Below are 141,968 nucleotides of genomic sequence, written 5' to 3'. Positions count from 1 at the left end.
AGTTGCTTTACAGTATGTTAATTTGTAACAGCTCAGCTCTTATTAAGATTAACATGAGGCTGTTGTCTTAAGGACCAATTTTTATTAGTTTCTAGAAAAAATATTTTTAGGGTAGTGTGGTGGGCAATACTGTATCAGGTGTGATAATGGGATTAATGTTACTCTATTCCTACTGGAAGCCAGCGCTGTCCTTTGTAACCAGAGATGTTGGCCAGGGCTTGATGGCTTGGGGGCTTGGAAGGAATTTGTTTAATTTCAGTGGGGGATACTAACTTGGTATGGGTCATCCACGCTTCCTCTGATTTCTTCCTGATGACTCAAAGGATTGTGAGAGGCAAAATTTTGATCTTTCCACAAAAGCGAAACCCACAATTCTTTAGCATTGTCCACATGGATGTGTTTCAAAGCTTCTCCATTTGGTAGTATTGTATATGTTTGCTACTGTAAATTTATAAATGTTTAGGTAATGAGGAATCTTGGGGTGACTGAGAGCCTCCAATTGCTTGAGTGGGAAAAACTCAAATGCCCAATGCCTTCTGGCTTTATACTAATCAGGGCTGTTGATGTATTTAGCAGGTAGTGCTTTAGACTATGTGCCTTTTAAACAAATGTTTGAGAAGTCAGCTGACTTCCCAAAAGATCACAGATGTATCATAAAGGTATAACTAAACTCTCTTTGTTTATATCTCATATGGCTTCTCAAACTCTCCTGGACTCAGTGGTCTCAGGTTATTGGGGATTCCTTCACTCTTCAGATTCTTCTTACTCTCTCTATATGACCTCACTGTTCTTTGTCTTTGAAGGTACTCTCTAGGTTAGAAATCTAGTCTGGATAAAGTCCTCTTTCCCAAGTCATATATTTAAAGGGTTTCAAATGATCCCATGGGGCATGTCATAATGATTTCAATTTCCTCTTCCTATAGGAAGTGCCTATCTCCCTCACAGAGATTTCTGGTGTCTGTTCTTGGTCAGCAATAGCCTCAAGGCCAAAATTCAGGAGGATTCAGGACCTTTCTGGGAGTGCTTGAAAACTATTCCTACCCTGTGATCCAATCAGCCAGGCTCACTGAGATGTAGTTTAATAATTGATTGATATATATTAGACTCACATTCTCCCTGTAACTTCCTAATAAAATGGCAGGTGTGGTAATTTTTATGTGCATTTTATGGATCTCTTTTCATTCTAGCATTTTGTTATGTGCTGTTCTGAAAAAAGCTGAGAGAGACTTGTCTGGATTCGCTCATTTCCTATGGGTTGGTTTCTTCAAATAGATCTGTAGTCACAACTCAAGAGAATCAAAGGGAATGTCAGCTTCATGATACTCTTGTTCTTAGAATAGAAGGGATCACAGAGTTCAAACGCTTTCAGTTATGGGAGGAAATCTGGTATTCAGGTGGGAGAAGTGACTCACCCAAGGCCATGTGCGTACTTAGTGGCAGAGACTGCAGTGCATTTTCATATACCCAGCCTAATGTACTTTCTGCCAACTCCAAACTTCTCCAGATGCATTGGGGCCAAATATGCAACCTAATATGCAGATGTAGTTAAATTATAGCTATTTAATATTGAACATTTAACACATGAACAAAAATTTAACACAGATGATGTGTAGGTAGGATGCATTAAAAATAGTCAACATAACTATAAATTCATCAGTAATCTTGAGTTCTGCAGTGGCTTCCAGCTCAGGGAACCTCTGACAAGGTGAATAATAGTGATAAGAATTTATACTTATTAAATACTAAGGCACTGAGTTTTCCCCTTACTGACTCAATCCTTACAACAACTTTATGGGGTGGGCACTACTTTCCTTTTACAGATGGAAAAACAGGCAAAGAACAGATGAGAAACTTGCTCATAGTTACAAAGTTAAGAAGTAGCAGGTTCATGCTCTTAATCCTTGCCTTAGTCTGGTGGTATGGATGTGTTTATTCTATTTAAACAAAGGACTTTTGTGATTAGTCATATTGTCAAAAGTCCCTTGGATCATTCCTAATATGTATTCTCAAAGAGTCAGCCAAAAAGCCTAATTACAGGGTTTGGTTGATTACTTTTGCATTGAAAATATTTTCTTAACTTTTGACCTGTATGTGTGCATAATATTATGAATAAAGGTATTGATTTTGTGTTGACTCCATTAGGAACAAAGATGCCTAGTAAACATTTTATTGAGATGCACTCCACTTAGAGACAGGCATGTAGCATGATTTAGATATGAAAAAAAAATGATCAACCATGCAGCTATATTCATATTCTATTAAGTCTTCTAGTCATTCATTCACGAAATCATCTGTTCGGAAAGTAGCTTCATGATTTTGTCCTTCCAAACCTTTTTACTATACTTTCTCATGATCCAAATTTATGATGATGTATGAATTGAGTGGGTTTTTATTTTCCATGATTGGTGCTAATCTAGTTTATGACACCAATTATAATTTGTGATCATTTTACCCTTCTGAAATCTTGGTATATAATTACCTTGTTAATTTTCTGACCCTTGCCTCTTCCAGAAGGACTATGTCATACAGGTATATATTTATATCTGACATATGTGTCTAAGATTTATATATCCAGATTAATTTTATTTGATATTTCTGATCTTCTTTGAAGTAACCTGAGATTCCCTGGGAGTATTATAAAAGCAGATGGAGATCATTGGTTTAAGCTCTTCTTTCAATGTAAGTTAGGCAATTCTAGATGCTGTATTAATTCCATCAAGGCACCAACTGGCATAACTCTAAATAGCAAGTTGAGTGCCTGAGGTTATGATGCAGACAAAGCACCAAGCTAAATGGTACCCCTTTATTCTAAGAAATAAATACAGTTTTTAAATGCACCTTATGGCCTGGAAAATACTAGGCAATCTGACTTAAAAATTTTTTATTAGCTAGAAATATGTGAAGTCTTTCCTAATCACTATATTTTAAATAGTGAACATGATTAATGCTCAACATTTATTTTCTTGATCAGAATGGGTGGCTCTAGCATTTTAATCATTTGTGGAAAGGAATAATGTCCTTAAAGAAAGGACACATAGGCAATCGTATGCCAACAAAGCCCATTGTTAGTATCTCTGGCTAAAATGAACATCTTCCTCTCTAACAAAAGAAATACTTTACTAGTCTTGGTTCTTAAAAACAACAACAAAATATTTCCCTTTAGATACTAAGTCCTGACTCTTTGATTCTAGAAAAGGGGATTTAAGTGAGAATGTATGTATAGATGCATATCTATGTATATACATCTATATATGAGTAAATAAATATTGTGTGTTACATGTGTGTACATTATAAGATGAGTAGTGACTCAGATTGTAGTAGGCTCAGAGTTAAGGCTGAGTTGGATTTTAAAGGAATCTACCAAATGTTTCATGTTTAACTGATAAGCTATTTTGTAAAGAAAAATAAAATGTTTCAGGTTTGTAAGAGAAATATATTGTCAGCCCTAATTGTACAAAGTTGTGGTTAGGGAAATAAGGCACATGGTGTCACTAAATTTAATGGAAGCAGAACCTGGAGCTAAGGGGACTGTGCCAGTTGGTGTCTGGGTCTGTCTGGTGCGGGAGCTCTCTGGAAGACCATCCTGTGACTTCTAGGCAGAGCTCTTTGCAACAACTGCGGTGGGAAGCGGCAGCATGCTTCCAGAGAGTCTGGACCTTACCATCTGTGGTGGGAGATCTGTGCAATGTAGCCTCACACCTATACAAAATTGCTCTTTACAATTTAGAGTAATTCTAGAGAATGGGGGCATTGATTTTCCAAATCTACAAAAACAGAATACCATAGTAAAACTATGATTTATTTATACAAATGGTGTGTTTTTACAATGGCCATCTGTCAGTTGACTCTCTGATCTAAAACAAATCTGTTTGTTCCCCAGAAGAAATAACATGTCTGTTGAAAAAGGATTTATGGACAACAGGCTGCCCAATACACCACACATTGGTATAATAGTAACTATTTATGATATATTTACTTCTAAGGGAGTGCTGTGAATGGAAACTATTGCTTGTAAAGTATGGTAATTAATTTTTCATTACCTCAAAGCCAAGAAATAGAGCTCAGTTGCATTTATTAAGATTGCTGCAAGAGAAACATGTTTCTTCTGGAAAAAATACCCAAATAAAAGCCTTCAGAGAACTTTGGCCACATGATAGCTCAGTGTTCTGATGGGTAGAGGTAGGAGCGTGTGCTTGAACTCAAGTCCTGAATTCACTTTTGGAGGACAAGAAGACAAATCACTATTGAATGACCCTGGCCATTTGATCTCTAGGCCTCACTGATGGTCCTTATTAAGAATTAGAGCTTACCATTAATGCTAAAAGACAAAGATCTCTAGGCTGGAAGAAACAGAAATGGAAGAGAGGGGAAACCCCCCCATTCCAATCCTCCTACACACAAATGAGACACTCGAGTGATGTTTGTTTCTTTTTTAATATTTATTTTGGAATGAAATCAAATATTTCTTAACATGTACTCTCCTTAAGAAACCAAGCTAGGTCACGTGAGAGGTACAAAGAGGCATGTTTTCCTCTTTCAGGAAACTTGCAATCTATCTAATAACTCAGGACATGGCAATAGGTATAGAAATCACCTTGAAGTTAACAGTAGCCCTGGCCGTGTATCTCAGTTGGTTAGAGCAGTGTCCCCAACCCCCGGGCCGTGGACCAGTACTGGTCCATGGGCCATTTGGTACCGGTCCGCAGAGAAAGAATAAATAACTTACATTATTTCCGTTTTATTTATATTTAAGTCTGAACGATGTTTTACTTTTAAAAAATGACCAGATTCCCTCTGTTACATCCGTCTAAGACTCACTCTTGACGCTTGTCTCAGTCACGTGATACATTTATCCGTCCCACCCTAAAGGCCGGTCTGTGAAAATATTTTCTGACATTAAACCGGTCCGTGGCCCAAAAAAGGCTGGGGATCACTGGGTTAGAGCGACGTCCCAATATGCCTAGGACACCTTCTTCCTTCTTCCCTCCCTCTTCCAGCCTTCTCTGAGAATGCCTCTGGCAAGGGCACAGGTACTTCACAGCCTCAGAGAGACTAGTCTTCTAACCTTGTCTTGTGGGCCCCAAGTGATACAGCCAGTTTGTGGCCTGGCAGGCATCAGAACTGGGGCTTTGTGATAGAGAGACTAAGGTTCTTTTCATTCCACCTCACTGCCCCAGTTGATCTCACCATCACTGTGTGTGTATATACAGATCACATCGTATCATATATATCATATCATATCATATCATATCATATCATATCCTAGGCTGGAATGACTCCCAAGTATTTTATTATACTCATCATAAGAATTTTTGGAATTGGTTTTATGTGGAGAGATAAAAATTGCCCAATCTTTTTATTTACACATGTTTATTTTCATATTTTAAAGAGCATCTTTAAAGAGGCATATTAAATAGACTTATCTAGAATCTCAAGATATATTTGCTATTTGTGACTTTATATTGCATCGTCACTCATTTACTGATGAAATTCCTGGTACAAGGTCACAGTAGACTGTCCTTTGAGTGCAATTTTGTCACTCCTTCTGGTGTGCCTTTCATCCAGTTCAATAGACGAGGGTATACTCCACTTTGTTCTGTGCTGGTGATCAGAAAATTAAGTGTTCTCAAAGAATAGGACAAGTGAGCAAGAAGTACCTTACTTAGAGAGAGAGAGAGGCTGGTCACAATTAAGCCTTTTAAGAACTTTTAAAATCATGTCCCTGCAGAGAAGCTATGACAGCTGCTGCTCATCGAGATGAGAAACCATTGGCTCAGAACCAGCCAATTCTGAACAGCAGGGCTTCCTGCGCTGCTCCAAGTGTTTACTTCTTTCCACGGTGGCTGCTGAGACGCAGGCTCTAGGAACCCAGCTTGAAATGTGCCACTGGGGACCCTGGACTATTAAGGGTTATTGCTAGTGGTCCTCTGTCTAGGAAATGATTCCAGTACTACATTATCCATCTTTGAGTTAGCTTAAGGGACTGCATATATTACTACAGAGTGTTGTGGTGATATATATGTTTGCTTTGGTAACCCATATGGTCATTTGTAATGAAAATTATGTTCAGGACATTATAGTATATAACCCAAAGAAGCAAATGTTCACCCATCAGAGCCTCTCATTTTTTAAAGAATAAACTCTGTAGACTAGACCTCACATGTACATTTTTCTGTTTTCCAAGCAGAATGAGTGTTCAGATTGCCTTTAGCTCATACTTATATAGCCTTCAAATGGTTATGTGTATTAATGATTCAATTGAATCAAATTGGAACTATTTAAAATTTTCTTATATTGCTTGAAAGTTAGATAAAATCCCAATGTTTGAGTTCATTGTCATGAAATAAACTGCATTATACTTAGTGAGAGCACATTACATTCCACATGCCATACCACAGTCTTTATCATATCTGTAAATTAAAAAATCAATAATCAAACTAGACTTTCTTTCTTCCTTCCTTCCTTCCTTCCTTCCTTCCTTCCTTCCTTCCTTCCTTCCTTCCTTCCTTCCTTCCTTCCTTCCTTCCTTTCCTTTCCTTTCCTCCCTCCCTCCCTCGCTCTCTCCCTCCCTCCCTCCCTCCCTCCTTCCTTCACTGTAGTTCCTTTGTTAATCTTTTGAATGCATGAGGTGTTTTCTTGGGAAACAGTGTAAGGCTGATATTCTATGTGGTTAATCTTACTTGACGCAACCCCATTCTTTCACAAACAACAGATGTTCAAGGTATATTTTTCACTTTCCTGCTTGCTCTGTGAATAATTAAAAGTGTAGTAGGCTGTGACTTTTGCAGGTGCTATATTTCTAGCCAAACCTGGTATTTTCCTAGTGTTGATCTTCCTCCCTTGGTACACAGTGTTGGTGAAGGCAGAGTCTTGTGGCTCTCTCGTTAGGTTTGTTCTTGATCTGGAGGTGCTGCTAATTCAGGCATAAGGTTTGTGTCAGATGAAATTTAGAGGCACTTGATATTTGTGTTTGGAATACTGAAAACACAGGGAACTTTCTGCAGGATTTGTAAATGCAATAGCTCAGTCTCCTTGTTTACAAAACAACCATAAGATTTTTGGGGGCAATGTCAGAGCCTCCTAGAGAAACCTTCAGGGTAGCTGATTGTCAACACTGGCTTTGGAATAACTGTTCCTCATTCTCCAACTCTCAGAGGAATATTATTATTAATTAGAATAACAGGACCTGGCCGTTTGGCTCAGTGGATAGAGTGTCAGCCCGGCATGTGGACATCTCAGGTTCTATACCTGGTCAGGGCACACAAGAGAAGTGACAATCTGCTTCTCTCCCTCACCCTCTCCTCTCCTCTACCTCTTCCCCTCCCACAGCCAGTGTCTTGATTGACCCGGTGCTGAGGATAGCTGAGAACCTCAGCCTGAGGCACTAAAAATAGCTCAGTTGATACAAGCATGGGCCCAGATTGGGGTTGCTGGGTGGATCCTGGTTGATGCATGCGGAGTCTATCTTCCCTCCTCTCACTTAAAAAACCAAACCAAACCAAACAGATTTATAAAATGTAATATTAGCTGTCTTTAATTTAGTTCTGTACATAAAATTTTTTGAATGCCTACTTCTGGTTATTAGCACATACCACAAAGCAATTTGAATAGGAACGGGCAGGACTAATGTAATCAAATCGAAGAAGCACAGATAGTGAAATGGACCCAAAAATATGAATTTTGTTCCCAAGGACTATATATATAATTTGTGAATAAAGCATTTCCATTCTAAGTATTTATTGGTTTTATTTATTTTTTCCTGATTACAAAAGGAAGTAATATTCACTGTAGATATTTTGGGGAAAACAGAAAAGTAGACATCATTCTTAATCTCAACATCAATAAAACAACCATTGTTAACACTTTATTTCATACCCTTTTTGTCATTTTAAAAAGTATTTCTAAATAGTTCACAAAAAATCTGGACGTAGAGGGTATTATGCTAAGTGAAATAGACAGAAAAAGACAAATGTTGTATCATTTCACTTATATGTGGATCTAAAAAAACAAAACAAATGAATAAATAAAACAAAATAGAAACAGACACATAGATATAAAGAACAAGCTGGTAGTTGCCAAAAGAAAAAGGGGTCAGGGGGATGGAAATGAGAATGTTCACTTTAAAATATTTTTAAAACCTTTATGTTATAGTGAGACATATACAGAAAATAACACAAATGTATGGCTTAATATCAGTTATCATAAGGTGAACATTCTAATATCCAAACAAAGAAATAGAACTTTGCCAACAGCACCAGACGTCCCTCAGTCAGCTCCATCATCATCTCAACTCCTTCACTTCCCACTAAAGTAACCACTGTTCTGTCCATTACCATGTATAACATTGTCATTTATAATTCCTACATATGTTATAAGCCTCAAAATACATGTTATTATTTTTTCATTAAACTATCAATGATCTTAAAAAACTTTTTTTTTTTAAATAAGAAAAACATTTTTGGATTTACTCAAATATTTACCGTTTCTGGTGTTCTTCATTCTGTCAAGATCCAGATTTCCATCTGTTATAATTTTCCTTCTGCCCACAGAACTTCCTTTAACATTTCCTGTGCAGATCTGCAGCTAATAAATTCTTTCAGTTTTCCAAAATATTAAAAAGTATGTTCTTCTGCATATAAAATAATAGAATGACTTGTTCGTACTTGTTTAGTACTTTTAAAAGATTGCTCCAATGTTTCCATCCAGAAGTCAGTTGTATTTTTATCTCTGTTCTTCCTGCTGCTTATAAGATTTTTATCTTTATCACTGGTTTTAAGCAATTTGATTATGATATGCCTTGGTAGAGCTTTCTTCTTGTTTGTTTAACTTCTTATATCTATGGTTTAATAATTTTGATAAATTTTGGAAAAATTTTGCCATCATTTCTTTAATAATATTTTTGCCCCATCCTTCTTCTTTCCTCTCCTCTGGGGACTCCAAGTGCACATTTTTAGGTTGCTGAGAGTTATCCTATTGCTCACTTATGCTCTGTTTTTAAAAAATTATTATTATTATTATTATTGTTCAGTCATTTTTCTCTGTGTGTTTCATTTTGGATAATTTCTATTGTAGTGTCTTCAAGTTCATTAGTCTTCTCTTCTGCAATGTCTAATATGCTGTTCATCCTGTCAATCTGTTTCTTAAAATCTCAGATATTGCAGTTTTCATCTCTAGAAGTTCGTTGGGATCTTAAAAGATATATCTTTCATATTTCTACATGCTCAATCTTTTTCTCAACTTTATTGAATATATAGACTATAATTATAAATGTTTTATGTCCTTGTTGACTAATTCTATGCATATAATTGTTCATCCCTTTATTATAGATCATATATTCCTTTTTTTTTTTTTTTGTATTTTTTTGTGTGTGTGCCTGGTAATTTTTTTATTGGCTCCAGATGTTGTGGAGGCTAGATATTTTGCATTCCTACAAATATTCTTGAGTTCATTTCTGGGGTTCAGTAACATTACTTGGAAAGAGCTTGATTACATTGAGGCTAGCTTTTAAGCTCTGTCAGGTGAAATCAGAGCAACTTTTGTTCTAAGGTTGATTTTGCCTCATGAATTACAAGCCTTTTCCAGTCTGGTTGGTGAAACCACAGATTCCTCTTGGTTCTATGTGAACACCAGAAATGGTCTCTTTCTTCAGATGTGGGCAGTTACCTTTTGTCCATGTGCTCATCAGTACTCAAGGGATGCCCTCTGCAGATCTCTGGCATTCTCTCTGTGTGCCTCTTTTTTCTTGTACTTTGCCCATGGATTCTAGCCACACAGCCTTCTTGAACTCGTAGTTTTGTCTCCTCAGCTCAGGAAGACTCCTCTCTGGGTTTTGGTCTGGATATTTTCTCCAGGTTTAAGTGAGCTGAGACAATTTTATTTTATTTAAATTACTAAATCAATTAATTTATTTTAGAGAGAGAGAGAGAGGGAGGAGATAGATGAGAGCTTTCTTCTTGTTCGTTTAACTTCTTACATCTATGGTTTAATAATTTTGTTAAATTTTGGAAAAATTTCAGCCATTATTTCTTTAATAATATTTCACCCCATCCTTCTTCTTTCCTCCCCTCTGGGGACTCCAAGTGCACATTTTTAGGTTGCTGAGAGTTATCCCATTGCTCACTTTAGTTGTAGTTGCTTCACTTTAGTTGTTTGATTGCTTCTCATATGTGCCTTGACTATGGGGCTCAAGACAAACCAGTGACCCCTTGCTCATGCCAGCAACCTTGGGCTTTAAGCCAGTGACCTGGGGATCATGCTGATGATCCTGTGCTCAAGCCAGAGACCCTGTGCTCAAGCTGGCGACCTTGGAGTTTCACACCAGGGACCTCAGCTTTCTGGGTTGATGCTCTTTCCACTGCACCACCACCGGTCAGGCAAGCTGGGGCAATTTTAGAACTCATCTTATTGTTTTCCCTTTCTCAGGGATCACTGTTCTGTGCAGTCAGATTGCCACTGTCTAAAACCAGGTGTTTTAAAATATATTTTGTCTTGTATTTTAGTTATTTCACACAGGAGGGTAAATCTGGTCCTTGTTACTCCATTGTGGTCCAAAACAGCAATCCCTATCTTGACTTTTATAGTGATCACTTCCTCATGTTACTTTGTAAGCTTATTACTCACATGTATTCTCTAGAAGCTATAGGTTAGTCTTGCCCATGAAAAATTATACATCTTTAAGTTTACTTCATATACAGAATCATTCTCCATGCCTTTGTAAAATTTCATTTTATCTATGAAAGAACTGGACTGTTTGACTTGTAGTTTCTTGTGCTCTAGATTTTTGCTGGTGAATATTTGTGGCACTGGTCAACACATTGCTTTAGTCTTTTGCAGTTGGGTAGCAGATCCAGGGGTCTGATCAATGTTGGGTCAATTTCTTTGGCAAGATTCCAGTGTGGCTGAACTCGCTCACCAGGAGGCACATAATGTCTGGCTGTCTCTTTTTGTGTGATGTTAGCATTAATGCTTAATGCCAAAATTTATCAATTGATTGAGGATTGTAGAATGGTGATATTCTAATTCCTTAATTTCTTTTTCATTTATTAGATGGAGTACCTTTATAAAGAGACACATTACTTCATTACTATTTGATTACCCTTGGTACAGTTTATATGGGAAGGCAGAATAAATTATTCATTTAAGATAATGAATTGGTTTCATATCATTCTCTCAGGATGACCCATTAGTTTTTTTTAAAAATCATGTAAAATATTTTAACTCACAGATTGATGGGTTTTAGTCAATTGCAATTATTATTCTTTTTGAAGCACAAATTGTCCCTTCTCTGGTTTGGGGGAATCTCTTCAAATTGGCTCTGTGTCCTTATAATACCTTAGTAATTTGATAACTGCCTCTTTATCTAGTGTGACAAGATGTTACAGGCTAATTTTTTTTTTTTTTTACAATTTCTGCCCCAAACCAGTAATAGTGACTTCCCCAAGAAACCATGCTGAGGACCAGCACAGCTCATAATTCTGGGCCTTGAGTGAGAACAGTGAGGAATTAAGAAAACAGACTCATTAAGAAAAAAGGATGGGATTGGAAGTCCTCTTCAATGCAGATGGCAATATCTGAGTGCCCCATAGCCCCAGTTCGCTTTATTATATAGCCATATGCAAATGAAGAAAGTCCTTGATACAGAGTTACACATCTGAGGCAAAAACAGGAATTCTCCCAAGGCATAAACAGGAATCCTCCTACCATGCATAAACGAAATCAACCAACATCTGAACAAACAAAAAGAGGAAGAGCATGTAAATTGCTTCCAGCAACTTAAGCAAGCAAGTGAAGTGGATGCAAATACTCAACATCATAGCCAATATGGAGGTGAAGGGGGGGGAGAACTTAGCCTTTTGCTAAGCCTCGAATTTACAAAGGCTTTTTGTCACTTTCAGTCTACAACAAAACCAATATTTCTTTTTATGGAAAATGGTATTCAAACAATCTGAGTGCTAGGGATGATCATTGCTATTAAGTGGTCATTGTTTTCAGGCTTCTTTATGAACAGAGCTAAGATTTTTTGAGGGGAGAGAGAGAGATAGGGAGAGAGAAAGAAGTATCAACTCACTACTCCACTTAGTTGTGCATTGATTGCTTCTCATATGTACTCCCACCAGGGATTGAATTGGCGACCTCAGCCTCAAGCCAGCAACCTCAGGCTCAAGCCAGTGACCTCAAGCTCAAGCCCATTAACTCAGAAGTATGTTGGTGATCCCATGCTCAAGTTGGCAACACAAGGCCCAAGTTGGTGACTGTTGGTTTTAAACCAGCAACCTCAGCATTCTGGGTTAGTGCTCTATCCATGGTGCCACCATTGGTCAGGCCAGAGCTAAGATTTTATATGTGTGGTATATGTATGTACTTTTTTATTTTAGAAGATAAACTATTTCATGAGTTCATATTGATACTTCTAGTTCGGAACACATGAGAAGCAACTACAGCAACTATGAAGCAACTAAGAGTTGATCCCTCTTAATCTCCCCCCGCCCTTTCTCTCTCTCCTCTCCCTAAAATAAAAAAATTTTAAAACATCTTTAAAAAATTATTTTTAAATAACTAAATAAAGGGCAAAGAGTATCATCAACATGTAAAAGCATATAGAATTTTGATCCCATGAGCTCTCCTTAAGAAATATACTAATGGCCCTGGCCGGTTGGCTCAGCGGTAGAGCGTCGGCCTAGCGTGCGGAGGACCCGGGTTCGATTCCCGGCCAGGGCACACAGGAGAAGCGCCCATTTGCTTCTCCACCCCTCCGCCGCGCTTTCCTCTCTGTCTCTCTCTTCCCCTCCCGCAGCCAAGGCTCCATTGGAGCAAAGATGGCCCGGGCGCTGGGGATGGCTCTGTGGCCTCTGCCTCAGGCGCTAGAGTGGCTCTGGTCGCAACATGGCGACGCCCAGGATGGGCAGAGCATCGCCCCCTGGTGGGCAGAGCGTCGCCCCATGGTGGGCGTGCCGGGTGGATCCCGGTCGGGCGCATGCGGGAGTCTGTCTGACTGTCTCTCCCTGTTTCCAGCTTCAGAAAAATGAAAAAAAAAAAAAAAAAAAAAAAAAAGAAATATACTAATGAATGAGCTTCAGTCAAGCAAAATGACTAAAGAAATATTTAACATAAGGACTGCTGATAAGTAATGAACATGTACTTATAGAAATAACACTAAATGAGGCACAAAAGGAAGAGATCAATAGTATGCAACGACTTACTATGAAGTTCAAACTCTGTAACCACAGAGTTGTAAAACCGAACCTCTTCTGTGTTGATCTGTATCTCTTCTCTTCTCTGCCAAGAATCTTGGTTCTCAAGAACACAAGAGATGATAGAATTAGAATAACCTATACTCATTTACTTTATCCTTTACTCACACAAAATAACCCTCAGAATAATAATTGTAATACTATTACCACCAATATTATCACTAAGAACAGTTAAATACATTTTTGCATATTGTCTCCCCATTCTAACCCCACTTAAAAATAATTAAGTGTATCTACCTTGTTTGAACTTCATAGTAAGTCGTTGCATACTATTGATCTCTTCCTTTTGTGCCTCATTTAGTGTTATTTCTATAAGTACATGTTCATTACTTATCAGCAGTCCTTATGTTAAATATTTCTTTAGTCATTTTGCTTGACTGAAGCTCATTCATTAGTATATTTCTTAAGGAGAGCTCATGGGATCAAAATTCTATATGCTTTTACATGTTGATGATACTCTTTGCCCTTTATTTAGTTATTTAAAAATAATTTTTTAAAGATGTTTTAAAATTTTTTTATTTTAGGGAGAGGAGAGAGAGAAAGGGCGGGGGGAGATTAAGAGGGATCAACTCTTAGTTGCTTCATAGTTGCTGTAGTTGCTTCTCATGTGTTCCTTGACTACACAAGCCCAGGGTTTTGAACCAGCAACTTTAGCATTCTAGTAGTCTGGGTTGACGCTATCCACTGCATCAACAGGTCAGGCAATACTCTTTGCCCTTTATATTTAAATATCACTTTTAGCACTTAAAAAATCCCTGGCTCATATTTTCTGTCTTTGAATCTTAAAAATATTCTCATTTGTTTCTGGAGAAATATTAATGCAGAAATGTTTTATGATAATTCTTTCTCTTATAACTCATCTACTGTTTTAACAAGATGCTCAAAGTATTTTTTCTTTAACGTTTAGTGATTTCATTAGAATACTTTGTGATATGCATCATGTTGGATTGATAACCTTAGGTACATGGTGTGTTCTTTTTTTTTTTTCTGAAGCTGGAAATGGGTAGAGACAGACAGACTCTCGCACGCGCCGGACCGGGATCCACCCGGCACGCCCACCAGGGGCGACGCACTGTCCCTCCGGGGCATCGCTCTGCCGCGACCAGAGCCACTCTAGCGCCTGGGGCAGAGGCCAAGGAGCCATCCCCAGCGCCCGGGCCATCCCCGCTCCAATGGAGCCCTGGCTGCGGAAGGGGAAGAGAGAGACAGAGAGGAAGGAGGGGAGGGGGGTGGAGAAGCAAATGGGCGTCTCTCCTATGTGCCCTGGCCGGGAATCGAACCAGGGTCCCCCGCACGCCAGGCCGACGCTCTACCGCTGAGCCAACCGGCCAGGGCCTGGTGTGTTCTTTTAAAATGTAGTTTCAAAATCTTTTATTTCAAAATTGTGTTTTTGAATTACAGTTTTTGGCATTTATTCTGTTTTCTGGTTTTAGTTTTCCTCTTTGGAGACTCCTATTACTCTTACATTGACTCTTCTTTACCAATATTGAGTATATGTTACTTTTTGTCTAATCTTTTTTATCGCTTCTGAAATTTATTTTTTCTTTTTTTAGTGAACTTTATTTTTAAAACATTTCTTCTAAATTCACAGAAAAATTGGGTAGAAAGTACAGGGTGTTCCCTCAGGTTTCCACCCCCCTCCCCCATATATTTATAACCCCTCTGGCACTATAAACATCCAGTGCTGGAATGGTATATCTGTTTCCACTGATGAAGCTACTTGACATATTGTTCTCCAAAGTCCATAGTTTACACTGGGGTTCACTCTTGGAGTTGTACGTCCTATGGGTTTTGACAAATGTATAATGACATGTATCCACCATTTAATATCATGCAGAATAAAAATATTAATATATTTGGATTAATATCAACCATATTTATTTATTTTTTTATTCTTTGCCCTTGCTCTTTGTTCCTATTTTTGTCTTTCTGCCTTTTATAGTTCTGATTGAGCATTTTATATTATTTCATTTTTCTCCCTTTTCTTAGCACAGCAATTATATTTAAAAAACAAAACAACCTTTTTTAGTGGTTGCTCTAGAGTTTGCAACAGACATTTATGACTAATCCAAGTCCACTTTAAAGTAGTATACAGCTTTATAGATAGTGCAAAAACCTTATAATAACAAAATAATTTTAATTCCTCCCTCCCATCCCTTATATCATTGCTGTCATTCATTTTACTTATACATAATAAAAATTAAGCATCTATCTATTATTATACATAATCAAATACATTGTGCTATTATTATTTTGAACACAGTGCAAATACCTTATAATAACAAAATAATTTTAATTCCTCCCTCTCATCTCTTATATCATTGCTGTCATTTATTTTACTTATACATAATAAAATTTAAGCATCTATACATAATTATACATAATCAAATGCATTGTGCTAATATTATTTTGAACAAACTACTAGCTGTTATATCAATTAAGAATAAGAAAAATAGCCTGACCAGGCGGTGTTACAGTGGTGCAATGAAGAACTGATGCTTCTCATCTCTCTCCCTTCCTGTCTGTCTGTCCCTATCTGTCCCTATTTCTGTCTCTTTCTGTCTCTGTTACAAAAGAAAGAATAAGAAAAATAAAAGTTTTAATTTTAGCCTCACTTACTCATTCTCTGATATTCTTCCTTTCTGCATGTAGGTCTGAGTTTCTGAATTGTATTATTTCCTTCTCTCTGAAGAACTTTTAAAATTTCTGCAAGGCAGGTCCACTAGCAACACATTTCCTCTATTATTTATTTGTTTGTTTGTTTCTGGTCTGAGCAAATATTTCTCCTTCACTTTTGAAAAATAATTTTTCAGGGCACCGAATTCTAGGCTGACACTTTTTTCCCTCTTAACACCTTATCTATTTCACTTTGTATTTGCTTGCATGGTTTCAGAGAAGTTAGAGGTATATAATTCTTGTGTGTATGTGTGTGTGTGTGTGTGTGTGTGTGTGTGTGTGTGTGACAGAGAAAGAGAGAGGGACAGACAGGAAGAGAGAGATGAGAAGCATCAATGCTTTGTTGCGGCACCTTAGTTGTTCATTGATTGCTTTCTCATATGTGCCTTGACTGGGGGGCTACAGCAGACTGAGTGACCCCTTGCTCAGGCCAGCGACCTTGGGCTTAAGCTGGTGAGTCTTGCTCAAACTAGATGACACTGCACTCAAGCTGGCGACCTTGGAGTTTCAAACTTGGCTCTTCTGCGTCCCAGTCCAACGCTTTATCCACTGCGCCACCACCTGGTCAGGCTGTATGTAATTCTTATCTTTGCTCCTCTGTAAGTAAGGCATCACTCCCCTGCTCCTCTTTCTTCTTTCAAGATTTTTCTTTATCTTTGATTTCTGAAATTTGGATATGATATGCTTCGGTGTAGACATTATTTATTTTTTTGCATTCATCCTGCTGAAGGTTCTCTGTGTGTTCCGGATCTGTGGTTGGAGTATTGGGTAAAATGAACCGCAGCAAATAGCCTTTAGGAATGTAGTGGTGCGATGTAGGGGGAAGCAAGTGTTCCACAGTTTATGATTAAGTCTCAGTCTTTTGAGGAGCCTGTGTCCCTGGACTGTGAACTTCACCAGGGCAAATCCCCCACCCCACAGTAGGTGGGACGGGGTTAATAGAGGGGCTTGGAGTTAGGTATTTCCTTTTCCGCACATGGAGAGCTAGAGGGAACTGGAGTTGGGTATTTCCCTTTCACCAGGCTGGCTAGGCTCTGATTAAAACCTCAGCAAGTTAGGCTTTGGGAAAAATAACGTCTCTTAAAGGTAAGACTTGTTTAGAAGTAAAGATTGCTCTGGCATATTTCAAAATGGTTCCTTACTCCTCCTCTTGATGGAAGCACAGGGCATTCTGCTCCGATACGCTGAGGACCTGATGGGGCTCCTGGAGGTACATCTCACAAAGGAATGAGGATTCCCTTGGACTGGGTTTCCCTTGAGTAATTAACGCTCAGACTTGTCCACACGGACCCTCTAGCAATTCATCTATATAGCTCAGATTTTCCCACCCCACCACTGCTTCTCATGGAAGTTTCTGCATGGGAACGTTATGATTTTTCGTATCCATCTGTCAGTATCTCCAGTTTTGGGACTTTATTCTTCTTTTTAGTTCTTCAGAGTCTCATTTGAAAAGTCTTTCCCCTTGGTGGCTCAACTTCCATTTTCATCCTCCCAGTCCACTGGGATCAGTGGGTCACCTGTAAACTCTGCTGCCCCACCCAGCTGTTTTCATGTGGCAAACACTAAGCAGGGGAAGTGGGCCCTGGAGTTATAGTCCCGTTTCTGGGCTTTCCTTTAGTCTGACTTCTTGGTTCTGAAAGTACTAACTACTTTGATAGCTCTCTAACACCTACAGGTCAATTAAAAATATTTAGTCCTGCAATAGCATGGATAGACCTGGAGGTCATTATGCTAAGTGAAATAAGCCAGGAGAGAAAGACAAATATCATATGATCTCACTTGTATGTGGAATCTAATGAACATATTAAACTGAGGAACAAATAGCACAGAGGCAGGGTCCCAGGGAACAGATGGATAGCTGTCAGAGGGAAGGAGGAATAGGGGCCTGCAAGGTGAAGGGATTAGCTAAAAACATGTATACATGACACATATACATAGACACCAGGGTAGCAATAGCCAGAGGGAAAGGGGGGTGAAGGTAGGAGGAGGGGGCCAAAAGGGGAGAAATGAAGATGGAAAGAGACTTTACATGGGGCATGGGGGAGCATGATGTGGGTTGTAAAGGGTATTACATTGAGCGGGGCACTTGAAACCTTGGCGACACAATAAACTTAAAAAAAATTTAGTCTAGTTTTTATAGCTGTTTTCAGTAGAACAAAACAAACTAGCCTATCATTTTCAGAATAGAACCCACTTCACTGGGTTTTAATTTTGGTAAATATTTAAATGATTTTTCTAGGATTTCAAATTGCTATTTTTAAAAGTGGCCTGATCTGTTTCATAATGTCCTGTTCATTCAATATAGTTTCTGCACTTAAAATAACTCTAAACTGCCCTGGTCAGTTGGCTCAGTGGACAGAATGTCAGCTGGCCTGTGGATGTCCCGGTTTGATTCCCGGTCTGATTCCTGGTCAGGGCACACATGAGAAGCAACCATTTGCTTCCTCTCCCCCTTTCTTTCCTTTCCTCTCTCACAGCCAGTGACTTGGTTGGTTTGAGCATCAGTCTCAGGCACTGAGGATTGCTTGGTTGATTGGAGCACTGGCCCCATATGAAGGTTACCGGTATATCCCACTCAGGGCACATGTGTAAGTCTATCTCCCCTACTATCACTTAAAAAAAAACAACTTTAAGCATTTTAGGCAGATACTTTTTATTTTGTCTTCAGTGTTCTATTGTCTTGGTTCTTAGGATATTTTTTCTCATCAACGGAGCTTTGTGTCTTGTGTGTTCTATAGTTTTTGATTGTGAACTAATCTTCACCACAAGTCATTACTATTAGAGTTCTTATATGGTTTGTTGACATTTTCTAATAGACAAGTTTGCATTTGTCTCTGGTAATACTTCCGGGGATTCACTATCTCCAGACAATTTTAATGTTAATTTCAGGTTTGTAGGTAGATGAGAAATGGAAATTACTACTAACAGTAACAGGTTCTTTTTGGATGTGTGTGTGAAAATGTTCTGAATTAGATATTATTCTAATTCTAATTATAAACTAATAGTTATATTAATTATTAAAGACTAATAATTAGTTGTGATGCTTACATAACTTTATGAATAAATTAAAAACCACTGAGTTGTACACTTTAAAGTGGTGTGGATTTTATTTTATGTTAGCTATACAATAAATACCTTCCTCCCCAAATCCAAGTTTATATATCACTCAAATAGCGTAAATTCAGACTGCACATTGTCCAGAGTTCCAGGCGGACAACAGGTTTCTTTGCTGCATCCTTGGGCCTGTGGATAGTGTATTTTAGTTCCTATTTTAAAGAAAAAGCAATCAAAGTGTTTTCATTTTAGCTCTTGCCTTATACAAATCTTTCACCTTTATTCTTGACTTTAATAGGCATTAAAATCCCAACCTCAAACTGTTATGTCTTAAGTCTAATACCCTCTTTACAAAATCACAGTCTTTCTTTTGTCTTATCATTCTAATTTGAATTCTCTTTTTATTTTTGGCTCTTGGAATTTTTTTCTCTTGCTTTAAGAGTTATCTCTCTGAGTTACTTAATTATTTTTAAAAGTTGGTTAATATAGGCCCTGGCCGGTTGGCTCAGTGGTAGAGCGTCGGCCTGGCGTGCAGAAGTCCCGGGTTTGATTCCCGGCCAGGGCACACAGGAGAAGCACCCATCTGCTTCTCCACCCCTCCCCCTCTCCTTCCTCTCTCTCTCTCTCTCTTCCCCTCGGGTGCTGGGGATGGCTCCTTGGCCTCTGCCCCAGGTGCTAGAGTGGCTCTGGTCGCGGCAGAGCGAGCCCCTGAGGGGCAGAGCATCGCTCCCTGGTGGGCAGAGCGTAGCCCCTGGTGGGCGTGCCGGGTGGATCCTTGTCGGGCGTGTGCGTGCGGGAGTCTGTCTGACTGTCTCTCCCCGATTCTAGCTTCAGAAAAATACAAAAAAAAAAAAAAGTTGGTTAATATAGCTTGACCTGTGGTGGTGCAGTGTATCAAGTATCGACCTTGAATGCTGAGGTCACCAGTTTGAAACCCTGGGCTTGCCTGGTCAAGGCACATATGAGATTTGATGCTTCCTGCTCCTCCCCCTTCTCTCTTCCTCTCTCTAAAATCAATAAATAAAAATCTTAAAAAAAAAGATTTGTTAATATAGCATAGTATCACTATAGTACATACATTTATTCAACACTTTCCCTATTTTTGCTACTACAAGCGACACTACGAAAAACATTCCTGGGCTTGCCCAGGTAGATCAGTTGGTTAGTGTTGTCTGGACATGCCCAGGTTGTGGGTTCAGTCCCCAGTGAGGACTTTTACAAGATTCAAACAATGACAGCATGAATAAGCGGAATAATGAATTGATCTCTCTCTCTCTGTCTCTCTCCCTTCTTCTCTCTCCCTAAAATCAACAAGTAAAGAAAAAAATTAAACATTCTTGAATGTATATTCTTATGGGTTGATTCTTTTAGTTTTTTTTTTGTAAGGTAGAGTCACAAAGTGGGACTGTTGTGTCAAATGTATGTGCATTTTGAATGTCAATAACTGTTGCCATATAACTTTTCAAAAACGTTGCTAGAATTCTCCACTGCCACCGGCATGTGTGAGACAGCACTGGCCAGTGTTGCAAAAGTGGCAGCAGCCTTCTTTCAGCTCAGCATGAGCAGGAGGATTGAGGTGCCTTAACCTGAGTGAGCTTCCATTGAGTTAATGGGTGGTGGAGGTAGAGGAAATAGAGATGGTACCACAAGAGGGATATATTGGATTGCTTATAATTGAGCAGCTGATTGTTTGAATAATTAATTTTGAAAGGGAGAAAGGGAAAATTTATGAAGTTTTTGAAGCAGGTCTTACCAGTTGTATAGGATATAATTCATACTAAAGATTAGTTCTATTCATCCTTCAAATCATAACTGCTTTTAGAGTGAGAGGAAGGGAGACAGAGAGAGTTAGAGAAAGAGAGAGATCAATTTGTTGTTCCATTTATTTATGTATTCATTGGTTGTTTCTTGTATTTGCCCCTTACCAGGGATGGAATCTGCAACCCTGGCATATCAGGACAATACTAATGAACTGAGCTACTGGGCCAGGGCTTAAATGATATGCTTTTAGGTCATGCACCGTGCCCCAATTGGCCCATAGAGATAATTCCCAGGCCCCCATTTAGGTGGTTCTATCATCTGCTCAGTCTGGAATGGCTAGAGTTTCAATTCAGTTTTGTTCAGCCTTACTCTTTGGATCTACCTTTCAACTTTTATCCCCAGTTGCAAACACTTACTTGGCCTCCCCTAAGTTCCACCTGTGATGCGTTTGGGTTGGAAAAGAATAGTCATCTATTCATTGAAACTTCTGAATGTTTCTTTTGCCATGATGGAAGATAGTGTTGGGAGTTAAGGAGAAGATGAGTTATAAAGATGAGTGCCATTTTGAGAATATTCATATTTAAAACTAACATTGATGTTTTGGAATATATGGTAAGGAAATGGAGAGAATTGACTAATGACCAATAAGATAATGAAGCTGTAAGTTTTAAGCACAGAGGGTTTATTTGGAAGAAAAATTATACCGGGCAATATATTGGAGCTTATTTTGATAGCTTTTAAATTAGAGGAGATGAGTAGATGTAATATGCATAAGTGTTAGTAACACATTTCAGTGTTTGAAAATTTTACTAGTAAAATTTAAGATACTTTGGAATTAGAAACACAGTCACATGCTTTGCAATCTGTTGAAAGACTGTGAATTACAATGATATTGTTTAGTGCAGTAATTGGCTGAGAAGTTTAACAGTGGTTATAGGGTGAAAATCATTGCTGGAATCTATAATTCTTAAGAAAAATGTCTAGGAATTTCAGGAGTTTCTGAGCAGGATATTTGTGGAAGAAGAAATAATTTCAGTTTTATCCTCTTGGAAATTGTGAAGTGCTGGGTGAGCTGACATTTCAACAAGGTGGCAGAGGTGGACAGTGCTTTATGTAAATGAGTATTTTATGTTCAGCTCTGGCAACCAGCGTGGCCCCAAGACTTGCTCCATAGGAATTTATTCTCTCTGTGGTTGTTGGTGGTTTCCTGCTCTTAAGGGTTGTAAGGATTTAGAAAGATTTTTCTTTCTAAAATTAGGATTGTTTGTATTCCAAAGCCTGATGATATATTTGATATAAATTATTACATTCATTTTCTTGAACAACTTTTGGGATGTTATTTTCAATGACTAAAAGCCCTATAATTTTATTATTCAGGAGGAAACTACACTCTGTTTTTTAATTTTCCCCAGACATGTATGTGTTTGATTGATTTTCTTTCAGAATGCAATTATCTAGTTCAGGGGTCCCCAAACTTTTTACACAGGGGGCCAGTTCACTGTCCCTCAGACCGTTGGAGGGCCGGACTATAAAAAAAAAACTATGAACAAATCTCTATGCACACTGCACATATCTTATTTTAAAGTAAAAAAACAAAACAGGAACAAATACAATATTTAAAATAAAGAACAAGTAAATTTAAATCAACAAACTGACCAGTATTTCAATGGGAACTATTTCAATGGGAACTATGCTCCTCTCACTGACCACCAATGAAAGAGGTGCCCCTTCCGGAAGTGTGGCGGGGGCCGGATAAATGGCCTCAGGGGGCCGCATGCGGCCCGCGGGCCGTAGTTTGGGGACCCCTGATCTAGTTCATCTGGTTGTATTCTAGCAGTTTACAAAGCCTTTTTTTTTTTTTTAGCTCTTGTCTTAGTCACCTTGGGCTGCTACAAGAAAGTATCAGACTGGGCACCTTAAACAACAGACGTTTATTTCTCACAGTTCTAAAGGATGAAAGTCCAAGATCCAGGAGCTGGTCAATTTGTTTCCTGGTGAGAGTCCTCTTCTTGGCTTGCAGTCAGCTGCCTTCTTGCTGTCTGCTCACATGGCAGAGAGCTGTGGTCTCTCTTCTTCTTACAAAGATCCTCCAGTCATGGGGGCCCCACCCTCATGACCTCATCTAACCCTAATTCCCTCCCAATGGCCCCATCTTCAATTACCATCATATTTAAGGATAAAGACTCAATATCTGGATTTTGAGAAGAAAAACATTGAGTCTGTAACAGCTCTCATGCCTCTAAATTTGACAGAAAATGCCTACTAATTACACATTTGTAATGGAAAAAAATTTATATACACATACTAACTATATCTATATTTTTATCTATAGCTATTTATATATGTACATCTATCTGTAGACTATACTGGAATATAATAATGATATGTGATATACAGAGGATATTGAAAAATATTTTGAAGTTGTACAAAGGGCAGTTTTGTTTTTTTTTCTAAGTGCAAGTAGGGGAGAAAGAGACAGACTCCCACGTACACCCTGACTGGGATCCACCCAGCAAGCCCCCTACCTGCATGCGCTCTGGCCTTTTGGGGCGTTGCTTGGCAACCGAGCTATTATTTTTTGGAGCCTGAGGCTGTGGCTCCACAGAGCCATCCTCAGCGCTCAGGGCCAACTCGCTTAAACCAATTGAGTCATGGCTGTGGTGGGCAGGGGGCGGTGGGGTGAGGGTGGGGGGCGTGTAGAAGCAGATGGTCACTTCGGTGTTCTCTGACTGGGAATTGAACCCAGGACTTCCACACGCTGGGCGGATGCTCTGCCACTGAGCCAACCGGCCAGGGCCCAAAGGGCAATTTCTGGAACCAGATAAAATTCATCAGTGAAGCTATCTAATTCTGGGCTTTTCCTTTTAGGAAATTTTAAAATTACTAATTTAATCTGTTCAATTATTATAGTTATATTCAGATTTTCAATTTCTTCTACAGTCAGTTCTGATGGTTTGTGTCTTTAGATTTGTTCATTAAATTTAGGTTGTCTAGAAATGACCTCTCCGTTACCAGCCCGCTCGCTCGCGTGGTTAGTTTCACCCGCCCAGCAGGGGGCCTTTTCGGGGCTGCCGTCACATATGCCTGCCCAAATAAGCAACAGATCTGAGACAAATAGGTCGCGAAACTTTGTCTCATGTTTTCTGGTCAACTTCCCGGCAGGTAATATATGAACCCAGGCAGAAAGAAGTCCAAGCAGTGAGGCCTTACTGCACCGGCCATCCCCGGTTCCCTGGCCAGTGCCCTAGTCTACCTTCCCTTCGCCCCGCCCCCCCCCCCCCCCCCCCCGCACTGGCGGGCCTGCCTGTACGTCAGCCTGTCGCCATGGGGACTGCCTTTCTCTCCGGACAAGATGGCGGAGGGCGATTCCGGAGTGACGCTGGGCCAGCCGCACCTTTCTCGCCAAGATCTTGCAACTTTGGATGTTACTAAATTGACTCCACTTTCACGCGAAGTTATCAGCAGACAAGCCACAATTAATATAGGTACAATTGGTCATGTAGCTCATGGGAAATCCACGGTTGTAAAAGCTATTTCTGGAGTTCACACCGTCAGGTTCAAAAATGAACTAGAAAGAAATATTACAATCAAGCTTGGATATGCTAATGCTAAGATTTATAAACTTGATGACTCAAGTTGTCCTCGGCCGGAATGTTATAAATCCTGTGGAAGTAGTACAACTGATGAGTTTCCTACAGACATTCCAGGGACCAAAGGGAACTTCAAATTAGTCAGACACGTTTCCTTTGTTGACTGTCCTGGCCATGACATTTTGATGGCTACTATGCTGAATGGTGCAGCAGTGATGGATGCAGCTCTTCTGTTGATAGCTGGTAATGAGTCTTGTCCTCAACCTCAGACTTCTGAACACCTGGCTGCTATCGAAATCATGAAACTGAAGCATATTTTGATTCTACAAAATAAAATTGATTTGGTAAAAGAAAGCCAGGCTAAAGAACACTATGAACAGATCCTTGCATTTGTACAAGGTACAGTAGCAGAAGGAGCTCCTATTATTCCAATTTCTGCCCAGCTGAAGTACAATATTGAAGTTGTCTGTGAGTACATAGTAAAGAAAATTCCGGTGCCCCCAAGAGATTTTACTTCAGAACCTCGACTTATTGTTATTAGATCCTTTGATGTCAACAAACCTGGCTGTGAAGTTGATGACCTCAAGGGGGGTGTAGCTGGTGGTAGTATTCTAAAAGGAGTGTTAAAGATGGGCCAGGAGATTGAAGTCAGACCTGGTATTGTTTCCAAAGATTGTGAAGGAAAACTCATGTGTAAACTAATCTTTTCCAAAATTGTGTCCCTCTTTGCGGAACATAATGATCTTCAGTATGCTGCTCCAGGAGGTCTTATTGGAGTTGGAACAAAAATTGACCCCACGTTGTGCCGGGCTGACAGAATGGTGGGGCAGGTACTTGGTGCAGTTGGAGCTTTACCTGAGATCTTCACAGAATTGGAAATCTCCTATTTCCTGCTTAGACGGCTTCTGGGCCTGCGCACTGAAGGAGACAAGAAAGCAGCAAAGGTGCAAAAGTTATCTAAGAATGAAGTGCTCATGGTGAACATAGGATCCCTGTCGACTGGAGGAAGAGTTAGTGCAGTCAAGGCTGATTTGGGCAAAATCGTTTTGACCAATCCTGTGTGCACAGAAGTAGGAGAAAAAATTGCCCTTAGCCGAAGAGTCGAGAAACATTGGCGTTTAATTGGTTGGGGTCAGATCAGAAGAGGAGTGACAATCAAACCAACAGTAGATGATGACTAAAGAATTTGGATCAAGTCACATTTACTATTGATAGTCTAGTCTAGGGAGATATTTTCAAAGCTGTGCTGGGGAATGAATTTCAGCCTAGTAGCTGTTATTTCATTTTCTGGCAATGAAAATGTAACTTCTAGTACTGAAATAGTCCATAACAAGTGCAAAAAGCATGGGTTTGTATCTCCCAGAAATTAATCCATCACCAATAATGTCTAATGTATAATCATTGCTGGTTTCAAATGGACCTGCTACAACCAGCTTTTGCTGTATCACATTAACCACCAAACCCATTTGAAATAAAAATTTTCTTCTTAAAAAAAAATTTAGGTTGTCTAATTTGTAGGCATACAAATAACTCATAGTATTCCTTTACACTTTCTTTTATTTTTGCAAGGTCAGTAATAAAGTCCCTCTTTCATTCTGACTTTAGTGATTTGAATTATCTTTCTTTTTCTAGCTAAATCAATATTAAAATAAGTTTTAGAACAAAATACTTTTGTTTTAAATGATTTTTCTCTACTGTTTTTCTATTCTTTATTTCATTAATTTCTGATTGAGTCTTTATTATTTCTTTCCTTGTGCTTTCTTTGGATTAGTTTGCCTTCTTTTTCTTTCTTTTTTTAAGGTGAGAGGAGGGGAGATAATGAGTCAGACTCCTGCATACACCTTGACCCAAGATCCATCCGCCAACCCCATCTGGAGTTGATGTTCAGCATTGAGCTATTTTTAGTGCCTGAGGGTGATGTGCTCCAAGAGAGCTAGCTTCGGTGCCCGGGGCCACCTGAACCAATAGAGCCACTGGCTGCAGGAGGGAAAGAGGGAGAGAAGGGAGTGGGGAGAAGTGGATGGTCGCCTCTCCTGTGTACCCTGACCAGGAATCAAACCTGTGACTCTTTTTTTTGTTTTCTTCAGGCAAAAATTAAGTTATTTACTTGATATTCCCCCACCCCCCTTTTTAAAGTAAAAGGAGAGAAGATATAGAGACAGACTCCTGCATGTTCTCCAACTGGGATCCACCCAGCAACTCCCATCTGGGGCCAATGCTTGAATCAATCGAGATATCCTCAGCACCCGAAGCCGATGTTTGGACCTACTGAGCTATTATACTCAGCATCCTGGGCTACCCTCAAACCAATCTAGCCACTGGCTGCGGGAGGGGAAGAGAGAGAGAGAGAAGGGGGAGGTGGAGGGGAAGAGAAGCAGATAGTCGCTTTTTATATGTGCCCTGACTGAGGATTAAATCTAGGACATTTGCATGCCGGCCTTTGCTCTATCCACTGAGCCAATCAGCCAGGGCTTTTTTTTTCTTTCTTTTTTAAGTAAAGCATGTGAAGCTATACATTTTTCAACAAACACTGCTTTAACTTCATCCTATATGTTTTGTAATGTTTTATTTTTATTCATGCAAAGTATTTTCTAATTTCCTTGTAATTTCTTCTTGATCCCTTGGTTATTTAGTAATACATTATTTAGTTTCCTCATATTTGTCATTTTCCAAATTGCTTTGTGTTATTGATTTCTAATTCAATTCCATAAACATAATTTCAGAAAACATAGTTTGTATCATTTCAATCTTTTAAAATTTATTGATAATTGTTTTGTTGCCTAATTTATGGTCTATCCTTAAGAATGTTCAATGTATACTTCAGAAGAATGTTCATTCTGTTGTTTGTTTCTGGGTGAAATGCTTCATAGATGTCTGTTAGGTTTGGTTTGTTTATACTATTGTTTAAGAGTTCTATTTTCTTATTGATCTGCTACCTTGTTGTTTTATGCATTATTGAAAGTGAGTTACTGATGTTTTGAACTATTATTTTATAATGGTCTGTTTTTCTTTTCAATTCTTTATGTATTTGGGGATCTGTTGGTAGTCACATACATGTTTATAATTTTTATGTCTTTTTGATGAGATGACCCTTTATAAAACACCCTTCTTTGTCTCTAGTAAAATTTTTGTCTTAAAGTTTATATTGTCAGATATTAGTATAGCTACTCCAATTCTCTTTTGATTACTGTTTGGATGGTATATCTTTTTTTAATTCTTTTCTTTTCAACTTATTTATGTCTTTGAATTAAAAATATGTCTCATAGATAGCATATATTTATATTAAACATTTTTTAAGTTCATTCTGATAATCTCTGTTTTATTTGGCAAGTTTAATTTATTTACATTTAGTGTAATTATTAATAAGGTACTATTTACATCTGCTCTTTTGTACATATTTCTTTAAATATTTTTTCTGTCTCTTTCACTCTTTCTTTTTCTGAGACCTCTGTTACGCACATATTGGCATGCTTGATAATGTCCCACATATCCCTGAGCCTTGTTTAGTTTATTTATTTATTTATTTACTTATTTATTCTTTCTGTTTCACAGGCTGGATAATCTCAGTTGACCTATCTCAAATTTGCTGACTCTGTCTTCTGTATACTCAAATCTGCTATTGAATGTCTCTAATAAATTTTTCATTCTTCTTTTTTTTTATACATTTTAATTTCAGTTGTAGTTTTAGGCCCCAGAATTTCTATTTGTTCTGTTTTATAATTTTTATTGTTTAAAAATATTTTTTATATGATGAGACACTGTTCTATATTTTCATTTAGTTCTTTAAACATATATAATATAGTGACTTTAATGTCTTTGTCTAGTAAATCCACTCTCTGGACTTTCACAAGGACAGTTTCTACCACCCACTTTGTTTTCTGTGTATGTTTTTCCTTCCTTCCTTCCTTCCTTCCTTCCTTCCTTCCTTCCTTCCTTCCTTCCTTCCTTCCTTCCTTCCTTCCTTCCTTCCTTCCTTCCTTCCTTCCTTCCTTCCTTCCTTCCTTCCTTCCTTCCTTCCTTCCTTCCTTCCTTCCTTCCTTCCTTCCTTCCTTCCTTCCCTCCTTCCCTTTCTTTCTTCCCATCTTCCCTTCCTTCCTTCTTTCTTTCTTCCTTCTGCATATCTTTAAATTTCTAATTAAAACAACACTTTAAATAATATATATCTAGAAAGCAGATTTTTTATCCTCCCCAGAATTTTCTGTTGTAGCTTTCTTATTGCTGTTTTGATTTTTATTAACTTTTATGAATAATTCTGTGAAGTCTGTATTCTTTGCCATGTGTAGCCACTGAAGTCTCTGCTCAGTTAGCTTAGACATCAGCTGATGATTAGACAGAAATGTCCTCAAATGGATAGAACCAATACATCTTTCATTCTTTGCCAAATGTCTCTGTGTATATGTTGGAGCATCCCTTCATCACTCAGCCAGGTAGTTGACAACTCTGTCTCAGGCCTAACTTGCTGTACAGGACCTCAAGGTCATCCAAAGGTGATAGCGTAGGCTTTCTCAGTTTTTTTCTTGACCATATGCACAGCTGTTATGCATGTATATGGACTTCTACATTACCAGGAATATGTTGAAGCTTTTAAAAGCCTCCTATGGGTGTCTCATTCTCCAGCTTTACTCTTTAGAACATTTTGATTAGACTGTTGTTTGTTTCAACTGTTATCTACCACTCAGGCAGCCATAATGTTAAACAACCATTGCTGATGGTTTTTCAAAAATATCCCTGTAGAAGAAACTGTTTTCATTGGGATAACTCTGAATCAGGTCAAGTAAAGATAACCCTGTGAATAGGGCCTTCCAAGGAATGACCAGACAGGTCAGGTAATGACTATTCCCTGAAAATGTGGCCTTGAATGAATTCCAATCTTGTTCTGCCTCCTGCCCTCCCATCCTCACCCAACCCACATAAGAGCATGGCTTTAGGCTGCTGATTTTCATTGTGGTTTTAGGCTGTTCATTTTCAAGGCCACCACTGATCTGGGGAGGGCAATATGGAAATAGAACAAGTCAAGTGTCATCCAGTTTTCTTTAATTAATGCTCTCCAGATCACTGTAAACTTTTAATTTTTATAATTCTGAAAAAATTGGTTTTGACAACCTTTGCTATTGTTTTAATTGTTTTTCTGAGAGAGAGGACTTTCAGAACTCCTTACTCCATCATTTCTTCTGATGATACCATGGATATCTTTAAATTTTTAAAATACAACATCTCCTGTGAATGTCCACAGTTTATCTTCCTCTTTATTCAGAATAAGGAATAACCTGGGGATGGTTTTACTTTCTGTTTCCCTACAACTCTTTTTTTTGTTGAGAAGAAAATTCTCAAAATTGGTAGTTTTGTTCAATTGCTATCAATAAAACAACAATAATTATTTAGGCTTAACTATACATTTTATTAATTTCTATGCATATACCATAGAACCTCATGTGCTCCACCAGCTACTAATAAATTCTCCTTCCTTCATTAATTAAGTTGTCTGAGTGTCACCTCCATCAGGGTCGTTTTCCTGCCACAAGAGTTGCTGTTGACAACTATAAGTGTCATTGAAATTCCAATGAATTCCAATATCATGGAATATATCATGCTAGTTTTTTTTTGCTGGAGCATACTCTTTAATAAGAATTTCAATAAAAGTTTATAGTCTAAGAAATATCCTGAGTTTTAGATATCTGAACATGTCTTTATTTTGTTCAAATACTTGAATAATAGTTTAGACACAGAATTTAGGTTGAAAATAATTTTTTCTCAGAACTTTAAAATTATTTTTTAGAATCTTCTTTTTAAATATATTTTTGGAAATAATTTCAAACAAAGAAAAATTACGGTAGTATAAAAAACTCCTGCATACCCTTCACTCAGATTTATCAAAATTTCACATTTTCCTACATTTGTTTATTATTTAATTTTTGTCTTTATCTTCCTATTTTTTTCTAATCTATTTGAGAGAAAGTTGTAGATACCCATCTCCTTTACTTCAAAATACTTCAGTGCATATTTTCTAAGGGTAAGAATATTCACATATAATCACAATACCATTATAAAATCAGGAAATTTAACATTGATACAATACTATTTAATTCTCATACCACATTCAAGTGTTTCCAGTTGCCCTATAGTGACATTTATAGTGTTTTTCATTCTGGACCAGGATTCATTTGGTTTTCATGTCTCTTTAATCTTATTCTTCATTAATCTGAATCAGTTTCTCTGTCTTTGTCTTACATGACATTGATAATTTTGAAGAGTAGAGGCCAGTGTTTTGGTTGAATCTCCCTACATTACATTACATTGTATTCTTTTTTTTGTATTTTTCTGAAGTTGGAAATGGGGAGGCAGTCAGACAGACTCCTGCACGCGCCGGACTGGGATCCACCCGGCATGCCCACCAAGGGGTGATGCTCTGCCCATCTGAGGCATTGCTCTGTTGCAACCAGAGCCATTCTAGCACCTGAGGCAGAGACCATAGAGCCATCCCCAGCAACCGGGCCAACTTTGCTCCAATGGAGCCTTGGCTGTAGGAGGGGAAGAGAGAGACAGAGAGGAAGGAGAGGGGGAGGGATGGAGAAGCAGATGGGCGCTTCTGCTGTGTGCCCTGGCCGGGAATCGAACCTGGGACTCCTGCACACCAGGCCGATGCTCTACCACTGAGCCAACTGGGTAGGGCCTACATTGTATTCTTACATCAAATGTTGCTGGTCAGAATTTGGAGGTAGAGGAACTGAATGAGTATGCATTTACGTCGGCATAACTCAACCTCACTCTTAAAAAAGCCCCAGGAGGCCCTGGCTTCAAACAGAACCTGAGCTGGGAAAGTGATCTCTATGTGTTGGTGCTATCTCAACTAATCTTTTCTCAGTTCCCACCTTACAAATCTAATCTCTGAGAGGTTGTACACTGACTTTTTTCAATGACACTTATAGTTGTCAACAGCAGCTATTGTTGCAGGAAAACGACCCTGATGGAGGTGACACTCAGACAACTTAATTAATGAAGGAAAAAGAATTTATTAGTAGCCAGTAGAGCACATAAGGTTAGTAGCACCAAAGCCTGAGGTCCCCAAATTAGATTTTTCTTACAGGTTATATACCTTTACAGTATCCAAGCAATGGGTACGTGATTCCTTTGTTTAAGGTTTTCCAGGGCTCAAGGAGAGGGGTAGGGGAGTTTCACTGGGTTCAGCAAGGGGAAGGTGTTTCCAGGTCACTGGTTGTAGCTACATACAGATCGTGCTTTTCTTGCTTTGTGTTGCAAGTGGCTCTAAGCAACCATTTAGAGAACTATGAGATATAGTTAATTTATAAGTGGCTGACTCAGTTATCCCTGCTGGCTCCTTTCCCTTGTATTATTCTGGTTTCTCCCCTCTCAAGGGAGAAGGGAGGCTTGGTCATATCATATAGAAAATACCAATGATCACACTGTATCTCCAGCCATCACTCATCACTGTAGGCCAGGACTCAGAAGAAATTTAGTATTCAATGACTTTACTTTATGAAGAAGTAGAAGCCTTGGGAGATATAGAGCTAATAAAGGCCACATACCTTGTTAGTCCCACAGCCACATCTTGAATTAATATTCTGATTTGTTATTTAACTTGAAATTATCCAACAGTCCTAAAGAAACTGTTTAGCAGTGGCAAGAGTACAGTAACCACAGTAATTTAATTAATACTGAAAAAGGGGGAGGGGCATAGTTTATGTATTCATGATTAAGATTCTGTGAATTTGCCAGCATTAAAAAAGCTAGGTGGGTGATATGCATGAAATATTATTGAAGAGGGCTCTATGAGGTAAAAAAAAAAAAGAGAGAGACTGCATACAATTCATTATTCTAAGAGCATCTTAACTGTCAGCACATTAAATTAAGGGACTAGTAACAAAGAGGTCCTCCCAGTTAACAGCCACAAATGTGAGGGGTCAGGGGTCTTTAATTCAGAAGAAAGACTCTAGCCATATAATCATAGAGATTTATTGCCCTTCCAGCGATGAGTGTTATGAGATCCAGGGTCAACATCCTTCACTACATCTGCTTTTGATAAGCTCTGCAGAGTTAGTTATTTATGTCAAGAGTTCTTAGCCCCAAGCATAGTGGGGGCAGGGTGGGACAGAGAGACCATGAGCAGAGAGGGGAAGGGCACAGGGCTCGCAAGGGTCAGAAGGTTAATACTCAGATACAGGGCTCCATCAATATCTGCTCTAGGGTTTTCTTGATTACACATTTACTAGCATAATATGTGAGTTCAAAATGATGATGAGCTTTAATGTTTGTGAAACAGGTCTAGGAATTAAATAAAGCAGAACTTTACAATTGTAGAAAATATTCTTGTGTTTCAATGGAAAATTTTGCCTCATCTACAGCATATCTTTCTGGGTTGTCAGATTCTATAATAGATATGACATTGTCTTTGAGCTGTTTTACAATGCATTGTAAGTTGTAAGTAAGTGATAGACATGTAAATTCTGTCCTATGTGATAGTGATTATTGACTTTAATCTATCTGCAATTCTTTCAACATTCCTTTACTCTATATAAATTTGTGCTTTTTTTACTTTCCTCCTCAACTGGTTAAAACATCTGTCTGGTTCCCTCATTATATGAGTCAAATAAAATATTTCAATTCATTTTTTATATCTACATGAGAATCATGATTCTACCTTTTTCTGACTTTTAACACAAAATCCTTCTATAGTTTGATTACTCCTGAAAAAGTGTAGCCACTCTCCTCTTCCCTGTCTTTCCGAGGTTTGCTTCTGCAGATGATCTCTCTGGAGATTTCTTTTTTTTTTTTTTTAGATTTTATTTATTCATTTTTATTAGAGAGAGAGGGGAGAGATAGAGAGAGAACAGGGGGAGGAGCAAGAAGCATCAACTCCCATATGTGCCTTGACCAGGCAAGCCCAGGGTTTTGAACCAGCGACCTCAGCATTCCAGGTCGACGCTTTATCCACTGCGCCACCACAGGTCAGGCTCTCTGGAGATTTCTTCATTGGAGCTTTTAAACATCAGTCATTTAAAACAAAACACAGCGAAACTTTATTTTTCTTTTTTGATTCTGTTTTTGGCATTGTTGGATTTATCAATTCAAAATCACAGGACTACAAATCAAAAAGACTTACCTGTTTAACCAGTTTTGCTTCAAGAAGCTGATAGAAGCTAGTAGGTGGTGGGGAGGATAGCGGGAAAGAAAATGGCAGGAAATAGAAAACAGAAGCAGTACTTTATACGTCTCACCCCAATGCGAGCATTTCATAGCAGGAAAGGCTGGTGGTGGTCACATTTCATGGCAGACCCAGACCTGGAACCCATATTTCCTGTTTTGGAAGTCTGCCTTTTTCTCTAAAAAGGAGGAGCAGAGAGGTAGAAGCCTTAACTTTTAGAAGCGACTCTTCCTGTTCACAGGGAGCATCCTGGAAAGGAGTCACTCACACTCATTCCTGTCTTTCCACAATGCCAAGTTTATTAGGGGAGTCCTGCCAATAAACCAATAGAGTCACACGCAGGTTACACACAGAGAGAGGAAGCTCGCACAATAAAAGTGAGCAGGGTGAACGTGGGGTGTGAAGTCCTAATCACTGGTGGCATCTGCAGGTGGAGAAACAGGTGACAGTCTCAAGCCAGGCCGCCACAGTGTGAGCATGCGTCTGGTGGCGTGAAAGTCTGGCAGGACTCTGAGCATGACCCGTGTTGCAGATAAGCTTGACCACTGGGTGGCCAGAGCTTTGAGTTCTTGTAGCCCAGAAGGGATGGAGGTTCCATTTATATCAGTGTCTGGATGAAGTGCCTATCCATGTGTTCAGGTGGTTTAGGGCATTCTGGGCCCTTCCGAAGGGCAATCTGTTGCACCCATTACCTCAGTCCTGACATGGCACTTGACATAACTGTCATGGAGGACAGTGACTCCATATTGGATTGCCAAAGGTGTCCAAAAAGTCTGCTCTGTTCTTGCTCTGTACACCTCCACTTAGCCCTCTAATCTATACAATGCAATGACTGTGTTTCTGATGCCTTGATCTGAACATAGAGGGTCATAGGTGACTGATAGATGAATGCAGCAAGTTCCCTTTCACCATGTGCACCATCTTGAACAGTAGGAAGAGAGGAGGGACTGCAGCTTCAGAGAAGGGCCTGTGGAACAAAGGGCTCTCCCTTTATCCCTAGCTGTTTTTCTCATGAGCTGGAGGACAGATATGTTGAGTGACTTTGGGTGAAATACAAAAGTTCTCAGTCTCTTCTATAAAAGATGAGGGGGTACAGATGATCTTAAAGGCTTGTTTCTATTCAGACATGGTAGGAAGTAGGTCAAGCCTTTTGGTCTGTTGAAATGGGGAACAGTCTGCTATTCATCATGACTTTCTTTTGAATTATATAACTTCAGTTTTCTCATCCACAAAGGATACGATGGCACGTCTCAGTGTGATAGAGTTATATGCAGGATTTCCTTGGCTCCACAGTAGAGTCTGTAAGGGACATTTCTTTTGGTTTTGCCCACTTTAGATGACTTGTCAATTCTAGGTCACTAGATTATATTTCTACCTTCATAAAAAAAGTCTTCTTCACAGGATATTAGACACTTGTTAAGAGATCTTGATCTCTAGCCAAGAATATATATTCAAAGTTTATTATTTTGTTAAAAATTCTTGAGACTTATCTCTTGTTTAAATGGTCTTAAAGCTAATAAAATAATTATGATTATTAATCATAGGTCTTATAAGTACCAACAGGAAAAGTTAACTTCACACTCAATTTCAATTTGCTTTGTTCCAAAATAAAATTCAAGCCAAATACAATCTCCCTTTATATAAAAATGTCCATCTTCCAAGCAATTCACATAATGAAAATTAAGATTAAGTAATTTCATGCCTTTGAATACAGTTTTTTTTCTTTTTTCTTTTTTACTTTCAGAGTAATTTGCATCTGTTACCTTTTGGGTTTTAAAACAACTGTGACAGCTGCTTTCATTTTTAGAGAAGCTCCAAGAGGTTAAGTGACTTAGTCAGTCCCACATCTGTTAATGAAAGAGTCAGCAACCCACTGTCCTGACCCCTAATCTTTTCCTCTTTCTATGGCACCATCTTACTTCCATTAGTTAGGAATGAAGTTCCCTTTAATCATGAAACTCTATTTCCCTTCTGAAAGATATTAAAGGTATATAATTTCTAAAAAAAAAGAAACCCAAAACCAAGATGTAGATGATTTGTATTTTATTACTTAGATCAACTTCCATTTTAGAAAAGACAGAAACAAAATATATAATTCATATTTACAATACATCATTTACATGGAAAAGTATTTACACCATAGATAATAAGTACAAAATAGCATATAAAACTCTAGGACAACACAGACAATAAGGACCATGATTTCAGCAAAGAATTTTCTGGTTAATTTTTCCCTTACAAGTCAAAGTGCATTAGGCTAATTGTTGCCTAACCATTTTGTTAATTGAGCCAGTTACTCTTTCATCTTTTTAGCTTGATGGGCTCTCCTAAGGAGCCCTTGCTTAGTGTAATAAGTAATTAATCTTTCTACACCACTTTCTTGGGTCACCTTTGATCCTTAGGATACCTATTCCATCATTGCGGTTCAGGCCATTGGCCCTTGTGGGTTTCCAGACGGCAAGCTTTCTACTTAAAGGAGCAGTTGTACTCATTTGCTAAAACTCTTCCTATTTGGGAGTAGCAAAGCTAAGTTTTAAGGAATAGGCTGATTTGCTCAGCTGTATTGATATAGAATATTCCCAGTTGCAAAGAATATCTAGTGCTGCCCTTTAAAATGCCAAGGCCCTGAAGGGTTGTCACTTATTGCACAAGTAGCAAAACTGAGACTGGAACCTGGATCTTCTGACCCCACGCAGGACCCTTACCCTGGTGTCACACTGGCTGGGATGGAGTTGTTCAGAACTCCAGGTTGCAGGCTACCTAGATGTGTCAAAGTGGGAGGCAAGAAGTTTCAAACAGACGTGGGTGTGGGTTAGCTGCGGGCTCTGCTCTCTACTTCAAAAACACCTGCCACTTGCGAAGCCATCTGGTCATAGATCCTTAGGCAAACCTCAGCTACCTGGGAGCTACCTGTGGTTTACTTTTAGCTTGGGAGTTATTGAAATGAAACAAGATCCTACCATCTAGGAAAAAAGCTATCTTTGACCTGGTATTTTTAGGCATTGGCAAATTGAATCATGGGTAATTAAAAATAAAAGCCAGAAATGGGAAATACTGAAAAACCCAGCAGAGAAACAAGTTTTGTTGAAATAGCACCTGGTAATGAGAAGAGAAGGACCAGTCATTTAATGTCAATACCAGTCCATCAAAGAGCTTGCTCACTACTTAAGCTAAGCAGTTGCCTATGTTTAATAAGTAACTAACATATTTCCAAAATCTCAAAGGTGATTAGAAAAATAAATTGCACCAAAAAAGATATCCAATATTAAGAATAATCAAATAATAATGATAATAAACACAATAAAAAAGAGACAGTACTTAAAACATCAACATATGCCAAAAGGTATTTACATAATAAAGTTAGCAATAGCAAAACATATACAAAATGCGTGTGTAAGATTGAAACATTTCTGAAATTATCTGAAGGCTATAAGAAGCAAGAAAAACTGTTCCATTATCAAACTCATCACAGAAATAAAATACTGTGCATTTAATCATTGTACATCAAATATCCCGGATACCCAGGGGGTAAAAAAGCTTAAATGGAAGTGTAAAAGTAACAAATGCAAAAAATCCAATTATTTCAATAAACCGGCTAGAAAGATCAGCTTGGAATTGTTGTGGAAGTTTACAAAGGACAGTTGGGCAGAAAGGACGTTTTGGGATTAGGGAATCAGGTACCGTGTTCCTAGTATTGTTTTTCTGGTAAAATGGCATTTTTACTGAATCACTGAAATACGATACGAGATTCTATAATCTTCCTTATAAAGGAAGCTCTGAAACTTAGGGAGTCATTCAAATTCTTTGGAGCCATTCTTTAGATCATTAATGGGAGAGGCCAGGGAGCTCAGTGGAATCTGGTGTAACAACAGCTTGTTGGAGGAAAGCCATGGTATGAGGCACAGAGTTTCTTCCCAGAAGAAGTCCTTTCGGTCAGTATTTTTTTTTAATATTTTATTTTATTGATTTTTAGAGAGAGGGGAGAGAGAAAGAGAGAGAGAGAGAGAGAGAGAAAGGGGAGGAGCAGGAAGCATCAACTCCCATATGTGCCTTGACCAGGCAAGCCCAGGGTTTCGAACCGGCAACCTCAGTGTTCCAGGTCGATGCTTTATCCCACTGCGCCACCACAGGTCAGGCCCTTTCAGTCAGTATTGAGAGACCGAGGTTGGAGGCAGGACCTTAGGAAGCCCACACAGCCATCAGGCTCTTCAGTCACCATCAAAAGTCAAATGCCTTTCTGAGGCTGTGCGTGTCCTCCTGTGGCCAGCAGTCTGTGTGGACTGGCTGCGAGCTGTGAGCTCTGATGTTCAGGACCACACTCATTTTGAACAGTCTGAGCGAGTGTCTCAGGACTTGGTGAGGGACACTCGTAGGAGTGGCTATTTTAGAAAAGAAAACTTAAACAAACTTAAACTGGAAACACCAGACTTCCTTCAGGGTCCCTTCCAAAGTGGGGACATCTTGCTTTACAATCAGGTTAATATATATATGGACTGGGGACAGAAACTGTGCCCAACATAGAACCAGCCAGCTCCTTTGAGTCTGTGTGCCAGGTAATAGCATATTTCTTGGCCAGTTAGTTTAGTGAAATGTTGTTCTGTTCTTCCTCTACCCTTACTTGGTGAGGGTTTTTATGACACACATTTTTAAATAGTTCACGCACAATCATATTCCCAGAGATAGCACTTCCTCCTGCATGAACCTGTGGCAGTGCCTTCAGCAGCACATAAAACACAGGTGTTCATTTTCTCTTAAAAGCAGTTCTTATAAACCCTTTTGACCATATGACAGCAAGAGAACCACTTAGATCACTCCATTCTTACAATTGCTCGTTCTGGAGAACACACACTGAACTCTGCAGGCCACAGTGATAGGAACCCTGTAGCCCTCACTCCATTCTTACAATTGCTCGTTCTGGAGAACACACACTGAACTCTGCAGGCCACGGTGATAGGAACCCTGTAGCCCTCACTCCATTCTTACAATTGCTCGTTCTGGAGAACACACACGGAACTCTGCAGGCCACGGTGATAGGAACCCTGTAACCCTCTGCTCAGTCACAGGAAATGCTGGGCCTCGGATGGCTGTGGAACTGGCTTGCTTGAGTTTAGGCTAAGCTATACATCAGAGAGTTGGTTTTTAAGAAAACGATTAGCTCCACTATTTTATGCTACAAACACCTGGACTGGGTTTCTCATCTCATGTTAGAGACCTCATCCCGGATTCCAACAATCCACGCACAAAATGAAACCAAGTGGGTTTGCAAAGGAAAAAGAAAGAACCAGCACAGGGAATTTTAGCTCTTCCTCGTTCACTGCAAGTTTCCATCCAGGCTTGGTGGGGAGGGGGCCTTGGTCAACTCAGGCCTGAGCCAGAACCTATCTTTAAGTGAGAGAAAAGTAGATACCTGTGTGGTTAAAATAAAACAAACAAATCCTTGCTAGGCATAAGGAAAAGTGCATTTGACTTATCAAAATCAACCAAAAAAAATCAACAAAAAATGATAGAATTACAAAGTATTACATCTAGTCTCACCCTTGCATTGTGAAGGCATTTTGTGCACTACGGCCTCTGCTTTCCTCTGAGATACAGCGTTCATAGGCCTCTACTTAGAAGTTTGCTGTGACATACTGAAAACCAATAGGTGACCCTGGAGACTTTGCCTATGACCCGGAAACCAAAACACAAAGCAAACAGAGCATCTTTTCACCAGTGGGTCTTAATAACAATGTTTTATTAGACTTTGAAGAGAAACTAAAAAATAAAAGTGTGTATTTCTCTTCTTACCGGGAACATGATATATGATACATCCTGTCTAAGACTAAATGCAAGTCACCAGGAGTGTTTGGCAGGAAAACAAAATTATCACACAAGTGGACAAGACTGTAGATCTTTCTACCCAGGGGACTCGTTGTGGGGAGGTGAGCTCTAATGGTGCTCAGTGGACTGAACTGAGAGATGGGGACAAGGACAGAGGAGGGAGCCAGTGGTCTGAGGGTGGGAACTGAGTGGGGAGAGAACTGAAAAGTAAATAGCTAAAAAACAGAACAAGGGCAGATGTGAGTTATGGAGAAGAGAAATCCTCAGGGAGACCAAAAGAGTAAGGGTGGAGCTAGGAAAAGTGACGGCTAGCAAGACCCTCCGAGCTGCTGGGCTGGGGTCTTATCCCTCCGGGGCCAGAGATTGCTAAGAGGCTTTGGGAACCATCAGGTAAAGCAGCAAAGTGGCAAGAAGGTAGGCACCTTCCCAACACTCCCCCTCTGCTCAGTGTGGCGGGAGAGGGAAACACGGCCCCTGGAGACCAGTGACGGCCTGCAGCCCAGGGAAGGGCCTGTGTTGGAAAACGACCGCTTTTTGGTAAAGGATGTCAGGGTGGAAGGGGTTCCAGAGGGGTTCAGGATGGGACAGCCATGCATGTTGTTGGGGACACCTGGGGAGCAGGAGTGAGGCTTAGCACCAAGTTGCCTTCATGGGAGGCACTTTTGACCCAAAGGAGAGTTTAAGGGAAATAACTTTTTAAAAGTCAAAGGAAAAATATAAGAGTCAGAAGAAGACGTCTTGCATAACATTAAAACAGGAAAGATAGAAAAACTTAAACCATGAGCAAACTATATGCAGGTAAATGTTTTTCTTTCATAGAAAAGACCCACTGCCCGCAGTATAAACAGGTCTGAACCAAAAATGATTATCACAAGGGAAAAAGTAATTAGTGTTTTCATCATCTGGGATTACTCTCAGAACCCTTTTTTCCTACTGCCTTTTTTCCTACTGCCTATACAATCAAATAAGCTGTTGATCTTCCTGAGGCAATTCTGAAAATTAGGTTCTGACTCACTTAAAAAAATACATTTAAACCTCAATTAACTGCACTGAAGTTTCCTGTGTGATACAATGAAATAGAACTTTTTCTACTGAAATACCAAGGTAATGATTGTTGAAGATAAGATGAAAGACTGACCACACCCGGAGTCTTGCCCACAGTGCCTGAGAGGGCGGGGTGGGGGGGGTGGGAGGGTGTGGGGGTGGGGGGGTGGGGGGGTGGGAGGTTGTGGGGGTGGGGGGTGGGGGGGTGGGAGGTTGTGGGGGTGGGGGGTGGGGGGGTGGGAGGTTGTGGGGGTGGGGGGTGGGGGGTGGGGGGGGTGGGAGGTTGTGGGGGTGGGGGGTGAGGAGGGCAGGAGGCTGCTGGGGAGATGGAAGCAGGCCCAGTGTCAAGAACCATCTGGGGTTGGAGCCAAAAAGGGAAAAATCCTCATTTAGCCAGAAATATGGGTGACTGCAATTTTGAAGCAAGATTTAAAAAATTGCTGATTTTTCTCTTTCAAGGAAAATTTTAAGAGCCCCTGTAACTGTTTATGGAATTTAGCCTTAAAAAGCAACTTCCCAAGGCCGTCCTTGTCTGTCCGCTTGTTCCAGCCCAGGTCATCCACCATTTCCACCTCATCATTAAGCGCCCACAATGTCTGTCAGCAAGGGCTCCTGTGTGGACACAAGAGAACCTCCTTTGAACCTAATTTTGCCAGAAACTTTAATGAACCATTCTTCAAGTTACTCCAGTTAATTGAGGTTTGACTATGAGAAGATGAGAAGCAAGGTTTTTTTCAGAACAGTGAGCACTCACCCTCACACTGTCCCTTTGTACAGCTCTCAGGTGTGCCGAGTCCCCGCACAGGGTGTTCTCCCATCACCTGCGGGGCAGGCAGGACCTGCTCCGGCTGCAGAGGAGGGCGTGGAGGCTCAGAGCCTGGGAGGCTCTGCTCAGGCCGCTCACTGGGGAGGGAGGGCACCAGGATCGGCTGCAGACCTCTTCCCTCCAGGCCAGCGTGCTTTCCCACTGGCTGAGGGCGTTGCAAGCACATTTATTTTGGCCAACATTTGCAATAAAACACTTTGTCTTTGGAATGAGTGGAGTGCAAGAAAAACGTCTCTTAGCAAGCAGGCGGTTTCAGTGCATTTCTTACAGTGAAGGGAGCCCAGGGGCCGGCAGTATCCTCTCTTAGAAGGTGGCAGTGATGGAGCTGTCTTCCTTGAAGTTTGTCTGTTCAGAGCAGGTGGCTCACTGGCAGACGATGAAAACCATTTGACTGTATACAAATGTCCAGGATCCTGTGAGTCATTGAAAGTCCTTAAACTCATTCACTTGTGTGTTATGTCATATAAGGATGTTTTTTATTTCTTCCATGCCTTGGGGATGGCAAGGAGAGTTGAGCAGCTGGCTAACTTGGATATAAAAAGCCCAGTGGTACCCACTTAGCCCTACATCATAGCTGGATCACCATCTGGGTCCATTAGCTATGACTTTTGTCACATGTAGTTATGCACATGCACCCTTGGCCCCAAAGGGGGCTGAGAGAGACCCTTGCCGTTTGTCCGCAACCTTGGAGGGACCACTCCAACTCAGGCAAAGAGGCTGCTGTTCCTACTTCCATACACATCCCAAGAGGGAAAATAGTGGAATTGTGGAACTGTGATTGACAAGCTTTGTGAACCAGACACTATGAATAAGAAAAACAACGAACTGGTTCTGATGCGTTCTCTGTAACCTACAGGCTGAGAAAGATGTTATGGATTTAAAGTCAGAGAGTGGCCTGGTGATCCAGCTTCTCCAACTCGGAATCATCCTGCAGAGGAATTCCTCTGTGGTGTCAGTTTATTCAAGGCCTTGCTTTCCTCTGAACACCCGCCACTCTGTGCTTCTGCCTTCTCTGCCCAGCGTCCCTTTCAGTGCAGGTGTCACTGGGGTTCTCATCTTAATTCCCCACCAGAAGTGACTGGAGGTGAGAACAGGGGCTGTTCACCTTTTTCCCCCAGCAATATCCACCTGGCTCTGACTTCGCAGGCCCTCCATAAATGGCTGTCGCTCTAAGGAGAAGTTGAGTCATTGCCAGAGTGTGACCTGTGGGCTGGGAGATTGCTGGTGTGTTGTCATGGGTTAGCATGACCCCACCTCCTGGTTTCCCAGGTTGACTTCTGTTGTCAGGGCATAATTGTGAATAGTGCCCTCCTTCACCTGCAAGTGTTCTGGACTGAACAAGAGAACATGGCCACCCTGTGGAAGAAGCAGGCAGCAGGGTGGTCTGCCTATTGTGACCTATGCACAGGAGAAGGAAGGCAGAGGGTGGCTAATTTCCAGGCACTGTCCCTTCAACAATTTTGTTAAAGAAAGATAGCTTATTCCAGATCTCTTGGACATATGTGGACTGCTGCCTTTCTCCATCACTGTCAGATCTAGATGGTGTATCTCAGGGCACCAGACTGGGTGTATGAGGCCCGTGGCTCTGAGGACCAGCCCAGGGCCCAACCTCATGGCCCAACTGTGGGCTTTTTCCCTCTACAACATAGTGTGTCTTCCTCTCAAAGACAAATGTTCTCTGCTTTGCAGCTTGGTACACCCATTAGCTTATGACATTTGAAAAAACCCAGGAAGACAAAGGGTTAATGGTGACAGCACCAGAGGGAGTTAAAGGAAATCTGCTGAGAAGGAGCTGGGAAAGGTGGCAGGTCGGTGGCCATGGCCTCCTGGGGAGACTCTCCAAGGTCAGGATGTGACACACCGGCAGCCCCCTCTGCAGAGGGGTTGCTCAAGGAAATGCAGTTCTCTATGAGAAGGGGCATCCCAGAGCCCTGGAACCTGCAGCCGCAGCCGCAGGGCACCCAGCTGCGGGCTGGAGGGGGCAGGCGCACAGGCCTTGCTCTTCTGGGTGGGCTCTGGCTCTTGGAGAGGGCAGACGACCACACTCTCCTGTGGTCACCCTCTGATCACCCCCTCAAGCCAGGCCCCTGGGAAAGGTTTGGCCGGTGACCCTCTGTCCAGGGGCAACTCCGTCTTCTCCCTCCTCCAGGGCAAGGCTCTGGGCTGGCTGGCTTCACTTCTTGGCGACTAACCATCGACTCTGGCCCTTGAGGAGGTATAAAGAAGGGGATGTTTAAGACAGAGCCTCAGGGGTGACTAGTACATGAGTGTGCCCTGTGGCCTGGGCAATCCTGCAGACCCTGCCGACCTCGGCGGAAGGCCGGCACCCTCCCAGTTTGGACCCCCTGATTCAAGAAGTGAGCAGGGCCCAAGATCATGCTCACTGGATGATTCTATCAGAGAAACGGTGGTGAGGCAAGGGTGGGGACTGCCTCTGTGCATCAGTCCTTTCCTCCCTGCTTTGTTATCCCTTCTGGCTGACTGGGTTCTCTCTTCATTCTGGCCACACTGGCGCCACAGTGTTTCTACTGAGTCCTTGCACTGCTGGGTGTCTCTGTTAGCTCCTGTGCCTTGCAGTCTTCAGTAACCCCACCCCTCCCTTCCCACTGCCTGCACACAGTAGTTGCTCAATAAAGTAGGTCGATAATTCAGCAGGTCATAGATGTTTATGAGCCTGGACCATTGGGTAGAGAGAGACCTGAGCTAGGTCATCGGGGGCTTAATGAATAAGACAGACTAGTCTCTCCCCTCTAAGAGCTCACTGTCTAATATAGATGACCGACTTTCTTACTCCAATGGACTGTGGAGGAAGCAAAGGTCACAGAGTTCCTGGTTGTTCCAAGGAGGCACTCATCCACTGAGGAGCCCAGAAAAGTCTCCTCAGGGCCATAATGTCTAAGCGGGGCCTTGGAAGGAGGGCAGAACTTTGAAAGGTGAGCAAGAAGGGCATTCCAGGCCAAGGGCCCAGCATGGACTCTGGCCCCTGAGGAGGTATAAAGAAGGGATGTTTAAGACAGAGCCCTGTGGTGACTGGCACATGGGGGTGCCTCCTGGGCTGGGAGAAGGTGTGGGGGTGGGGACGCAAAGGGCATTTAGGGGACAGTGAGTAGACCCTGAACCCCCCCCCTCCCCCCGGAAACGACCTAGATGGTGCTGAAGTCTTGTCCCTAGCTCAGTTCTGCCTCTGTGTTAAAGACTTTGTTTAGTCTTCAGGAGCAAGGCTTTTCTAGGGACCAGAGGGTCCCTTTGTGTGGAGAATTCTGCCTTAGTATATAAAATCCAGGTCCCTTCTCTGAGCCCTCCTCTGCCTCCCTCTGCCAGAGTGAGGAGCCTGCTGCTTTTAGGGAGGTCCACGCTCTAGAATTCTCCATGGATGCCTCGTGGCCTGGGCGATCCTGCCCAGGAGGGAGGTCCCCTATTCCTGCCTGTCTTCTCTCTTCTCCATCTCTGCGTGTGTCTCCTCCCCTTTCTGACCCATGCACCAGTGGCCTGTTCATTTTTATTTTTCAGGGGAGTTGGAGTCTTAGGTGTTTAATGTTTCAAGTTGCCTGAAAATATGCCCAGGTGCAGGGTGTGGGTGAGGCCAGCTTGTGGGGTGGGGGATGGGGATGGGAAGGGTGCAGAGAGCCAGAGATGAGGGGGGCTGGGCAAGTGGACCATGGCAGCCCAGTGTCCCTGACATTTGTGGGGCTTGGGGGACCCCCTACAACCCAATGGTTAGACCTGTAGTGCTCAATCTCTGATGAATTCAGCAGCTAGATACCAATGTGTGAAGCACCTGCTACCACCATGCCTGCCCTAAGAAAGCTGGCCTGTCACCTCCTCCTAAGTGGCCAGGTCTCCTTGGAATGCTGTTATTCAGAGTTACAAAGCACACGCATGCCACACAGTGCTGCAATGCCCACTCCATGCGTAAGACTCCATGCAGACTCACACAGCCAGTAGCCCTAGGTGGGGGATGCGGGACGCTCCAGCGTCCCCTTCTCCCCTGAGCGGACCTGTCAGTGGGGTCAGAGGGTTTCAGGAAGTCAGAGGTCACTGAAGACATCTGCCTCATTGGACACTTGGGAACATTGAGCCCTGGAATGAGCTGCCTTGCTCCAGGTAGTTAACAGTGGAGAAATGATGAGAAGCCGAGCCTCCCAACTCGCTGGCCATGCCCACCTTTTCCGTGAACTAACCTGACCCTCCCCATGTCTGTGGTGCTAATTCTGCCAGGGGAAGTCAGAGCCCCTGGAAGGAGGTGAGAAGAGAATCGAGCATCAGAGGGCAGGGAGAAAGCACAGGGAGAGGCTGAGACAGGCCGGGCTGCGTGTGGGGGCCTCTCTTCTGCGGCAAGGGGGCACTTCCTTTGGCTCACGCGACTAAAGAGGCACTAGCTGCCGACTTTGGTGAGAGCCAGTATTCGGGCCTAGATCACTCTGATACACTGTCACCCATGGGGCGGTGGCTCAGTCTCTGTCAAGTCAGGTGTTTCCAAGTCTCCAGGTAGAGAGTGGTGGGCAAGGTGTTCCCTGTGCCAGAGCACAGAGTGTGGGACCAGGGAGTGACCCAGAGAAGGCAGCTGCTCCAAGACCAGGGCCTCAGAGCTCACAAGGAATGGTCACACACAGTGGTAATTAGCTCCACTGGGCAGGGCTGGGTGCATCACTCTGTCCCTAGGCTGGCGGTTCTCAACAGGAGGGGCTGCAAGTCCCCAGGAAGGACTGAATGTCTTAACCTTCATGAGCCTCTCTGGCCACCAGCCCATCGAGCGGCCCTTCCTGATCCTCACCCTCTGCCACGCACCTGCGTCTCCCCTCCGAGCACTCGGTCACTGTTACCCCTGTCTGCCTGATCCTTGCCCTCTGCCACGCACCTGCGTCTCCCCTCCGAGCACTCGGTCACTGTTACCCCTGTCTTCCTGGTCCTCGCCCTCTGCCACGCACCTGCGTCTCCCCTCCGAGCACTTGGTTACTGTTACCCCTGTCTTCCTGGTCCTCGCCCTCTGCCACGCACCAGCGTCTCCCCTCCGAGCACTTGGTTACTGTTACCCCTGTCTTCCTGGTCCTCGCCCTCTGCCACGCACCTGCGTCTCCCCTCCGAGCACTTGGTCACTGTTACCCCTGTCTGCCTGATCCTCGCACCTGCGTCTCCCCTCCGAGCACTTGGTTACTGTTACCCCTGTCTTCCTGGTCCTCGCCCTCTGCCACGCACCAGCGTCTCCCCTCCTAGCACTCGGTCACTGTTACCCCTGTCTGCCTGGTCCTCGCCCTCTGCCACGCACCTGCGTCTCCCCTCCTAGCACTTGGTTACTGTTACCCCTGTCTGCTTGGTCTGCTAGCATGAGTTCTGATCCCTGGCTACTCTGCCAACTCCCTGACCGTGTTTCCCTACTTCTCATTGCTCCACATTGCTTTCGATGCAGAGCTGAGTTGAGTTAAGGGGCAAGTGGAGAGGTGGGCGGGGGGCTGAGGGTTTGCAGCTTAGCTCCTCCCTGTGATGGGAGGAGGTCCTGGCTGAGGACACTGTAGGCAGACTCCCTACTATACTTAGGGAGACAATGTGCTTGCATACGTGGGGCCAAACCTCTGTGACCGACCACCACTGGAGAGGGCAGCATAGCCCCCGATACCAGGCAAACTGCTCCTTTGTTTTCTGAGGCCGGGCAGCTTGCTGTGAAGTGTGTGAGGCCCCTCCCCCCGCCCCCAGTCTGAGGTTCTCCTGCTGACTCCTCTGTATTACATTCCTTGACTCTGAATTTTCAACTTTTCTTTGCACACATTTCTATTTTTTATCTATATTATTGCGAAGGACTTCAAACCCCTGTGGTGTTGGTTGAGGTGGAGCCAGCGAAGGAACAACAGCAGGACTGAGACCCAGTATAAGGTTTCTGTTGGCCCGTCATTACCCAGGGTGTTTAGCTGACACCGAGTCTCAGCGTTGGGAGCTTTCCAGTGAAGGTTGGGCTCTATGCTGAGATCATCTGTGGGTTCTGACTGCCCCAACAAGAGCCTGAAAAGGAATGAGGCAGTGGGTCTAGATTCAAGAACCAGGGCACACTCTGACTCCTTAGGATCTCAGATGGGGTGCGGAAGCAAAAGACCATGGTGAGGAGCACGCAATTGGAGGCGGCATTGGTCAGTAGAGCCGGCTGGGAGCATGTCTCACGGAGCAGGTACGTGGGCGGGGCTCTGCGGGCTCCTTCCATAAAATAGATAAGCAGTTATGCTTGATGACTGCTCTGGAGGAAAGGCAAATCTAACCCTGCTTGAATTAATGATTAGATATTATTTTTTTCTTCTGAATTCGAAAGAAATAAAAATTAAAATATTTTCTCAGCCTCTGAGAGTATCATGGGCCTTGGCTGTGCCTAACGGAGAGGTCGGCCATGAACGGGGTCACGGGAGCTAGCGCAGGATTATTTGGGAAGCCCTGCATTCTAGCGCTTTCCCTCAGTGGGAAAGGCTGCCAGCCAGGGGCGGGGCCTGGGTCCCTCAGGCTCTGCCCCGTGGGGAGTGGGCAGATGAGCTCCACTCAGTGATCATGGAGGTCAGCTCCAGTTCATGTGCTCCCCTTTTCAAACAAGGAAGCCAAGACTCAGAGAAAGAAGTTGTCTATTTTCAAAATATCTGAGTATGGTCCCCTGGGGTCTGGGCAGCGTTAGCACAAGAGTTTGTGGGTGAGACCTCCCCCTACAACGTGGCAGGGGTCTCAGGATGTGAAGCCCACTAATTTAGCATTGCTGTGACTGTGTGTGGAAAGCACACAGTTTAAGCTTGCCTATATACTGTCTACAAAGAGAGGATATATTAAAAGAATTTTAAATGTAAGCAAAATGTAGAGGGTGTTTAAACTACTCAAGTAGCTTGTTATTTCCAAGACCTTTAGAAGAACCAATTTATATTGTAAAGCATCTAACAAGAACCTTGTATGCTATGACCATAGTTAATTCTTTTGTCTTTAAAATAGATTTCCTGCCCTGGCCAGGTAGCTCTGTTGGTTACAGCACCATTCCAATACAGCAAGGTTGTGGGTTCAATCCATGGTCAGGGCACATACAACCAATAAATGCTTAAATAAGTGGAACAACAAATCAGTGTTTCTTTAAAAAATAAATACAATAAGTTTCCTGAAAACTATACTAAGCACCGTTCCACGAAGCGGCAGCAATAAAAGTCTCTTTCTTAAAAAACAAAAACTGCAGATTGACCCAATCTGGTCCAGACTCATGACTGTTTTCTGACTGTTCTTTGTTGGAGTGAAGTGACAGATGAGGCAAGCTTTTCAACTGTGAGTTGTGACTGGACCTTGCAAATCTATCAAATGACAGCCAACTGCAACAGCTGATACTCGTAGCTGCAGCTCAAAGGAAGAAAAACAAAAAACTATCAAAAAGCAAAAGCAGTAGCAAATAGCCCTTTGTAAGTCTGGGAGCTGCGGGAGGGTGGTTCAGCACAGCTGAACCCTAAGTGCTCATATGATACTGTAATGAACTTGGAATATGGTACAGTAGACATTGCTTAATAGAGTCCCCTCCTTATTCTGTTGAAGGTGACATTTCCAAACATTACTCTAAACTTCTGAGAAACCTTTTCTGGGACTTCCTGCTTTCACAAGAAAGAATGTATTTAATTTAATGATTAATCAGGATCATGAATGGCTATGTTTTACTTTTTTTAATAATGAAAATTCATAAGAGTTTAAAACATTCTTGGACACACCTGGTGTTTGGCAAATACCACGGACCTTCATGTCTTTGATTTACACATAAGCTAGCCAGCACCTTAGCGCTGGTTGGCTCCCTTTGGCACCAGAACACAATAATTTATTAAGTTTCAATACTTAATAAGTGTGCACAAATATCATGCAAACATTGACTGTATCAGAAACAAAAAGTGTGTTAGAGTCCTAGACTTATACAAACATTTTGTAAACAAAAGAGGAGAGGTTGGCATTTTCTGTACAAAATATGCAGGTTTTTACTTTTTTAATAGTATGTAAGTTGCATCACATTTCTGACATTTTCAAAAAGTAAAAACGGTATAAAAATAAATATTCTATGTACAAACACACACACAGGTTGATCCCAGGTTACAGGCATCACTGCAAAACAAAAACAAACACAAAACAACATAGAGTTAGTGTCAGTGGGTCTCTGGGTGTTTAGTTCCCTTGTGTTAGAAGAGGGAGATCTTGTCCTGGATTGGATGGTAGCTCTGGATGGGCAATTGGGATGGAAGATCCTGGTACTCAACAGCACTCTGAAGGTGGGAAACCCCTTTCACCTTCCTGCCATGCCCCTTCATGACCACTAGAGGGCACTTTCTGTCTATGCTGCTTTTGGAGGCCCAGTAGTTGAATTACTGAGCATCCCAGACTGAATTTATGGTAAGAACCAACAGAGATGAGCACCCTAGTGCACTGTAACTCTAGATAGCAGTGTTCTTTTCTTGAAGAGTGGAACCATCTCTATCCCCTAACCATCAGCAGCAGCCTTGAAGAAGATAATCTTGTTCTTAGCGGGAAAGAGGCCTCATTCGACATACCTCTTATCTGCTTGTGTGGAACTTCAACTAGCTCTAGGGAGCTTGCTAGAGGACAAGGCATGGCTGGAGGGCCAGATTCCTGGGGAGGTATCTTCCTCAGGTGCTGGGCTTTCCTTTCGCTGGTGAGGACTGCTTTAGGTACCTCATCATGGGCGAATAGGTGCCCAAGGTGGTTTCACCACTTTTACCCAATCCCATGGACTAATGAGAATTTGAACATTTAGTGTAGAGGAGCGTATTCATCTCATTTGAGGTGTGACTCTGCTGTCACTGAAACGGGACTGGCTAAGCACAAACTCTGCGACAGGTTGGTGTCTCTAGTCCTGTTATGAATAAGAACCAATACTTGCAGCCCACATAGTAGAGGGCTCAGAAGTCTTATTTATTTATTTATTTATTTATTTATTTATTTATTTATTTATTTATTTATTTATTTATATTTTTCTGAAGTGAAAGGCTAGGAGGCAGAGAGACAGACTCCCACATGTGCCCAACAGGATCCACCCAGCATGCCCACTAGGGGGCGATGCTCTGCTCATCTGAGCCATTGCTCCATTGCAACCGGAGCCATTCTAGCGCCTGAGGCAGAGGCCATGGAGCCATGCCCAGCACCCGGTTCAACTTTGCTCCAATGGAGTCTTGGCTGTGGGAAGGGAAGAGAGATAGAGAGAAAGGAGAGGAGGAAGGGTGAAGAAGCAGATGGGTGCTTCTCCTGTGTGCCCTGACTGTGAATCGAACCTAGGACTTCCACACACTGGGCTGATGCTCTATCACTGAGCTAGCTGGCCAGGGTTGCTAGGGCTCTGAAAAGTCTTTGATGGTGGGACAAAGGTGTCACCTTTGCCAGGACCATGCCAGCCTTCTGGAATAGCAAACCGATGGCTCTGGTCAGGCTGGGGAATGTTGTGTTGGGGGCCGTGGCTGAGTGTGGTGGTTGTGTGCATGGGCACACTCTGTGGGGTCAGATGGCTTTGATGACGACAAATACTAGGGCAAGTGTGAATAAATGAAAACTCATTGTTGTTAGAAATTTTGGGCTGCAGGACTCATGTGTGGAAGCATGAAGCCCTGACAGTTTATGTTCAAGGGAAGGGTGGTGGTAAGCTGGCCAGCCTCTGTGTGGGGAGATAGAATCCATGTGGATTTATAGTTTAAGAAATTTAGATTCCTTACATCTGGATAAATGTCATCATATGGCTTAAATGACCTCAGATGAACACTATGAGAGTGGCTAATGATAGCTAATTTTAAAACAAGGTCTAGAGCTCCTTGGAAGAAAGATACTGGATAAATTAACCACACAAAGCACACAGATGTCATCTGTGTGGCTACATGGGAATCCCATTCACTGTGTTTGCTGATGCCTTGAAAAGCGTTTTTAAATGTTCTCCAAGTGTGCACAGGACGTGGGATGTTTAATGGGCACCCAGCCTTTGGAATCATTTCTTTTTCAACCCATGTCTCATCTGCAGAAAGGCCCAGGGTGGAAATTGTGCATGCTTATCACACTGTTGAGAACAGAGCCCCAGTGTGCATGTGCCCCTGAGGCACAGCGAACCCTGGAAGACCTACCTTGTTCCAGCAGCCCTGGACTGGCAAGCCGTCTTCGCCCTGCAGTGAAGGAGAAAAGCACGGGACTCAGACCCTCCCAAATGGCCCAGCAAGCAGGCAGGGCAATGGAACAAAAACCACAGATATTGTGGCAGCTGATCAGGCTGAGGCCCGCCTGCTATTGTCTATTCCTTTTCTATTTCTATTTCTTCCAGGTCAGGGACTTACTTCCAGGTCAGAAGGCCACAGGAAGCAAGTCCATCTGTCTTCCCAGTGGCTTGGGTCATGTAAAGTTACAGTACAAGGTCAAGAGGGGCTGTCCTAGCCTGTGCGGTCAGCAAGCAGAGGCGACCTGGGTGCCGTAGAAAGACTCTCGGGTCTCTGCTCTAGCTGCACTGAGTGCTGTGTGCACGGGTAAGTTGCTCAGCACTCGGCAGCCTCAGTTTCCTCCTCTGTAAAACCTGGGGAAGGCGGGGCTGTATGACGTGATGGCTAAGGTGGCCGCCAGTTCTTCCACTCTTATTCTTTCCCTTCCTCAAGCAGTGGGAGGAGAGAGTCTACCAGGGGTCCCCAAACTTTTTACACAGAGGGCCAGTTCACTGTCCCTCAGACCGTTGGAGGGCCGCCACATACAGTGCTCCTCTCACTGACCACCAATGAAAGAGGTGCCCCTTCCGGAAGTGCAGCGGGGGGGGGGGGGGCGGATAAATGGCCTCAGGGGGCCTCATGCGGCCCGCGGGCCGTAGTTGGGGGATGCCTGGTAGGCAGTTCCCATCTGGAAATCACTAAGGGGGTGACACAAAGGGGCATGGCCCCGAGGTGCCTTCAGCAAGGTGACAAAGGCTTGCTGGGAATTTGGGAAGAGGAGGCGGTGGCAGGATGGGAACTGACTGTGCGCCACTGTCGCCTTTGCGTGCGGCACCCATGGAGCACCTGCAGCTCAGGACGTGAAGCACCTGCAGCTCAGGACTGCCCATCCTCTGGGGCCCTGGGGGAATCAAGGAATCTCTGAGAGACAAGGTGGGGTGAGGGGAGGCTGAGTCAGGGTAAAGATCAGGTTCTCAGTTCATGTCTAGATTCTAGAATTCCAGGCTCCAGGGCAGAGGAAGGGATGGACACATGGTTTCAGGGGACCAGAGGAAGTGGTCAGCTACAAGGAGACTGAATGGGAGCCCTCTGTGTCCCAGACCAATTTCATCCACCTGTGACAGGTGCCTAAACCTCTCACCTGGCATTCAGCAGGCAGCCAGCTGGCACGGAGGGCAGAAGAAGTCTAGTTATCTTATACTAAAAATCATGACCAATAGCACCCCCTGCCCCCATGCCCACAATAACACAATGCAGGAGACGGAGAAATAGCAAGGAGAAATAAAGGGAAGATAGGTACACCCTCACAGCAAAATTAATAGACAAATGACACCCTCACAGCAAAATTAATAGACAAACAACACATCAACGAGGGATGTTACTGGAGAATATGCTAGTTTGCATTAAGGGTCAAATAAATATGACCTTCACTGTCCCCTGTGAGTGAAGGAGGGTCTGCAAGGGGAGGTGGTGCACTCCAGGGTTTCATGACAACCAATGCCCCTTGCCCCAGCCCGACACGGGGCGCCATTTCACACGGACTCTGGAAGGGAGAGGAGCCTCCGCTGGCCACAGTGGCATGCCCATTGGCACGTGGATGGTGGCAGGGGGACAGAGGAGGACGGTGCAGGTGAGGAGGATGGTGATGAGTGAGAGAGGAGCAGGGAGGCCAGGCTGCAGCTGGCAGAACTCAAGGTGTCCAGATTGTGGAAGGGATGTGGCAGAGGGACACCTGGCCGACGACTGGAGGGAAGGGGGTGTCCCACAGCTGAGAGAGGCGCCTGTGCGTGCTGCGTGCTCAGGCTTCGGCAGGCTGGGCAGTGGGTTGCGGGGCAGCAAGCAAGGGTTTCAGAAACGAGGGATGGGGGGCATGCCACTCTACGTGCTTGTACGTGTTTTTATTGTTGATCTAAAAGTTCCCTAGAAAGTCCCTTGCAGTGGCTCTATGGTCATTTCTCAGGGTCACACAGCATATTTAAAAAAATAACTTCTCTTTTGCTCAAAGATAACTTCTGTGTGACCCGAGGGTGGGGATGTGGGGCTGGAACTCACACCTGACTGTCACTTGTATGAAAATAGCTCCATGAACTCCAAACATCCCGGGGAAATGTAGGAGAACAGGAAACTTTAGTGCCAACTGCCTTGAAATGAAGCGCCACCTTCGCATAAGTTGAAGGGGGCGTGGTGGTCTAGGTCCTTGCCTAGAGAGGCCTGGGCCAGGTGGGAACGGAACTGCTGCCATAGGCCGGGACTTGCTGGGGTGAGGGGTCCTGAATGTCTCCCCCTCCCTCCAACCTCCCTGTCTCCTCTGTTCTCTTCCTTAACTTCATGTCAACCTTTCCGTGCCCTTCCAGGCTTTTCAGGGGTGAACCAGCTGAAGATGAAATAAAGGGAAATGAAGAGGGTCTTTTAGTGTCTCTTGGGGCTTAAGCAGAAAGGATGAACCCTGATCCTGGACCATCCCCATCCCCTAGGTCAGGCAGAACCACTGGGGCGGCACACCCGGACCAGGCCCGACAGAATGGCCAGGGTGGCCTCCTTCTCTACCCTGGTTCTAGAACTTCTCACGGTACCCATGTTTATAAGCTTGCCCATCTGCCCCCTGCCAAACCGTGAGCTGCTGGAGCAGGGAGGGCTGTGGGGCTGATTCTGGCATCTGTGTCAAATGTGCCGACACTCAGCCAGTGCTGGCCAGGCCAACGGCAGTGTGTGTAGGAGAGAGGGACAGCCCTAAGAACCTGCCCAGAGAACCCGCTTTCCCAGTTCGCTCCGGTGGCGGATTTTCTGAAGGGAGGATCAGGTACAGCCCATGCTGGCTTTGGGTTGGGCAGGGATGGCTCATATAAAGGTGATTGCTTTTAAAGCAGCCTCAGGAGGAAGCCAAGAAAACATCCCTGCAAACTTTGCATGCAAGAGGGGGGCGTGGCAGGAGCTCCGGAGAACCAGCCAAGGCAGGATGACCCTTGGTGTCTAGGGAGAAGAGTCAGGAAGTGAAGACTGGATGGGTGGAGCAGGAAGAGGTGGAGGGTGGTTGGGGAGGCATGCAGGCGTGAACCACACATGCGGGGAAGCCCACACTGGCCATGCAGGCAGGGGGGGTGATGCCATACCAATGGGCACGGGGCATCCAGTCCGTCCAGCCCTGGTAACCCAGGCTCCCCTTTCTCTCCTTTAAAACCTCGGTGTCCCTGTTCACAAAACCAACCACGATGATTATTTAGGTCAAAGCTGGCCAGCTCAGACTGTGGAGTAGAGAGGCCCAGTCCTACCTTGGCCAGGATGCAGGACCTTGGGGGCATCGATAAGTAGGGCCCCGATCACAGTTGATTCCCACCTTCGAAATTCAACTTGACACTTTCTTTGGCTTCCCAGAGAGTGTAGCTTTGAATCATGTATGCTAACCCCCTCTCCTTTTACTGACTCAGTTGGAGTAAGCACAGACAAATCTCAACGTTAGTGCATCATATTTTCAGAACCTTCAGATGGATGGCAAAGGTAGTGACGTGCCATGAGTCGTTTCTTATTGGCTCATTGGGGAAGGTGTCAAGGGGGTGTTTGTTTACTGATTTCATTCTGCAGGTTTTAGCTGGGTGGCTGGTGGGCACTGGGAGACCACATATTAAAAGCCCCTTTTCTGGCCCTGATTTGCCCAGTTGTGGCAGTGGTGGCCCTTAGGAGATGCTGACCTGATGTCCTGCATCCTGACCGAGTGAGGATTCCAACAGCTTGAACTGCTGGCTACAGAGGTGGCCACCAAACGAAGAAGGCAAATGCACGGCTCCCAAATGCTGCACTGGCTTCCAAAGCCATCCTGGAGTGGAGAGCCCAGGCCTTCTCCAAAAGCCCTTTCGTCAGGGCCTCTCCACTGCTACACATCAACTGTGCTGCATCTTCAAGGGAAGGGATTCTGCCAGAACGACCTGCGGCCGGGGCTTGAAGGCAACACCAGCAGCAGCAACCCTGCATGGGCCAAGTGTACAGAGAGGTCTGGGAGCAGCAGTGCAGCCATTCGGTTCTCATCTTCGTTCATTTGCCTTCTTTGTTTCCAGTGTGCAAACCTCGAGGAAAGTACTAGAAGAAGGCAAGTGATAAATGAAAACATACCAATGGACAGGGGGCATCTAATCCAGGCGCTCCTTGGTCTCCCTTATCCCCTTTAGGCCCTCTAGAGCCTTTCTTCCCCCTCTCCCCCTGCAAACAATAGTTTAGTTCGAGAAAAAACAAAACGTCAAAACTTTAGCATCGTTCATGTGTTAAGGTTAAAGACAGAAAAAGAAAAAATTAAAGAGGGGAAAATAGCTTCCCTAAACTAGGACAGTCTCCCCAGTAGGGTCTGGGGTCAGTGCTCATTGCCACCCCTCTGAGAACCCGAGGATTTGGCTAAGGCGGGTGGGGAGGGCAGGGAGGTGAGCGGGGCCTGGGAGAGGGAGCAGAGGGGCCCAGAGGTGAGGGGGAGGGAAATGCAGAGGAAAGACACTGGTGGCCACTTTTGCTAATACTGAGCCCAGGGCGGTCTATGATCAACAAGGGGACTTACTTCTTTTTCTTTGAGGGTATATTTTTGAAAGACTTTGGCCTGACAACTTTTGTACCAATTGATTTTTGTCCCTTTGATATTCTATTAGGAGGCAAGGTGACTTTTGTTGAGAGCCCTGGGGTGTGTGTGTGTGTGTATAAGAACACAGCAGGTATGCAAGTGTGCACGTACATGGTTGTACATATGTGTGCATGAATGTATGGGTACCTGCTTATGCATGTGTGTGTATGCAACTGTGCCTGTACATACAGAAGTATGTGAGAGAATGTGCTTGGGCATTTGGATACCAGTATGTGCATGTAGGAGTGGGTGCTGCGTGTTCAAGCGCACATGTGTACATGTGTGTCCAGGTCTCAGGGGTGGCCCCTGGCTCTCAGCTGGGTCCTGCTATTCTAGGTGTCTCTGGCATCCCAGTCCAAAGCCATGGACAAGTTGGCTCAAGAAATTCATTTGTTTCTGAAAACCTTCAGGAAACATCGTCTTTCTAAATTGAACCTATTTTGCACTTGTCAGAGTCACTTTTCATTTAAAGAAGGGCTGTGCAGAATTCTTTGTAATGACTTTGAGTTTTGATTTTCTGAGGTTTGGTTTCCTTATAAAGGGGCCAAGTATGCCCCTAGGGACTCTTTCTGGGAACTCCTGTCCCCTACAGAAGGCCAATTGTCTGATGCTCCCACAGTGTTCCTCCAAGGCCACAAGACCCTGAAGGAGGGCAGCATATTGATCAGAGCAAAGGCTTAAAGCCAAAGCAGGCTGTGCCTATTATCAGCAGTGTGACTTTGGGAAGTTACTTAACCTCTCCAAGCCTCAGTTTCTTCATCTGTAAAATGTGGATAATAACACTTGTCTCAAAACTTTGTGTAAGTGCTTGACACTGGCACATAGTACGTGCTCAGTAAATGATAGCTGCTTCATAACGGTAACGGCAATTATTATTTCTTGGTAGCTAGTATAGGGGTCAAGGCTGCCATAAGAGGTATGGGCTTGTTGTGTCACTGTGTCCTGTCACGGAAGGCTAGGGCTTTGTTAGAGGGAGGAGAAGGATAAGAATGTTTTTAATATTTTCCAGGATCTTTAGAAATTACCCAAATTTCTTGATTCCTGAGGTTCCTTGTAATTGCCAACACATTGTTCTAGGTGAGCTTTCTAAAATGTAAATGATTACTTAGAAAATGATCTATTTTAAGAGGAAACAAGTCTATGCACATCAATCAGGCATAACTACTCTGGCTCCGAGATCCTCCCGGCAATGGGAACATCATGACATGGATAATCCCCAAACAGTGGACAAGCGAAGCCACTGCCTGTTTGGGTGGAAAGCCCCACGGGAAACCTTCTCAGGAATGTGGCCCCTCGTTCTCCTTGGGCCGGGCCCAAGTGTGAAAGCGAGCTCAGCTTCCCAAGTTCAGAGGGGGACAAAGCTCTCAGAGCCTGGGGAGTTCAGGTCCTGGATCTGCCTGTGGGTGACAGGGGTCACCTGGTCCTGACTTTCAGGATGAGTAACTTGCATTATGTGGCGTCATGCACCAAGGGCACAAAAAATGGCTTCACGTTGGGTGCCCTTTGAAGACAGTAGAGTAGGAGCTTCACCTACATCCTCCCTGCTCCCAGAGGCCCCGACAAAGAGAGAATTCCAGCGGGCACAGAGAAAGTCAAGCTGCAGAGGTTTCTTTAGACAAAACGCATGTATAAAAATTGATTTTAGAGGAAATAAATGAAAACTGGGGAGTGAAAGGGCTAGGATGAGGGATATGGGATTGTTATAATGTAGTGAGCAATATGGGGAGCCATATTGAAGGAGTAAAAGAAGGAAGAGGCAGGCCCAAAAAGAGAGAGAGGAAGGGCTGGCAGGGAGGTAAGGGGGCCCGGGGAAGCAAGAGACTCATGCATGCACATGCACACACACACTCCCACACGTGCAAGTGTGCACACACATACCCGGTGGCACATCTCAGGAGTGACAGTAGCCTCCCTGCATGCACCCAGACCTTTCAGTTGACTGTGGCTGGCAGGCAGCTACACTGCCTGATGCCCCAACTACCAAATTCACACCCCCCTTTATCCTTTGATGGAGTTTTCTCTTTTAAAAGTGGCTCTTAGGCCAAATTCACAGGTTTGTGAAGAAGGGACAAGAAGTGGTCCTTAGTGATAAGGACAGGACATTCTTTTCATGGGCACGTGCATCCCCTCATAACACTGCCCCCGGGGGCTCTGGGCCTTGTCCACCACTACAAGGAGCGTCCTCCTTCCATGAATTGGAAAGAGGTTATGAGACCATCCTCTGGCAGAACACAGAGGAGCAATGTTTAAGACTGCGTCTCAAGTCACTATACAACAGGACAACAGGCTCGGTACACACACATGGTGGGACCTGTGTTAATGTTAGGGGGCTGGCCAGCAGCCACCCTCCACACTTGGTGGGGACAGGGGCCTTTGAGCATCTCCGGCTTCACCTTTACAAGCAACACTGAAACTTCTGATCAGACTGTCACCTAAGCCCTTCTGGCCTCTTACCTTGACCAAAGTGTCAATATTCTGAGCTTCCAGGCAACAGAAAAGAACCCCAAAACTGTCTATGGCAAAGTGCCGACTCTACTTGGACCTTCCTTTGTTTTGGAGGCTTTGTCTCCGAGCCCTCACATCTCCCCCCAGAGTCCTAATCGGCTGGTGGAAGAAGGAGGCCTGAGCGAGGGAGAGCTGCTGGAGGGACCCTTCCAGGACATTCCGACAACTTGAGAGTCAGACCTCTTGGAGGGAGAGAAAAGCTGTTCTTTGCTTGACTCAGTAGCCTGCTCTATGGAATAAGTCAGTTGGTTCTTTGCCATACTCAAGAGAGGGTTCATGTAGCTTGACTGCTTTCTGGACTGTCCTAAGTGACATATTGCTAGTTTACATATGGGCCGGGGAAAGTGTGTAAAACCTCAGAAAAGGGAAGTGGAGAAGAAATATTTTCCCACAGATCCCTACAGCCTTATTGGCTCATTCGGTGGCCTTGCTTCCTTAACCATCAGTGCCTCCAGCCTCTCCCCGCCCTCCATCTGTGACGCAGGCGTCTGCCGCCCTGCCCCCACTGCTGGAGCAATAGTCACCACTGGGGCTGGGGCTGCAGCCCTCAAAGGGCTCAGTGCCTCAAGCCAACTGAAAACGTCTTGAGAAAAAAGTTTAAAAGTATTAATTGAATATAACAAAGAAAAACAGAACACTTTAGAAATACATTAGAAAGGAGGTTAGTATGCCAACTAGAAGGTGGAATGATCAATTTTTTTAGTGGCCTAAATTCTTTGATGCCACAGTAATGGAGGTGGGCTTCACAGCCTGCCTAGTGGGCCGGCACATTTCTGAAAGTAGGTCTGTTAATTCCAGTGGTTTCTAGACCCAGTGGCCCCACGGACAGTCCGGTTTGTGCAGCTCTTCCTGCCCCCTCTTGTTTATAAAACATACGGGACAGACTGAGTTGCTTTTGGAGACTGGAACTGGTGCTAGATAGAAGCATACGGATTCTGGCATTTTCTATTCATGATCATGGAATCAGTGTGCAAAGATCAGCTGAATCATTTGGGTCCCAGAACCCGCCTGCTCTGCCTTTCACTCTGTGGGAACATGGTGCATTTTATCACTGCTCTGGGCCTGTTACTCCATCTGTTCTTTCCACTTCTCGTCCCGCTAAGCTTCTCGGATAGTAGAACCCAGTAGAAGATGTCTGGGGCCTATAGGGGGCGTGCATCACATTCTGAGAACCACTGTGATGAAGCAGCAGTTGAGATGCTCTAGAAAAAAACCTGAAGGCCACCTCTTGGTCAGATGGAATTAAACGGCTGTTGTTGGGACCGAGTATGTCATCATATGCAATATATGTGCCAAGCGTCATATACTATGATGTGGCTGTGAGTGCTGTGAACATTTAATAAGTGTCCTGGTGAAGATGGCAGAAACCAAAGGGAGAGCAAGGGGCCTCAGAAAACAAAGTTAAGTCACAGTTCCACTGACACTTTCCAAGAGCAATAATGGCTGTGGAAGGGTTGGCTGCTTCCAATAGCTGTCTGCTTGTTCTCGGAACTGGAATTTATTTTCTCTCTCACCAGTGGCCTGGGATGTCTGGCAAAACTAAGTTTCAGAGGCTGGGACTAGGCAGCGATGGATTTAACAGTATCATTTGGTGGTCCATTGTGAGGACATGAAAGAGAGAGCTGGGCACAGGACTCTCATCACTGCATGGCAATGCTAATCTGATGGTCACCATGGGATTCAGCCTCCCCTTGTCAGTGGAAAAATACATGCTTCAGTGTCAGGATCAGGCCCCAGGCTCCCTGCGTGCCGCAGATTAAGCCCCTCACATAAGCCTTTTAATTTTAATGATTCATCAGGAAAAACTGCATTTGCCATGTTGGGTCAGGAATCCCCAATTGGTCGTTCCACCACATCATGAAGACATTAGTAACCAGAGCCAAAGTGCGAAGGGTCAGACTCACCCGGTTTCCTTTGTCCCCAGGTGGTCCGTGTAAACCCTGTAGTAAGTCAGAGAAGTGGAGATACATCAATGAGAAAACAGAGGATGGCTATACAGTCCTTCCTCCGGGCTCATAAAGTTCCTCTCTGATGCCTAATTTAGTGGAGACAGATTTAATTATCCCCGTTTTACAGAAGGGGAATAAAGGGGCTAAGGAACGTAACCAAGAATGTGGTTCTAGTTTTCCTGCTCTGCAGCCAACGTCCTGCTGTGTCCTTCAGGACCCTTCAAGCCGAAGAGTGATGGGTGCTGAGGACACAGCTGCGTAGAGAACTCTCGGGCAGAGGAGGTATCTGCATGGCTCTCCTGCCAGGCTCTTGCTAGGAAACTGACTGCAAGCTCTTCAGACCCTCTCTGTGAGGTGCACGCTGCATGTTCTCAGGTAGGGAATGAGCACAGGCCAAGGCTGGCTGGGGCTGCCAACTCTGCCAGAGCAGAGCGGCCTGGGCAGCCAAGCATGGAGTCGGTGAGCACATGTACAACCTTCAAGTGTGGGAAACAAAATTCTGGTTCTCTTGGGCAATCAACCTATTTATTTATTTTTTTAAATAAACAAGGAAATCTGTTGTGGGCAGGAAGCCACCCCTTGGGAAAGCTGCCCCTTGCCTTTCATGATAGTGATTTGAATTGGATTCTGCCCCTCTTGAGGGCCAGGGCATTCACGTGTGAGACCCTCCCTGCACTGAACAGAGGCTTGCAGTGGCTGGGGCTCATAATCTGTTTGCTACATCTCATCAGATGGTCCCCATGGCTGAGGACCTGGTCCCCCAACAGGGACACGTGAGCAGTGCTCAGCAGGGATAGTCCAGTGCATCAACCAGTGGGCTGTCGGCAGCTTCCTCTGTCACAGGCGTGAGAATTCTCACTTGGGTCTAGATATGTTTGCTGCAGGCTCTGGGTGTTCTGTTTGACAGTGTTTCTGGTGGTGGACAGGGTGGGTGAAGAGAATCTCTGACCCCGTGAAACTTACAGGAAGCCCAGCTGCTCCCGTTGGTCCTGTCATCCCAGGGTCGCCTTTGCTGCCCTGGAATAGGAGGAAGAAACCCATGAGCCCTCCGGACCTACAAACAACCTTCCATCAACTATTCTCTGTTTAAATCCGGGACACCTCTCCAGTCCCCTCCAATAGCTCTCTAGGAAGCAAGGTCTAAGCGGAGTGTTGGGGTGACAGGTATGGACTTTGTCCCGAGGGGAGATGTGGAGACCCCTCACCCTCCTTGTAGCAAAGCCTATTCCCCAAGGGCCTCTGGAAGGGCCAAGTAGTGTCCTGGGGTACTGACTGGCCAGGGGCAGAGGCAGGAAAGGAGAGTGAGGGAGGAAACAGTGTGACATGAAGGCAGAGAAAGGAAAAAAGGAAGGGAAAGAGAGCTTGATTTCTTCTTTGAAGCCGTGTCACTCCTCAGAGCAACCACCCTGGTTAAGGGATGGCACTTGTTCCATCTAAGAGGGATGGGTAAGGTGGGACTACCAGGGCTGATGTGGTAACCCTGTGGGCCGCAGCGGCCAGGGCTGAGGACGGTCACCCAGGATTCCCGCGCACGGAGCACTCACCCTCTCGCCCTTTGGTCCCGCTGGGCCTGGAACTCCAATTGGTCCTGGAGTACCCTGGGGAGGTGAAGGAAAGCCGAGGTGATGGTCTGACACAGCAGGAGCCCTGGGAACCCTGCCCAGTGCCCAGAGAGGAGCAGTCCAGTGGCCCAGTTTTCAGTGTTGGCGTGGCCAGGCTCACTCGGGGCAGCCATTTGACTGAACCTTGGTCCTGTTTGGGTTTGTGGGCCTTGGGGAGAGAGAGCCTCTCCCGGCCTCAGAGCCAGATTTGAGGAAGAAAACGCTTTCACTTCACAACCAAGCTTGCCAAGGCTGAAAACGGTTGCTTAGTTTGCTCCTAAAAGCGCTCGGGACGGAGTTGACACCATCCCAGGGTTGGGGGACCCGGGGACTGGCACCCCTTTGCTGTCACAGCTCCACATGCAGCGGGAGGGTCTTCATGCCACAGAGACCGATGCAGACGCAAACAGAGGCAGGCGTGGGAGGGTCATTCAGCCAATGCCCGCCCCGCCTGCCCCCACTGCGGGCCCCAGTGTGGCCTTCAGGCTCTGGCCAGACCTTCTGTCCCTTCCCGGGCCCAATGGAACAGGCTGGATCGGGGAGGGAATCAGTATGCCTCGATGTCTGCTGACACTGGCCAGGAGGGGAGGTGTGTCATACACGCTCCTCACTCGGGGCTGCGGGGGAGCCAGGCAGCTGGAGCTATGGGAGCTGCGTTGCTTAGAGACAGAGCAGGGCTTGCTGTGGTATAATTAAGCATCTTCCCCAGGTTCCCAATTACTGCTCTGCTAGACGGGGTCTACATTTCAGAGCTTCCTGTTGCTCTGCCTCAGTGTTTGTGCTTCCTGCTCAGACAAGAGGACGTGGGGGCTGGTGTGTCCAGTGTAGGCGGGCAGGGACAGGTGGGGAAATGCTCATTCACTTTACATGGGGATGGGGGGCAGAAAGATATTAGCGGTGCTCCCTGTGCAGCTACAAGGAGAAGGATGGGCATCTGTGAAAAGAGGATGTCCAAAATGAGAGAGGCCAGATCACAGCAACGGTTCAAACAGGACTCCGGAGTCACTGGTTGGCTTGAGTTGTGCCTCCATGGCTACGATATTGCACACATTTCTCAGCCTCTCTGAGGGTCAGTTTTCCCGTCTGTAAAACGGGGATGATAACACGAGTGTCTGCCTCTCAAGCCGCTGCTGGGCTACAATGCATACATGCCGTGCATTTGGCTCCCAATGAATGTTTGTATTGGCAGGGCAGGACTATTTCTCCAATAAAAATTTTCCTTGAAGGTGTGATATTGATTTTATGAAAAAATAAATCCCCAGGTCCAAGGGGACAGAACATATGGATTTCCCCTCTCTGCTCCATCCAGCAGGAACGGAGTAAGGAGTTGAGAGGGAAGTCTGAGTTCCTCTGATTCTGGCCACAGTGCTGACTGGCCACCCGGGAACTGCGTGCTAGGTGCGAGGATGGACGTGCAGGGACATAGTTATGTTTAGAAAACAGGTATATTCTCCGTTTATGAGAGTCTATAATTTTAACTCCATAAACACATCATGAGGAGAGGCCCCAGGAAGGCCTGTTGCCGCTGCGATTCCACCTCTCCCTCTATCCTGTGTGCGTGTCCTGGTCTCCACATGGGGGCCCAGCGAGCTCTCTCCTCCCGCCAAGTGCTGCTAATCAGAACTTTGTCTTCTGGGCAGACCAAGTGCCTGTGGTCTCAGCAGTTCCTGCCAGGGCAGAGCGGAGACTCACTGGGAGGAGCTGGACACCACTGCTCCGGGTACAGCTGTTCCTGACAGGAAAGTCCAGCCCCGGGCCCTGGGTGGGCAGTGATCCCAGCACTACGGGAAGGGACAGGCTTCGGCGAGGAGTGCCACTGCCCGGAAGACCTCGCAGGGTGCTCTGGGAGGAGGGCTGGAAGGTGGGAGGAGGGACGTTTATTCTGATGCCTCAACTGTTTGTAAAAAAAAAAAAAAAAAAAAAAAAAAAGGTCCAAGTGCTTTCTAGTCATGAGTGGCGATATATGTTTTCTGGAATCAGGAAGAAAAAAGAAAGAGGGGACCTGAGTGTCCATCAATTAGCTCTGTATAAACCCCCTGTTGAGATGGGTCAGGGAGTGAAGATGGAGTTGTAACATGCCCACAGACCACTGAGTTGGGACCGGCCTGTGTGCTCCTAAATGCTACACCTGCCCTTGGCCGTCCCACGTGTCCCCGCCCCACACCCATCAGACTGGCGGCTCTGCAGTTCCAGGAAGCACCTGTGGGTGGACAGGAGGTGGACAGAGCTCACAGGATGAAGACAACACAGCACGACGGGCACACACAGACACTCTTGTGTTCGGTGGGGCTGAGTCACGGCCCAGGTCCCCAGGGCTGGGCTCCCAGCCTGATCTCAGCATCCGTGTAGGAAGAGTCTGTGCTGTCGGAGTGGGACTCCCACCCCACACCCACCAGCCTGGAAATTCGGATTTGAGGACCCTGGGTGCATACAATGAGCCGGGAAGTTTAGGTCAAGACCAGCCATCTTTGGTCAAGAGGCCAGAATAAGCACTTCTGAACTGAGCACAGATGGTACCCTTCTGGTGTCAGTGGTGGGACAAGGCATGACTCACTGGGAGAATGAGGCCACAGTGGGACAGACGAGAGGGGTCACAGGCCAGGGGTGGCATGGGGTGGGGTGAGGGGTAATGGAGAGTGACACTCACCGGTGGCCCAGGTCTGCCGTCCAAACCTGAAGCTCCCTGGACGAAGGGAACAGTGTGACCAAAAGAAGGGTAAGGGAGGAATGGGAGGGAGAAAAGGGACCAGGGAGGGAAGAGGTGAGTGAAGCAGTGACTCTGGACAGACATAAATGCTGGTAATCAAACAAAACGGGAGAAGTAAGCTTGGGAGGACAGGTAATGGTATTCACATGGAAACCAACAAAAACATGGAGACGCTGAATGCAGTGTGCTGACTGCTGAGCGGGCTGGACGGGGATCAGAGCAGGTGGCTGTGCTGAGCATCTGTGCCCCCTGCTCCCCTCTCTCCTTCTATACCCTCTAAGAAAGGCCTCTCCCAAAGGGTTGCCGCACTTCGGGGAAAGGGATATAGAAAGAGAATTCATGGGAAGGTGTCTGGAACCTCAGGCAATGTGAACTTTCCAGGACTGGCCTCACTGCGGGGAGTCGAGCCTACCTGGAGTGTGGGAACCTGGTGAGGGTGGTCTTTCCAGCCTATTTTGCAAACCTTCTGAGACTAGGCCACACTGGGGGACCCTGAGAGGCTTGGCACTGAGTAATAGCTCCCGGCTTTGAAGCCTGAGTTGATACTTCTACTTTCGCCAGGTGGGAAGAGTTGGTCCTTAAATCAGTCATCCCCAACCTATTTTTGGGCCATGGACCAGTTTAATGTCAGAAAATATTTTCATGGACCGGCCTTTAGGGTGGGATGGATAAATGTATCACGTGACCAAGACAAGCATCAAGAGTGAGTCTTAGACAGATGTAACAAAGGGAATCTGGTCATTTTTTAAAAATAAAACATCGTTCAGACTTAAATATAAATAAAATGGAAATAATGTAAGTTATTTATTCTTTCTCTGCGGACCGGTACCAAATGGCCCACGGACCAGTACCAGTCCACGGCCCGGGGGTTGGGGACCACTGCCTTAAATAATAATACTAATGATGCCTGATATCTCTACTCTGGACCTTCACAGTTTGAACATTGTAACACAAGCTCAATCCATTCATGTTATTACAGACAGGGGCTTTGGGGGCAGCTAACTGGGGCGGAGGGCGAAGGCCCTGTATGCCCTGGAGTAAACAGGGTAAAGGGTGGGACGCTGCTACAACCCACTCACTATGCAGTATCTGGTGTTACATGCAGTGGGAATGGGAGCTCTTCTTCAATCTTGGACTATAAAGCTGCCCGTGAGACCATCCTGGAGAACCAGGGGAAAATTAACTAATGATTCCAGTGTGACGAGACGGGGAGAAGGGAGCAGGACACTCGAGTTCCGTAAGGGCTGAGTCCTTGAAAACTGCTTCTGAATAAGCCTCAAAGTGAGCCTCGGCTTGAGGATGTTAAAGATGAGGGAATGCCCCTAGGAAAGAAGGTCAGGGAGCTGCTTCCTCCTGGGGAAAAGGTGTTGCTTGGAGGACCTCCAAGGCCTTGCTTCTCAGTTTGAGAACCATGTAATTCCGGGGCGGTCCTGATTCACAGCCTAGAGAGCTGTGCTTCTCAACCGCAGCTGCTGTATCAGAATTTCCTGGGGTGATGTAAAATGATACAAATGCCTCGTGCCACACCAGCCCAATTCAACCAGAAATCTTTAAGAGTGAGGTTGGGGATAATGGCAAGTTAGAAAAGCTACAGGTGACTTGAATGTGCAGCCAGTTGAGAGCCACTTCTGTAGGGCACTATAGGAAGAAGTCAATAGGCTATGCCTGGAAAGCATGCTGCTAGTATATGAAATAGCATATTGAAGTGAAGCCTAAAGACAGAACTTCTGCTAAATAGCCACAAACTTCATTTATTCATATTAATACTGAGTTGTCTTGAGAGGTCTGGAGCAAAGGGCATAAACTGGAGGCTTGCAGGCCCCATGTGGGCCACTGACATATTTTGTTGGTTGGTAGTGTTGCAAATAATTTTGATTTGATGTAAGAAAATAGGGAAGTTTCACACAAAATGCCAGATATTCAGCTTCCTTTGAAAAATTAGAAGATCCAAAAATACTGGACTCTCATTCTTCTAAGGCAATAGTCAGCTGAACTGAGAAGGGGCTTATCTACTTAAGAAGGAACACATGGTGTCTGGGTGCCACAGTCCACACCACTCCCTATTGTCTCTCTGAAGTGCATGTTAATAGCCATTTATGAATATGCTTGCTCTATTGTTTTCTTAAGCTAGCAAAAGCATTTCTTTGTATCCATGTCTCTATTAAGAGTAGAAAAATTAAAGATAGACTGGGTACTTTTTCTCTCCTCTGGCATTTTCTTTGCTGATATTACATGTTTGGTCTCTGTGCTATTTGCATTTTGTCTGAGTTCTCTATATGTTCTAGAGTTGTTGGGGCCATAAAGGTGGACAAAGAGAGATTCATGGTTGAGTAGGGGCAGGGAAGCTGTTGAATAGTAAGGAGTACTTCGTCATCCCACACAGCTTAAGACATGGGAAAATGTCTGCTAAAGTCGTCAGTTTTTTCGTAGTCTGTCAAGTGAATCAGCCCCTTCAACGTTCCTACGTTTGACACACTAATGAGGGTGTAGTCATATCTTTTGCTCTTGCTTTTTGGTTGCTGTGATTATATTAAGCAGACCTTCAAGCTCTGCCAAGCTGGGGTAATTAGGTTTCCCATTGTTCCCCTGCTCTTTATGACTCCCTGGGGTGGGAGCTGGCTTGGGGCCTGGGACAGAGGAAGCCCCAGTGGTTGGAAAGAGCCCCTTGCGAGGCTGTGGCCCCAGTGGAGGAGCAGCTTCTGGCCGGCCTAGCCACTGACTTAATATGTGACCTCAAGTGACTCCCTTTCTTCTCTGGGCCCATCAGTAAATGGTTAGATGGATCATGGAAACCCCTTCCAGCTCTTGAAAAACAAACCGAAAGGAGGGCCAACCTCACTGGGCTGTGAGGGAGGATAAAGCCCAAGGCGGTGGGATGGGCTCACCTGGACAAGGTGACCAGGCCATCACCCCACTGAAGCTTGGGGGGGGGCCCAGCCTAGGCCCCACATCTGGAAAAGCCTTCTGAGCAGCCCATACCCGGACCTGGGGCCTCTAGCTCTGGGCAGGCTGAGATCAGAGATCGCAGGGAACTGGGATCTAAGTGGCTTTATCCAGAGGGGACCGGAGAATGTGACTTTTTTACAAGCTCTTCTTATGTGGTCAGTGCTTAAGACGGAGATCAAGGGTACTCGTGGGCCCCTCTGGGGAAAGGGAAGAGAGGTGGAGCACGGCCCGTGTTCTCCAAGCGGGGCCCTGTGAGGGCAAACTCACTTCCTCCGAGTCAGGCACACATAGGGCCTGAGGCTGTTCTCAAGCCCCCGAATCAGGCACACATAGGGCCTGAGGCTGTTCTCAAGCCCCCGAGTCAGGCACACATAGGGCCTGAGGCTGTTCTCAAGCCCCCGAGTCAGGCACACATAGGGCCTGAGGCTGTTCTCAAGCCCCCGAATCAGGCACACATAGGGCCTGAGGCTGTTCTCAAGCCCCCTCCAGCTGCTCAGCTAGGTGCTCTTTGGGGCAGGGGCCCTGTCTTATTCAGCTTCACATTCTCCCTGCACCGAGGCCAGGAGAATCAGTAGGAGAATCAGAGCCTGTGGTCTTGCCCAGGTGGGAAAGCAGAACCACACTGAGCTCTGGAATGCCCAAGCTGTCAGGGCCACCCGGCTGGGCTCCTCAACCATCCTGCTGGGTCCGCGATACTTACGGGTAATCCCAGGGGACCTCGGTCTCCTTTTTCTCCCTGGACACCCTTCTCTCCTTTTGCTCCATCTAGTCCTGCTTCCCCCTGAAAGAAAGGGAGATGGAGGTGATCACAGAAGAGCAGGTCTCAGACAACTCATTCTTGTACTCTACGGTCTTGCAGATGGGAGTGTGTTAGGGAGGGGGACGTAGAGGGAGGAGGTGGCTGACCCATTGGTGGCAGCCTGGGGACACCAAGGGTCCCTGATTTAGCCTGTCCCTGCCTCAGCTAGAGTCCCCTGCATCCTTGTAGTAATTTGAGGTCCCCAACGGGACAAGAGATGATGGAGTGGACACAAACCCTGGGGAAGTTCCAGGTCAGGCTTTGGCACAGGTGACTCTTTGCATGGCAGGAAAACTGGGACCCTGCAGAGGCTGGCTGGCTGTCAGATGTCTGAATGCCACCACTGGAGCTCCGAGTCTCCTAAGCTAATTTGGAGACAAACTGCCCAACAGTTCCCTGAAAACTGTTAGGGCTGGAGACAAGGGCTGTTACCATGCCGTAGGCTCCAGCTCCCCTTAGCCACTTGAAGTGCTTTCAGGTGGAGACTGGGAGAGCCCCGGGTCCCAGTGAAGGGGGCGTGGCTCCCAAGAAGAGTCCTACACCATGCTGCTCTCTGTCTCCTCTCCCACTTACACTTCACACGGAGCAAAGGGTCTGCAGCAAGTTTCATGGGAAAAAGATTTCATCATTTGCCAAGATTCTACCTTGTGATTTTGTAAGATTGACTGATGAACGGGAAAATTTTAAATCTGAAACCTGCTCAGTGTCAATATTGAATATTAAAAGGACCATAGGACTTCATTTTGTCCTGATCATATCTCACTGGCCTGTCACCTGATTCCATTTGGAGAAGTGGTCAGCTGGGCTGCCCACCTCTAAAGTCCTTTCCCTCTTTTCTGCCCTCACTGATGAAGTCCCCCCACCTACCCAGCCCATTCCATGTGACCTCTTTTTACCTTTGGTCCAGGAATGCCTTGGAGCCCCTGCATTTGGAATAAAAACAAAGTGCCTCAGAATTGCATTTCTTGTTAAGTAAAAAATTCCTTGTCCATAAGTTGGACCACAAAAGTGCAAGGGCTTAGGTCACAGAGCCTGGCCTGGGTCCCTGTGCAGGTCAGGCAGAAAGGAGTGCTAAGAGGGGGTGTGCTTGGGGCTCACTGGGGTGGGGTCTGTGCCAGGATTCCCCAGCCAGGGACTGAGACTTTTTCTGTGTCCCCCACAGCTGACCAGAGTCTCATGAAAGGAAGATTGAGGTGAAACACAGCAAAAGTCGAATAAATTAATACATGCAAAGTGCTTAGAGCAGTGTCTGGCACACAGAAAATTACAATAATGTTGGCCACTATCATTATTACTGTTTCTGCCAATGACAGTGGGTGTCATAGTGCCACAGGACCATGAACCCCTTAGAAGCAAAAACTGGCATCTATTGATTTAGGGTACTTGAGGGCCCTTTAGGGGCAATGCAAAGGGGTCTTTCAAAAGCCTTGTCTTATCATCTGTAACCACAGGAAGGCCCATCCAGTGTGGCTGGTTTTAAATAGGTCACTTTTAATTTTAATCCTGGTCTTGCCAGTTGGTTAATAGGAAGAGGGAAGAAGAGGAGATATCTGATAGCAAAGGTCAAAGCTTACTGACAGAGTGGCCCCCTGCAGGGTAGTGGGCCTCGACCCCAGAGCTGCTGTGACAGTCGACTGTTTCCAAGAGACCAGGCAATGCCAAGCTCCTTAGTGTCACTGGAACGGTGCCTGTTTAACTGCCTTTTTAACATGGGGGGTGGAGGAGAGGGGCTTGTGGATGAGAAAATCTCGCCCTGGGAGGAGAAGGTGACAATGACCCAATGCTAAGTTTGAGCCCAGAGGAGACTACCATGGGGAGGGGACATTTGGGACCCAATCACCGTGGACAGAAACACTGACAAGCCCTCCAAACTTACCAGAGGTCCGGGAGGCCCCTCTGGCCCTGGTGGCCCAGGAACCTAGAAGTCAGGGGAGATGGTTAGTCCACTCCGGTTACACTGTAAGAGGCCCTGCCTTCTGACATGGCCTAGGGCAGGGGTCCCCAAACTATGGCCCGCGGGCCGCATGCGGCCCCCTGAGGCCATTTATCCGGCCCCTGCCACACTTTTGGAAGGGGCACCTCTTTCATTGGTGGTCAGTGAGAGGAGCACATTGACCATCTCATTAGCCAAAAGCAGGCCCATAGTTCCCATTGAAATATTGGTCAGTTTGTTGATTTAAATTTACTTGTTCTTTATATTAAATATTGTATTTGTTCCCATTTTGTTTTTTTACTTTAAAATAAGATATATGCAGTGTGCATAGGGATTTGTTCATAGTTATTTTTATAGTCCAGCCCTCCAACAGTCTAAGGGACAGTGAACTGGGCCCCCTGTGTAAAAAGTTTGGGGACCCCTGGCCTAGGGTCTGGCTGGAGACTGCAAAGCTAGATGACAGAACTGCCCAACACAGTTTCCCGAAAGAAGGCTTAGAACAAGTCACAAACTCATAGCAACTCATTAGCCTTTACAATGTTGCAAAAAAAATCCCAAAACAACCCCCCCCAAACAAACAAACAAAAATAACCAACCCTCCCAAATAAAAACAAAACAAAAACCCCAAACTAGTGCTGGCAAATGTCCTTGAAACATCTATCTTCCTAGATTTGATTTTATTTTTTAGCCAGAAAATCTGGCAGCACTAAGTTCTTGCTCACGTGTTCATGCATGGCAACAAATGCCCGGAGCTAAATGAGAACTTGCGTCTCCAGGTGGGTCAGGAGGTCTTCAGTTTGCCTCAGTCCCCACCACTCCCTGTTGTCTTTAACCCAGACCTTTATGTTTGTTTGTGACATGTTTGGCCTTTGTAGACATTTGAATTGAGACCTTTGGCTTAGAGGAACAGAGATTAATTATCTGGAACTGGGGGAGGCTGAGATATTGCTAAAGAATATTCCTCAAGTCCTCCCAGATTTGTAATAGAGACTTCTGGCCTCAGTTTCCCTTGAGGGCAGGTTGAAGTAGAAGATATTTTGACCTGCCAGTGAAGAAGAGGACCGAGGGCAGTGTTCTCTGAGGAGATGGTGTTCACTGCAGGTTCTGTCTCTGACGAAGATGGACACTCGCTTGTCCACAGTGGCCACCCAACAGGTGCTGGGAACCTGCCTGCTCCCTCGGAGCCGGTCACCTCACTTCGGCTTTGGGGCTCTTTTTGCCTTCCCAGGGATGGAATCCCTTGGGTGTGACCAGGGTGGGGACTTTCTTCAGTCCACCATGGAGGGAGCCCCTACACTGGACACATGGAGACCCCTAACATCCCTTGGGCCCGTGGACTTTGCAGGTCCCTAATGCACAGTCTTCTTGCAGGGAACGCAATCTTTGGAAACTCTGCTTTAAAGAAATTTACTCATTTTTTTCTTATTATACATAAGTAATTCATGTATTCTGATTGTGGTAGTGGTTATACAAATCTATGCATGTTTTAAAATTCACAGAAGTGTACACACGCTCCCCCCAAAGTCAATTTTACTATGTAATAATTAAAATATAAAACACTAAAGTAATACAGATCCATTAAAATATATTTTAAATTAAAAAGAATTGAAAGGAAGAAAAGGAATGAATATTTGGGTACTGGTAATATTTTACTTTATTTTCTTTCACTCTTTTTTGATGCATAAAATATATTAGAATATATGTGAATATTTATGATACATATATAGATATATAATAAAGCCTTTGCTCTTTTTAATTTAACATGAAACCTGTTTTTCCATTTTTTGCAAGTTGCTCACAAGCCTCCTTTTAATGTCAATGTGCTATTCATTGAGTGCAAGGAAAATGAGTTACTGCTTAGCCAGGGCTTGGAGCAGTGCTCAGCGCAAGGAATGCTCTCCAACATGGGGACCATTATTACCATCAGTATTATTACCGTAAGTTATTAATCATTTCCTTCTTGTTAGAAATGTAGGCTGTTTCTTATTTTTACTTCAAATACATCTGGAGGGAACATTTTTGGGTATAATGCTTTCCTGAATTTCAGAGTATTTCTTTAGGAGCTCTCCATCTCCAAATAAGTGACATGCATGTTATATAATCAGGCCTGTTTCACGAAATGCAGACGGGTCTTGGCGACACTGAAAGTGACGAGCCAGGGGACTTCCTCAGGGACCGAGAAGGTTTGGTGGTCTCTCCCTGAACTCCACAGTGCTGTTTGAGTGGCCCAGGCCCTCCCACCAAGCACCTTCTTCCTTGTGTATCCTTGACCTCTTGCTTTCCTGGTCCTTTCCCTTGCACCTACACTACTACACCGATTCCCTTCTATGTAAACCTGGCTTCTATCCTGACTACCTCTTACTCCATTGTTTTCCTCTTTTCTTCACCACCACTCCTCTCAGAGAATGATGCCTCTCTCTCTGGGAAGCCTGCCTCTGAACTCCTTCTAGACAAACTCTTACAAAGTCTTCAAGACCCTGCTCAAATGACCCATTTTGGGGAATGCTCACCCATCCCCTTAGCTGCTGCCATTCGAGTACCCATCACTGGGGGCTGTTTGCTACACAGGGACTGTTATGTTTGCTTTCTTATCTCCAGGCTCAGCCCTACGAATGAAATGTGGTGGGTGCTTCATGAACGTCAGAGAGGGATTTGATTAATGGGGAGACCGTGGAGCAGACGGGGGGCTCAGTGAATGTTCACCTTCTTGGTCCCTTCCCAAATCAGGCACTTGTGAGTTTCCTCCTAGATCACAGAAATTCTGAGCACACTGGAGAGATTGCAGTGTGATAAGGTCCCTGTCAACTAACCCCCATGACACGAAAGGCAGAGCAGGCACCACCTACCTCTGCTCCCAGATCACCCTTTTCCCCAGGTTCTCCTTTCTCTCCCTGTGGGCACAAAACAGCACGGTGTGGATGCCAGGACTCAGGAGAGCCTGGGGCAGACATTCCCTCAAATCTGTGACAAGCTGGACGGGAACTAGACTAGGCCTAGTTGTTGTCTATGGAGGTGTCAGCCTGAAGGGCAAAGACGAGGCAGGTGGCTTGTGGCCACTGCCTTGAAGAATCTGAGTTTTCAGCATGTAGGAGGAAGGGCTGATATTCTGTACATGTCTTGCAGGGCACAGGCCCGAGGATGGACTAACAGAATATGGCATATAGCAAAGGTGATGGAATGTCTCTCTGTGATTGTGTGATAAGCTTATGTTAGAAATTATAACATACTAATGATAAGATATGACATATGTTAAGATTGTTACAAATATGTCACACACACACACACACACACACACCACACACACACGGCTCTGTCTTGCTAACATACACTGAAAGACTCTTGCGGGCTGGCCTTGACCTTGAAGAAACAAGCTGCTATAATGTGAATTGCCATTGCCTGACCTGTGGATAAAGTGTTGATCTGGAACACAGAGGTCACTGGTTTGAAACCCCAGGCTTGCCAGGCAGCCACTAGGAGCTGAAGCTCTCAGTCCTGCTGTAGCATGAACTGAAACACGTCAGCAGCAGCAAGCTCAGAAGAGGATCCCAGCTCTAGAGGGAACACATCTGTCCGACACCCTGACTGCAGCCTGGCCGGGCCCTGGGCAGAGGATCCACCGAGATGTGCCTGGACTCCTGACCCACAGAAACTGTGACATCATAAGTGCGCGCTATTTAAGCCGCTAAATTTGTGGTGGTTTCTTTTTTCAGAGAGAGAGAGGGATAGACAGAGACAGACAGACTGGAACAGAGAGACATGAGATGCATCAATCATTAGTTTTTCATTGTGCGTTGCAACACCTTAGTTGTTCATTGATTGCTTTCTCATATGTGCCTTGACCGTGGGCCTTCAGCAGACCGAGTAACCCCTTGCTGGAGCCAGCAACCTTGGGTTCAAGCTGGTGGGCTTTTTGCTCAAACCAGATGAGCCCGCGCTAAATCTGGTGACCTGGGGTCTCGAACCTGGGTCCTCTGCATCCCAGTCCAATGCTCTGTCCACTGTGCCACCGCCTGGTCAGGCTGTGGTGGTTTCTTAAGCAGCTATAGACAATGAGTAAGGGTCCAGAGGCAGAGTAAGGGCCGGCGGGGGGATGCTGACGAAGGAGCTTGCACACCACACCCAGGCGGACTCCCTCCTGCTTGGAGCTGCCCCACAAAGAGGGGATATGTCAGAAGGCAGTGAGCGGCCTCCTGTCCTAGCTGAGGCAGCCAGTCAGTCACAGTTGGGACTGCTTGACCTCTGAGCTTCCTCCCACTTGTGAGAAGTGAATTCCGAATCCTAAGGTCCTAGCGTCTTTGAACTACGTGGGCACCTGAAGACTGAGGCCACCATGCTGTGGGCTGAGGGATCTAGAACTCTTATTTATATTCAACTGCAGCACAGAAAGTATCTGCTCATCAAGAGGGCCCCCCTCCCAGGCTGGGCAGGCTGGGGCTAGTGCAGGTTCATTGCCATGCCAGGCACCTGCTGGGCTGCCGGCTGCGATGAGGGGTGACCCTTCCGCAGCTGCCTGCTGACAACCTGGTACCCAGCCCTCTGGCCTTACTGTGAATCCCGGGAGCCCGATTGGGCCAGGCAATCCTGTCGCTCCAGGTCTCCCTTGGCCACCTGGTTCTCCTTTCTCCCCAGTTGGGCCATCTAGACCCTAAAGACCGACAAAGATTTCTGTTAGTCAAGCGTGAGGTCATCACGTTGAGCATGTGTGACCAATGTGGCATGCATGTGTGGCTTCCTCCAAGGGCAGGTGTCTAAGATGATGACCATTCATAGACAAAAACCGCTGATGCCCGGAGAAGGCTCCCAAGTCAAGGCAGTGGCCTCGCTGGGTGGGCTAAGACCCCTGTGTTTGTACCTCCTGAGTAGAGGGCATCTGCATGCTTTCCCAAGAGGCAGTTTTAAACCCATGGCTTGATCTCTTTTCCAACAACCTAGCGAGGTATCCAAGAAAGGCAGGATTATCCCCATTCTAGCGATGAGGGCACTGAGGCTCTGCCAGGCTCAGGGACTTTCATGAGGATACAGACAGAAGATGACAGCATGAGACCTCAGTCTCTTGAGGTGGGACACGGGCCTTCATAAAGGAAGAGGCTTGAGGGGGAAGCAAGTCTTTCTCTTGCCCCCAGTCCCAGGCTGCAGGGCCAGCACTATGCTGGGGGTGGTGCATGCAGAGGGCAGAGTCAGGTCCGCAGGCCTGCACTATGCTGGGGGTGGTGCATGCAGAGGGCAGAGTCAGGTCCGCAGGCCTGCACTATGCTGGGGGTGGTGCATGCAGAGGGCAGAGTCAGGTCCAGCAGGCCTGCACTATGCTGGGGGTGGTGCATGCAGAGGGCAGAGTCAGGTCCGCAGGCCTGCACTATGCTGGGGGTAGTGCATGCAGAGGGCAGAGGCAGGTCTGCAGGCCTGCACTATGCTGGGGGTGGTGCATGCAGAGGGCAGAGTCAGGTCCGCAGGCCTGCACTATGCTGGGGGTGGTGCATGCAGAGGGCAGAGTCAGGTCCGCAGGCCTGCACTATGCTGGGGGTGGTGCATGCAGAGGGCAGAGTCACGTCCGCAGGCCTGCACTATGCTGGGGGTGGTGCGTGCAGAGGGCAGAGTCAGGTCCGCAGGCCTGCACTATGCCGGGGGTGGTGCATGCAGAGGGCAGAGTCAGGTCCGCAGGCCTGCACTATGCTGGGGGTGGTGCATGCAGAGGGCAGAGTCAGGTCCGCAGGCCTGCACTATGCTGGGGGTGGTGCATGCAGAGGGCAGAGTCAGGTCCGCAGGCCTGCACTATGCTGGGGGTGGTGCATGCAGAGGGCAGAGTCAGGTCCGCAGGCCTGGCACTCACCGGGGGGCCTGCCTGCCCTGTCTCCCCCTTCTCTCCCTTCTCTCCGGGATGTCCATCTTCTCCCTTTACTCCTGCAGGCCCAGGCTTTCCTGGGGGGCCTTGGGGACCAGGAGGGCCTACATCTCCTGGTTTGCCTCGAGGTCCCTTTAGAAAACATCAACAATACTTATTAGAGACACTAGTGGAGAAAATGAGAGAGGACACAAAAGAATGGCTGGCCTAGGAGACTTGGCTCTTTGTGCTTGGCTGGACCAGGCAGAGAGCCTTTTCAAGTCCCTGTGGGCATCCGAGGGAGACTCAACACCAGCCCCAAGCCATCACAGTGTGGGGCTCAGCAGGGCTTCTGCAGGGTGGGCCTCCCTTCCTCCCCCCTCTTCCCATACCCAGGGCAAGGACCATCTTCAGAGGTTTGTCTGGGAGTGTCTGTTCTTACCTTTTCTCCATCGTGTCCTGGAGGGCCTGGCAGTCCAATCTCCCCCTGTAGCCATAATAACTAAAGGTTACTCTCAAAGCAGAGGAGAATGTTAGCTGTCAGTTAGGCAGCACTTCCTGTGTGACAGGAGTCCCCAGAAGGCATGGGCTTGCCTGGTCACTGTTTTACAGGTGAGACCCCGACATCGAATTGTGTGCTCAAGGCCCTCGGTTAGTTAGTGAAGAGTGGAGCCAGGATCCACGTCTGAGCACTCTGGCTCTACAGTCCACGGCTCAGCCCCAGCCTCACACGCTGTCACTGAGGGCCCTGGGCACTTACTCCAGGGCTCCATGGGACAATTGCCTGCCTCCTGTTCCCTTCAAACTCGGCTTTCCCGGGCTGGCTGCCCCACAGGGAGCTTCTTTCATTTTCACATCAACCCAAGTCCCTTTTTCAGGTCAGGGAGGGAGATAGAAGGAATGTGGCATCTGTCTTTGATGCCAGGTATCAAGTAGGTGCGCCTCCAAGGTAAAATGATGTAGGTGTTATGAAAGGAGTGGAGAGGAAAGGGCAGTGAATTTTGCCTGATAGATCAGGTGAGGCTTCAAGGCGGAGGTGGACTTTGAAAGGTAAGGAAGAGGGGAGAGGATTTCATGAGCACAGGGCAGAGGCACAAACATGCAAGGCCTTCTGAGAAAAGTCACAGGGGTTGAGGGCAGAGTATAAAAGGGAGTAAGGCAGGGAGCGAGGGAGGTGTGAGACTGGGGACGGGCTTAAGGGCCACGTTCCCTGACGGTGGGCTGGGGTCACTGCTGTGGGGCTGGCGGGCGCAGGGTCTGGTGGGGCAGGCTCTACCACATCAGAGGGGCCTGTAAGTTACAGGTGCCCGAGACAGGCAGCAGGGAAGAGTGGCCGAGCTGAGGGTGGGAGGGTGAGAGCGGCTGCGATGTGGAGTGTACCGTGGTGCCCTGGGGGGAATTATTGGCCAGAGTAAGGCGGTGGCGTGGGGAGGATGAAAAGGTCATGGGACAAGGGGCAGCCATGGGGTTGTACGTGCAGAGACACATGCAATGCCTCTGGGGGTCTGTATCCCTCTTGTTAAGAGAAGTGTTACCTTCTGGCCTGGAATCCCTGGAGCTCCAGGTGGGCCGATTTGCCCGGGAAGACCAGGGGGCCCCTAGGAAAGAAAAGAAAGACTCAAGGAAGAACTTCCTGGCTGAGGAGGAGTGGCCTGTCACCAGAGGGCTATATATAGAGGCTGGTTTATAGAGATCAGCATTGTACAACATTTCATCAGTGGCAGGAACACTGTGTTTGTAAAAGAAATAATATGGGGACACCATCATGTAAAGCGCTAAGTGTGTCCAGGTTCAAGGGGGTAATGGGGGTCCTAGAACTATGCCCAGAAGCCTCTCCCTCCTCTTTCCTCTAAGGCACCACTGGAGGCTCCTGGGCCCGAAGAGGACAAATCTGACCTGCCCTGATGGTGACTTAAAAATGTTTCCAGGAAACAAGGTAAATGTCCACCAACAGGTGAAGGTCTGGTACGTCAATACAATGGAATGCTACTCAGCAGTGGAGAGAGAACCAAGGCCTGGCACCTGCCATGCGCGGACGAGACCCAGACACACGATGCTGAGAAAGACTCAGACACAGACAACTACACACGGCACAATTCTATTCACAAGGAACTCTGGAAGAACTCAGCTCATCCATGGGGACAGAAAGCAGGCCAAGGTGGCGCAGGGCTGGGGCAGATGTGAGACTGACTCCTCGGGCCCATGAAGGAACTTTAAATAAATTATACCTAAAGGTTGATTTTTAAAATGAAAAAATTGTTTCCAGGAAAGTTTTGCTTCCAAAATCTAGCTTAAATAATGCATATTTAAATAATGTTTCCAAATGAAGTTCATTGCATCCAGAATCATGTGGTTAAGACCAGTTTCTGGGATTGGGGCATCATGTGGTTGGCAAGATTCTGGGTCTGTGTCACCCCTAAGTGTGTTCTGTGGCACATGGACATGAAAAATATTGAGTGAAACAAAATGTCAGTAGTTTGAGGACTCTGCAACCCCCCTGTCCTCTCCACCTGGTGGTAATGTTTAAACTACAAGTATCACTAACACCGTCACTGGTAGGCGCGTCAGTGGTAGGCGCGTGTGCAAGAGCCAGGCTTGGAATGCACTGGTTTCCCAGGTGCAGGTAGATGGAATTGATTTCTAGGAAATGCGAGGGGTTGCTATTGATTTTTTTTTTAGAATTATGCACTTTATCAGCTGAAGGTTGAGGAAAAGGGGAGACATAAACCATCCTCCCTTACCCCTCTATTTCCTTGACAGAGCTGCACTGAGAACCCAGCATTGGTACTGTGACCAGTATGCACAGTTGAGTTGGCAAAGAGCCACTCTAGCAGACAGCCATGAGCCGGGGCGGGGCAGCTCCTGAGACTTCCTGCTCAGACTTAGGCCATCCTCTGCCCTGGCACTGCAGGGTCAACCCTCGCCCAGAAGGGACAGCATCTGCTTTCTCGAGGCAAGACCTCTAGGCCTTGCTGCCAGGCTTCCCTCACCCTGGCACTGGTGCCCGGCAAAAGTGAGGGAGGAGGAAGACTTACGATCAAGGCCAGCGTCAGGATCTCCTAAAAAACCAACATCGTGCGATCAGGTAAAGAGCATGTCAAGAGCCACCTGTTAGGTCTCCTCGACCCAGTCATGGAACACGGGAGCTGGGCCCCTCCAATGAGTGGGTTCTGTGTCTCCTGGCTCCACAGCACCCCCACCTCTCCCAGAGGTTTGTAGTCACCAGGCAGAGAACATCACTGTCTCACCGAATGCGGCTCTGAGGCTGTCCCACAATGGACTCAGACAAGCCCTCAAATGGCCACAACCTTTCCTTCACTTTGCCAAGTGAAGCAACATCTCTTAATCTTTCTATTTCTATTTGCCGAACGGGACACTCCCTCTCTTGTTCCTCTTGTCCCAGTACCTAGATTTCAATGGTCTGATGTGCTGCTCTTTAGACAGACAGACACAGCATAGCAAAACATGGAATCACTCAAAAAATAATTTGACGGACAATTGTTGGCATGAAAAAAAAATTGTACACCTCGTAAACGGATTCACACAGAAAGTTTCATTTAAAGGAGTAGTTCTCAACTTAGGGAAATTTTGCCCCCAGGGGACATATGGCAATGTCTAGAGACTCATTTTGGTTGTCATAACTGGTGGTGCGGTGCTACTGGCATGTGGTGGGGAGAGGCCAAGCACACTGCTGAACATCCTACAGCACACAGGACAGCCTTCCTCCACAGCCCACCACAAAGAGTACCCAGCCCCAAATACCAACAGTGCGAGGGGCAGGGGCTCCACTTTCAAGGGTGAAGAAACCTTGAAATATGATCACACTGACAGAAAAAGGAGATGTGTTCCAGGAAGACATGTTAAATGGGAGTGTGTGTACTGGAGTCACGGGGCCCCAAGCCCTGCAGGATGCCAGATGCTCCAGTCGTGGCTCTCAGTTACCCAGAGCCAGGAAAATGGGTCGGACGGAGAGCCAGGTCACCTGGATGCCAACTGAGGGGGGCCGTTTGCCTGGCAGCTGCACAGTGGGAGGCCAAAGGAGAGAGAACACGGGAGCGACTATCCCGGAAGCCCTGCCGATGGCCTGGCCTTGGGAACCTCGACCCAGGTGTTGCCTTGCTCCCTTCTCAAGGCCTTGGAGCAGAGCCGGGGGCCTGTGGGCCCCTCTGGATCTCCAGCCTCAGGGCCAGCCCCCACTCACCTGGAGAGCCTCGTTGATGCTGGCATTGCAATCCACCACCTCTCCTTTCCCTGGTTCTCCCTTGGAGCCCTACAGGACAAATGACATCTTAACCCAGCGCCTGGGCCAGCAGGGATCGATGACAACTGCTGCCTGCTGTCTATCAGATGAGACCATAGCCAACACAGGCTGTGCCTGGCCATGCATAGGCGGATCCAGGCAGCAAGCGGCCGAGCCTATCAGGAAACTCCGAGTGCTCGCAGAACTTGCCCAGGGAGCTCGGCTCCTTGAGAAGGCTGAACTAGACTGACCTGGAGGAGAGCGAGTGCAATTACGGCTGCAATGCCAGACCATCTGGGAGGGGCCAGCAAGCTCCTCCCCGCTCTCCCCTTCATGGCCCCAGGGACAGGCCACTTTGCTCTGGGACCCCAGGGAGGTGAGATGCTGTGCTGTGACTCTGGGTAGAAATGCACATACCTTGGGGCCAGCTGGTCCCTGTTCTCCAGGTGCTCCAGGGTCCCCCTATTGCATGACAAAATTGGAGTGAAATGGGTATAAAGCTAAGTGTGAAAGAAACCGATGTCTCCAGGCCGGCCATGCACTGGGGCAATGGAGGGGCCGGGAGGCCACGAGGATGCAGAGCCCCTTGCACACTGCTGGGCAGGCTCCCCTCTATCGCAAAGCGTCGGCCTCGTCTCCTCTCTCCCTCCTCTCTCCCTCCAGCTTCGCATTGAAAGATATCCTTTCTGTCTCGTGTTAGTTGTTAGTGACTCCTCCTGTGTCGTCTGGCCAGCTCTCCCCGGCCTCCCTGTCAGCCACCTCCTTGGGAGCTGAAACCAGGCCCTTTGGATCTTTCTAGTTTCATTCTGCTCAGGTGGCAAGCGCTCAGACTCTGTTTGTCAGTTGCCTAGGTTGATATTGCTGTGAAGAACCCATGCAGTTCTTTTAGGGGCCCTGTCTGTGGAAGACTCACACTGCAGACTGGGGAACCCCTGGCCTCCCTGAGCGGGCAAAGCGGGGGGATTTTTTCCCTGTTGGAAACAGGACAGAGCTAAAGGAATAAATGAAACACTAGTGTGAATTGTGAAAACAAAGCACAATTCAGTTGTTCTGGGATAATGTTAACATTGAAGACAATTAAAAAAAAAAGACAAAGTAAAAGTGAAGGAGAAACAAATCTTTTACTACAAATCAACTCCTGATGACACTGCAGTTGGCCAGCCCATGCAGTGTCTAGCTGCTGCCACCTCCAGGTCACCTGCCCCCCCCCAGCTCCTGCCCCACAGCATTTCAGTCACTGTGCACCTGGGAGGGACACAGCAGCACTGCCCGACCCTTCCCAGGGAGGGTCAGCTGGAGAGGAGTGGGAGGCCCCTTCACTAGTGCCTGAAAGCTAACAGCAGGAGCTCTGGGTCGCTCCCCAGATTAGGTTTCCTGTCCCTAGGCCCGCCTTCGCACAACCGCTGTCTCTGTGGACAGCCGGCAGGCAGGAGTCATGGCCGGTCAGCCTTGAGTCCTGGGCGGCCAGCCTCAGGGATGGCCAAACTGCTCATCTCTGAGCGGAGGCTCGAACTCCCAAGCTGACCCTCATCTTGCACCTTTCAGGTCTGGAGGCCTCTCTGTACCTTGTCTCCCTGCTGTCCTGGGGGCCCGGCCTGGCCATCAATGCCAGCTTCTCCCTGGGGAAGGAGAGACATGGATGAGGCACGCGGGGCAGCTTGGACAGCTGCTCAAGGGGGCAAAAGGTGGTTACTCTCTTAATGTCCTAGCGTATCAAGTGTCTGGGCCTCCATCTCTTTCTCTGCTAGATTCTACAAACTTACCCCTCCATCTATCTAAGTCCTACCCATTCTTGGGCCCAGTCTGGGTCTCACCTCCTTCTGAGCGCCCTTTTATCTACTCCCTTCCTCCTCGGAGTTCTGAACCACTGGCTGGCGTCCACCCTGCTTCCCTGCCCCTGTCCCCCAGGCCATTTTCAGTTCTCAGTTAACACACATGTGCCTAGCTCTGTTTTGGCCTCCAACAGTGGACTGCAAGCAGCCCTTGGCGGGTCCTTATGGAGCTTAAACACTTGTGAAAGCACACCTCCTCCTGGCTGGGGGATGGGAAAATGAAGGCCTGGGCTGGGGTATATGTGGGGGGACCAGGGGGGTCCAGGATGCCCAGGACAGGAGGGGCAGGGGGGAGGCTTATCCCAAAAGGTCACTTATTAATTATTTGCCTGGACTTGGAAAGGGAAGAGGACATGATTTTGGGAAGTCTGCTAAGTTTCCCTTTCTTTTGTCCCACGACATGGGGACAATAGTGACCAGGTTTCTCTAAGTCCAAAGCAAGACCCAAAATATGCCAGGTATCTATGCCTTGTGGGGTCAGTGGGACAAACTCCAAAACTGGGGATGTCCGGGAGTCCAGGTGGGAAGGCCACCTTTGGCAAAGCTGGTGCTCATGCCAGGGGGATTCTGTTCCTGGCAAGGTCAGGTGGGCATGGGGCATGGGCACAGGGAAGGGTGTGTGGCTGGGCCCACATCACCACACAGGGAGGGGGTCTCCCGCCTGTGGGACAATAAGTGTCTGTAGTTTAAGCCACACAGTTTGGGGTTCTTTGTAGGGCAGCTCTAGCAAACAAACACCCCTCCCACTTCAGCTTGCCAGTCTGTGGGGCTCCTTGTGGCTCCCTACACTATGTTCCTGTGAACTGTGTGTTGGTTTGTCCTGCTAGATTGTGGCCAGCCCAGGGCAGGTCTCTGTAGCCTCACTGCCCATAGCAGGCCGATAAACGTCAGCGGAATGAATGTGTGTATTGCCGCCCATCATGGAATCAATCTTTCCTTATACTAAGAAAGAGACACCCCCCCCCCCCCCCCCCATTACCCTGTACTGCTAAAACAAACCAAGCAACACAGGAAGCATCTGCTTTGGGAAACCCGATCTCACTGCTGCGGTTTCCACAAGAGCAAGGAAAGCGCAGGCAGCCCCACGTGCTCCGTCTCCAATGCCCCGCTGTGTGCTGACCTGAGACCCGCTCAGAGCCTAGGTGAGGGGCCTTCCTGACTGTCCCAAAGCTCTGCTGCCGTCAGTCCCTGACGCAGTTATGTCATAGCTACTTGAACCAATAGGACCAGCCATCTGTCCTGGGTGGACATCTCTCCTGGATGGACAAGCAGTTACTGCCTGGAAGTAGGAGCTCAGACCAAATGACTTCCCAGTGTCTGCTGAAAAAACCACACTTCTGGAGCAGAAGACTAGAGAAGGCAAGGTGCTCAGGACACAGAGTCCCCAGGAATGGGCTGAGCACAAAAGCCTCAGGCAAATATCTCCCTTTGAGCACTGATGGGGGTGGGGAAGACTCACCTTTGGCCCTGGGGGCCCGGGCAGCCCTGGGGGGCCGGGCTCCCCTCTGCCTCCTCCAATGGAGTTGCCAGCATCGCCTTTCTCCCCCTGGGGGTAGAAAGTAAGAGTTATCCTCACTGGGTACACCCAGCTCTGGAGGGAGGTGGTTAATCCCTTTCTTCACTCACAGTTCAAAGGAGAGGAGGCAGTTGACCACCCCTCACTCTAGGCTAAATTTGGTGAGGGGTAGGGGGTGGGATGGGCATTAGGGGTTTGTGGGCTCCAGGATGGCTGGGAACCAGAGGCCTTCTGGAGACTGGCTTGGTCCAATCCGGCTGTGGGTTCTGAAGAGAGAATGGAAGTGGCTACTGAAGGGGAACCGGCTCAGAGCTGAAATAAGACCAGTCAGAACCTAGGTCTGGAGCAGTGTTTCTCCAAGTGTGTTCCACGGAACACTCCGTCAGGGGGTTGGAAATATTTAAAATGTTGATAAAAAGGGGGTTTGGTGGCCAAACAATGCTAGGAGAGGTGGCGTAGAATGAAGTTTGCAGGCTCCTTCGCTGCAGGATACTCAAAGCTCTGCCAGGCTGGGGTGCCCTATTACCACTCAGGGAGCCTTTCTAATATAGCTCTCCCCAAACTTAGTTGACCTCTAGTCTTTTTTCCAAATGGAATATCCTATGGAGCTCATGTACCATTGAACACATTTTCAGAGCTGGTGCAAAGAAATCTGACCAGGACATAGCTATTGAATTCTTTTCTTTCTTTTTTTGTGACAGAGACAGAAAGTCAGAGAGAGGGACAGATAGGGACAGACAGACAGGAAGGGAAAGAGATAAGAAGCATCAATTCTTCGTTGCAGCACCTTAGTTTCTCATTGATTGCTTCCTCATATGTGCCTTGACGGGGGGTGGGGGCTATAGCAGAGCGACGGACCCTTTGCTTAAGCCAGTGACCTTGGCTGGTCAGGCTGAATTATTTGAATGTAGGCATCTTTTGGCCAATTAGGCCTCCCATGTGGTTTCTCATGCCCCCCTCCTCCGCAACAGAATCTGACTGTGTTTTTTTTTTTTTTCTGAAGCTGGAAACGGGGAGAGGCAGTTAGACAGACTCCCGCATGCGCCCGAACGGGATCCACCTGGCACGCCCACCAGGGGCGGGCGACGCTCTGCCCACCAGGGGGCGATGCTCTGCCCCTCCGGGGTGTCGCTCTGCCACGACCAGAGCCACTCTAGCGCCTGGGGCAGAGGCCAAGGAGCCACCCCCAGCGCCCGGGCCATCTTTGCTCCAATGGAGCCTTGGCTGCGGGAGGGGAAGAGAGAGACAGAGAGGAAGGACGGGGTGGGGGTGGAGAAGCAAATGGGCGCTTATCCTATGTGCCCTGGCCGGGAATCGAACCTGGGTCTCCCGCATACCAGGCCGACACTCTAACGCTGAGCCAACTGGCCAGGGCCAGAATCTGACTGTGTTTTAGCTGCTTTCCACCAAATCTGGGAGGGACACCTTTAATGTTAGGTCCACGTGAATGTGTTGGGCTGGGAATGTCAGTGGGGTGGACACTGAGGCTTCTCCACATGACCACCATTCAGAGTTCCTGAATACCCACCTTCTGCCCCAGGAGGCCGAGTAGCCCAGGGGAGCCCGCAGCCCCCTTCTCACCCTGCAGAAGAAATGCAGACAACGCAGGGTCAGCAACTTCCTCCAGGATGTCGGGAAGGCATCACCTTGCTGCTCTAGTCTTGGCTTTCCTCTCTCCTGCCTCCCTGCCCCTCCCCCTCCTGGGGCTGCTTTCTGAAGGACTCCACGTCCTTAAGGATCCCCTGTTGGCCCAACTCTTTCCTTGGGCCACTTCACACCGGTGACAGCCTGCATCATTGTTCTCCTGTCCCAAAGTGGGCTGGGTCCACATCTCTCACACAGGGAGGGGGTCTCCAGCCTGTGGGACAATCAATGTCTGTAGTTTAAGCCACACAGTTTGGGGTCCTTTGTAGGGCAGCTCTAGCAAATGAACAGCTATTACTAACCAGCTTTTTCCTCTTGGCTCCTGGGAACTCTTTGCCCCTTGAATGTGAATCACATCCGCCCCAGGGCAGATGGAGAGGTTCTGTGACTGCCAACAGCCCTCCCTGTGTCAGTGGCAGAGCTGGCCTCACAGGCAGGCTCCTGATGCTCCACCTTTGCCACCTAAACTTCACTTTGCATTCACAGAGTGTCTTCCCTCAGGAGATGCCCCCAAGAGCATGCCGCCAGGTCAGTGTGAGATCTCCACTCTCCACAGCCCGACAGCTGGCCATTCATGTATGTAATCATGTAAATTGAGGGCCCTGGGTCAAAATTTGCTCAGACATCTCAATGACCTTTTAAGCTGGAGCCACAGAAGAAGACATGCCAAGTCTTTGGGCATCACCCACCCCTTGTTGCCTGTCCTTGGGCAGAAGCTGAATGGCAAAGTGGCCTGAAACTGGCCAAGGAAGTGGAAGAGTCTGGGTAGGGGCCCAGGTGACGGAGGACAGTAAGTCTTGGGATCCCAGCGGGCTTTGCTTTGCCTGGGCTGCGCCTGAGCTGCGCATGCCCCGGAACAGGCAAGAAGGGTGTCGTGTTGCCCGACAGTGGTTTTGGGGGACTGAGGGCAGAGGGAGGACAGGTGTTCTTTCTGCTGGGCTTTCCTCCTGGGTGACCAGTGGCTTTCAAGGAGGGAGGGTTGCTCTCCAGTGAGAATTTCAGAAGCTTTTCAGGCTGTTCCTACATCCCCCTCTTCCTGGGGACGCGTGCCCCTGCTGCACACCGCAGGCAGCTCACCAGCCATGGGGGTGGGGCAGGCAGTGGGGGACCAGCAGAGGTCGAGACGAAGGGGGCACAGGCTCAAAGACACAATATCCTACCCTCTGCCCTCTTTTAATCGGCAAACCTGGGGAACCCGGCTTTCCTGCTGTTCGTGAATTTCCCTTGGGGGTAAGAAGAGAAAGTCGGCCCTGGCCGGTTGGCTCAATGGTAGAGCGTGGGCCTGGCGTGCAGGAGTCCTGGGTTCGATTCCTGGCCAGGGCACACAGGAGAAGCGCCCATCTGCTTCTCCACCCCTCCCCCTCTCCTTCCTCTCTGTTGCTCTCTTCCCCTCCCGCAGCCAAGGCTCCATTGGAGCAAAGTTGGCCCGGGCGCTGGGGATGGCTCTGTGGCCTCTGCCTCAGGCGCTGGAATGACTCTGGTTGTAACAGAGCAATGTCCCAGAGGGGCAGAGCATTGCCCCCTGGTGGGCATGCCGGGTGGATCCCGGTCGGGCGCATGCGGAAGTCTGTCTGACTGCCTCCCCATTTCCAACTTCAGAAAAATACAAAAAAAAAAAAAAAAAAAAAAAAGAAGAGAAAGTCACTCCTAAGAGGATGGAGGCGGGGGATAGGGGATCATAACGAGTAGAATGGACAGTAATCATAGAACAGTGTTTCCAGAATACTAGTCCCATAAGATGCTCCTTTGAAAAAAAGGATGCTCTGGTTAAAAACGTTTAAAAATTCTTCACAAGCTATTACCTTTTTAGAGCTTCCAATGCACCGTTAGCACATTAAAGGCTCTGAGAAGGCCTGCAGTGAAAAAACCCATGTAATACTTTTAATCCCGTATTTCTCCAACATATCTAAGCAGAGAAACTTTTTTTCATGTTACATCTTTCAATGAACTAGATGAGAAAGAGAGACAACCCTGTAGGTGCAGGGGCAACGGGTCCTGCCAGCTGGAGCAGATGTGTAGGCAAGCTGGCCGAGCCGTCCGGACCAGGACCCAAGGAGCAGGGAGGCATTTGCCGCAGAGCAGGAGGCACTCCTGGCAGGCAGGCCCCTCTCTGGCAGGCTTTCCTGCTCACTCAGTCCTCAGGCCCAGGCCAGCCTCAGGGGGACCAGCAGTGGAGTAGCAGCCCCTCCCACCCCCACCGGAAACCGGGTGCTCTGTGCATTCACAACGTGCCCTCTGTGTCAGTACCTTGGTTCCCGGGGTTCCTGGTTCACCCTGTTGGAGAAAAAGAAGAGTCAGGTAAAGAAATGAGAGGGGAGACAGAGCATGAGAAAGCAAGCAGGAATAAATGAATGAAACTACTTTGGGGGAAGACTTCAAGCCCCAGGTCACAAGATACCTACAGCACCACTCCTTATTCTTGCCCTAGGCGATGGCGTGGCTGGTGTGGGTGTCAGGGAGGCACCCAGGTGGAGCGAGAGGTTGGAATGGGCATTTGCTGTTCCCAGGGGCTTCCCCCGCCCCCATAAGGGGACCTGCAGGGAAAGCCACACCGAGCACTGTGCTGCTGGGTGTTCCTGCCTGTCTGCCTGCCAGCCGGATGGGCAGTCGGGGTGGGGTTCAGGAGGACTGCTGCTCCTCTCCCTGGGGCTTTGCAAGCATGTAGCTGCTAATTCCAGTGTGAAGGACAGCGCTGGCTCCACCACAGGACCGCGGGAGGGTGAGCCTGTAGCTGAAGCTGGTAACCCTTCGCTACTTCCTTGCAGGGCTCAGGTAGACACCGGTTATTCAAGTTATGTATGCATGCATTTGGCAAAAATACTGCTTTAGGAGAAATGTTTCCCAATCCTGTCTGCCCCCACCTTCGTTCAGAGCCCTGGAAGCCCTAACTGTCCTCTCTCCATCTCTCCCGTCCTGCTCCTGTGCTGAGTTACAGTGTTCCACTGACCTTCATTCCAGCCGCGGTGATGCCGGGAGCCCCCTGCCAGAGAGAAGAAAAGGCATGGAGACCTTCTGCAGGCAGGGGAGCATGGAGGAGGTGGCCAGCCTCCTAGCCCTCCTGGGGAAGCGGGCTGCTCACTTCTGCCTGCCGCTCAGACCCATTGGGAGGGAGGGCACTGAGCTCAGCACGGGGAGAGTGGGCCCTGGGGAAGAGGCTCTGTGCAGCACAGCTGGGTCGCCAGGCTTCTCACCCACCTGCTCAGCACCCAGGCTGTCCTGGGCGACACAGTGGGCACCAAGGCACGATGCTCACAGGTGAGCTAGATGGGGGCATCCTTGGGGTGAAGTGGGGAGGGCTTCACTGAGATAGGAGAGAAGCAGGGGGAGTTGAGGGGAAGGGAAGAAGGGAGCGCCGTTGGGAAGGGGAGAATAAGATGGCGATATCTTCACGTACAGTCCACCTTAGTGTGTCAGCAGGGTTCCCCTCACAGAATGAACCCTTCTTCATCCTGACCCAGCAAAATCCCTGAGCCACAGGCAGGGGAGTGGACTCAGGAAGTGAGCACAGCAGACAAGACAGTGCCCTCATGGACTGGGGGCACCTGACAGCAAACCCTATTTCCACACCAGCCCCAAACCACCTACTTTTGAAGTGAATGGGTTTCCAAAAACACTGCTTAGTAAATCCCAAGTGGAGGTGATTTTTAGGGGTGTCTACTCCCCACTTGGGTCTCAGGACTGCAGCCACTGCTGGGGTTACCCGAGAAGATATTTATGACCCAAAGATGCCCAGAAGGAGGCCTGGTCACATCAGAAGGGCACTGATGAATAATAGCTCATGGGCCAAACAGAAGCAGCCCTGTCTGGAAGGACAGGACAGGCAGTGAGGAGAGAGGGCTTGAGAGGAAGCGTGTGCCTTGTCCTCACAGTGGGACGTGGGAGGGAGGAGCAGGGGGGAGGAGGCTGGGGGAGAAGCCGCCTGGGTGTGCTGAGGGCAGGTACCTTTGCTCCTTGTTTGCCTGGCATCCCTGGCATGCCCCGTTCTCCCTGAAAGAAGAAAGAGAAATGATGAGAAAAGGACCAGGCTTGGGGCCTCGAGGACTCAGCCCTCGAAGCATGGCCTGCTAGGATGTCACTGAGAAAGGCTGGTCTGGAAGCCATCTCTGGCAGCCAGCACCGGGCACTCCTCTCAGCAATGTGAACTCATAGAGGGGTTCAAGTCATGGATCACAGTGTAGGAAAGAGCCCCAGAGAGAAAGGCCCACCAGAGGAGTCTGAGTCCTGTGGGCTGGGTAATTGTTCAGGGTCTGCTACTCTCCATGGCCTGGCATGCTGGGGCTTAGTGCTGTGGGTAGAGTCCGCTGGGCCACTGCTGCACACCCCCCTCCCATCCCTCCTAGGACACCCTGTCCTGCTTGGGACTCAGTGCTGTGGGTAGAGTCCGCTGGGCCACTGCTGCACACCCCCCTCCCATCCCTCCTAGGACACCTGTCCTGCTTGGACTCCAGCAGGCTGGTCCAGTAACACCTGCTGGCTGAGCCAGGTGCGCTCTTGCCTGTCACCTTCCTCTGGGACTCCTTTCCCTCGCAGACGTCTTGGGTCTAACTCTTCCCACAGGCACGTGGGCCTTGGCCCCGTGTGGCAGAGGGTCCGCCTGTCCCTTGGGTGGTGGAACTGGAGATGAATCGGTGCTGCCTGGAACCTGTCCAGCGTCCTACTTGCACCACCAGGTCCATGTCATTGCTCTGGGATTCACCAGGCACACTCTACCAGCTCAGCAGTGTTCTTCTTCTTCAACCTCTTACCTCCCGGGAAAACGCCAGGCCCACGGGAGGGGGCTGAGCTCAGGAAGGAGGACGGGGACTATGCCCCTCCATCCTTGGCAGGGCACACCAGGAGGAGGTGGGCTGGAGATGACAGCCAGTGACAAACAGGTGCTGACAGTAGGTGAATCAAGACTAACCTGCCATGTCAGGGGTGAGGGGAGTGAACAGGGGAAGAGAGAGGGCAGTTTCTGTCTCCATGAGTTGAACCCCAAATGAAGTCCTAGCCAGGGCCCAGAATGCTGTGCGAGTGACAACTGTCCGCCTGCTGTGGCCTCCTGCGTGAGAAGGCCAGTGCTGTGGATGGCAATACAGAACCCTGCCCAGCCTGCTCCCGGCCCAGCTCCTCTCTGGACAGACTGCTAGGCCGCGGGCCACGCTGCAGCCCTGACGGCTTATAGGCAGAGGGGACCCAGTCCCATGCGCCTCCATCTGCTCAGCTGTCCTCACCCCTCTCTGCCATCTTGCAGGCAGTCCCAGTGCATCCTTATGCTCACCAGGGACAAAGCTACGTCTAACTCTTTCCTCCACATTGGCCTTCACGCTCCCCAGTACACAAGCTGGACAGTGACACTCTATTTCAAAACAGCTACTGCCTGGCTTGGCATTGACTGCGGAAAAGGAGCCTGGCTCCTGAGCATGCATTCCATCCTTGCTTCCTTCCAGCCTCATCACCTGACATCCCGGCACCTATTATCTGTTTCCCTAAAAGCACCACCTATTTTCATGATTCTGTGACTTTATGCTATTTCCTAAAATATTGTTGTTGGAGGCCCTGGTCAAACACCATCTCCTCTATGAAGCCTCTAGTGCTGGTTCCTCAGTGCCGCAGGGACACCCGTGTATTTGTAACCTGTATGCATAATTCATGTTGGCCTGCTTTACCTCCACCCTCTTTGGACCAAGTCTCTGAATTCTGCAAACGTCTCAGATTCTTCGGCTCCAAACCCAGGAACCCTTCTCCATTCTGACCCTCCATTCTGAGGCACAGGCAGGGATGTGGACTCAGGAAGTGAGCACAGCAGACGAGACAGTGCCAGGACTGCCCTAGCCACTAAGCTCTGGGCAATCTCTTTTGAGGGGAAGAGTAGAGGAAGGCATGCACTTGTCCTGCATCTGCCATGCGCCTGGCACGGGGCGAGGGCTTTACATCCTCCTTCTCGTCAGCCTCTGAAAATCCACTCCAGTTTGGGTGTGGACGTTATTCTTGCTTCACAAGTGAATAAACCGTATCTCAGAGATGCCAGGTACAATTGTCAAGGTCATACAGAGCAGGAATTTTAACACAGGTCTTTTGTCTGCCAAAGCCCAAGTACCCATTCCAGGCCACCCCCAGCATCAGATGGGCTGATGTTCCACCTGCTTCTATTAAACACCCTTAGCACACTGAAAGGAGGACAAAACCCTTCTCTGCTGGAGGGCCCTCGGGTCTGTGCTCCACAGGCGTGAAAGGGTCACTGTGTGAAGGCAGCTCAGCTCAGAGCCCGGGTCTGGGTCTTTAATCATAGACACCCAGAGAAAAGAGTTGGGTAGTGCCCTGCTTGCCAGCACAGGTCTGCTATGTGGCCAGCAGAGGGCACCACAGGACCTCATCAGAAGTCTGGCAACTGGAGTCACACTGGCCTCAACCCCTTCCTCAGAAGAACCAGCTGATGGCTCCATCACTCTTTCCTTTAAAGGACTAGGATGCTCTGCTAACATGCCAACCAGCCCAACTGGGTTGACTCAGCCTTGACGGTACCAGAAAGAGTCCTCTGGGTTGGGGGGGGGTACAGGTGGGAGGTCAACTTGGGGGTCCCTAACTATTCAGGGATTTGCCATTTGTCCTGCCTTTCCCTTCCCCTGTCTTTCCCTCTGTGCTCCTGCCTCCCTGTCCCACCTCTACTTTGGGAGCTGACTGGGAGTCAGGAAAGGCTGGCGATGTGACTCTGGAGAAGCCACTCTACCTGCCTGCCAAGTGAGATTAGACTGTACCTTCTACCTACCCTGCTCCTCCATCTTCCCCATCCACTCCAGCCCAGCCTCTGTGAGACCCTTAGGAGAGAGAGAGGCCCTGGTCGGGGAGGGGACTGGGTTGGTTGGCAGCTCCAGCACAAGGCTCCCTGGTGGAGGGAGTTTAGCTTTGGGTTAAACTGCTGCTCTGAGAGGGGCTCTGGTTTCTCTTCCTGCCCCCGAGAGACAGATGCCTCATGTGCTTCAGCACAAGGAGGGTGGGTATGCTCACCCTGGCTGTCTCTGGCCTCTGTCTCCAATCTCCACAGGAGCCATACAGAGCAGAACCTGGGAGTGAGGCGTTCCAGCTAATTGGGCTTGTCTTTAGCCCAAGTTGGATTTTACAGAAAGACACAACCATGCCCTCCAGGGGAATCTGGGCCCCTTGGAGCTTCCTCAGGAGGCAGCCCTCCTCATTAGCGGGGCTGACCTTTGCCCCTTTCCTTCCCCCTGGGTCAATTCTCTTAATTCTGCAAATGACTCAGGCTGCCTTGATCCCCATCTCAGGGCCTCCCTCACTTCCAGCCCTTTCCTGGGCAGGAAGCAGGGGTGCCCTCCGCTGACCCCACCCTGCAGGCCCAGTCCACTCTCATCAGTCTCCCTTCTCTGGGGCTTGTCTCCATGGGCTTGCCCCAGCCTGACCTCTGAACTAGGGACTGTGTCGGTCCTAACCAGAAAACATTGACTCCTGGACGGTGAGTGAGGTGAAAGAGGGGTGAGAGTCACTGTCAAGGGCTCCAGGCAGGCTGTGGGCAAGCACACCCGTCTGCAGGGAGTAGGGGCTGTTTCTGGCAGCTGGTGCTGAAAGGACGATGCTGGTCATAGAGACTTCCTCAGGGCATGTCTGTGAGAGCACATCTACAGCCTCCTTCTTTCCTGTTTTTCTTCTTAGCAGTGTTCCTGTTTAAAAAATTTGAGTTTGGAATTGTGCTGAATTTAGATCCACTAACTCACTAATGTCTTGCTTTTAGGTGGGAAGGAGCTCTCATAGTCTGTCAAAGCCCCAGGGCCCCAATGTATCCCCTCCACCTTTGCCTTCCCATGTCATCCCAGTGGGGACTCCAGAGGCTCCCCCAGTGCTTCTCAGATCTGGGCCATCCCGCAGCGAGGGAAGTGGGTGGCTGAGTATTCTAAAGGGTTTTGCCCCAGGTGCACAGAGCGTAGCTGGCACAGGCTGCTGTGGAACTAGGCCTGTCACTCCCAGGCTGGACCAACCCAAACTTGAGGGCTGGTTGGCTCTTTAACAGTGGTGCCCAGAACAATGCCTTATGGCTGGCCTGGAAGGGGTATATTCCATTCATTGTGGTTAAGAAAGGTCTGGGTGAGCACAGGTAGCTAGAGAGGGGGCTGCCCTGAATGACCTTGACTTTGACAATGTTACTGACTCTCCAGCTGGGTCCACCTCCTGCTTATGCTAAAGTAGGGGTCCCCAAACATTTTACACAGGGGGCCAGTTCACTGTCCCTCAGACCGTTGGAGGGCCAGACTATAAATAAAACTATGAATAAATCCCTATGCACACTGCATATATCTTATTTTAAAGTAAAACAAAACAAAACAAAACGGGAACAAATACAATATTTAAAATAAAGAACAAGTAAATTTAAATCAACAAACTGACCAGTATTCCAATGGGAACTATGCTCCTCTCACTGACCACCAATGAAAGAGGTGCCCCTTCTGGAAGTGCAGCGGGGGCGGATAAATGGCCTCAGGGGGCCGCATGCGGCCAGCAGGCCGTAGTTTGGAGACTCCTGTGCTAAAGCATCAATGGGTTCTCTCTGCTGGTCCTTGCTTTCAGGTGTGAGGGCCCATCCTTTACGGAGATGACAGGATAGAAGCGAACTCCTTGGGGCACAAGCTGGCCAAGCTCCCGTCTGGTGGGCGTGGCCCCTTAATTGGTGATTTACTGTTTATGGAACAAGTGGGGCCAGGACTTGGCAAGAAGACATAGTCTGAAAGGAGGTGGGGGGCTTCAAGGTCAGCTCCCCAGCCAAGCAAAGGTCAGGCCAATGAAGCATGGGGAGATGAATGGAGCTCCCTAACGTGGGGGGCCCTGGGCTGAAGCTGCTATACACACAGACTCTTTGTTCTCTGCAGGGAGGAGGAAGGCCTGTCTGAGTGTGGGGAGCGGAGGGCTGTGGCCAGCAGGCGGCTCAGGCCTGGACCTGGGCCCTTTCCTGGGCTGGGAAATCCAGGTGAGGAGGGCTAACGTCTTTGTCTCCCTGAAGGATTTCCAGGGCTCCCTTCTGGGAAAAAGGCAGCTCAGTTCCCGGTTCCTGCTCTAGTCGGCTCCAGAACAGAGGGGCTGGGAAGCAGGGAAAAGCCAGGCCCTCCGGTGAATGGGGCTGGCAGGAAGTGATCTGGGGAATTACCAGGTCAGGCGCCCCATTGAAGGCCAGGGCTTTGGAAGAGCGGCTGGCTTGTAATCTAGACTTGGGATCGGTTGATTTTGTAGTTAGTTCCAAAAAGAAAAGTCAGTTCTAATTAATCTGCGGACCTGGGAGTGCAGGAGAAATGGGGCCCAGAGAACACAGGCCGGGGGCTGGAAACCGGCAGAGTGGGAGTCCGTCAGCCCCGCTGAGGCCTCAGATCTGGAGCCCACGTTTCAGCTCCCCGATCTGCTTCAATTGAAAAGGTTTGGCTGTCCCCACTGGGATTCTGTGGCTTTAAAGGAGTGCTGTGTCCACACCAGAAGGCTTCTGTATCTGTGGCTTCCATCTGTAGGAAGCACTCCGTATGCGAGCCCACCCCAGGGAAGCCTGGGGCTGCTCAGGTCCTCTCAGAGCTGCTCAGGTCCTCTCGGAGCTGGGTGGCACAGGGGGGTTTCAGGAACAGCTTCAGTATTGGACTGAGACAGCTGCCTTCTCCTGGCTTCATTGGAAGCCCAGGGACCGTGCCAACTCCCTCCCTGCAGGAGTCATTCAGGTGAAATCAGTGCCAGTGGGAAAAAAACTACACTTCCTTGGTTCTCCGACTAAAACGCACCAAGTACCCCATGTTCTCTGTTGTAGAGGCTCCAGGCACTGCTCACAGCCCGGGAAGCTCAGAGAAAGGCCCGAGTCCAGCCATAATCTTTTTTCTCACAAGAAGGAAAACAGCTCAAAACTCACTTCCTTTCTTTCTAACAGAGAGGATACCGCCTCCTGGAGATCATGGGAATCCCCAGGCCTCATAAGACCCAGGTAGTTGTCATTCAGAGCAAGGCTTTGGGGTCATATGGACCTGACTTTACTACTTCCTAGCTGTGAATCTTAGAGGGTTCACCTCTGTGAACCTCGGTTTGCTCATCTGTCAAGTGGGGATAAGACTAAAACCTACTTCCCAGGGTTGTTATAAAGATCTAGTAAGATGATGCATGCAAAGTGCCTCATATAAGAACTGGCATGTTGAAGAGGCCCCATAAGGTAGCTATAATAATATTAATTATTATTTTACAGAACTGTGTCCACCTACACATTTGCTCTGACTGTCAGATCAGAATGAACATGCCCTTCTGTAGGACTGACAGGTGGGGAGGAGGAGGTCTGGTATGGTCAGAAAATGAGGACTGAGACGGACTGGGTGGGTGAGCTTCTGCTCCTTATACCCTCAGCCCAGTGCCCTAGCTATCCAACCATAGGGCCCACTGGACCCCCTTTCCTGTGAGTCCCTGTTTCTGGGGAGCCCAGCTGCCTCCAGGAAGGGTGACTACTGTTACCAGCTGCTCTAGCATGAGGTTCTCACATCCTGCCTCTTCTGGTCTGAAAACGCACAGCCCATAGCCTGCAGAAAGGGTGGGTGTGCTTAGCCACAGTCCTTCCTGCAACCCAGAGGCTTAACGCCCAGACCGCCTCATGCGTCAAACTCACTGCCCACTGCTGGGACAGACTGACCCGCTTCGATGTGCTTAGAGATAAGCCCTCATCAGGTTTGTGATCCACATATAGTCTGACAATACTTGTCAATCCTTTTGAAAGAGAGCCCAGGTTGTAATATTTTAAACACACTCTGTGTCTTGCAACTTACTTAAAGTAGATTGGTGTCATAACTTTGGATTAAATAGGTACCACGTGGGTACACAACAATGCTTGCAGTGAGGGCTGTGGGGCTGGCCCTTAGTGGGGTGGGGAGCACAGGGCCTGCTGGCCACACTGGGCTTTGATCCTAAGGAGGATCCTAAGGAGCTGCTGGAGAAGCCTGCCCTGTGGCCGGGCTGGCCTGTGGGAGGCGGCCAGTTTGGGTCCAGTGGCTGGGTTGGTGCTGGTGGATAGAGCTAATCATTAGCAAAGCTCATGGGCAGAGAAGCATCTTTGCTGAGAGTTAAATTTCACCCCATGCTGAAAGGAAGGCCTTCCTGCAGGAGTGTCAAGTCACTGGGGCACAGCAAGGGAAGCAGATGTAGAGGGTCCTTTGGTTACCCCACGGGTCTTCCTCAAGCCTGGCCCCTGTCCCTGCTCTGTGTTCCCACTTGCCAGTCCCTGCTCCTCCCTGGGGGGGGGGCAAGCTTATCTCAGCACCTGCAATCAGGTCACCCTGCCTGTCGATGCCTCCTTACCATGCCTTATTCCAAGCACAGAGCACAAAGGGGAGAAGACAGAAAAAGAGAAACGATTACAAAGGGGAGAAGACAGAAAAAGAGAAACGATGGACAAAGGAAGGGTGCTTGGAGACGAACCCTCCACACCCCAGGGCAACCACAGAGGACAGCGGTCTGTGCATAGTTAGCTCTGCCTGGGTGAGGACCCTGAGCAGACATTCACTTCTGCACCAGGATGAGAAGACTGGCCTCTGGGCTTGGACTCATGAGACCTAGCTTCCAGTTTCAGAGGATTGTTCACCAGCTGTGCAACCCTGGGCAAAGTATTAACCTCTCTGAGCTCCTCTGAACAGTGAGGATAATGAGCTGGGCCAGTTAAGGACTGAGTGAGATAGGGAATGAATGACCTTCGGCTAGACCAGAAACGCTGCTGCACTGTCCTTGGGCATGAGTCTCCTCATCTTGGAGTTCTGATGGAATGCAAACTTCTGTTGGGGTGTGGCGATGACTGGAGTCAACATGACCACTGCTCCAGTGGGAATGGGCACTGGTAGCCTTCTGAGAGTTGCCTGACCTTGAGGAATGATCCCAAGTCAGTGGGTGTGAACCCTCGGCTGCTGGCCATTGGTCCCCAGTGCACACCCTCTGGGCTTTGCTGGAAGAGGGGGCTGTGGCTGAGGCAATGACAGAGTGAGGGCCAGCATGGAGATGAGGTGCTGAGACCACCTGGGGTTCCAGGAACACCTACTGACAAGACTCAAAGTGCAGGAAACAGGAGGCTTCCAAAAACCCTGGGAGGCAGTGAGAGGGAGCTAGCAGCTTCACAGCCCCCATGGATCCCAAAGAGGCCATTTTTTGGAAAGTCAGAGAAAGAAAGGGTGTGGAGCAAGAGCTGAGCATGAAGAAGAGTCTTCTCGGTTCCTCGTGAGGTCTGAAAGTAGTGATGCTCTGACAAGTGTGGAGGTGGGTGAAGAAAGACCTGAACGAAGGCTCGAAGAGACCAGGACTCCTTACAAAGCAGGGTTAATCTTCTCTAAGGGGTGTGAAGCCAACTCTTTCCCCAGGGACCTGTAGCTTCTCTGAGCAGGAAAAGATTTTAATCCAATCTCCCATCTGATATAGAAGCTTCTCAACACATGCCAGACCCATGCTATTAAGCCTCTACTTGAATACCTCTGGTGACAGGGAGCTCCCTCCCTCCAAAGGTATTCATCAACACTCACTCTGCCCTAAGTCATGAAGAAGAAGAAGTGTGCTCCCCCTTCCACGCTAGAGCTTTCTCTAGCAGACTTCCTGGTGGTCAGGAGCTGCCTCTGTCAGCAGAACCACACTGGTTTTCTCTGCAAATTCAATCCAGTCAGGGTTGAATGATTTGTCCCACAGTATGAGCCCAGGATTGCCACACTCATGGGACCAGGTTCTCTATTATCATGACACTCCAGCCCTAAGCTGAGCCCTTTTAGGACAACAAACCCCCAAGCTCCTTTCTGGATGGAGCAGACTCCTTGTTGGCGGAAGAAAACAGAAGCCGCCATAGTATGGATGCTAGTTGCGGGCAGCGCCATGATCCCAGGGGACCCTCTGCTGGCCCTGCAGTTTCTCTGCAGCTTGAAAGAGCTGGTTGTGACTGCTAATGGGAAAACCGACCCTGCTCTGCACTAGGAGGCAGTAAATTTTGTGAGACTGTGTGAGTGGATGGAGGCAACCGCGGGGGCTATAATTTCCACTTCCTGACACAATACAAACTTCTCAGTTTATGCAGAACTAATTACAGAACTTCCAGGTCTCGCCATTTCACCCACCAAGCACCCATAAAACAATGCAGTCATGGCAGCCGCCAGAACACAGAGTGCACCAATGTGATTCTCAGGAGCTAGTCTTCCCTTTCCCAACCCCTCCCCTCTGTGTGCTCCTTTCCTTCCTGCCTCTTTTCTTTTCCTGGAAGGCTCCAGAGGCAGCGTCTGGGGGCGAGATGGGCTCCCTGTAGCAGGTGGTACCATGAGAAGGGCCCAGACCTGGACATGCATTCCTGCTCTGCCACTTACGAGCCAAGAGACTTTGGGTATGCCTCAGTTTCCTCATTTGTAAATATACTGCTCACAAAAATTAGGGGATGTTTAAAAATGATTATGAAGCGATAAAATATCCCCTATTTTTTGTGAGCAGTATAGAAGAACAGTTCCAGCTTCATAGGGTGATTTTAGGATCAAAAGTAACCACAGGTCATGTTGAAGGAGAGCCTGGCAATAAGGTAGGCATTCAGCAAGGGGTGACTTTTATTAAGATTATTTTTATGTTAATGACCATCTCTGGGCCTTAGTTCAAATTGTTTTCCTGTCTAAAGTGCCATTTCCCTTGAAATGTGCTCACTGAAGGGCCACAGTGTTGGGTTAAAAATGGCCGCAATGCTTTGCCACTCCTCCCACAAGAAGATGTGAAAGCTGAGTCCCCTCCCCCACCCCATATGACCTGGCAGTGTGACTTGCTCTGACCAACAGGACATCAGTGTGAGTAAACTGGGACTTGCCCATTTTAAATGCTGCTCTGGGCCTGCCGTGTTGTAAGGAAACCTATCTAGTCCACTTGGGGCTCAGGGGCTGAGTGGAGGAGAACAGAGGCACCCAGCCCACAGCCAGTGCCAATCACCAGACATGGGGATGCAGCCTTGTCATCCATCATCCAATGTGACTGCATAAGTGAGCCCCGGGGAGACCAGTGGTACTCTCAGATGGCCAATCCACAGAATCCTGAGAAATAAATCTTCATTTTAAAACCAGTAAGTTTGGCATGGTTTGCTACATGGCAATAGAAACTTAATACACCTACCCATTCACCAGGACTGAGCTCATAGGCTGTCATCTCTCAGAAGACTTCCCAAACTCCTGCCAACCTGGAATTAATTTCTTACCCTCCTCCTGTATTCATAAAGTGTTTTGTGATGGTAGCAATCAGCACAGTCTGCCTTCTCCGGGATTATCTGTGCAGGAAGCCCGTCTCTCTGGCTTGAGAACTGCCAGAGAGCAGGGCTAAGATCCTAAGCACACTTCCCCATCCATGCACGCACAGCTCTGCCTGGAGAAGCTGAGGTGCCTCGGGACAGATACAGCCACCAAGGTTGGCGGGGGAGATCCTTCTGGGCCAGAGGTCCAGCTGGACACTGACTTGCCCAAGGCCCTGTTACGCCTCAGCCTCCTGCTCCCCCAAGTGAAGACATGACCCCTGTCTAGCCAACCTCACAAGCACTATGAGGCTTATGCTGGATGACTGAGCAAAATTATGTGTGCCTGACCAAGTCTGGACCCTGTGTACACCTTGGTGAGACCCCACTTGGGTTACTACTGGGGGTGGGATCTTCCCCTCCCCCCACTGCTTACCTTCCGACCGTGGTAGCCCTGGATCCCCGGGTCTCCCTACGAGAACAAAGAGAAGGCGGTAAGAGGGGTTTCCCAACAGCAAACTTCAGCTCCCGCTGTTTCCCTCACATTCCCATCCTTCTTCCTCCCCATGTCTAAATCCTAGTGACCTCCACCCCCAGCCATCCCTGGAACAAGAACAGAGGCTATTCTGCTCCTCAGAACTATTCCCTGCCTTGCAGAAGCAGAGGATGGTGGGAAGGGTCAACTTGGCAGGAGACCTGACTTTCAGTTTTGTAATACCACTGATTTTCTCTATTGAAAACTTGGACCAGTTACTTTGTTCCAAGGCCCTCAGCTTCCACATTTGTCAAATGGTTGGGCTTTGCAACTTCTCATCCTCAGAACCTGAGGGTTCCTCAGCTTCAAAGGGAGAGTCTTTTTGACATCACGAGCTTCCAGATAAGGTTTTGGAAGAGTCTGGATGACCCTCCAGGTCATTTCCAGCTCTGACTCCTTAGAAAACACTCTTTTTTGGGGATGTTGGGACAGTGTCCTGGGCATCAACCTTGTGTTTCCAACTAGACCGTACGCTCCTTGGAGGTGGGACTGCACTTTCCATAGCAGCCTAGACTTGGTGGGCTGCGCGCACAAGTGCTCAATCCTTGTGGGACCCAGTCAGTTCCCAAGAGGGTGGTGTTTTGGAAGTGAGCCAAGCACGATGCATCTCTCGCTGATCTCCCTCTCAGCTCCTCCTCAGTACCCTTTAGTGCTGCCTGCCACTCATCCTGCAGGAACTCCCTCCGCTCAGTGCATCACCCAGGGGGCCCTTACCTTTGGTCCAGGAGGCCCAGGAAAGCCCTGCAGAAGCAAGGGAAAGGTGAGTAAAGGTGGGTTCCACTGGTAAACAGTTAGGGTTAGTCATGTTGACAGCGGAGGCGGGGAGGGGGGGGCAGAACAGTGCTCGAATAGAACGGGGTTTGGATGTGCTACAGAACAGGCCAGCGGATCCTGTGAGGGTATCTGAAACCTGCTGAGGGCACATGGGGACAACAGGCTCTTGTCCCTCTCTGGAGCCATGTGGGTGCCGTGGGCATCTCCTCTGTGCTTGCCCACTGGAAAATAGGTCAGTGGCATCATGTTAAATAGACAGTGCGGTTTGGGCCAGATCCCCACCGCCCACCTCCTAATTGGGACCCCTCCCTGGAAAGCTGACCTTGCCCAGCAGAATCATGGTTTTGCCTTGGGCCCTGCCAGCCTGAGGAGGAGCCCTCTGTCTCTCCCCCCCAGGGCGCTGTGGCTGTGGGCTCCGGCCGTGGGGAGCTGCTGTGGGTGCAGGGCCTGCGGAGCCCAGGGCGCTGTGACTGTGGGCTCCGGCCGTGGGGAGCTGCTGTGGGCGCAGGGCCTGCGGAGCCCAGGGGGAGGCCAGCACGGCTGTGGGCACCGCGGTGTGGGGATGGGTCTGGAGGCAGACGCGGCTGCAGAAACCATGGGCCCGAGTCTGGTCTGTTTCAATTGGTTTAAAAACACACTTTCTGTTTGTTTTCTTTATTAAAAAAACCTAACAAAGAAAACCTTCTGACTTGGGTCAGTGAGAGGGAGCCCAGTGTGTCCGGGGCGGGCAGTCAGCAAAGAAGTGGGTCTTGTGCACTTTTTTGGTTTTCTCAGCTTGGTTTGATTCAATTCCCTAAATTTTACCTCCTTTCAGGTTTTCTGTTTTCCCATCTAGAAACCCATGAAAGCAAGACTAATGCCTTCCCTGAGGTCCTGGGGAGAAATCATGGAGATATTTAAATTCCATTGTGGGGGTCAATCTGGGCAGGAGAGCCAAGAACCCCTAAGTTTTCACACCGCTGTGCCACCTTCCTGCCACGCTGGATGCCAGTCAAGCTGGAGCTGCCGCCCAGCCTAGAGGGACCCCATACTGAGCCTCAGCTTGGCAGCTGTGGCAGCTGTGGCAGCTGAGGGGCTCAGATGTGAAGCCAAGTGACCTGGAATGCGACTATACTCATTGAGGGCTATTTGGCAGGGACATCGTAACCCTGCGATTTCACCTCTGGGACACCATCCCAGTGACACAATCAGAGATGTGCAGACACTTATGTTCGAGGCTACAGATCACAGAAGGGAACTCATTAACTACTTTCTCAACAGGCCCAGCAGCCCTGAGACCCATGTCAGAGGAGGTGCCTCAGTACCCGCCTCCTGACTTGAGCAGGCGTGGTTTACGGTGAAAAAGTAACAGGATGCAAACTGTTCGATTATTCAGAAAGCTATCAACCTGGAAATGTTTAGGTGCAGATATCTCTAAGGAGAAAAATGGAAGGACTCTCTAAAATGTTAATGATGGTGAGCTGTAGATATGAGGAAATAGATAATTTAAAACCTTTTTTTGGTCTATATTCCAAATTTTTCAGAATGAATGTATAATGTTTTAGTCATAAGAAAAAACAAAGAGGTTGGTTTGTTTTTTAGCCACATGAGAAAAACATTATTAAATAGACTCTGTCCTTAACCCTGTCCCTCCAGTAACAATATGACATTAGTCTTAGCTCTGGGTAGAGAACCCATTTTCTCCCAAAGAAGTCCAGATGCCTGCTGAGCTAGGCTCCTGCCCTGGGGCTTTCTTGCACTAAATCGGGCTGAGAAAGTCAGGTGTTGGCCAGGGCTTGGTAATGCGTGACTTGGTGGTCACTGAGCTTGAAATGTCGCCTGTGTGTGGGGTGCCTGCTGGCCTCCCGGGGCCCCTGCCAGGAACGGCCCCTGCCAATTGTTAGGCTTGATGCAGGCATCCAGCTGGTGGCTTAGGAGTGTGAAACCTGCACACCTCAGAAGAGGCGTGTTTGTTAGGGGCGCCAGCTGGTAGGACAACCTTTTGCTGCCTCCATCAGAACTCACTGCCTCCAACTCAGACTCTGTTAAGCGCGGGGTCAGGGTCAGCCATTTAAGATAGCCCTGGGGGGGAAAAAAAAGATAGCCCTGGAAAAAAAAAAGATAGCCCTGGAAACTTTCTTTCTTTTCTGCTGAGGCTGGGGATAGCCTGCTGGTGATTTCCTCCCTAGAAGGCAGTGACTGGAGGTGAGGCCTCAGGAGGTGTGTCTCAGAACCCGAGTGCAGCAGGCGGCGTGGCAGGGATGGGCAGCTCCTTGTAGGGAGCACCCAAGTTCAACGGCCTTGCCAAGGTGTTGTGCCATTTGTCTGGGACACAGGTTCCCATTGGTTATGCAGAGTTTGAATACTGCCAGAGACTTCATAGACAAACCTTGGGAGAGGAGGCAGTAGAGAGAGGAAGGGGGTACTTACGGGTGGCCCCATGGGCCCTGGTAGTCCTGGGTGCCCCAGAGGTCCACTCGGTCCAGGGGGCCCTGGGGGCCCTGGTGGGCCTTGGATACCAGCCTGGCCCTGTTCACCCTGAGGTTCGTGGAAACAGGTGTTAGAGACCCCCAGGGCTGCAGAGCGGTTCCCGTCCCAGTGCCATGCACCCAGTGAGGGCCCCGCGTGGGCTCTGGTGGGGAGGCGGTGGTGGCGTGATGGTGATGTTGCTGCGTGGTGACTACATGCAGGGGCTGGTGGCAGCAAGGAGATGGCCAAGACAGGAGGCCCTCAAGAGGAGGGGCTTCCAGAGAGGACTTGCTGTGAGAGCAGCTGGTCGAGGGTGAGAGCCCCACAGAGGGTGGCAGAGGCAGAGGCATAAGTGAGGTCACCCCGGCTCAGACGGTTTGCTCCCAGCCTGGCCAGAGCACAGAGTCCAGTCCTGGTGGTCCGAGACCGAAGCCTGCCTCTGCTTCCTCCGGGCTGCGAGTCACAGCCTCTCTATGCCCTGTCTGGCAGCCACGAATGAGAGCAGCAGTTCCACATGTCCTGATGCAGCTTTTCTCCATTTTTGATGATCTGACTCAGAGGGTCAGAGGTTCACAGAATTTTGTTTGGCTCAGTAAACAATTGGACAAGAGATTTTAAGTAAAAAATTTGGACTGATGGCTTTTGATGAAAAATGTGGAGCCCTGACAGCTAGGCCCACTTCCTGGGCTAGATTGGAGAGTGGGGCGCCCTTTAGGTGGGCATGAGTTCTCCAGTTGCATCAGGATGGATGGAGGGTCTGGGAGGCACGGACAGCATCCTGTTCCCTCAGGAGGAGGGGAGAGCCTGGGCCGTGTGACCCAGATCTTGGGACTGGGGGCCAGTCAGTTACCCTAGATCTACACCCTGAGGCTACTAGGTTATTTTCTAAGGGAGCTCTCCAGGGACAATCTGGGCTCAGCTCTTGGGACAAGGGGCCCATCCCTGTAGACAGACTAACAGAACAGCCTGGCAGGTGTGAGAGCTCCAGGCTGGGATCCAGGGGGGCACAGGCAGCCTGAGTTCCAGGCCAGCCCACCCTGCTCAGGGCGATCTCAGCAAGCTGCCATGACTCTGCTTCCATGTATATGAAAGGGAGCTGGTGAGCATGCTTCCTGCAAACTCTACAGAGGAAACTGATGACTCTAAACAGGAGCACGCAACCTCAGAACGAGAACTATAAGATTTTAGCAGCACCTGCTTGAACCATCTCTTGGCTAGGACATCCTAGGGCAGATGGCACCCAGCAGTGCTACTCTGGGCCCTGGGCTTCAACCTGCCACACCCTCTGAGAAGAAGCTTGGTCTAATTAAACAAAATTTAAAAAAAGCTGCTATGAGTGTTCATGGTGGAAGAGGCAGGTGCAGAAATGGGTCACAAGTCCCATTTCACAGAAGAGGAAACAGGCTCAGGGAAGTTGAGTTCCCTGACCAAGGCCACATGGAGAATCCAGAGGGGAGCCAGGACCCCGACTTGGAACTCCAGACTATTTCTAATCATTCCAAATAATCCCCCAGCAAAACCTGCTCACTGTCCAACTTTCTGCACTTTGGAAGTGACCTCCAACACCATCTGCTAAGGACATCATATCTATTATAAAGTTTCCTGTTTCAACTAATATTAGACCCAGTGTTTAAGTGTCTTACAGAGCCTGTAAAATCAATATTGGTTTATTGATAGGAAATGGTCAAAGCTTTTTATGTCCCATGACGGCTGACAGCATAAAACCGTATTCTCCAGGCAGAAGCTGCAGCAGGAGGCACAGGGGCCCCTAGACATCTTTCTCCACTTAGGAAACCAGGTCAGAGCAGCACAGAAAGTTCTGGCTCACCTACCCTTTGCTCTTGAAAAGGGAGGCAGTATCATGCCTGGGCCCCTCTCAATTTTTTCATTTGTAAGGTGGAGATGATGATGGTGGCACCTCCACTGCCGGGGGGCTGGTGTGGGATTACACGAGATAATCCACGTAGAATTCTTACAACGGGGTCTGGAACCAGTGAGGACTCAACAAACAGCAGCGAATGCAGCCAGGGCCAGGAGGTGGCTGCTGGCAGTTGAGGCGAGTGGTGCTCTGAGAGCAAACACTCAGCTCTCCTGGAATGGAGTCCGGCAAGGGTGGGGTGGATGACAGAGGGGCAGGCCTGGTGCTTCTCTGAGCTGCCAGCAGGCCCCCTGAATAGCCATGCTTGGGGTAAGTGCTCAGAGCACATGGAGGCTCTCGAGGATTTGGCTGCTGTAACAGGATATGCAGGCTCAGGTAACGTGTGCATCACGTGTCCCTCTGTATTTTTAGCTGCTAATTGCAGTGATTTTTTTTTTTCAGCCTTGTTCAATCAGGTGCCGGACATGCAGGCTTCTGGACTCTTGACTTTTGAGTCAGGCCAGCTGGTGGCTCCAGGCCATGCTGTCAGGCTTTCAGAGAGCATCTCAGAGCCCTGTCGCTTCCAGCATCCCTGTGCCTTGGCACTCCCTGCGCAGTGTAAGTGAGGCTAGGGGCATGGGTGGCAGCCATAGGCTGCCTGGCCTGGCATCATGCTGCAGTGCCTTAGCCTGACCCCCGGGCCTGAGGTCTCTTGCTCTTTAGTCTATGTGTTCTGGTCCTATCCCAGACGCCTTGGATTGGTAAGGCAGGAAGAAGGAAGCAGTTGCTCACAATGATTATACCTGTTGGTTGTGGGCTACATTCCCTCTGCAAATTCCCTCACTCAAACTTAGGTTACAAGTGATCAGGTGCTAAGCAATCTGCATTTCTAAATACGAAGGGTATAGGGCCAACTGAGAGAGCCCTGGGTGGGGGGGTCTGAAGACCCCCATTCAGTTCCCAGTAGCTGTTTGTGTGACCTTGGGCACAGATTCACTTCTCACTGAGCCTCAATTTAATTGTAGCATTCAAACAGTGCCAGGAACTATTCTAAGTGCTTTGCAAACACAACAACCCTATGAAGTAGGAACTGTTATTATCCTCATTTTACAAATGGAGAGCTGAGGCACAGAGAAGTTAAGTAACCTGCCACAAATCACATAGCTAATAAGAGGCAGAGAATTTAGGTGCCCTGCAATTTACTGTGTAATCTTGGGTGACTTACTTATCATCTCTGAGACTTGATTTCCTCATCTATGAAATAGGGATGACCATGCCTAACACAGAAAACTGTTGAGAGAGTAAACGCAATCAAGCCTGCGAAGTGTGCCACACGGTGGCTGGCCCCCAGGGACGGCTGCTGTTGGTGGCTGTTAGGAGTGATGGGAGGTGTAAGCTGGGGACTGCCTGGGCCTGGATATTGTGTATTTCCAGGTCTAGAGCACTCATGGGTCCATTTTTGTCTAATTTAATCTAATTGAATGAAAGTAGAGTGAGGGTCTGTCTTTGTCTACAGTCCCAGTTGGCCTTGCCCAGCCCAAAGACTTGCCACGCTGCTGGGGAAGGCGCACGAGGTCTGAGCAAAAAGAAGGGGTCTACCTGGAAGGTCCGCCTTTTTATGACTGGGGGTGGAGCCAGTCGCACTGAATTGAGGAGAGGCAGCAGCTGAAGAGAAAGATGAGTTGGAAGGCCAGAGGGCAAAGGCCAAAGGTCGCAGGTGTTCAGGAGGATGCCAAAAGTCGCCAGGAAGGGAGGGCGGCCAAGAGGGAATGGAGGAGAGATGCAGAGAAGAGAGATTAGTGAACATGAGGCACAGGGAGGGGAGGTGCGGACGGGGCACTCTCAGGCTTGTGGGGTGCAGTGCTGAGCTTGCCCTTGGGTGGCACACTGTCCCTGGAAGGAGGAGTGGCCCTTGGGGTGTTGGCCAGAAGCATCCCCCACCTGGGAGAGTGGTCCTCCTTGGCTGGGTGGGCTCTCTGTGGCCATGCTGGGCCAAAAAGGCCGCCTGACACATGGTCCAACATTGCACTGCTGGCCCCACCCATTCCCGGTCGCAGCAAAGGCTGCTGGGCTGAGGGCAGAAGACTCAGCGACTCTGGCTAGGTAGGGAGCCACAGGACCAGCTAAATTGGTACTTGAAGACAGGCTGGTATGTGGCGACCTCTTGGTTCTTTTTTGGTTGAGTGAGAAAGGTTGATGTCAGCGAATCTGGGGAGGTGGTCAAGGGCAGTGCCAAGCCAGGCTCTCGGGGGCTGAGCCAACTGTGGGTATGGCCAGTGTGAGCACAAGATAAGTACTACTGAGGTCTCACCCTGGGGCTGGAGGGCTTGGAAACTAGAGGCTGGGCAAGCTTGTCTCTGGCATGTTCAACCACTTGTTTGGGAGAGGCAACTTGCAATCACATTATTGAATGTGATTTTCATTTCTGGAAATTCTTGCTCTTTCCAATCTCTTTGTTCATGAAGCTGAGCACCCCACGGCTCTAGGAAGTGGTTAGAACCCATGTCAAAACAAAGATGGCATAGAATCAACCTCTTGTTTTTGAAGGCATTTTAACTCCCAGGAGACTCCAGGAGGAGTGTTAAGAACCAGGGACTACCTGGACTGAGAGTGTGCCCAGCTGGGGCCTTCGGGGCCAAGTCTTGGCCTTTCCAGGTCATTACTGTCTTCATTGGCAGCTGCTGCACTGAATACCACCCCCTCCCACTAGGGGCCCCGAGGACGTGCAATGTTGGGCTCTGTGTCCAGGGAGCCTCTCAGCAGAGCGGTGCTGGAGAGCTTCCAGAACAGAACCTACAAACCTTCAGGGCAATTATCTGGTTGGAGTGCAGAGCTGCTAGAGTGCCGCTTAGGTACTCCTGGGGTGGAAGGGGGGGGGGGTGAGATGGGCAAAGGGGGTGAGGAGTGCTGGAGCTCACAGCCACCAGCTCCTCTGCTCCCGCCCCGTCCCGGGGACTCCGTTCACCCTTCTCCTCTCCTCTCCCTGCCTCTCTGGAGGTGCTGAGGCAAGGACCAGCCTGGGTCTCTTGGTATCTTGTGAACCTGGAGGCCTGCCACCCCACCATGCCTGCAGACCCCTCGGAAAACCAGTAAACCACGTGCCCTAGAAGCCCCTGCTTTTCTACCCACTTCCAAATAAACAGCAGGTGCCAGCTGCCTTGCCCTGCCTACCAGCTGAGTCCCCAAACCCACTCCCATCCCTGTCTGACTTGTACGTGACTGTACCCCACATTGCCGTGGTCATGAAGCCTGCGTGTTTTGTTGCACCTTGTGGTCAAGGTGCTTCTGGAGGCTTCTGTCTCTGTCCTCTCCCTCTTCTTATGTTGAGCTTGGGAACAGAGAACTCCACCCCCCCTACCCTCACGCGTTTGCCCGGGACCGAGGACACTGCCGAAGTGCCTGCAGTTGTGTTGTCCTTTGTTCTGGGGATGCTGTCTTTCTTTCAGGCAAATAACAATCCTGTGAGCCCATCATTCCAAATAAACACAGCTGACCTTCTATTATTGTATCAGATCAGGCTGGCTGGAACACTAGGGCCCCTCTGTCCCTGAAGCACATGCCACTGACAGGTTGGCTCTATCTACAATGCTGCCAGCCTGTGCCCCCTGCCCAGGCCCAGTCCAGCCTTAGCCTCAATGCCAACCTACCTACTTACGTTTAAGGCTCCCCACGACCTGTTCCTGGCCCAGGAATCCAGAGGTAAGGACCATACTGTCAGGATCCTGCTAGCAAGGCCCTGCTGGCAGCCTCTGGAGCCTGGTGGACCCTGAGCCTGGCTTGTCCTTATCTCTATTTCCTCATTCCCCTGCCTGGAAGGGGTGGGTGGCCAGTGAGCCACACCACATGTGTGTTTCTGGGCACAATGGGGCCCATGAGAGAGAATGGGCACCTAAATATACCTGTCCTCCCTACCTCTACTGCCCGGGTCTGAGGGTGGCAAGGCTGATCCACAAAACAGGGGCCCTGTTCCAGGGCCTGGCGCCCTGGGCCTCTTACTGGAGGAGGCAGTACACACCTCAGCCCTCCCTGTTTCAGGAATGGCTTTGCTGTTGGTACAGTACTTAGAGGTTCTGAATAGGCTTTGGACTGTTGCACTCTGGGGTAAAGCCAGGAAAAGGAAGGAACTGGTGGGGGCTGGGAGGAGTGGAAGACTATCTTAGCCCTGAAATTCCCCACCCCGCTTGAAAAGAGTGTCCTCTATTCTTCAAGAGGCAAAGAAGAGACTTTACCCTTGAATTGATATAATCCACCCCCACTTATCTCCTACCATTGAGGTTGGGTCATCTGAAACCATGACTAACCCAAAAGTCCCTCTAATTCGGCCAGACACACACACACACACACACACACACACACACGCACGCACGCACACACACACGGGCAGAGCTTCAGACACATAGACTCACACAAGCCGCACAGCCTCACAGAGAAGGTGTGTTCAGAGGAGAAGCAGCTGGCACTCAGAGTCAGATTCACAGCTGCCGGGAGACGTGCAGCCCAGACAGTGCTGGGCGGATACAGACACACATGTGAACACGAGTGCTGGAAACCAGCTCTATACACACACACACACAGTGATCACGGGGCACACTCCTGGGCCGGGCAAACACACTGCCACCCACGGCCCTTGCTCTGGCTGCTGACCCAGAGGGGGCTGAAGGCTCCTGTCCCCACGCTCTGTATGTGCTGGGGCCCCAGTGAGATGAGGCTGAACTGGGGCTGTGCCCTAGGATGGATCAGTTGTAGGAGTTCACTTACCCGGTGTGGGTACTCTCCACACTGACCCTGGAGAAGAGAGGAACGGAGGGGTTAGGTATTTGGTGGTGGGCTCACACGACTTATGGACCCATCACCCACCCTCATCACCCACTAGTCCCTCTTTGGTGGTTCCGGACTGAGCTCTTTGAGGCAGGAAAATTAATTCCCTCTTCTACCCTGCTGTCTGCATGAAAGAAACCCCCAGGGCCTGCCTGGATGTGGCCCCATGGAGCCTGTGCCATGACCACTTGCCATGACTACACAGTCAGGAGTTATGCTCTAAGCCTGGCTGGAGGTATGTTCCAGAAAAGATGAGGGTCTCTCCAATGTTCCTGAACAGGAGCCCCAGGACGGCGACAGCAGACAGCGGGCAGCTTGTGGGCAACGAGGCCCTCAGAGATGCTACTCTGAGCTGGGAGTGTTAGGTTCCTGTACCATCCACCTGGGGCAAGCCCAGCAGAACCTCCATTAGAAAATTGAGAGACAGAGAATGTCAGAAGCCAGGAAGAAGGCCAGGCTAGTGCTTTAGACACTGACACCTGAAATCCTAGAGGCTCTGACCTGTGGTGGCGCAGTGGATAAAGTGTCGACCTGGAACGCTGAGGTTGCTGGATCAAAACCCTGGGCTTGGTGCGTCAAGGCACATACAGGAAGCAACTACAAGTTGATGTTTCCTGCTCCTCACCCCCCCCCCCTGCTTTTCTCTCTGTCTCTTTCTTCTATTTAAAATGAATGAATAAAATATTTTAAGAAAAATCCTAGAGCCTCATGGAGGTGGATCATACAGGTGGGGGGAAGACAAAGAGGCTGAGGCAGGCCAGGCTTCAGGGCGCCCACTGCCTGACCCCTACAAGAACAGAACTGTCCCGGAGCGGCCCCTTCTTTTCTCTACCATGGCACCATGGGCGACTCCCTGGTTCCACTGATAATAATTAAAGTTTGAAAATAACCACTCTGGACCCCTTTCTACCACGTTTTTTAGGTGCCCTACCTGAGATGAAAATTCTAGAAAACTTCCATCGGGCTTACCTTTTCTCCTTTCTCTCCTTGCGGTCCCTATGAAGAGATGGAAATGAGAGTATTAGAAACTAAAGCTAAAAACATGGCAGCCCAAAGCCTCTCTGCTGGGGAGGGTTAGGTGAGGTACCAACCGGCTGTCCTCGGAGACCCGTCAGGCCCTGCGGGAGGAAACACACACAGGTGAGTGGGTGCAGAAGGCAGGTATCAGGGATGTAGGTCTAGGTAAGGACTGTGCTAGAAGTCAGCGGGGTTCCACGTGCTTTTCAGAACATCTGGTCTTTCTGTGCCTGAGATGTCCCAGGGGTTGTGGCCTGTACACCGTGTCCCAGCTTCTTCATCTGTCAGTGGGTGTCAAGGGCGCTAGTGGTGTCCTGTCCCCATGTGCACGGCCATGACGAAGAATAGACGTCTCCTTCATTCATCCCTCCACCCACCATCATCTCATGGGCCCTGGCTAGGAAGGAGGCTGCATTTACATGTCAGGTGGGGCCCCGCCACTGTGGACAGCCTGTCTTATTCACGTCCATCTGTCTTCTCATGGCTTTGGAGAAACCTTTGGCAAAAGATAGGAAGCAGCAGGAAGCTGATGGCTTAAGCCATATCCTGGGCCCCTTGGAGGAACATAAGAGAGTTTGGGGTTTCCTTCCAGGATGTCTTGTCAAATTGACAGGGCTGAGAAAGGAGCCTGGCTTCAGGATGGACTCCTGTTCTCTGAAGAGGAGAGCATCTAGCTGGTTGTTTCAGGAACCCGAGCGGAGGTCCATGTTGAGGAGGCTTCACGGCTGGTGTGGAGGGAAGTGGAAGAGGACAAGGACGTCCTCTGAGGCTGGCTTTCAGTATGTGCTGAGCTCACACCCGCACTGGCCCGTGGAAAAAGGTGCTTACGTCAACTCCTCCTCTCAGATGAGCTGAGGGAGACACGGCTCAGCAAGGGGTGGCATTGGGATGTGAACCCGAGTTTGTCTGACTGTAGGGTCCAGCTGTTTTCACTCCACCACACTCTCTGACCTGGCCTGGACCTCAGGAGGCGAGGCTTGGGCTTCCAGACTTGGCTAGACCCACAGGCAGTGCCCCAGGCACTGGGGCCTACGGACCCTTCCAGACGCCATGCTGGGGCCTGTGAAGACCCTCCTGCTGGACCAGTCTCTTCGGGGTTTGGAGAGCTCAGGATCCCCAGGACAATCCTTCTGGGTGGGACATGAGCCTTCTCTCACCCTTGAGTGGCCAACTGAATCAACTGTCCAATCGGGCAAGTCCCAGGAGGTTCATAGGAGGAGACAAGTGGCCTTTGCGACCATCCATGTGGCAGCCCAGCCCTGTGGCTGACCACGTGTTCAGTATCAAGTTCAGCAAGTCTGATGCATCTGGCAAGAACCAGACTGCAGGTGACCAGGCCACCCTCTCTCAGGCCAGAGAGAGAGGCTAGATGTGAGAGGGAGGAACGGGGGCCAAGAAACAAACAAAGGTTCGGGGTTACACAGGCTTGCAGAAGTGAGGCCAGACATCCCAAATGGTGGCCCATGAGGCAGTCGTAGCCCCAGAGGTATTTGGTTGATCCTACACAGTTTTATTTCACTTAATTGCCCATATTTAAGAGTGAGGAGAGCACATAAAAAACCCTGGATTTTCAGTTTCTTTTAAATATTTCAAGGTCCACTAACACATGGCATCAATTAGCTCTAGCTTAGAAACAGCTGCCCCTTTAAGACAGGTCATGGGTGATGTGCTGGCTAAGGAGCTTCCTGCATGCCAGTCACTGTTCTAAGCACTTGGGTGTGAATGAACTCTTCCCACCCTTGGTACAGCCTTGTAAGTGGTGGGATAAGTTGTGAATGCAGAGACCCGACTCCCCTTTACCGTACTTGTGGGACCTTGATCTTGTCTACACCTTACATCAGGTTCTCAGGACTACCGTGAGGTAGGTGGGGCAGAGGTGACCCCCTTTTTGATGAGTTAAGCATGTGAGGGTAAACCCCAGCCCCTCACACTGGATGCCTCTCAGACGGAAAAACATCTGGGGAGGGAGGTGAGTAGGAGACGGACAGATGATAAGCAGGCCAGATAATTACTCCAGACAGAGTGTTGAATTAATAGCTCAGCGTCCCTGTGCCAAGTCAAACAGGAGTCGAATAGCTCTGTGGCTTGTTGGATTTTGATGGATGACTCTGAGGCAGATAGGGGATCTATCGCATTGGATGGGCTCGCGAGAGTTGGGATGGCCCAACTCTTGCCCTGAATTAGCTCTGACCCCTAAACAGACAGGAGACTCATGTGTGGTTCAGTGGGGTGAGGCAGAGGAGCAGCAAACAGGAGCCATGTAAAAGGTCCTTTCCTTCAAGACAAAGGGCTGGCAACAGAAAAGAGGTGTCGTGAAGGGGTAAGATCTCAACATGTGGATCTTAATTCCAACTCTGTTACTTAGGAGCTGTGTAATCTTGGGAAATATGCTCAACCACTCTGTGCCTCAATCTCCCTTTTGTAGAGTGGGAATAAAAAATCATTATGAGGATTGCAGAGTAGTGCTAGTTAATGAGTCATTACTATTTCTGGGGTGTCAAGACTATGTATGGTAGCACCAGGCCACCAGGAAGGGGATACCCCAAACTCCTGGCATCCAAACCCCTTATGCCTTTACCACATGGTAACATCGAAGTTTATTCCTGCCTTGGCTTCATGGCTTCAGGCACGTGCACAACATGCTTAGGATCAGGCTAGGGCAACAAGAAATGCATTTGCAGTGAAAACGGCTGGGATGGAGAGAAAGCTGGCTGGGGACCTGGATTCCAACACCAGCTCTTTCACCCACTACCTCCAGTGCCTCATTGCCCTTCTTCCAGTTCTGTGGATGTTTTAAGGACTTTCTTGCCTCAGGGCCTTTGCACAAGCAGTTCTCCCATGCCCTTCCCATTCCCTTTACTCTTAGTTAAATCTTCATCCTGCAAGATCCAGTTCAAGTTTCATTCTCAGGAACACCTCTCTGATACTCAGCCTGGGTGAAGTGCTGTTCTACTGAGGGTAACAGGAGCTGCCTTTCTGTGGCACTGATTACAAAGGGAATTTGTTAATTATGTGAGTTATTATTTAAGTGTATATCTTCCCCACTACACTGGGATCTATAGGATGGCAAGGACAGTGTCCTCCTTACTCCTATCTGTATCCCCAGCACCTGGTACAATGCCCAGCGTATTGTAGATGCTCAATAAAAATGTGTGACAGGAAGGAAGGAGGCAGGGAAACAGGGAAGGAGAGAGGAGACAAAAGACAGAGAAAGGCAATAAAATGGGGAGTGAAGGAATTAAAGAGCTATTTTGGATCCTGTTTTGGAGACTTCTTAGCTGTGTGACTTAAAGCAAATCACGTAGTCTCTCTGAGCTTCAATTTCCACAGCTGTCACAGAGGATACTGACAGGACCTGGGACACAGGGCCATGCAGAGGATTAAGTGAGATCATGTATGCTCAATACTTAGCTCCACGCCCATCACGCAGAAACCCTCAGTAGACGTTAGCTGAGGCTGAGTCAGAGCACAGGCTGAGGTCCAGAGGGAGCTAAGCTGCCAAGGTTCCTGCGGCAAGTCAGGGAGAGCTGCGGCCCAAGCCCAGGCCTCCCAGCCGACATGCCTCCATCTTCTTTTCCCGTCTACAAGGTTATCTGCTTCCCTCAGCGGGCATGCCCTGAGAGGGCCCTGTCGTGGATGCAGGATGTCCCCAGCTAGCACCTGGGGCAAAGCACCCGCCTGAGCCCAGCAGGACAAGGAGACGGGAGCCTGCCATGTTGCTCCCACACCTGGCCCAGACCCCAGGCCTGCCTGCAGAAGGTGGCTGCTCCCAATGTAGTTGTGACCAACCTGGGAGGCAGGAAAGCATCCCAGCCAGGGACGGCCCACCAGTCTTTCTGAGAGCTGGCCCCTCCCCTGGAGTGGGTAGTGCCTGACAAGGGCAGACCTCTCCTTCTGGAAGAAGCGGCCTTGGGGAGACTGTAGGGCGGACGTTCCTCTAAACGGCTCTGCAGAGGCAGAGGTGCTAGGGGGAAGGTGGGCCACGGTCTGCTTCTCCAGGCTGTTTTGTGCCTAGTGGCTCGCCTGCAGTCTTGGGGCAGCCCAGAGGAGGGCAGGCATGAGGACCCCGAGCCAAGGAGGAAGTGTGGACGGACTTCCTAACCCCCCGTGTGAATGCTGAATGTACGCTCAGCCCTGAGGGAGCGCTGGCCTCTAACTCCGTGCATCCTGGGCCAGGCATGGATTGTCTCTGGATGCCCCTTTCCTCGTTTTTCACAGGCGGAAGCCCCTCCACCCACTTCCCCTCCCTTCACTGATGTGAGGACCTAGGGGGATACACTGTACACAGCTGGGAGTGACTGTGAGGCAGCTATTCCTGCTGTCCCTGTCGCCCCATTTGCCGGGCCGTGCGTGGCTGTGCGTCCCCCACCCTCTGAGGGAAGACAGGAAAGCTGGGGTCTTACCATCTCCCCCTTTGGTCCGGGATGGCCCTGCAAGGAGAAGAGCATGATGCCAGTTGCCACCCAGAAGCCCCCTGCCCCCTGCATGTGGCTGCTCCCTCCGTCACCAGGTCCTGTGAGATGTGTGGACACGGGAACCACAGTCCCTTTGCTGTGCTTAGCTCTGGCCTGCAAAGGGGAGTGAGCAGGTGGATGGCTAGGAGCCTCATCTGAGAGAATACCAGTGCTCAGTGGAGAGGAGAGCGGGTGGGACTGGGCTTAGCATTCTCTGCCCTCAGTGGGGGGACATCTCTGAGGGTGCAGGGAGGTTGGGCTCTCTCCCGACTCACTCCTTCCTTTCCCCATAGAACATTCGTGTCTCGGGCCAAGCCAGAAGGTTTGAACAAAGAGAGGACTTCAGGACGGGAAGCAGCCTCCCTAGAGACTTGGACATGTGTGTGGGATCTCCACCAGGATGGGGTACCTGGGGGAATGGAGCTGCAGGGGGTGTTCTGGCAGTGCTGGGGAGCAGTGTGAGAGTGTCGGGCTCTTTTCCAAATTAGGTGTTGAGCCCGCCCTACCTGCCACTTCCGGGAGCACCCAGCACCACCAAGTTCTAGGAGGGCTCATGCTCCAGATGCTAGAAGTTCATCTTGGCAGCTGTGGACTTATGCCCTGTGGATGCCCACTGTGGTCAGGGGCAGCCCAATCTAATGGCCTCTCCTCCCTTCCCACTGGCAATGACTTTCTGCCCCAGGAGTGGTCACTCTATCTAAAGCTTCTTTCAAGGACTTGGGGTTTTGCAGAAGGACTAAGAGACCCTAGGTTAGTGACCTGGACCAAGTGAGGGGGAGGAGCCTGAAGCCTAAGAGGTTCTACTCACCGGTTTGCCATCTAGCCCAATGGGCCCCTGAAAGCAGAGAGAGGACAGGTGTGAAGGCCGAGCATCCCATATCTCCTGTCAAAGATGCAGCCTGGGGTGGTGATGAGACTCCTCAGTTAGGGTTCAAGTCGCTGCTGGGCCACTTACTGGTTGTGTGACCATGGGCAAGCCATTCATTTAAAATGGGGATGAGAATAATAGACCTTCTCCAAGGGGCTAGGTGACCTTGTGAGGAGTGAGTGAGATGCTGTCTGCAAGATGCCCGCATGAGCGGGACCTGAAGGCGGCTGCCCCCACTGCTATCAAGGCCTCTGTCTCCCCCTGGGTGGCAGTGGACAGGATGTTTCTAGAAAGCCAGGCTGGCCAGCACCGAGGCCTGCAGAACAGAACTAGCGGCTCCTCTGCCCTTCTCTCGGAACCAGTCTGGGGCTCCCAGGCAGGGTCACAGGACATCCAGATGCCCCCTCACTGCCTCCTCCAGGAGGACGCCTGCCTCCCTGTGGTGCTGCATCTGTTCCACATTCCCGTGTCCTGCTGGGGGCTACCAGCCAGTGATTTCTCTCACCCGTTCCTGTCCTGCTGCTGTCCCTGTATTTACACACGAATTTCCCTTTCCTCACTTGCACCATGAGCCCAGCGCCAACCTCCTCCTCGTCTGCTCCCCATGAAAGGCTGTTAAAGATCCTTATCGACTGGGGTTTGGAAGGGCAAGAGCAGCTTCAGGGCTGGCCCCGCACGAGGTTTAATGCAGCCAGGCCCAGGAGTCACCAGACCACAGCTGAGCTCAGCTCTCCCCACTCACCGGAAATCCAGGAAAACCTCGAGTGCCCGGCTGACCCTGAAAGAAATGGAGAGGAGTGAGGACGGTGAGGAGGTGAAACTAGTTCTTAGTTCCTCGTTTACCTTTGTGTCAGAGGGACCTGGTCTCCCTCCCACTCCTCTGATCATCCAGGGAAGACACCACCGTGAGCTGGCTTGAGGGAGGATAGAGACGGAAGTGGGACACAGGAATTCTCCTTCTGGGACTAGGGGTGGGGAAGGGGAAAGGAGATGGCTGGCATCCTTCTGGTTTGCCTGGGAAGTAGCCCCCGAGTGCGCCTTGCTGCTGTGGCCACTCCGAGCCTCGGCATGTAAACAGGTGGTAGAGCGCGGGGACATCGGGGACTCAGCCTGGAGCACATTGAACTCCTGAACTGTGGTTTTCCAAGTCCCTTTTATTTACACAGTCATTACTCATGGCCTCTTAGCTAAGGATAGTTTGGATATCAGTAGGTATCAAAACTTGACCTTCGAGATGGGTGTTTTCAGGCCAGACTAGGTGAACTTGCTCTCAGCAGGCCTCTCCTAGTTGGGCAGTTTTTGAATCCTCCCATCTTTGTGGGATGCAGAGCAAGTTATGCCCAATTTCCTGGAGAGGCAGATGGCCACCCAGATAGGTATTCAGGTCGGAGACCATGAGCAGGTTTACAAGTTTATGGTCAATGTTCAGGACAAAGAGATGTGCCCGGGTCAGAAGCAGCATGCAGCCGGGAGAGAGAGCAGGAGGAGGTACCCTGGCAGTCAAGGGTAAAGGAGAGCTAAGAAGCATGAGTCCTGTCACTCTCAAGAACCAGTAATGGCTCCCTTCTCACATGTCACTCATGGCCATCTTCAACCTCATCCGAGCTGCCACTCTCGGTCCTTTCCTGCCTCACCTCCCGACTTGCTCTGTGCTTGGGCACACTGGCTCACCCGCCTGTCCCCAGACACACCACACCTTCCACCTGTTTAGCTCTCAGGTTGGAGTTCCCTTGACTGAGATGGCTGCAATTTCTTCCCAAGTTTGGGCTTTTGTTTCTGGCTGTCTCCACCTGCAATGGCTGTGTGACTCTGAGCCAGTTGACTAACCTCTCTCTGCCTCAACAACCTCATCTAGAGGATGGGGGTAACAGTATAACCTCATCAGGTCACTGAGTTACATTCATTTGTGTTTGAGAAGCCCTTTGAAATGGTTGCTGCCATCATCAGACATTTCTTGGGTTGAACTGGACCCAACAGCACCAGAATAGAGCAAGATTGCTTTTTAGCCCAGTACATCTTAGGACCCAAGGAGGCCTGTCCTTGCCAAACAAGTTTCAGAATCAGACCCTATCCAGAAGAAGACCTCTGGGTCCACCTGCTGTCAACCTGAAACATCTATAGGCTGCTTTGGTCCTCCTTGAAGCTGTGGATATAATTACCCAGAATTCTCTGCTCAAGGGTCATGGCTGGGTGAGATGTGGACCCTGAGGTGAGGGGGTACACTGGCCAGGCAGGGGGTATGCTGCAGGCTCAGGAGGGACTTGTGGCAGGCATCCAAAAGGGCAAGAGGGAAGAGATGCCACTCATATACCAGAAGGGCCCAAGCTTCTTCCACTCAAGAATGAGTGATGCTAAAAATAGCATCAAGCAGAAAACCCGGAAACCGTGCAGTGTAACCTCTGAAACCTCCCACTGTAAACTTTCAAACGCTGAGAGGCCTGAAGAAAAGGTCAGGAGGAGAGGATTCCAAGAAGTATCTTGAAGTCCCACTTGGGCTAATGTTTATATGGTAGGGATAATCACATGTTTTGCTAATTACAGAGCCTGCCCTGGTAGCAGGAGGCATCTCTCCAACCCAAAGCCAAATCCAGGGCTAACCAAGGCTTTTTCAGGGATCTCTGGAACAATGTTGTCATTGACCAAATGGAAACTGGGACTCTGCTTCCTGGAAAGGTTGGGCCTGGGGAAGGCACTTGGAGAGGCTTGGAACTGGATTTTAATTTACAACAAAGTCTAAGCTGAAGTTGAACATCTCTTCCGATGTTTATTGCAGGTCTTATTTATTTGTGAAAAGCCTGTTTGTATTCTCTACTAATATTTCCTACTAGGTTGTTTGTCCTTTTCCTATTGATTTGAGTAAAGCTCTTTGTCAAGCATGCCAACTCTTTGATAATCATGTGTGCTGCAACTATTCTTTCCAATTGACATTTGTCTTTTTTATGATATATTTTGTGTCATATAGAAATTCTGCATTTATGTTAATTTTATCAGTCTTTTCCTGTGGCTTCTGGGTTTTATGTTGTGATTTGAAGGGCCTTCCCAAGTTAGAAATGATAAAATGTTTGCTCAGGGCTGCAAGTTAGAAAGCTCCTCCTGGCCCCTGAAGAGAAGCTGGGAATGTCAGGGAGGACTGAGCTCCCTTTGAGATGGGGGGAATTTCCTAGCCTGACAGACGACCCTCCCAGTGCCTGCTGAGCAGGCCGGCATCTCGAGGACCCGCATTTGTCTTATTACAGTGTGAACCATCCCTCTCCAAAGTGCCTGGAGGGCTCTCCCTTTGCTCAGACCATTTTTGAAACTCCAAGAGAGGAGGCAGGTGACCCCTGAGAATGGCAAGGCTGGTTCTTATTAGCAGCATGTATGCTGGGCCCTTCCTGGCTGAGTGGAAAGCCACATGTTCCCATCATCCCCTGCCACAGAGGGCTTGCCATTTGATCTCGACCTTTTAATGACAAACGACCTCTTTGTCTTCCCTAGTCCCCTGCTCTCACCAGCTTCAGGTGGCTTCTGGTGAGGAGATGAGGGGGCTGCCCTAGTGTCTAGTGCGGACCGAACAGGGATTGCCTCTGCCACCTGAATGATGGTCATCCACACAGGCCAAAGTCGGAGGGCACGGGGCTTGGTCGAGCTTTCTTGTAACATAAAATCTCACCTAGCATCACACTGCATCAACAGGGAAAACCTGTTTTCTCCCTAAAGTAAATAACTTTAAACAGTAGAACTTAAACCTGGAAGGCGGTGTCGGGGAAAGAATGCTGACCCGGCCCGCCCCAGCCCCGCACTGGCCCGCAGGTGACCGCAGGCTAGTCAGGAAGCTGTTTCCTTCTCCGGGAAGTGAGCTGGCAGAGGAATGAAGGAGAGCTGCGAGCCTTCAGCATAGGAAAGCTCAGCGGGCTGCTAGGTGCCCAGGAGACAGGAGCCATCGCTGTTTCCTGAACGGGAGGGGGCTCACACCTTTGGAATCAAATCCAGTGGGGAGGTGTGCTCCGGATCAGGCTAAGCTCTGGGCCCGAGGCTGCGGCAGCTGAGGCAGACCCCTGCCCTGAGCACGTTCTCCAGAGGTGGGGCCTTTTCTATGACTTTTTGGAAGCCTGTTGACATGATGCTGCTGAAGAGTGTCAGAGTACCAGCAGGGGCAACACAATGGGGCCTCTGTGGTCAGACCTGGGGGCAGCCAGGATGGTGGCCAGGTGAGCCTACAACCACAGGGAGCAGAAACCCCACTGCCTGGTGGTCTGCTCTAGCAACCGTGTTCAGAGTGCAGACTCTGAGTCACACAGCCTGGCCGAGTGACCAAACCCCAGCATGACTATACTCCAGTGTATGACCTTGGGCAAGTCATTCAACTTCTCTGTGCCTTGCTTTTCTCATCTATAAAATAGAGATGGTAATAGTACGTACCTACCTGTGGGGCTTTTGTGAGGATTAAGAGTTATTATGTGTAAAGGTCTTACGATGCTGCCTGCCATGGAGTAAGTAGTGCCCAGTGTCAGCCCTTAGCATTACCGTGTGGTCTGAGGAAACCTTGCCAAGAAGGCCATGTCTACATAGCCCAGGACCCTCCACAGCCTGTCTCCAGCCCAGGACCCTGACCTGCCTGCCAGCCCCACTCCCAGCTCCAGTCTTCGGCGCCCCGGTGCCCATGCCCCAGTCTCCAAGCAGCCTGACTGCCTCCACCTCTCAGCTCCAGCCTTCGGCGCCCCGGCGCCCGGCTCCCATGCCCCAGTCTCCACGCAGCCTGACTGCCTCCACCTCTCAGCTCCAGCCTTCGGCGCCCCGGCACCTGGCTCTCATGCCCCAGTCTCCATGCAGCCTGACTGCCTCCACCTCTCAGCTCCAGCCTTCGGCGCCCCGGCGCCCGGCGCCCATGCCCCAGTCTCCACGCAGCCTGACTGCCTCCACCTCCCAGCTCCAGCCTTCGGCGCCCCGGCGCCCGGCTCCCATGCCCCAGTCTCCACGCAGCCTGACTGCCTCCACCTCTCAGCTCCAGCCTTCGGCGCCCCGGCTCCCATGCCCCAGTCTCCACGCAGCCTGACTGCCTCCACCTCTCAGCTCCCAGCTCTCACCACAGCCCCTCCCTGGTTGCTTAGCTCATCAAAACTCCCTCCCTTGGACTTAACTTGGCAATTTGTTTTCTGAACCCTCTCCTTAGACTGTGGGTAGAAGACACTCCTCCTTCCTACTGGCTTTCTCTGTTGAAGGCAGGAGAATGGGTAGGCTGAGCTTCATCCACTCTTGGGCTAGCCTCAGACTCCCAGAAGCAGTCACCTGAGCAGAAGGCACTGCTCCCCTCACCCTCTCATTGTAGAAAGCGGATCAGGAAAAGCACACAGCAGAACATGCAGGTGACGGCCTGTTGCTGTGACGAAAGCCCCGGATGCCAGGGCCCTGGGTTCTACCCCTGCCCTGGCCTCTTTGTGTGGAACACTGGCCAAGCCGCCTCCCCTCTCTGGACCTCAGTTTTCCCTTCTCAGAGGCCTGTGCTAGACCATTGCTGAGGTTCCTTCTACCCTGACATTTGGTGATTTTTATTGAAGTCCTGTGGTTCAGGCATTCTTTGAGAAAAACAGCCAATCCTCTTTCCCATAGTCACAACATCTTCCTGTATCATCCACCGTGTCACCCTTCTGGTCCTCAAGGAAGCGTATCTGAACAGGATCACCTCTAATTTTCCAAGCCCCCGGCCACTGGGTGGAGGGACTAAGACAGAGGACCCAGGATGAGCACAAAAGGAGCCTTTGAAGGCAAGTGGTGGGCCAGCCTCTGCCAGGACCAGGAGCGGGTGTCAGCTCGGGAGATCTGGACCCGGGTGTTTGCTCCATGGGCTTCTGGAAGCACGGCTTATCCCTGGAAAGCTGTAGCACCCCTTCCGACAGGAGTGGGCACTTTCTCCCCTCTGCCTGTAAACAGCAGGCCGCCTCCCAGCTGCTGTAGTTTTGTGGCTAGAGGGTAGGCCCCTGCAAACCCTCCCAAGACGCTGTAATTTAGGTATATTTAGTCAGGCTGCTCTCGTTAACATCAACAGCAGCACTGAGGCCTGGCCTGGCAACCACGTCACATGTGGTATCTGCCGCACCCAGAGGCAAAGCCTCCACCCCAAGCCCTTTTCATTAACTCACCCAATCCCCCCCCTCAAGAAAACCAAGTACCACTTACAGGGGGGCCGCGGGGACCAATGATGGACATCCCGGCATCTCCTGGGGTCCCCTATGGAAGAGAGAGAGAAAAGAGGGAGAGGGAGCGAGGGCCAGGGGCAGGCGGGGAGAAGGTGGGAAAAGAAGAGTCAAAGGGCGGGGCTGGCAGGTGGGGAAGGAGGAGCATGTGAAGTTGGGGTGCCAGCCGAGGTGGAGGACAGAGAGGGCCAGGAGATGCAGAGGAGGAGGGAGGACCAGAGGAGAGGAGACACAGACGGGGTGAGTGAGGCACCCGGGAAGGATTGGGGAAGCAGTGGGCAAGGAGGAGGAATAAAGCAAGAAGAGACGTGGGGCCAGAGAGAGAGGTTGGTGGGACCCCAGGTCAGGAAGCAGGAAGAGTAGAATTCAGCACAGTGATGGGCAAGAAGGCAGCGTGGGGAAGGAGGGAGGGAGGAGGGAGGAGGGAGGAGGGAGGAAGGGAGGGAGAAGGGACACAGCTCAGCCATGGCTGCTCGGGCCCAGAGGGCTCTGCACAGCCCTGTCAGGACACTCTCCAGCCGGCCCAGAGGGCTCTCCACAGCCCTGTCAGGACACTCTCCAGCCGGCCCAGAGGGCTCTGCACAGCCCTGTCAGGACCCTCTCCAGCCGGCCCAGAGGGCTCTGCACAGCCCTGTCAGGACCCTCTCCAGCCGGCCCAGAGGGCTCTGCACAGCCCTGTCAGGACACCCTCCAGCCGGCCCAGAGGGCTCTGCACAGCCCTGTCAGGACCCTCTCCAGCCGGCCCAGAGGGCTCTGCACAGCCCTGTCAGGACACTCTCCAGCCGGCTCAGCCCCCCCTGCTTCAACCCCCAGGCCTTTCCCCACCCCCAGCCCCACCTGCTTCAACCCCCAGGCCTTTCCCCACCCCCAGCCCCAAATGCCCATGTGGCTGCACACCCTGCAACTGGTGGACAGGGCCTGCCCTATGGACGGAGCTGCTGAAACCGGAGGGCAGGGACAAGGCACACACCTACTGTGCCCAGCAGCCCTGAGCCTAAGAGCTGCAGCTGCCTGGAGCTTCCTTGTCCTAGTTGCAGAATGACACAGAGGAGTTAGGTTTGGGCCAGGATGGGGCAGGATGGGCAACAGAAGGAAGACAGAGGGTGTATGGAACACAGACGGGTAAGAGGGGAAGGTCTGACAGAAGGACCCAGACTGCCTTGCTGGGAGGAGGGCAGGATGGCGTCTCACACAAAACGACTGCTGTGCGCCTTGCCTCTGGGACAGTGAGTGCCTAAGGCCCAGAGCAGAGTTCTGAGGCCACAGGCAGCCCGCGCAGGCCAGGGAGACCCTCTCCACCAAGATTCCTGACGGATGGTGTGGGAGCCGCTAGGAAACTGGGCTGTGAGAAGCTGAGGGCACAGCAGGGGGCTGGCAGCTGTGCTGGGCCTGCAGGCCAGCAGGAGAGCTGAGCTGGGGCCTCTGAAAATCCCCCAGGAGTCCACAGGGCAGAGCAGAGGCTGGGGTGGAAGGGCAGAGAGGGACGTGTGGACTCACCTTCTCGCCTGGTTGGCCCTTTACTCCCTGGGGCAGCCACATGCAACGCAGGGTGCAGGGAAGAGAGAGGGGAGAGAAAAAAGAGAGGATGAGAGAGAGGCACACACACAAGAATCTGTGTTAATGGCACAATGACCACACACAAAAAATCTCCGTGAAATAAGAAACAAAACAAAACACAGATGCTGACACATGGCAGGTCCCGCAGCCAGCAAGCACAGCGTCGGGGTGGCTATTGCCTCAGCCCTCGGTCTGGGCCCAGCCAGTCCTTCCGGATAACTGAGAGGAACAGTTGCAGGGGCCTTAAAGGGCCCTCTCCAAGTGTGTGTGTGTGTGTGTGTGTGTGTGTGTGTGTGTGTGTGAGAGAGAGAGAGAGAGAGAGAGAGAGAGAGAGAGAGAGACCAAGAGAGGGGCGGAGATGGAGAGAGAAGGAGAACCCCCCCAGCTCAGAGAATCTGTCTGAGAACTGATGGCCCCAGCCGGCTGGCCCTCTAAGTAGGGATGGGCATGGGAGTTGTTCTCAAGGACTGTGTTGTAAGGTGGAATCTAGTTGGTGTGAAGGTCCAACTGAACACTGAGCACAAAGCTTTGCCAAGCTAGACACACCAGGAGTCCTTAGGGCTGGCCAAGCAAGATGATGGGAGAGAGGCTGGAGGAGCACAGGAAGACAGATAGTAGGACATACACATTTGAGAGGATGGGGGATGGATCTGGGATGCAAAAGAAACTGGATAATGGCCCATGTTTTCTGTAACCATAGTGACCAGTGGACAGATAGCCCCAATCTACTCTAGTCTATAGAAGCAGTGGTGCCACCCCTGGCGAACCAGGAACAATTCAGGCATTTCACCTCAGGCATGTCACACCCACTGGCTACCCCAGTTCCTATCAGGTGGCTCAGGCCAGGGCTGCTACTGGGCAGCCAAATGGGCCCATTGTCACATTTAAAACAGCACAAGCAGCACGAAATCCCCAGCTTGAAAACAGCTTTGTAAAGAAGGAAGTGGGGAGACCCCCTGTGTCTCTCCCTCCTGTCCCACCACTGTGGGCCGGAACTAGACTCATGTGGTTACCTCCTGGGGCACATGTCCACAGGGCCCAAGGAGGGCAGGAGGGCAGCAGGAGGGGCAGTGGGTAGTCGGGGAAGGCCTGGAGACACTGCTATGCATTGTGCAATCTGCCTTGCAGCCTGGTAACTACACTCAGAGTAGAGTTTCCTGCAGCTTACCTGTTAGGAGCAAAGTGTTCGGAGTCTGCCAGTCAGCTTGGGTACAGTACTAAGCTCCATCCCAATTCTGGACTGTCTGCGCCCAACATCCTCATCAATAAAGCAGGATCTTGGAGGGCTACAGTGGAGAAGGTCCCTGGCTCAGGCCCACCCATAGCAAACCCCTGAGAAAGGTTGTTTCCTGAATGTTGTTTTCCTGCTCTACACAGAGAAGGACCCCAGTGACAGCTCCGAGTCAGAGAACTGAAGAAGAGAGGCGGGGCCAGGTAGGGATGCCACAGTGCTGTGGTCTGGGAAGTGTGGGAGAGCCTCGTGTGCAGAGGCCCAGGGCTCCGTCTTCCATGTCCTGACAGATAGCCTTTGGGTGGGCCCTGAAAGCTCCACACTCTGTGACATGGAACACTTGTCCTGAACCTCTTAAATGTCCCAAGTCCTAGGCCAAGGTGCTGGAACTTCCCCCTAAGGACCAGACCCTCCTTAGAACCATGATGGCAATGTTGGGGAAGGGAGTAGCATTGTCAGGGTCAAGGGCACAGGTCTGGAGTCAGACCGACTGGGTTAAAGTTTTTAATCAGCCACTTCCTGACGATGTGACCTTGGGAAAGACACTTAACATCTGCGCTTCCATTTTTCCATCTGAGGATGGGGGTGGAGACTGCGCCTATCCCCTACAGTTCTTGTGAGGACCAGGTGAGCGGGCGTGTGGGAGGCTCTCAGCACAGTGCCGCATGCAGTTAGCACTCTCCGGTGTTAGCTGTGGTCCGGCTGCCTTTCCCCTGAGCACGAGGCTCACACCGGCAAGCCAACTCACACAGGAATGTCCAAGGCCCTCCACCCCAGGAGCTGATGTTATGAGGAAAGGCATGTGAGTGACATGAAATGATGGCATAGGGGCGATCAGGGAGCACCCAGGAGCCAGGGTACAGGTTGAGGCTGATGGCAGGTGGGGAGTCAGGGGTCAGACACGGTGGTGGTGAGGCCAGTGTACGGCCATCCCTGCCTTCGGCTGCCAGCCCGTGTCTGTCCTGCCCTTTCTAGCCCCTTAGAGGCTAAAGACCACCAAGAAAACCCCTGGCACTGGGGCCTCAGGCCTAGTGTCGGCCTTCCTATTCCTGAGATATACTCTCTCTCAGACAGTCATATTTCCCTTTCATCATCTTAATTTTTCAGCAGGATATGTTAAATGTTTTCACTCCCAGCCTCCTGGTAAGGATTTGTAAGCACTGACTAGAGCAAGACCGCCTTCCCCATCTTCTAGTCTCTGCCTAGGGGAGGAGCCCAGAAGTCGGCTTCGACCTGTTTCCATAGAGCATTTGGAAGCTGCCTTCTCACCACCTTTTGCTGTCTTGCCAGGGGGTAGCTGCAGGCGTGGCTACCCACCTGAGGGTGAGCTGCCAGCCCGGGGATGCTAAGGGTGGGAGCTCTCCCAATGTCAGAGGGATTCAGGCCTCACCCTGTCCTCCCAGAAGATGATTGGCAAAGAGCTTTACTCATGCTTCTTCTTGGATTTTCCCTTTGCCATGGCAGCTGTCTGGAGAGTAAACCCAAATTGCAAGATCTGAAGGGTTGAAATACAACTTCCCATCTCCTGGAGAGTCCTTCTCTGAAGCTGACTTAGGCAAGGGAAGGGAGAGGTCCAATCCCCTTTCCCCCCTTCCCTGGCTAGGGTAGGAATACTTCACTACTGTTTGGAAGACAGGCCAGCGTGGAAAAAGCAAGCAATGGCTACCCGAGCAAGTAAAATGCGCAAACTCACCACACGTCCAGGCATCCCAATGGCACCTTTGTCTCCCTGATGAAGGAGGCAGAGACAGTTAGATGTGGCTGGAGCCCCGCTAGCATGTGAAGGGCCCCATGGGAGCTGTGCACCCAAGACCTGTTTGCACAGGCAGTTGTATGATGCCCAGGCATTGTGTGAGTAAACTTGCCCGTTCAGCCTCCACAGACTGTTTGGCAAGCAGCCACCCCTGCTGCTGCTGCACTTAAGCATGGTGCTGTGGTAAGAGCATTAATGTAGGAGTCTGGTCCCCAGCCTGGGCCTCAGTTTCCCTATGTGTTCTACAAGGGGTCTAAGGCTCTTCCTCCCTTAGACTTGAGTGGCCACAATCCATTCCAGCTACAGCCAGAATGTACCACATCCGTGTCACGTGCAATTTCAAGGCACAGAGCAGAATGAATGACAGCTCTCATGTGACAAGTGCATCCCTTCCCTAGGTCTGTCTTTGCCAAAGTTGGGGAGCAGTGCTCACACTCCCCGGCTCCTCCTCAGGCTTTCTGTCTGAGAAAGCTACAGACGGACCCTTCCGCGTCCCTCCTCGTGGCCACCCCAGCACCAACAGGAAGGACCGTGAGCCATGTGGATACAGCCACATCACGAGTCTCAGCCGCTCAGAGGGAAACGCTTTGTTTTGTAGCCAGGGCTTACATCTTCTCACTCTGGAAATCTGCTTATTAAGTTTTGTTCCTCCCCATTTTAGTAGAAAATATTTTTTTGCAATTATACGTATGCAGACATCATAAATTCTGGGGTGGGCCTGGGGTTTTCTAGGAGCCTGGAAAGATGGAAAGCAATGGGGGCCAAAAATAAGATGGTGCTTGTCCTGCTGTGCAGGCAATAGCTGGGCTGGTGAATTCTCCTGAAGAGTGAGGGCATTTCTGGGGTGAGTCCATGTCTGCTGGCCCCACTGAAGCAAAGTCCTTGAGAGGCAATTAGTATCCCAAGATATATGTGGACACACAAGAGAATAGCAATTGGCGCTGAAATTAGGCTCTTGTGACATGTACCTTGTCAAGACCAAAGGCGTCTTTAGTAAAACATTCAGCCTTTGCTGTGTGGCAGAGAAGTGGCGTTGGTTGTAAGCTCCCTGAGCACCCGCACCTGGGGCTGCTGGGAGGCTGCCATTAGATGATGTCTCTGGAAATCTTGCTTCCAGTGCCTGGCATCTGGTGAGTCTAGTGTAAATGGCATCCGAGGGTAATAAGCCCAGCAGACAAGTGAATTTTATAAGCATGTTTGTACTTCATACATTTTGCATTTCACAACAAGGGCCCAGCACCAGCAAATCTTTTGTGGGTCACTCCCAGGTCCTTTCATGCGGAAGGTCAGTGGCCTTTTCTGCTGAGGACACCAGGCCCACTGAACGTCAGGTGTGACATCCCCATGGCCCACTCACTCTTGGGCTTTTGAATGATATTGCAGGATGTGTGTTTTGGTTTCTTTTCATTTCTTTTTTAAAACTAATGTTCTTTGCAGTCCTGGCCATAAAACGCTCGGGTCTGGGACAGGCGTGGAGTGGCCAGGGGCTGGAAACTATGTGCAGCAGCCCTGCTCTGTGAATTGCCCCCAAATGCTTTTTAAAGGTGGACGTTGTCAGAAGAAACAAAGTCTGCCCACGTCCCCCCCCCCAAGTCATCTGATTTTTTTCCCTCCTTGGGTTTCATGGGACCGATTCACTCGTCCTCCTCTGCTTCGGGGCTCGGACTTACTGGGAGAGGTTCCATTTTCATGGCTAACTATTCTCCCACATGCCTTTCATTAAGAAAGTCACTGCTGGACATGAATTCTAGAAGCTATTGGATTAGTCATGAGGTTACAGCATAATTTAAGTCCAAAGAGGAGTAACTGGGGTAAGAGGGATGCAGAGAGGGTCTGGAATGCAGCGGATGTGGCTGTTGGCGCAGGGAGAGAGGGCAACCTGGTGGCAGCCCGGATCTCACTCCACACTCCACCTCGACCTCTGCCCAGGTACAGAATCCTGCCTGACCTCTTCCCCATCCAAGGGACAACAGTATCCAGTACTCAATATGTAGATGCCCCAGGCTACACCCCACAGAACAATGTCTTTGACAACTTTAAAAATGGTTTTCAGATGTGTAGCAAGGACCCCAGGAAACAGCAGTATGGAATGGTGTGTGATAACATGGGCATCCAAGAGGCCTACAACTGAAGCTTGGACAATGGGCAAGATATTTCACTCCTCTGAGTCTCAGTTTCCTCATCTATAAGATGGGCATAATGATAACCATTTCACTTAGTCATTGAACAAATCAAATGTCTGAAGAGTGACAGGCACATATTAAGGTCTCAATAAGAGGTGGTTATTCCTCAGAAACATTGATACGTGAAGACACATGTAGCCCCATGTTCATTGCAGCACTGTTCACAGTGGCCAAGACATGGAAACAACCAAAAAGCCCTTCAATAGAAGACTGGATAAAGAAGATGTGGCACATATACACTATGGAATACTACTCAGCCATAAGAAACGATGACATCAGATCATTTACAGCAAAATGGTGGGATCTTGATAACATTATAAGGAGTGAAATAAGTAAATCAGAAAAAAACAAGAACTACATGATTCCATACATTGGTGGAACATAAAAATGAGACTAAGAGACATGGACAAGAGTGTGGTGGTTACCAGGGGTGGGGGGAGGGAGGACAGGGGGAGAGTTAGGGGGAGGGGGAGGGGCACAGAGAACTAGATAGAGGGTGGCGAAGGACAATCTGACTTTGGGCGAGGGGTATGCAACATAATTTAATGACAAAATAACCTAGACATGTTTTCTTTGAATATATGTACCCTGATTTATTAATGTCATCCCATTACCATTAATAAAAATTTATTAAAAAAAAAAAAAAAAAAAAAAAAAAAAAAAAAAGAGGTGGTTATTACTACTGTCCTACTTTTATTCTAAAGCCCTCATGGTTACTTGGCACAGCCTCTCTAGTTTTAAGAAATGGTAACTGGGAGGAAAACAAAGTTTTTAAGTCTACTCTTACCAGAGGGCATAGGACAAAGTAGGGACAGTGGTTTTAATCTAAGTCGGTGTGCCTCCATTGTAGGAGCATCAATCTGGAAGTCAGGTTCAGTGTGGCAGGGGCCTGCATGCTGTCATCTCTCTGTCTGAGACCCTGGGAGGGTAACCAGGAGTTTCACCCTCAGCTGGTGGGGTAGAGAAGCTGGACAGGCCTCTCACCCAGATACTGGATGAAAGCTGCCACCCCACCTTGCCAATCCTTGGACTGTGAAAAACATGGGAGAGAGAGGCAGAAGGAGGAAGAAATGAAAGCTACTTACCGGGAGGCCAGGTCTTCCGACAGGACCCTGGAATAAAGGGGAGAGTGAAATGTATGCAGGCAAGAGTATTATAATACCTGATGTTTCATGCTACCAAACCAGCCCTGTGATCCTGGAGTCACCTGTGCTCTACGAGCCTCTGTTATTTTATGAACAAAAAGAAGGGAGGGCCTTGATCACATTCAAGGATCACATTCAACCAGGGCTGACAACTGGACAGCCTACATTTCCATATATTCCTCCAGAGAGAGAGACATCCTTACTTCTCTCAGTCATCCATTTCAGTCTCACAGTGCCCATAATTAAGAAATTCTCTCTTAAATTTAGTGCAAGAATGGCCAACAGATGTCAGTGTGAGTGTGGACCTCAGTGGATTGAGTAAAGCACGCTATTACAAAGCCTCCTAATCAGCAATGTCTGTCATGGGCATGGGGGATGGGGCAGTGGTGGTCACAAATGTCGTGCCCCTTAAGTGCTTCCTGCTGCTACTTAAAGCCATCCTCCATGGTTGTGTTCTCCGGGCACTGACGCTCCTTGTGCCCACAGGAGCCTGGGTCTTCCAGGAGTACAGAGTCACCCCAGGGGGACTCGGAGACACAGCCAGAGGGCAGCAGGCAGACGTTGCGACCAGCTGCCATCTCCCTCCCCCTCACCTCACCTCTGGCCATGGGCCTTCTTTTTTTTTGCAGAAGCAGAGAGAATAGGGCTAGGAGGTGATTCCCACCCTGGCTGGCCTCCCATTTCCTCTTCATCCTGCCTTGCGGTTTTAGCCACAGTTGGAAGATTCAAGACTCTTTGTGTCAGGCTGAAAATGTGGGAAAGCTACTTGGGCTCCACTCTGCATTTGATGGCCCCAGTGGTGCCAGGTGGGCAACGATTATAAGGAAAGACTCAGGTGCAATCCCTCTCATTTGCTCCTGTGCTGCAGAGCCGACAGGAGTGGTGGCACCCTCTCCGGCTGGGAACAGTCCCCGGAGGGGCCAGCAGAATCTCTCAAAGTGCTACCTGGCTGGTGAGGGCAGGCCCTCCTGTCAGGCAGGGACCAGAGCTGAGCTGCCAGGGGAGCCCAGCAGCCTGGCTGTGGTGAGAAGTGTATGGGGAGGTCTCAGGAGTGGGGGAGATGAAGAATCTTTTTGGCTTTGTCAAAAAAGGGGAAAAGCGGCCCCATTCCAGCAGGTGGTCCATCGAAGTTTCTTACAGCAGAGTTTATTTTGGAAGATTGATGACAGGAATTGAGATCTGACATCCAAAACATGCCATGATAAATCACCCCCCTACTTTCGGGAATGACATGGTTTTCCTCCCTCTGTGACCGGGCGGGCAGGAGCTGGACAGCACCGTCAGTGTGGGCTCGACGCACCACTTGACATACATGGAAGAGTAAATCATGTCTTCTCACAGAGTGGGCTGCTCGCTTGCGCAGGTACAGGTCAAGGGGGAAAAACTAGGGAAATACCTTCTCCGAGGAAGGGAGGAAACGAGGCTGCTTTCAGTAACCTTGAGAAAGATCTGATGCCGAGGGCTGGGCCCTTTTAACTTCAATCTCCAGCTGCCCCTGCGACCTCTGGGTCTTTTGTTGGGGTATCAAATGCTGTCCTCAAGAAGACACGCTCCTGTTCTCTGGATCTATTACTTCAGGGGCCAGTCTCCTTGAACGCTTCTCAGGTTCTCTAGAAATGACTTGGCTCCCGGCCCCACCCCAGGCTTTAGGGCGACGCCAGGGGACGGGCCTGATGTGCTGCCTATAATTTGTGTTGTCTCCTAATCTAACTGGCTGACATTGCTTTCTTACCAACCACAACCTGCTCAGACACACTTGGCTAGAACGGACCTCCCCACACAGTGGTGTGGACATCACGTCCTCAGGACTAGTCCATGCTTAGAGCCGCTCACTGACCTGTTTACTGAATGGGTGAGAGACTAGAACTGAGTAGATTATCTCTTTCTTCTTTTTAATACCTGATGCTTCTTTGACTCCAGTTCTTTGGGGGACAAAGGAGCTAGGTTAACAATGGGGCATGCCAGCCTTTCAGATTTAAATTGGGACCTGCTTTGGGGGCAGCCACTGTCTGGCCCTGGAGGGGTGCAGAGGTTCATGAAAAGCAAAATGGTGGCCTCCGTTCTGGGCCAACGTTCTGCGGGGACCCTGCGGACTTCTCTGAAGGGTGTCGGGGCTCCTCTGGGAGACAACAGGGCTGCCAGCCCCCCCACCCAGGGCCCAGTTACCAGCAGGGAGCAAGGCCTTTCAGCTGTGCGAGCCCAGGCTGTGGCTGGAGTTACTTACAGGAGGTCCTGAAAAAGAGAAAAAAAATGCCCGGGTCAGTCAGTGTCCCTGATGAAAGGATAGTGAGAGAGGAGGGCAATGAAAGCGGAGGGCTGCCTTAGAATCCACGTCCAAGAATTCTTCAGCTGAGGGGTTCCCATCTGGTCTTCAAAGTTTGTATTTTCCTGGCCCACTTTCACCAATATAATCTCTTCTCCTTTTGTTTCATTTCCAAATTTTCATTATTGGATGAGAAATCCAGGGGCCTGGGCACCAGGAGCGGCCCTTACCTCCAGAACACTCCCCTCCGCGCCTCAGCTTTCCGCCCTGAGAACGGGCTCCTCGCGAGGCGCCCCAGCTCATGGACACGGTCGCTTTGTGCACATGCGCGGTGAGCACCAACGCACATTGCAAAGTCAACAGTGTATTGGAACCAAAAGCGATCGTGATTATTAGCACGCTTGCTGCCCTCTCCGTGCTCCCATGAAACGCAATGGAAAACAAGCGGGAAGCAGCTGGGGCGGAGGAGGCTTCTCACTGGGTTCCAAGGCCCGATGTCTATCGGCCTGTCCTGGTTTCTGTTAAGCTGTGAGTCAGGCGCTCTGCCCCCGGGTCTCCTGCCCTACTCCGTCCTCACCGCCCACCTCTGTGCCCTGGCCCCACCCTCCCTCCCGCCCTTCTCTTCTTTCTTTTTCTCCGCTCTTCTTTTCTTTCTTTTCCTTTCCTCTTCTTTTCCTTTCTCCCAGTTGTGTCCACTTGCCCTCCTCCCTCCTGCAGCCTCAGCAATACTATCTCATTACTGACAATGGCCAAGAATTACAAATTCAAATGCTCCACAGAAGGGGGGCAGGAGGATGGGTGAGGAGGGAAATAGAGAAAAGCATCAGAAAGATAGTGAACTAGAAGGCATTTCTGCAGAACATGAGTCACGACCCCCCCCCCCCCTCCACTCCCACTGGGCTCGTGGGATTCCCAGCTGGGCCTGGTGCGTCTGCCCAGCCCCTGGCAACCTGGCCACGGTAACACAGCTGCTGCTCCAGTTGCTCCTTTTATGCTCGGCCAATAAAGACTCCTTATGTTTCCCCTTGCTCCTCACATCCCCCTGCCAGCTTCCTTCTCTCCACCTTCATCTGCCAGCTTCTCTGTCCTGGTCCCCATCCAGGAGGAAACAGCCTCTTTCATGCTGGCCCCAGTCAAGTCATCATGTTAAAGGGGAACAAAATGTTTTAAATTAAAAGCAAAAAACGTCAAGAGGTGTAGTGACTGGGTGAGGTGGTCCCAGGTAACCCTGAAGGCCAGCATGCAGGGTTTTGGAACGTCGGCAGGGAGAGAGGCTGAGGGAGGAGGGTAGCATCTGGGACCTATTAGGCTGAGGGGCAGGGGAATGTCACCCAGAATCTGAAAATATCCCCTGAGGACAGCTTGTCAGAGGGGCCAGCGCAGCTGGAAAGTCCGTGCCTCCTGGCTGGAGGAAGTGTCCTCATGAGAAACAGGCTGGTGACAAAGTTCAGTCTACAGTAATTTTTGGATGCTTTAGCCACATGGAGGACAGATGCCCCATTCCTTGCGGGACTGATGGGGCCCTGGCTCTCAGTGCTGATGGCTCTGGGGGTGTCCCTAGTGACGCAGCAGAGCTCAGGCGATGGTCCTGCTTGCTCTTAGCAGTCTCGGCTGCATGGACATCACCAGATGCAGCCGGGCAGCCAGTATTGGATTGGGCACTCAGCTGGGACCCAGGAGAGCCATTTGCTTGGTTCACTTTTAAGTGACAAGTTCTACTAAAGATCTGAAGGTTTTTTACATCCACCACCACCATCATCACTGCACACACTTCCATGGTCCTTACTCCACGCCAGGCATGATCCTAAGTGTTTTCCTTTAGAGAGAAGGTTCTAATGTCCATACCTTGCAGGTGAAGAAATTGAGGCACAGAAATGCTGAGTTACTCCCCCTAAGCCCTTCACCACAGTACCTCTCCACCCTCTCTCCACACCTCTCAGTCAAAAAGTAAGAGTAACTCCTCCCCCCCAAATTGCACACAGAGCCTTTCCCTCTTCCCAACCCTCCCGCCTCTTCTCTCTAGACCCAGCCCTCCTATTTCTCTTTCCCGGGCTCTTTTTTCTGATGCGAGGGACTTTGGCTCTGCCAAGCTCATCCAGGCTAGCATCCCCATCTGTCCTAACACAGACTTCAGCAAAGGGAAAGCCTATTTCTCAGTTAATTCTGTAACTTAGGAAGGGGAAGAGAGATAGAGGTGTTATAAAAAAAAAAATGTTTACTTTCACAAACATCTCTCCACCCAGTCAGTGATGGTCCCCCTAGAAAATCTTTAGCCCCCTTGGGAAAACCCAGTTGCTGCTCCCCCACCCTAGCTGCTTTCATTAGACTTCTGGATTTCAGAGCAGACCTCCTAAGGCGGTGTTCAATGCCCTGCAGCGCTAAGGGGCCTGGGGAGCCGATGGCTTCGTGAAATGAAGCAGTCCCTTGATGCCACTGGTTGGTCCCCCATGTGAGTCATTGCTCAGTCACATGGCTGTTGACTGACCTGTGTTCCTGGCCATCCACCAAAGGATATAATTGTCCCAAGCATCATGAAATCCCTATTGTACAGACGGGGAAACAGAGGCCCAGGAAGCACAGTGACCATGCAAGGTCACTGTGTAGGTTGGTGATTGGGATGGGAACAGAACCCTGATCTTCTGACTCCCTAGCCATGGGTCTTCCTAACAATCCACACTGTCTCTTATAGCTGTGACGTTGACCCTGCAGAAGTACAGCCTACACTTGCCACATCCTGAGGGAGGAGGACCCTGTCCTGTGCCTGCTGCAGCAGGAAGAGTCATGAAGACTGTCCAAGTCCCCTGGAGGGAGCAGAGCAGCCTGCAGTGGGTCCCTAGGGAAGGGCAATTGCCAGGGAACAGAAGGTCTGCCTGGGATCGTCCTCTGTCACCCACCACCTTGCTGAGGATACTATTGTCCTTCCCAGGGTTTGGTTGACCTGCTCCTAATAAGGAGCAATATCCCTTTTGAATGGATATATAGAAATGGATTCCTAGAGAAAATCCTGGTGTAGGGTTCTGGGTCATGGCTTTCTTCAACCGTTTTTTTATATATTCATTCATTCATTCATTCATTCACTCACCAAACATTTAGTGATCACCTACCATGTCAGTTTTTGTGCTGAGCTAAAGAAATTAATAGGCACAGTCATTGCCCTTTGCGGAAGGAAAACTTCATTTTTTAAGCACCTAATATTATCCAGGCCTGATGCTAAGCATTAGCAATACAGAGATGAATAACTCATTTCCTCCAGTTGAGATGTCAATGGTTTCCTACATTAGAAAGCTGGAGAAATTCCAGAGAGGAGAACTAAAACTAACAAAAGAATTTGCAGGGAAAGTTTTGCTGCAGAAAGATTCATTCAGTCAATCAACATTTACGGAGTGCCCATTATGTGGCAGGCATAATGCAAAGTACCGTCATTGTAACAGGACATTTAATCCTTACAACCATGAGAAGCTGGCATTATCATCTTCATGCCACAGATGAGAAACGCAAAGCGAATCTTAGAGGGTCAGCAGCCCACCTAAGGTGGTCTCCCTGTTCTAAGTGGCAGTGTCTGGGGTTTTTCTTCTTTTCTCTTTGGTTTAATTTCCATACAGTAGAGCCTGGATTTGAACCAGGTCTCTCTAGCTGAGAAGCTTGTGCTCCCAGCTACAAGTCATGGAGGTCATCGGGGGTACTCATAAGCTCTTACCCCCTTTGTAAGGCTGGGCTCTGGCCAGACCCTGGATCCAGTCCTGGTCCTGGATAGAAAAGTAAAGAGTGACAGGCTGCACCCAGGCTCAATGTCATCTGAGCTGTCTGACTGCTGGGCTCCCAGCAGCTGGGGTCCTAGCCCTGACCTACCCTTCCGGGTGCTTGTGGCCAGGCTGCTGGCAGCTGACCACCTGCCACTGGACTCTGCCACGCGCCGACCCGCCCGCTCTGCCAGGACACATGCTCTGCCTCCAGGCTCTCCTTGGAGCCGGGGCGACTAAAAGTGCCTGTCATGCTCTATCTGCTGGAGCAGGGGTTTCAACCAGAGGAGATTTTGTCCCCCAGAGGATAGTTGGCGATTTCTAGAGGCATTTTTAATTGTTCTAACTTGGATGCTGCTTCTGTTCTCTAGGGGGTAGAGCCCAGGCATACTGCTAAGCATCCTACAATGCTCAGGTAACTTCCTACAACAAAGCATTATCTGGCCCTGAATATCAATCATGCCGAGGAAGAGAAACCTTGCACTGGACTAAAAACCAGTCCTGCTTCCGGGTGCCCCGTGTGCTTACAGTCCTACCTATGCCCCTGGGTTGAGGCCCCAGCTCTCACTCGACCCTGTGGTTTGTCAACATTTAGGATCCCATATGTTTATTTTTATTTTTATTTATTTATTTTTAAATAATTTTATTTTTTTAATGGAGTGACATCAATAAATCAGGATACATATATTCAAAGATAACATGTCCAGGTTATCTTGTCGTTCAATTATGTTGCCTACCCATCACCCAAAGTCAGATTGTCCTCTGTCACCTTCTATCTAGTTTTCTTTGTGCCCCTCCCCCTCCCCCTTTCCCTCTCCCCCCTCCCCCCTAACCACCACACTCTTATCAATGTCTCTTAGTCTCACTTTTTTTTTTTTGTATTTTTCTGAAGCTGGAAACGGGGAGAGACAGTCAGACAGACTCCCGCATGTGCCCGACTGGGATCCACCCGGCATGCCCACCAGGGGCGACGCTCTGCCTACCAGGGGGCGATGCTCTGCCCCTCTGGGGCGTCGCTTTTTTGCGACCAGAGCCACTCTAGCGCCTGGGGCAGAGGCCAAGGAGCCATCCCCAGCGCCCGGGCCATCTTTGCTCCAATGGAGCCTTGGCTGCGGGAGGGGAAGAGAGAGACAGAGAGGAAGGAGGGGGGGGGTGGAGAAGCAAATGAGCACTTCTCCTATGTGCCCTGGCCAGGAATCGAACCCGGGTCCCCCGCACACCAGGCCGACGCTCTACCGCTGAGCCAACCGGCCAGGGCCTCTTAGTCTCACTTTTATGTCCCACCTACGTATGGAATAATGCAGTTCCTATTTTTTTCTGATTTACTTATTTCACTTCGTATAATGTTATCAAGATCCCACCATTTTGCTGTAAATGATCCGATGTCATCATTTCTTATGGCTGAGTAGTATTCCATAGTGTATATGTGCCACATCTTCTTTATCCAGTCATCTATTGACGGGCTTTTTGGTTGTTTCCATGTCCTGGCCACTGTGAACAATGCTGCAATAAACATGGGGCTGCATGTGTCTTTACGTATCAATGTTTCTGAGTTTTGGGGGTATATACCCAGTAGAGGGATTGCTGGGTCATAAGGTAGTTCTATTTTCAGTTTTTTGAGGAACCACCATACTTTCCTCCATAATGGTTGTACTACTTTACAGTCCCACCAACAGTGTATGAGGGTTCCTTTTTCTCCACAGCCTCTCCAACATTTGCTATTACCTGTCTTGTTGATAATAGCTAATCTAACAGGTGTGAGGTGGTATCTCATTGCAGTTTTGATTTGCATTTCTCTAATAACTAAAGAAGATGAGCATCTTTTCATATATCTGTTGGCCATTTGTATTTCTTAGGATCCCATATTTTTATAGGTTAGCCTTTCTTACCTCCACTCAAAACCTTGTTAGGAAAAATAGTCACTCATTTATTGAGTACTTATTCTGTGTCTGACATTATGCTAAGAACTTTATGCACTTGATTTCATTCAGTCTGCTCAACAACCCAGTGACTTAGCTGCTGTTAATGTTATTCTCATTATACAGTTGAGAAAGCTGAAGCCCAGAGAGTTCAAGGCACGTGTCCATGGTTGCAGAGCTCACGCATGGTACTAGAGCCAGACCTGACTGACACCATGGAAGTGTGAGCACAGCTCATCACCGCCTCCCAGGACCACGGGGTCCTGAAGCTTGAGGGAGGCCCACGTAGGAGAAGTAAGGGAGCAACCTCTGCCTTAAGAGGAGTGACAAGAAGAAACACGTGCAGCTTCAAAAAACATGGAAAGAAATTCATCAGTGACAGGCATGATGGCCAGTTCAGGGAGACTGAATGAACTCGGAGGTAGTTTCTGTCCTTTGAGGTCGACATCAAAGGAACAAGGCCTTCTCCCTCACAGCCCTGCGGCAGGAGCACTGACTTTATAAGGCGGTCCAAGGACGATTTCTGGGGCAGACAGTCTGGATCTGGTGCCCCAGGAGCATGTCTGACAAATCATGCTTTTGGCTGACAGAGCACCTCCTTGTCTTAGTGCACTGAGCTTCACTACAATCCAGCTCCCATTTTACAGGTGAGGACACTGAGGCTCAGGAGGGACAGAGCTGGCCTATTATGGTTCATTGCTGGCAGGAAATCCTGAATCCTAATCTAATGCTCTTTCCAGAGCTTAGAGGGGAGGCAGGAGGCTTTACATGTCTTAGAAGTAACATGCAACTGCTCAGGCAGTGGTGTGCTGGAGCCATCTGCTCCTACAGTCCATGTTCAGTGACTTCACAATGGCAGCTGGAAATCTGCCATGGTGGGAGTATTCACACCACAGAAATTGGCCAAAGCTACAAAGCAGCCTTACTCTCATCCCAAGAGTCAACTGTTAACCATTTCCCAGCACACTGCAGCTTCGGTCTGTCCCATAATGATGTCTCTCAGCCACAAGACAGCTCCAGACCTTTCCAGCTTGGGCTGATGGAGAGTAACAGGTCCTGAGAGGAATGGACAGCAGTTAAAATCACACACACCACACTCTACTTCTGTGCTCATGGCAGACATTACTAATCAATCATAATTAGTCTACCTCAAATGAGCTTTGACAACGTTTCACAATTCCTTCCAGAACAGCCACTATCAATCAGCAGGAACTGGCACATGAGATGGAACCTATTAGTCATCTAGAAACTAGAGCCATCTGGGGGCGAGCACAGGGAAGCAAGTAGATAAAGCATGAGGGTTCTTTTTCTGAGTTTTCAGGCCAGGGTCTAGCCTTGAGGGGCACTAAAGATGGAAATGGAGAGGCTGTACTCAGGACGCCCCAGATGCACCTCACACCACAGGAGTAGAGACTAGCATCAGTTGCAGCTCTCTCCCCTGTCCCCACCCACCTATCAAACTGGCAGAGGGACTGGGCGGTGTGAACATGGAAGGGACAGGAGTCAGCAAGTTTCTCTCTGGTGTAGTTGATTCCCTGGCCCTGAGAGGTTCCCAGACGACCTACTTCTGACACACCTGGAACCAGGGGAGGGCAACTCCAGTGGCCCCCTTCCTTTAGATACCATGGAAACGGCTTTCTAGACTGGCGGGGCCTCAGGCCAGCTCCAGCGATACCTGGACCACTCTGCCCTTGGCTAACGCCTCCCTTCACTCCAGAGATTGTCCCCATCGTATTTGGCGAGTGCCTGGGGACAGGTGGGAGCGGTGGGATGTGAGGAGACTCAGACGCCTTGCTCATCACTTCTGGACATGAAGGGTATGCCTGGGTAGCAGACTGTCTTGGTTGCCTCCCAGAACCCATTTTCCCTTTCTTCTTTCTGAGAGAACCCTGATTTTATTCTGGTCTCAACCCAACCTTCACACAGCCCCCTGTCTCTAGGGAAGGAGGTCCCAGGCAGGACAGGGTAAGGGTAAGTGCCTGGGGCCAGGAATCCTTGTGAAGATGGCTCTGGTGCTGTCTGAGCAGGAGAAGGGGAACACCCACAGCTGAGGATGCTGAGGGACAGGAGTGCCCATTCCAAGAACTACAGTTCCCATCAACCCAGATTCCCTATACCCTATAAGGAGGGAAGCAGCCCCGAGGCTCCAGGAAGTGGCTGCGAGGCTGCTGGACCGGAGGAGACTGGGTCTGGGGACCTGGCTGTGTGACTACAGGGGCCCTGCCCAAGGGACAGAGGCCAACACTCAGCCCTTGGAAGGACGGACAACATCTTAGACTAAAGACAGCCACAGGCTACACCTGTGTCCCCTCCCCAATACCATGATAGCTGCAATCCTAGGGGGCTAAGAGAGAAGGGAATGGTGTCCTGAACCGACCGAGCAGGGAACCTGAAGGGCCACGTATTAGACAGGAAGTGGCGGAGTGACTTTGAGTTATTTTTCTCACCCTCCAGCAGAGGCAGGGGCTTGAAGCAACGCTGAGCGCAATATTAAGAGGGCAAATAAAACTGCTTCTTTGCTCACAAGCTATGTCCCCATTATGCTCATTTCACAATATTTATTAGCATGAACATCTGCTCAATCCCAGCCATGTGTGGGCTGCTATTCTGGGGGCTGTCAAAGTCAGACACTGTCCCTATTCTTGGGGGTTTCTCCCCAACTCAGGAGAAGCCTCCCACTCCTCCAAATATCATTCCCCAAGTGACACCCCTGGCACTCTGTCCATAGGCTTGAGCTTCTGGATAGCTTTTCCCTCAAGCAAAGTTCATTTGCTGGTCAGCCCACCTCCTGTCTCCCACTGACCTCCACACTGAGGCCAGGACCCCAGAGTCTGATTCTGACCCCTGGCGACAGGGCCAAGTATAAACCAGGAAGTGGCTGAGTTAGCTGGGTTACTTTTCTCAGCCTTCGGGTGCCCAGATCAGAGCTGGTTTGCTGTGGGTCTTGGAGGGATGCTGTCCTCTCTCCCTCGGGGCCTCCGCCCACTTGGGTCTGCACTGGGTGCTATGTGGCCTGTAGGCCCGAACCACCGACACCAGCCTTTCTGCCTTTTCAAGGCTCTTATTTTACTATTCCTCATTTGATCCATAAAAAGCCCTGAAGGGCTAGAGCAGGTATCAGCAGCCCACTTACGGGCAGGGGACTGAGATACCGGTGGGAAGTAGTACCCAGACCCTCCCAACGCCCAGCTCCAGCCTCTCTGCCCACTCCCCACTCTGACCAGCACCCCACCTGCAGACATGGCCCCAGATACCAATGACTACACTGAGAGGGGCAAGTGGTTTCAGCGAGACCCTGGACTGAGACGCCCACGCTCTAGCCCCGAGCCAGAGTTTCCTTTCTTCCCTGGGCTGAGATGCCCAGCGCTCTAGCCCCGAGCCAGAGTTTCCTTTCTTCCCTGGGCTGAGCCGCCCAGGGCTCTAGCCCCGAGCCAGAGTTTACTCTCTTCCCTGGACTGAGACGCCCAGTGCTCTAGCCCCAAGCCAGAGTTTCCTTTCTTCCCTGGGGTGTCACATAGGTTTCTGCAGAGGACGAGCCTCTGAGGCACCACACCTCTGAGCCCACACTTCTTCCCGACAGACAGCG

The 141,968-nt window shown here is 48.8% G+C and overlaps 1 protein-coding gene and 1 pseudogene across 1 annotated transcript; one reads left to right on the top strand and one right to left on the bottom strand.

Annotated features, from left to right (window-relative positions):
- Positions 1-24,078: 24,078 nt before the first annotated feature.
- Positions 24,079-25,564, top strand: LOC136380554 (eukaryotic translation initiation factor 2 subunit 3, X-linked pseudogene; annotated as a pseudogene).
- A 23,415-nt stretch (positions 25,565-48,979) lies between these two features.
- Positions 48,980-130,421, bottom strand: COL13A1 (collagen type XIII alpha 1 chain). The gene is made up of 34 exons (XM_066349246.1): positions 130,401-130,421; positions 127,073-127,108; positions 124,089-124,115; positions 122,575-122,625; positions 117,161-117,196; positions 116,359-116,385; positions 115,500-115,526; positions 111,171-111,197; positions 111,049-111,075; positions 110,020-110,046; positions 106,861-106,926; positions 103,365-103,472; positions 100,896-100,922; positions 100,083-100,118; positions 89,377-89,421; positions 88,382-88,414; positions 87,682-87,708; positions 85,319-85,372; positions 83,734-83,820; positions 82,008-82,061; positions 80,860-80,904; positions 80,404-80,472; positions 77,738-77,800; positions 76,645-76,689; positions 76,212-76,355; positions 70,328-70,369; positions 69,348-69,374; positions 68,353-68,433; positions 61,943-61,996; positions 61,362-61,415; positions 60,354-60,389; positions 55,452-55,538; positions 51,282-51,320; positions 48,980-49,266 (listed from the first exon to the last, which is right to left on the bottom strand). The coding sequence occupies exons 2-34, from the start codon at positions 127,085-127,087 to the stop codon at positions 49,264-49,266; spliced, it is 1,590 nt and encodes a 529-aa protein (XP_066205343.1). The 5' UTR covers positions 127,088-127,108; positions 130,401-130,421; the 3' UTR covers positions 48,980-49,263.
- Between the last annotated feature and the right edge of the window lie 11,547 nt (positions 130,422-141,968).

This window comes from Saccopteryx leptura, chromosome 9, assembly GCF_036850995.1.
Source record: "Saccopteryx leptura isolate mSacLep1 chromosome 9, mSacLep1_pri_phased_curated, whole genome shotgun sequence".
NCBI lineage: Eukaryota > Metazoa > Chordata > Mammalia > Chiroptera > Emballonuridae > Saccopteryx > Saccopteryx leptura.
This window is presented reverse-complemented; position numbering and strand designations above follow the sequence as displayed.

Bases quoted from the DNA above. Each gene is read 5' to 3' on its own strand.
- COL13A1 (XM_066349246.1), bottom strand. The intron at 111,076-111,170 runs GTTGGTACCTCA...ATCTCTTCATAG, and splicing joins CGGGTCTCCGAGGACAGCCG to GGACCGCAAGGAGAGAAAGG. The intron at 61,997-68,352 runs GTAAGTATCGCG...TCACCTCCCCAG, and splicing joins GAGGTCCCCTGGGATTACCC to GGTACTCCAGGACCAATTGG.